Source organism: Phacochoerus africanus, chromosome 10 (genome assembly GCF_016906955.1).
Source record: "Phacochoerus africanus isolate WHEZ1 chromosome 10, ROS_Pafr_v1, whole genome shotgun sequence".
Classification (NCBI taxonomy): domain Eukaryota; kingdom Metazoa; phylum Chordata; class Mammalia; order Artiodactyla; family Suidae; genus Phacochoerus; species Phacochoerus africanus.
This window is the reverse complement of record NC_062553.1, coordinates 91,441,453-91,585,631: the sequence shown is the minus strand read 5'-3', so window position 1 is coordinate 91,585,631 and position 144,179 is coordinate 91,441,453.

Below are 144,179 nucleotides of genomic sequence, written 5' to 3'. Positions count from 1 at the left end.
TTTATTTTGGTTACCATGAGGATAGTTGTAACCTTCCTGGTAACTTTTTACTCTCCATTATTGTTTAGATATACTAAACTATTACACTTTTTTCTACTTTAGTTAAATTAGAAGTATATCATTAGTATTATAAATTTCAAAATTAGGTATCTATTTTCCTTGTTTAATTATATTGTCATGCTTATCATTTTCTAAAATATTAATGAATTTTATTAGTTATTTAATTATTTTAAATATTGTCATATCACAGGCAATAAGTCCATGTCAATTGCAATATGCTAAAACAATGAGGTTGGAATTTTTCAAGGAATAAAGGTGACATAGTGTTTTATACGTTTCACAGAAATTTTTAAAAATCAGAGATAAAAAGAGTAAAAGTGAGAGAAACAGAGAAACAGAAAATGTGAAATGAAGTTAAAATTTTTACATTTTAAATAAAATACTTAAACAAAATACATAAACAAACAAAAAATACCAATTTAACATGATGTAAAAAAAAAGAAAACAATCTCAGTTTAGTTCCTTTCTTACCATAAGTTTCAAAAATATTTTAAAAGTAACTTATTTTCCTATGTCTCTTACTGTGAAAACTGTACAGTTTTTTTTTTTAATTTTAATGTTATTTTCAAATGAGAAGATTCAATTTAGATACTAGGTATAGGTTTACTTATGCTTATAGTGATGAATCCATTTTAATAGTTATAACATGAAAATTAAATAGGTCTTTCAAGAGAGTCAATAAAAAAGAAGTGTGTTAAAGAAATTTTTAAAAATTAAAAACCTACTAAAGAAAACACCAGCAATATCTATTATTTATAGTATACAGTATTTTAAAGTCTCTAAGCCCACATGCCAGAATAGTACTAGAAAAATTCAGTCCTATGGTAATCTTAATCAATAGAGTAAGGATAGTGAAATATAACTGAACACACCTTTAAAATGCAAATATTTATCAATTAAAATGAATATATTCAACAATAATTAAACCTAAACTTCATAAAGTCCAACCCAAAACTTCAATTTTTGGTTTGCTTTGTTTTGTAAATAAATGATCAAGAAAACAATAGAGATTTTGCAGCAAATCAATGAGTAAAATGTTCACTATAATGTTCATCAATAAAAAATTAGATTTAAAGTGAGCAAGAGTACCCAAGGAAATCTACAGATTCAGTGAAATCCCTAAGAAGTTATCAATGACATTCATCACAGAACTAGAACAAAATATATTAAAATTTGTATGGAAACACAAAAGACTCTGAATAGGCAAAGCAATATTGCAAAAGAAAAACAGAACTTCAGGAATCAGGCTTCCTGACTTCAGACTATATGACAAAGCTACAGTCATCAAAACAGTATAGTACTGGCACAAAAACAGAAATATAGATAAGTAGAACAGGATAGAAAGCCCAGAAATAAACCCAAATACCTATGGTCAATTAACCTATGACAAGAATATATAATGGAGAAAAGACAGTCTCTTCAATAAGTGTTGATGTGAAAACTGGACAGCTACATGTAAAAGAAAGAAATTAGAACATTCTCTAACACCCTTCACAAAAATAAATTCAAAGTCTTAACATCTTTAATATAGTAAGACCAGGTACTATAAAACTCCTATGGGAAAACATAGGCAGAACACTCTGTCACATAAATCACAACAGTATTTTGTTTGATCCACACCCTAGAATAATGAAAAAAAAAAACAAAAATTAAACCAATGGCACCTAATAAAACTTAAAAGCTTTTGCATAGCAAAGGAAAGCATAAACAAAATGAAAAGACAACCCACAGAAGGGAAGACAATCTTTGCAAACAAAAAACAAACAAGGGATTTAATTTTCAAAATACACAAATATCTCATGAATCTTAACATCAAAACAAACAAACAAAACACTAAAAATAAATGGGCAGACAATCTAAATAGACATTTTTTTCAGAGAAAACAGCGATATGGCAAAAAAACTCATGTCAAGATGTTAACACCACTAATTATTAAAGACATGCAAATCAAAACTACAATGAGGTATCACCTCACACCAGTTAGAATGATGATTATCAAAAAGCCTGCAAACAATAAATGCTGTAGGAAATGTGTGGAGAAAAGGGAACACGGTTGGTGAGAATAAAAATTTGTGCAAACAATATAGAGGACAGTACAGAGGTTGCTTAAAAAACTAAACATAGAACAAACATATAACCCAGCAATCCCACTCCTGTGCATATATCCAGAGAAAAACTTTAATTCAAAAATATATATGTTCTCCAATGTTCATTGCAGCATTATATACAATACCTAAGATATGGAAACATCCCAAATATCCAATGACAGAGAAGTGGATTAAGAAGATGTGGTACACATATACAGTGGAATATTATTCAGCCATAAAAAGCATGAAATAGGAGTTCTGGTTGTGTCACAGTGGAAATATCCAACTAGTATCCATAAGGACCTGAACTCACTCAGTGGTTTGGGGATCCAGCATTACTGTGAACTGTGGTATTGGTTGCAGATGCAGCTCGGATCCTGCATTGCTGTGGGTGTGGCATAGGCCAGCAGCTGTAGCTCTGATCCGACCCCTAGCTTACGAACTTCCATATGCCATTGGTGTGGTCCTAGAAAGCAAAAAAAAAAAAAAAAGGAAATAATGTCATTTGCAGCAGTATGGGTGGACCTAAAAATTATCATATTGAGTGTAGTAAATCAGACAAAGACAAATATCAGATGATATCACTTATATGTGGATATGGAATCTAGGAAAAATGATGTATAAGAACTTATTTGTAAAACAGAAATAAACTCACAGATTTCCAAACCAATCTTATGGTTACCATAGGTGAAACCACTGAGGGGGAAGGAAGAATTGGGAGGGTAGGGAATAACATATACACTATTGTTATGATTAATGAGAACCTACTGTATAGCACAGGAAAATCTATGCAATACTTTATAATAACCTCTATGAGAAAAAATAATGGATATATTTATATGTGTGACTGATATACTTTGCCATACACCTGAAGCTAATACAACATTATAAGTCAATTACACTCCAATAAAATTTAAGTTTAAAAAAAATAAAATGAGCAATAGGTGAATAATTTTGAAATTAAAGAGATCACCATAATTCTTGGATTAATGAAGAAATAGCTCTAGTCATCTATTTTGTAATCAGAAATTTTATTCACAGGGTGAAAATGATAGAAGAGGTACTAGAAAATTTTATAATTATTAAAAATATTAATGGTAACTAAAAAAGCATTAGGTATGCTTGAAAACCAGTATTTATATTTTGCTAATATAAGGAAAAAGTTAAGTCAAGGGTAGAAAAAAGTCATCTGAGCCTGTCTTAGCCAGGGAAGAGAGGCTCTGCTTCAGCAACTTAAAATAGTGTATTCTCCAGAGCCTGTTAAAAAAAAAATCAATATGCTGACATTTACTAAGCATTTATTATATACTCTTGGATTGTTTTAAAGTGAGGTTACCTGATGGGAGGAGCAAGTTAGGCTTTACTCTGAACTGTCTTAAGGGTTCCATGGCCACATTCAGGCTCAGTGGTTTACTAGAAGTTCTCCCAGAACTCAGAAAAGCTGTTATACTCACAAATATGGTAAAAATAAATAGATAGATAGATAGATAGATAGATAGATAGATAGATAGATAGATAGATAGATAGATAGATAAAAATCAGCCAAGGCATGTGGCATCTGCATAAATGACCTTGGGCACCTAGACTCCAGATCCACAAGAGCAAAATCAGATGTTCACCCTAAATCACATTGTTAGCATGTGCTATATGATCCAATAGGTACTGGCTGGCTTACCACTTTAGGCAGGTAAAACCACTTACCAGATAGAATTTTCCAGAGGCTCAGAGTTTCTGTCTCTGGGGCTGGCCAATTCCTAAAGAGAGGCCTTTCTTGAGAACATGCCAGGTTTGAGCTACTCAGGCCTGCTGAATTAATTATTTCCTGTATAGTAATTAATTGTCTCCAAATTTAGTGACTTGGAACAACATTTATTATCTCAGAGCTGCAGGAACCAGGAATCTAGGTGCAGATTACTTGGGTAGTCCACTTCAGAGTCTCTCACAGGTAGCAAAATGTTGGCCAGAAATGCTATCATCTAAGGGTCCACTGGGAAAGGGTACACATCTAAGCTCACTCACATGGTTTCAAGGGAAGATTCATTTCTTCATAGTCTCTTGGACTAAAGCTTAAGTTCCTCACTGGCTATTGGCCAGGGACAAACCTCAGTTCCTTGCCACATGAGGCTCTCCATCATGCAACATGAAATCTTGCTTCCTTAAAGAGAACAAGCCAAGAAGGTGAAAGACAGAGCAAGAGAGCACCAGCAAGAGAAAGTGTGCTGGCAAGGTGTAAATCGTAGTCCTTATACTCCAATCTTGGAAGTGATAACCCGTCACATTTGCAGTAGTTATTATGTTCATCTGAAGCAAGTTAAAGGTACAGCTCACACTAAGGAAAGGGAACCATCCAAGGGCACGGATAAGTGACAACCATTTTAGAGGCCTGCCTACCACAATACTAAACTAAGGAATTTTTTATGGGCAAATCCAGAATAGTTGGCAGAGTCACCCTGTGGCTATAATGCATCAAGACAAAAGCGAAACTCCTCAGTAATCCAGTCTGAACACAAAGAGAAGGATACAATGCAATCAGAAAATTCATATCCCTCTCTCAACTAATATGTGACACTACTGCTTCTTTACATATGCATAGGGTTATCTATGCCAAACCTAGATATGCTTAGTTCCTCTTACCCCCTAGACAAAAATTGTTAAGACATTTAACCATGAAATTGACCTTACCCCTCAGAGCAAACCATCTAGAGCAACTCCTCATTTCTTTAAATGCCTTCTAAACCAAAACTCTCTAACAAGCCTCTTCTAAATCCTCTTTACTGAGATGCCTCATGACTCCCCATGCCTTCTCCCCTGCTGCAGTAAGCTAATACACCTAACTGTTTTTCAATATAGGTGATTCTTTGTGGTCTTTGGCTGGTAGAATAGGTATTAGCCTTTGTGTTAAAAAGTTTGCATATATTGTTTTATATAAATCTCTCAAACCCCATTAGATGTGTAATATTAATAACTGTAGTTATCAAATAAGTATTGGAGGCTTAGAGAATTATAATAACTTACCCTACTGGAAAATCCAAGAATTAAATGCAGACAGTTTGTCTCTGGTATGAGCTTTAAATCACTCAACACAGGATATGTTTCTTTTCCTAACTCTTTGCTAAGTACTATTATAATGGCATAATGATATATTTTTAATATCTGTCTCACCTTTAAACTTGAATATATCCCCAGAGGGAAGAGACTGCATTATGTCTTTCTGTTGAGTGAATAAAATATTGCAATTAACCACATACATGTATTTTACTTAAAATAAAATATATATAAAATTAAATTATATTTTCATCCCCAACCTCTATCCTAGACTTCATTTCTAAGTTTCTGCTATTGCTCTGAACTTTTCTTTTGGTTGAAGTGATCATGTATTTCTTGTTCTGCATTTAGTCCCTCACCAATGCTTTATCTCTGCTTCTTCTACATGTCTGTTTTCTTGTGCCTGACTTCTTGGGTGATTACCTTTCTCATAGATCAGGTCTTCTGGAATTAAGGTATGTTTTGCAAACTTAATCCTGATACACTGAAACTGCCTTCACGACTGAATCCTTATTTGTTGCCTTTAACATAGATGAGAACAACTTTCAGGGGTTCTTTGGCTTCTGTTCATATGTGATAATGAGCAATGCCCACATGCTTGGATCTTTGTTTAATACCTACTTAAGATCTTATTGCTTGAAGATAAACTTTGCCTAACTTTTCAGTCTGCCTAATCTTTTTTCCAGTATGATTAGTGCCTCCTAAAATTTGCCTGAGCTCTGGATGTAACATGCCTAGATTCTGGGCAACTTGGAAAAATTCATCCACTCTACAGTTTTAACATTAAATAATCCTTTACCCAGTTTCTCTTCTTACTCACAGTCATGCCAGTGCTATATGATGCTACTATATTTACATGCCTAGACTGCAGAATTATTTAAAATGTGTTATTTCTATATCATGGCATCTATCTATAGTACTGTGCTGCATATTGGTTTCGTTATTCCTAGTTCGGTTGTTTATAGCTTTTGCACAGTGTTTCCTTCACTTTTCAAACCTGTGAACTCCTTAGTATGTTCTTCCTACAGCAGTCAAAATTGTCTATTATCTCCCAAATGACTGTGTATGTATAGATTTATACTCAAATTCAAACTATGCTCAAGTCCCAATTTGTGACGTCTCACAATTTTTACCATCACCTGTTTCTAGTGATCTTACCTTTTGAGTATCTAAAGCACTGTTACCTAAATCCTATGTACAACTGTCATTTGGTGCTTTAAGTTCATGTGCTTTACCTGAGCTAGATTTTGGAGCCAGCATGTAGAACACATTGTGAATATACCTGAAAATTAATGTTTTAAGCTAGGGGTAAAAAAGAAAGTTTAAATTATTCACTGATAGAAATAACTTAATGGGGAGTTCTGCAGTGGGTTAAGAACCCAGTGTTATCACTGCAATAGCTTGGGTCACTGCTGTGGCTTGAATTCAATCCCTGGCCCAGGAATTTCCACATACCATGGCACAGCCAAAAAAGAAAAAGAAAGAGAGAAATAACTCAATGGGTTATCTCAATGGGTTATTTGTGAATATGTGGGTTTCCCATTTCTTATGTTAGTTCTTCCTGAAGAAGACCCAAGACTAATAATAGAGTGCACATGGATTATTTGGGAAGTGATTCATTAACATTAGTGAAAAAAAAAAGGATATGAAACAGAAAGTGAGGGAGCCAACAAAGGCTGCAAGTAAGAAACCACTGTGAGCAAATAGAGCTGGGTTTTGGTGAAGAATTCTGGGAAATGATTTAAAATACAGGCCCAAGACCATCAAAATGAGAGGTGGGATATTGATTTTCTCCCAACTCATATCAGTCATTAGTTGAAGGCCTTCTTCTAAAGGCCTTTAATTTCCAGCCCTTCCAGCACCTATCTTCCAGTGTGCATGGGCAGAGAGAGCTGCTGTGCACTTAAAAGACCCTGAGGTAAAGGGTTGTGAGGCTGGCCATTGGCATACGGGGCCTCCATTGAGGAAATTGTAAATGCCAAAGGGAAGAGGAAGAATATTAATGGCAACTGCTACTGAGGTGAAAAATTTGTGGGAAAGTGTGTCTAAAGTCTGACTAAAATGATAGAAAAAATGTTGCTAATAATTTCCAAGTATTCTACTTGATGAGAGACTCTACTACCCAATAAAGGATTTTAAGTGGGGAGGCTGGAAAATCAGGTATAAAAATTGAAAACGTTGATCATTGTGCCTTGGTTGTTTCTTGTGAGTTGGTCCTCTATTCCAGTGCCATATAGTGTGGTCTGCAAAGTATGTCGTTCAGTCACCATAATAAAAGGAGCTTGTGTTATAATTTAAATTAACTAGACCAATATTATACACATAGGTCATTTGAAATTTCAGTTTATATTCTAGCCCAAGTTTCTTATCTCCCATAGCTGGGAAAAAAAGAGTTTGTGGACCGGCTAAACTCAAGCTATTTTGATCTGCTACCTTTTAAAGCTTGCCAAATTCTGTTGCTCTGCTTACATGTTCAACAAGCAGACCTTGGATAATAATTCCATTTCCCATGTAAACTATTCAATAGAGAAAAATTGCATGGGTCAATGAAATTAAATGTTATGGTTAATTTATTGGTTATATATTTGCTCTAGATGAATAAATCATCCCTCTGATTCATAGATTAGTAGCATGTGAGTTTTATTAGTAGGTCAGCCTCCCAAGAGAATTGTAATCTGCTAGTATGTTGATTAAATTTGAGTTCTAGATATCCAATTCTTATTACCAGATGCTGAAATACAGTGGCCAGCTTGTGAAACAATGTCTGAGAGTCAGTGTGCCTCCTTGTGCCATAGTTCTTCCTCATTCCTCTGCAACAGTAATGGAGCTTAAATGACAGGGAGGAGTCATTCCTATTCTAGAATCTAACTTATTACAGAGGTTTGTAGAAGTTTACAGATCATGGATATACATGGTCAAAATGCCTTTAAAAAGTTGCTCAAGACAGTTAATTGTCAAATAAGGAAAATGATATGCACAGAGCTGACATTAGGGGCCAAGATAATTTGATTATAGAAAGTACTAGACCCAAGGTTTCTTAAACCACACTCTAATACTTTATCTCCTTTACTCCTTTATCAAACTAAGTCCTCCAAAAATTTATTTATATATATAAATATATATCTAGTCACTTGCAATGGAACATGATGGGGGATAATGTGAGGAAAAGAATATATATATATGTATGACTAGGTCATTTTGCTGTACAGTAGAAACAGAACACTGTAAACCAACTATAATAGAAAAATTAAAATCATTAAAAATGATATATATGTATACATATACATAAGCACACACATATGCTGCTAATATTCAGTTTCTAACTTTTGCATAATGAGTAATAATTTTGCTAAAAGGACAAATATGAAAATTTTATCATTAAGTGTTTAGAATATTTAGTTTTATGCTTTTTTTTCCCCTAGGGCCACACCCGCTGCATATGGAGAATCCCAGATTAGGGGTCCAGAGCCACAGCAACTCCTGATCCGAGCCACGTCTACAACCTATACCACAGCTCATGGCAATGCCGGATCCTTAACCCACTGAGCGAGGCCAGGGATTGAAAAGACAAACTGATGGCTCCTAGTTGGATTTGTTAACCACTGAGCCAAGACAGGAACTCCTAGATTTATGCTTTTTGAGATCTATCTATAAGTAATTTAGACATTGGGAGTGATATTATCATAATTGGCCCCATGACTGAAAGATTAAGTAAAAGTAAAACAAATAACTAACTTAAACATCCATAAGAATTTGGGATCTTATTTCTGTACCCAGAAATCTGCTCCAAGTGTTGCCCAATGTAGTATATCCACCCTACTAAATGAATACCCAGCAAACATTTGTGCCAAATTCTAAAATAGTAGGTACCTCTTTTGTCAAAAATTAGCTCTATTTAAAAAGATGTATTGGGAGTTCCCGTCGTGGCGCAGTGGTTAACGAATCCGACTAGGAACCATGAGGTTGCGGGTTCGGTCCCTGCCCTTGCTCAGTGGGTTAACGATCCGGCGTTGCCGTGAGCTGTGGCGTAGGTCGCAGACGCGGCTCGGATCCCGCGTTGCTGTGACTCTGGCATCGGCCAGTGGCTACAGCTCCGATTGGACCCCTAGCCTGGGAACCTCCATATGCCGCAGGAGCAACCCAAGAAATAGCAAAAAGACAAATAAATAAATAAATAAAAATAAATAAAAAGATGTATGGACTTACTGTATAGCACAGGGAACTATATTCATTATCTTATCATAACCTGTCACAGAAAAGATTCTGAAAAAGAATACATATGAATAATTTTGCTGTCCACAATGTTGTAACTCAGCTATACTTAAATAAAATATGTAGCATTTAACAAAATTATATTAGTACTGAAATTATTTTAATTATCCTTTAAATATGGAAGATGATATAAGTCTATGTGAATTATACCTTCTTCATTTGTAGCTTTTCTCATTATACTTGGAAATTCAGGTTTTGAGTTCATAGACCAGATCAAGCAGAAGATAGACTTTTTAGAGAGCATGAAAATATACAGTGTTCAGAGTATGAAAATTAATTTAGATTTCTGGATACATACCTGGATATCTGTTTCCCAATTTGTAAATTAAGGAGCTGAGACTATGCATCACTGGGCAAGTGACTGCACCTCCTGGAGTCTTAGTTTCCTTGGCTGTAAAGTGGAGACAATATGACATTTTCTTCAAAAAAAAAAAAAATAAGGAGCTGAGAAAAAAATGATATTTCAGGGAGTTCTCATCGTGACACAGTGGTTAATGAATTCGACTAGGAACCATGAGGTTGCGGGTTCAATCCCTGGCCTTGCTCAGTGGGTTAAGGATCCGGCATTGCCGTGAGCTGTGGTGTGGGTCGCAGACGTGGCGTGGATCCCGCGCTGCTGTGGCTCTGGTGTAGGCCGGTGGCTACAGCTTTGATTAGACCACTAGCCTTGGAACCTCCATATGCCATGGGAGCGGCTCAAGAAAAGGCAAAAAGACAAAAAAAAATTTCATAATCCTTTCTAGATCTAAAGTGCTGTAATTTAGATTGAGTCTCAAAAAGCTCCCCAGTTACTTTGCCAAAGAGACAGAGACATCTCTTTTTTCTTCTTTTTGCTGCCCTCGCCTTACAGATTGTCCAGTTAAAAACTTTTGAAAGAAGAATGGTTGGGTCTAGGGGAAATTTACGTGACATTTCTTTTATTTCTTTTAAGGAAATAAATAAGAGAGAAACATGAATAGCAAATATCAGAATTAAAAACAGGAAAAAATGATTCCTACAATATAAAATTACAGCTAAAAGATGCTGGTAAAATTCTAAGAGAAAGAATAATTCTTTCTATGCCCCATTTCATGCCCATCCTATGAGACCTCTATTATTGACAGAGCATATTACAGTCTTATATTGTATTATAATTTCAAAATTTGTGGTAATAGGATTTATTACTTTCATATATACTTTGGTACGTATTGTTCTGTGTATTTTAGAACAATTCATTATTTTGGTCTGTATTGTATAAAAGGAAAAATGTTACTAATAATCCCATTACCAAAATAAAATATCTATATCCACTTTTTCTTGGTCCTCTCTAATGTTTAGTCATAAACATGCAAATGTCACACGTAAGGAATTATATACAGCATAGAGAGTGTATTATTACATATTTTTAAAAATGAGGAGGTGCTGAAATTTTATATCCATGCATTTGCCTAAAAAGGGCATTTTGCTTACATTTTCATTTAAGCCATCAATTATTCAAACTTACATAAAATGTATTATATAGAGTAGATATCTAGAATTCCACACTCTGGTTTCCCCTGTAGTGACTGTTAAGGAAATATACGCTTGGGAAACACTAAAATGTGAATATCAAATGCCTCTTTCACTTAAAAAGTCTGCTATTTCTCTAAAGAAGAGCAATGACAATTGCTCTTGTAGAATTCCATAGACGGGTGATAATTAGCCCTTTGACAAAGTTACTGATACTTCCACTTTTTTTTTTTTTGGTCTTTTTAGGATTGCACCTGAAACATATGGAAGGTCCCAGGCAAGGGGTCAAATCAGAGCAGCAGCTGTGAGCCTATGCCACAGTCACAGTAATGTAGGATCTAGCTACATCTACTGAGAGAGGCCAGGGATCGAATTCACATCCTCATTAATGCTAGTTGGGTTCTTAACCCGCTGATCCACATCAGCAATTCTGATGCTTCCATAATTAACATTAGTGTTCAAGGGCAGATTAAGATAATTCTAACATTGCTTAATATATAAATCTTATGAATATGAATTGGTACATTTCATATCATTTGATAATAAAAAAGTGATGGTATTGTAACTTTCTTTTTTCATACTCCAAAAAGTATTATAAGCTATAGCTGTATTTTCACTAAGACTTTATTCATTATATGTAAACTAGGGCATGAACAATATCCGTTTTTAAACTACTCTAAGAAAAAAATAAAGAATATTTCACTTTTTAGTATTTGTCAGTCTGACAGGGATCCTCTGGACCATATTTTGTCCCTCTTATTTCAACAGATCAAAGCTTTATAGCTTTTGTTTTAACAACCATATTTGGAGTTCACCATATTGGCAGAAGCCCCTACTCAGGTGGTTGTGTTACCCAAGTGTAAAATCCTCAGTCTGTGGAAAATTAGAAAACACATTATGACATATCTTACTGCCCAGGATAGTCTGAAAGTGCCAATGTATTATTAGCAGGAATGATGCATGCCAAACCTACAAAAGTCCAATTGTCAAGGCAAGCATCTGCATCTGTTCACTTGAAGCAATGATTCCTACCTCTCCCATTAGTCACAGAAACTTGATCGAGTTCCATTTATACACTAAAAACTATCCCTGGCTCCTCTCAAGCCAACATTTTCTAGAATGGCATGGGTACCTTAGATTTAACCCAAATTACATTAATTACCTGTCACATGTGATTGAAGTAGGACGAAGTCTTTGATGAGGAGGAAGCAAAACCAAAAATTGTCATTATCTTTCTGCAGAATCCTCCAGGCTGCAATTGATACACATTTGGTTCTCAATTGTACATAGGACAAATCATAAAATGAAGCAATTGGGTATAGAAGCATGACTGCCCTGAATGGTTTGATCTTCCTATTCATCTGCCTATATCTGCAAGGACTATGAACTCCTTTAGGATTCAGTAGCCACCGTGGGCATGGTAAAATGTAGTATTTCATGCTCTTTTAGTACAGAGGAAGTACTTCCCTATAAGGCATTTGTGTCCATAGCGTCAGCCACCTGCATTTCACTGTATTTCATATCTAAGTGAGAAAGGTTGTTAACAACTCCCTGTTTAAATAGAAACGATATGAAGAAACTCTCCTGCCCTCAATTTATTTTCAAAAGCTATCTAACAAACGTTCAATTAATCTGTTCAACAAGAAACTTATATACACCTTAATTTAAAGATCAGGAAGCTGTTAACACAGAAATAAAAAAAAAAAATTGTTTGGCGTTGCCGTCGTGGCACAGTGGAAATTAATCTAAGAACAATGAGGTTGGGGGTTTGATCCCTGGCTTCGCTTAATGGGTTAAGGATCTGGTGTTGCCGATGAGCTGTGGTGTAGGTCGCAGACATGGCTCAGATCTGGCCTTGCTGTGGCTCTGGTGTAGGCCAGCAGCTGTAGCTCTGATTGGATTGGACCACTAGCCTGAGAACCTCCATATGCCACAAGTGAGGCCCTAAAAAAAAAAAAAAAAAATTTGTTCACATTGTACAGTTTTTTAGTAGCCAGCCAACTCATCCCTGAAACCCAAATTTCCTGACATCAGCCCTACACTCCTTTTAGTACAACACCTATCTTACAAGTGAGAAAAGTGTAAACAATCTTTAAATGTCTGTTACTTATATTTTTAATTAAAACTATTTGTTTTATCTAAGCTAATATACATACATCTTACTGAAGGTATTTCGGCAGATCTGTTTCATGCTTATAGTCACACTATTTTATGAACTATAGTTTGAAAACTTCACTGCCAAATGTAAACACATATGTGTATAATAAAAATGAAGGAAAAATTATTTCTAATACATTAAGGAACTATTTTTAAGTGAAAATAAAATAAGTAGTTTTAAATCGTCCAGGAAAAGCTAACTGATGTTTTCCAGCCAGTTTAAAAGAAATGTCATAAATCGTCCCCCCTAAAAACCTCCTTCTTTTAGCATTTAAAGTGATGTCTTAAAGGAAGATTCACCCAGCTTTCTCTAATACCTGTCAATTATCATGGAAATTAAAGAATAAAAAGGAGTACTGACTAGAGCTGATCATAATAGTCACCAATTGATTCTCTTTCAAATTGGGGGAAATATGTTTGCAGTAAAATCACTTTTACTCTGTTTAAAAACCGTATTAAGTTTTCTTTTTAAATTTTGATCAAATTGTTTGCTCTAGAAGAGATACAGGCCCTATGAGAAAATAGATTCTCAAATAGGCTCAGCATTTCAAATCTCAAAACTGTTCTCCTGAATAGACAACCCTCATTGATAATGAAACAATTAAATTCAAATTTCATTTCTCAATAGATTCAGCTAAGGGAGATCAAAAGGAAGGAGAGAAGCTTGGGTTAAGTTATGAAAGTTGCTGTGAATCTTTTTTCAGTCTTAGAAATAAAACAAAACAAAACAAAAAACACATGGGATTTCACACACTTGGCTACTCTATAATTATTCTCACCATTTTGTTATGATTGCAATTTGTTACAAAATATGTAATGTAGGAAAACAAAAGATTTAAAAGATATTACAAGAAAATTCCTTTTATGAGAGGGATTTTAAAAAATCTCTCTTGAAAAAAGCTGTTGTAATTAGAAAAACCCTATCTTGTCTATTGTGCATAAAAACACACACCCCACATTTAATAGTTTCTATCAATAAGAATGTATTATTTCTCACAAGTTTGTGTACTGACGAGACCATTCTTCTGGTATTGCGTGAGTTCAATGATATGAGCACAAGGTTGACTGGGAGCTGATTCACCTGGGGTAGCCTAGGTAGCTTTCCCCTCCTTTTTAAAATTTTTTTTATTTTACACTGGGCCCCAGAAATGATTCAGTTTGCCCTAGATCCAGGGGGAGAAGCAAAGATGCTAATCTAGGATGAGGTAATATTTGTCTAAATAGTATAGTAGCAGAAAGGTAGTGCAAAGTACTTTGAATTTTGAATGTTTTTGTATATAGTCAAGAAAATATTTTGACGAAGTGTTCGTAGTATATGAGAAAAATGAGAGAGGCTTCAGTGTCAAATTTTAACACTATCCAAATTTAATTCTGCCTTAATATAAATGTTCTACATGCAGGAATTCAAAAAAGCAATATATTCAGTGCCATAACCAAAGTTCATCTTTTGATAATTAATATAAATATACTAGTATTACTACAATACTAGTCTCCCCATACCTCAACTACCTCAACTAAGAACTGTAGTATTATATTTTGTTGTAAGATTTAAGGAAATGGTTTACTTGGCACAGCACCAAAAATAACAATAAAAAATATTTTTTGACCTTTTAAGATTATAACAATATATGTCTACCTTATACAAAACTGTGACCAATTTTTTTTTAGGACTTCACTAGCAACACATGGAGGTTCCCAGGCTGGGGGTTGAATCGGAGCTGCAGCTTCCTGCTCACACCACAGCCACAGAAATGCAGGATCCAACCCTCTTCTGAGACCTACACCACTGCTCATGGCAATGCCAGACCCTTAACCCACTGAACGAGTCCAAGGATTGAACCTGCATCCTTATGGATACCAGTCAGATTCGTTTCCACTGAGCCACGACGAGAACTCCCAACACTGTGAGCAATATTAAGGTTCTTTTCTACTTTTAATAATTACGTCTTTTGTGTATCATACTGTTGCTAAAACTTGGCCTCTGTGCACTGGTGCTGAATAGAAACATGGAGACAGTTTTGGGTAAAGGAGAAAAAAATAGACTTTATTGCTTTGCCAGGCAAAGGAGGCCACAGAATTGGTAATACCTTAAAGACAGTGCCGGAGTTCCCGTCGTGGCGCAGTGGTTAACGAATCCGACTAGGAACCATGAGGTTGCGGGTTCGGTCCCTGCCCTTGCTCAGTGGGTTAAGGATCCGGCGTTGCCGTGAGCTGTGGTGTAGGTTGCAGACGCGGCTCGGATCCCTCGTTGCTGTGGCTCTGGCGTAGGCCGGTGGCTACAGCTCCGATTCAACCCCTGGCCTGGGAACCTAAAAAGACAGTGCCTTTCTTTGGGGAATAATTGGAGGGAGATTTAGAGTCCAAAAGGAAAAAAAAAAAACAAAACAAAAAAACCAAAAAAACAAGATTTCAGATAAGAATCAGGGTTGGGGCAAACATGTATTCTTTCTTTTGGGGAATCTTAGTCATGAAAACTGGTGTCAGGATATCTCTGTGATCATGGTGGTGGTCTTCTGGGTTATGACATCTTGACTTTTTCTAGAATAGCAGTACTTCTGAAAAGGGCATATTGATGAGAGATTAGAACAAACTAGGCAAGTTCCTGAAAAACATCATGTGCTAATAATCTTTAACCCACAGGCAATTGTGCTCAGGATGCTTAATCTTTAGCTTAGAGGTGATTGTGTTTAGGGTGAAAGCAAATGAGGGAAAAGCACAAGGAAGGGCTCCAAGCTGTTCAATCTTAAAGTATTCATTTCTAAAAGAAGCATAAGTATAATTAATCAGGTCCCTGTGGGGTCCTTGGAACAAAAGCCTTTCTATGTCCCGCATTTCTTGTTTTTAGGAAATGGGCCTCATTTAGCCTCCATGTCCTTCCCTGAGTTTCAAAAGGCAGGAGCAGACAGTTGCTGATCAGGGAAGGGAGGGGATTCAAAGACAAGAGAAGTACAGTCAAGCAACAGTACATCCTTGACTGGGGAAGGATTCTGGTTCCCCCTGAAGGGATACGCATAATGATGTAGGGATCTTATACATCTAAGAGAAAAGTTGTATTCCTTATGCTGTGGCCCCCTTTGCTGTTATGGCTGCATTGTCTGTGAATGTTACCACTCCATTGTTTTCTCAGTCCCTGTCCATGAGCAGCAAAGAATTGAAGTGGTGTACACGGTGGACACATTAGAAAGTGTAAGCCAGCTCTTTAAAGTGAAAGTGTTGCAGCTTGAGAGCTTTACATCTCTTTTAGAAAGCACAAGCAAATTTGCCAAAGCAAAAGTGCTACAGCAAGTTTATTAATGCCAAAGTACACTCTCAGAAGAAAAGAAGGCTGCTCTCCAAGTAAGGACTCGCCCAGCTTTACAACTGAGTTTCCCATTATATTCCCATGCTGCCTACCAGAGTGAAGACCTGATTCTTTCTGCCCTGGCCCACTGTATGTGCAGGAGGGCTGAGTATTGATTGGTCCCTGCATGGGGCACATTTGATCTTCTGATTGGTCTTGGCCAGAATACTTCATTTGCATGGGGGACAGGTTACAGGGAAGTTCCCTGGAGAGTCTCTTGACATTGTGCCTTATTGTTTAATCACAGGAATTCTGTTTTAGGTGACGATTAATGGCCTGTTTTGACTCACCCAGGTCTGATTCTCTAGCCTCTCCTACCTAACATAGCAAAAAATAAAGTAATTCGTTCTCCTTCACACGAAACTCTGTCCCCACATTTCTATTCAGCACCAGTGGACAGAGGCCAAATTTCAACAACAATTTGACACACGCAAGAGGTAATTATTAAAAGTAGAAAAGAATCTTAATATTGCTCACACTTTTGTATAAGGTAAATATATTGTTATAACCTTATAAGTTCAAAAATAATAATTTTTATGTTTTTTTTCACTATGCCTAGTAAAAACAGTTTCAGCAACATAAGGAATACAAATTTTCCCTTAGGTGTATATGATGCCTACACCATTATGTGTACCCATTGAGGAGGAACCAGGATCCTGTCCCAACCAAGACTGTGCAATTGTTGCTTAACTGTTCCTCCCTTGTCTTTGCATCCCCTCCCTTCTCTGATGTCTGATCCTGTCCCTTGGAACTCAGGGAAGGTCATGGAGGCTGAAAAAAGCTCATTCCTAAAAACAAGAAATGGGAGACCTAGAAATGATTTTGTGCCCAGGAGCCCCACAGCACCCTGCTTGGTTTCGATATCTCAATAATAGGAACCCCCCCCTCCATGACTTCTGTGTGAACATGTATCTTTACCAATGCAGGTAGACTTTTTTTATTCTGGTGAGGAGGAAAATCAATCAATATTCTATATAGATTATTTATTCAATACTGGCCTCTTTGCTGTAGAGATATAGAATAAGCCTTTGAGTTTCTCAGTATAATAAGTACTAATTTCTTGCTTTCCAAATTCCATTCCCTGAAGAAAATGGGATGTTATGTCAAAATGAAGATATTTTCCCTCTGGTAACCTATGTTTCTTACATTAGATAACTTGGTCCACCTTCACTGGATTTTGAATCTCCAGTCTTTGTAGTGCCCTCTGACTGATGCACTAATTCTGATGGCCTATATAACAGGATTGAAACTTCCTTCTCTTAAAGCCTCAAACAAAAACAAGGATTTGAAAAATGTCATGACAATTCCTATACCTTTAGAGAATAACTGTGTTTTTCTGAAAAGAAGAAAAACAATTTATTTATTGTATGTTTTCTGCTGTTAAATGCCATGCTACCGTGTAAAAAATTGTCATCACACTCAATTTTTGGATCAAGAGGTAGAATTATTTGAGTAGTTAATACTTCCTTTATAATTATTATTATCTGTGAGGAAGATTATTACAAATGGAATTAAATATCACTTTTGAAACATTGATTTTTTTCTTTATTTAAAAGTTTTAATCCTTATTTGAACTTTAATTCTTAAAATCATGCAGAGAGCTGGTGGGATTGAGGACAAAATAGAATGTTTAACCATTCTGGAGTGATGTTTCTGCAATTATGATGTAATCCATTATGGGATCTGACCAAGACTGCCTTAGGTTTCCCCTCAGTTGACTACACTTTAGACAGGTTTCTTCCTTATTATAGATGCCTGATCTTCATTCTTCTGTAGCATTTACTTGAGAAAACTTACAACTTTAAATACTTTCTCTGCTTCTTTGAGACGAAAATTTTCTTTCAGCCTCTGGACAGTTTTACAACACAGGAAGGCCTTTCTCAAGTATCTAGAAGCCATTCCTTTGAAAAGTAATCATTAAAGAGATAAAGTCTTAAAAAATTGAAAGTAGAACTATCATACAATCCAGCAATTCCATTCTGTATTCATCTGAAATGAAGACACTAATGTGAAATAGACACATGCACCCTGATATTCATAGCAGCATTATTTACAATAGCAAAGGTGTAGAAACACATCTGCTCATTGACAGATGAATGGATAAAGAAGATACAGTGTATATGTACAATAGAATATTACTCAGCCATAAAAATGCATGAATTCTTGCCATTTGCAACAATGTGGATGGGCCTAGAAAGTATTCTGCTTAGTGAAATAAGTTGGACAGTGAAAAACAAATACTATATGTTCACTTATATGTAGAATCTAAAAATAAAACAAACAAATAGCACAAAACAGAAATAGGCTAACCACATACAGAGAGCAAGCTAGTAGTTACTAGATGTGAGGGAGTTGGGGGAGGAGAAAAATAGGGGAAGAAAATTAAGAGGTACAAAATACTAGTTATAAAATAAATGTCACAAGGATGTAATGTATAGTACAGGGAATACAGTCAGTATTTTATAATAATTTTGTATGTTGTGTAATCTGTAAAATATTGAGGAGTTCCCATTGTGGCTCAGCAGTAATGAACCCGACTAGAATCCGTGAAGATCTGACTTGACTTCTAGCCTGAAAACTTCCATATGCTGTGAGTATAGCCCTAAAAAGCAAAAACAAAACAAAATAAAAATAAAAATATTGAATCACTATGCTATTCACTTGGAACTAATTTAATACTGTACATCAGCTATATTTATTTATTTTTTTTCGAAAAAGAAAAGGAAAAAAAAAAGATAGTGTCTCTCTCTCCCAGTCTTTTGGAAAGCTAGGAGCCTAACTTGATTGAGCACCAATTAGCAAACATAAATGGCTGGATTTTATTGATGAACTTCCCAGATAACATCCTTGAATATTTTTCTAGTAGCAAACCCCAGCCTTGAAAATTCTCCTGTCTTCTGCTTCAGTGGAATTGACTTATTTTGACCCTTATTGCTATTGTCCTGATTAAATCTTCCTTACCTGTTTGACTTGCCCAGTGAAATTTTTCTTTGACATATCTCAAGGACCTTCTTAGTGAGTTTAGAAAAAGAATGAATAAAGCACACAGTGTCAGAAACCCGATGGGGGCATCTCTAGGGCACTGGGCCAACCAACCCAAATAAAAACTGCATGGTGGAAGTCATGTTAGCATTGGAATTAATATGAAAAATTTATAACATTGGGAAAAGGCTTAGGTAGTTTAGATATTTTAAAAAATAATAGAAAATGGTGCAGAGGAATTATATTTATGATTTCATAGTCAAATGTTTGTCATATAAAACTTCTGGAAAGATTTTTAAATTATCTGAAAACAATGTAGACATGACGATTCATTATTAGCCAGTTTCCCAAAAAGAAAGTTTTTGAGTCTATTATTAATAAAGAATTTTAAAAGTTACATTCATAAGATTTAGAAATGTCACAAGATAGGACAGGCCATATCAATGTCAAGCATCACTTTCTGCGCATATTTCCAGTACGTGTGTATAGAAGATATTCAAAAAATATTTTTGATGGGAACTAATGAAAATTAATTAAAAGGTGGGGTGTGTGCCAGGACCTAGGGTGGCTAGACAAGATAACATACATTTACTTTAGGATGTTAATATGAGGATGAGCTGAATAAATTTGAAGAAAAATACATTGTCAATATCCTTATGCCAGATTTTGAAATTATTCCTGTGAAATAAAACATACACAAAAGTGCACAAAATATGAATATGCAGTTTAATAAATTGTCAAAAGCAAATACCCGTCAGCCACCACTGAGGTGTACTTACATAATTTTTTTCAATGTTGCCCGTAATGTTTAATATAACCTAATTCACTTTCAGGAACATTGATGATTCTTAAGTACCTGTTTAACTGTAAGTTTTTATCAAATATACCCAAAAATAAAATGGATAAATGGATTGACATTACAAAAGATCTAAGTCAGTTAAAGGAATACATTTCTGTCAGTTAATTTCACATGTTATTCACCAAAACAACTCTCTGAAGTAGATTCATTTTAAGGAATAAACTTTTTTAAGTTGGCACCACTGTCAAAGATTACATATTTAATATATTGTAATTTAACATTTTGCACATACAAAAATTTCAAATCATTACAAATAAACATTTATTGGAAATCACTCTCTTAGTTTTGGATGGATCAAGAAAAGTCAAATACCAGTAAATACCAGGTAACTTGTAATTAGCAGAAAATTTGTTTTGGATGCACTGATCTTATGGGCGGTATAGGGCATTCAGATGATATTTTTTGGTATAATCCTTATTGATTTCATTACATAAAAAAAGGAGGAGAGAAACCTAAAAAGCAATGAGTTAAAATTCTTTGTTAGCCAAAATAAATTTTATCTTTGAATATTTGCACAAAAGGTTATGTGTGTAGTGCAGCTTCAAGATATCAAAAGATGCCACTAGTACACTATAATACAGGCAAACAAAGTGAAATTAAACAAGTGAAACAAAGAAAACAACAAAAAGAGTAGGTAATGTGTGCCTATCAAATAAAGGAACTTTTTCTGCTGCTATATCAGTAAGTGGAATCAGGTTTCTATGTTTTCCTGATAGTGCCCTAGTAAAGTCTTTATGGTATATTTAAAACCCTGAGATTTCCTTCTCCCCAGCCTCCATTGTTATAAGTGAGTAAAAATTTCTTTGGCATTTTTTAGAAGACTGTACTGATTAAAGGTCATTTTCCCCAGCTTATATCTTTTTTCTAGTCTAATTAAGGCCTTTAAATAAGGCACATATTTCAAATAGTTAAGGAAGAATCAGTCCAGTAGCTCCCACAGCAAAAACAGGAATGCTATTTACACACCTATTTCCCCTGAAGGAAATGGAAAATATAACACAAATAACGAGAGAGTGTAAATATAATGAGGATGCACTTTGTTTGGAGAAACTCCCTTTCTTAGGTGTGGGGACTCCCTTTCTTAGGGGAATGGTGTGGGGACTCCCTTTCTTAGGGGAATAGTGAGGTGATAAGTACCCTTAGCAACCTGACATTGGCACCTGTGCAAGGATTCCCCTTGACCCCAGAGGCTTCTGTGGAAAGCAGTGTCTGGGGAAGACCAGAAGGAATCAGCAACATATACTAAAGACAGAAAAACATTTGAAATTGTTTTCTAGCAGTATTTCTCACGGAAAAATGCTTAGTTGTTTCCTGTGGCTCCTTTGACCACATTTAAGGCCCCTGAATCATTGCTTAATAGCTCGTAATAATTCCCAAATTCAGCAATCACACTGACTGTTCCCTGACTTTAGTTTGATGTATTTGGTAAAGTCAGCTTGAGAGTTGCTACAAATATTAATGAGACCAGAGGGACCTTTGAAAGCATACAAAATTATTGTTTATATATTATATAAAGGATCACCTGCACACTGTGCATAGTTTAAGGAAACATTAAGAGGCACAATGTTATGTCCCATATATTTCATTTCTGCTAGTATGAAAAGTGTCTCTTGCTGCAAAATCTGTTTCTCTGTGATGCGTAACTGTGAAGGCGGAAGAGCACTGAGATACATTTATTCCTATACCATCCAAGTGGAACCTCATAAGAAAGCTTGAGGTCCTAACCTCACATGCAGTATAAGTGATAAATGTACCATAATGCTTCTTTCTTGGGTTTTCAGCGTCCCATGGCTTTGATATATATTGGGTTATAGGACCTGTATCTTAAGATCGCTGACAAGACGTCTGGTATGGTACTTTCATATTTTATGACTTATTGAACTATGATTTTAAATTTGTTCAGCACATTAACATGTTAAGTGAAAAGGCCAGAATTATTTTTCGTTACATTTCACTGAGCTGTGCATCATTTCAGAACAGCTTCATGTATACAGGCATGACTAGAGTTTTGGCTTTAATCTGCACTCATCAGACCTGAAAACAAAACAATTAAAATTAAATTATTCCCCTGGTGCCTTAAAACTAAGGGGATGATTAAAAATAGCTGTTTGTGAGGTAAGAAAATATAGGGAAATCTGTTTATTGTGCCAAGAGAACCTCAAAGGAATTCCTGCATGGGGTGTGCCTGAAGTGATGTGTTTGAGAGATTTCTTTTCATTCTCTATAGTTTAGATTAGCAAACAAAATTTGTTATAAAAATGAAGTTAAACAAATATAGGCACTCAGGCGTATTTAGGGTTAACACAGAGCTCAAAAAGCTTAGCTGATTTTTTCCCATTCATCCTTAATGTTTGTGTGGCTTACTTAATTTACCCTTAAAAGCAGTGACTGCTAATGATGATAGTAGAAGACCCAGACTTGTTCTACTCTTTGATCTATGCTTACACAGCTGCAGAACTTCATGTGTATGGGTGTAACCTGTAAAACTCCTCTTTACTTGGTTTTAAAAATATAGTATGTGTATCTTTTGGGGTACCATTCCTTGGAAGAAAATATGAAAACTTCTAGTGTTATATTATTACTCTTAATCCAGAAAATGTACAGATTAGCTGTGAAATCTTTACTCAGTTTGTGTGTATTAGAATGACTTATTTAGTGTTAATTGAATTAATTTATAATTCCTCCAAAGGTCTTAATAGGGCTCTGGAAAGTAAAATGCACATCAAATATAATTAAATACTACAAACAGAAACAAATGCACAATAAAGAAAATAGCAGAACTGGATCTTTTACTCCTGAGGTCCTGATCTAAAATCTCATCATTTAATTATATTAAGAAGTGGAAGTGATGAGCAGTGAATCATATCTGTAAGGCATGTGAGGCAGACTTATAACTACTTCTTATATTCCCTGAAACAATTTTTACTACTATAGGCCACCCAGTTTTCTTTTATTCACAGCTTTATTTATTTGCACATTTTATTATACAAAATGCTGTAGCTTTCTTTGAAAATATTTTATGTTAAGTGGGACTCACAAGGTAAGAATCTATTACAGAAAAACAATACCTACTAAATGTGTTAACAAGAAAGTTTTTAAAACCTAAATTTTATTTCTATTATTTGGAAATAGAGAGGTAGGATCAAAGAAGAGGTTTGTGGTATATTGCCAGAAAAGTTCCATTACTGAAGGAAAAAAAATATATATATTTATATATATTTATTTTTTATAAATGAATACATATAGATTTATAAATATAACTTTTATGTTTCATACTATTATTCTTTTTGTAAATCTTACAAAAAAAAAATACTGAATTTGTCTTTGTATGACTTAGTATCCACATCAGAGAATAGGCACTCTTTACTTTTCTAGTAAATGTTAGAAACTTTAAAATAGTTTTTTTTTCCCTCCTTACAGCATGGGGACCAAGTTACACATACAAGTATACATACTTTTTCCTCCCATTGTGTAAAAATAATTTTATGGACAATATTTATTTATAAGCTTCCTTACTTATCAGTTTTTCTTTCTTCTTGTAACGGCATGCTCCCCAGCCCTGCACTACATTAAAAAATGAAGCTATTATATGAATTCAAGACACATGAAATGGATATACTTTCTTGGAGTAGAAGGAAAGGAGGAAAGGACATTCCTTCTTGTGAATTCTTAGCTATAACAGTTTCTACTTCTGCAGTTTAATCGGTTGCATAGCAGCTAACAGTAAAATGGGAATATTAATGAGAAGAGAGACAGCAACAAGTCCCACAGCATCTTTACACTGTATTCCCTGGGTCTTTAATTTAGCTATTAGAAATTTATTTTATTGCCAATGAGCACCCCCTACTGACAAGCCTAAAATATTATGTAACTTCATTATTCACTGGTAATTAATGCCTTTACATTATTTAGAATTTTTAATATTGTATTCAAACCCTACCTGCTCTAGTATAGTCTAAAGATATCTGTTAAAATATTGGATTAATATCCATTAGTCAAGTAAAGATAAGACTGGCTGAGATGGAATTAGTTTAAAGCATTAGACACAGTCACAATTATTCTGTTCAATAATTCTTTCCATGCTTTTAGAAAAAGTTTAGTAAGGAGCTTGTGACCGTATTTGTGTACTTTTCATGATACATCATATAAATCTCACGTGATGTCTATTCTGATCACACTATTTAAAAATTATAATTTTCTTATCCTATCCTTCTTTTCTTTTTGGTAATAGGTACCACCATCAAAGATTCTCTATTAGATTTTACAATAAATTATTACATGTCTGCATTTCCCAACTTGAGTGCGAGCTTTGAGAGGACACGCATCTTTGTTCTGCCACTGTTATATGGCAAGGGCCTAAAAGAGGGTGTAGCACTCATTAGGAGGTACTCAGTGAATACTTGTAGAATTGATCCAAGATTGCTTGAGGTAGTTTTCCTAGATAAGAGCACCGATATATAGTTCTCTGTATATCTGTCACTACTCTATATGTTTCAAAATATCAATTTATGCTGTACAATGTATCCTTTAACTTTTGGCATTTTAGTTATATGTCTTGATATGGATCTATTAGGTAGGGTTCATCTTGTTTGGGACCCTCTGTGCTTCCTGTAACTGGATATCTGTTTCCTTCATCAAGTTTGGAAACTTTTTATCCATAATTTCATCAAATAGATTTTGAACTACCTCTCTTACTTCTTCTGGGAATCTATAATGTGAATGTTGGTAGGCTTTCTCTTGCCTCAAAGGTCCCTTATTCTCATTTTTTCATTTGTTTTTCTTGTTGCCATTCTTATCGATTTCCAGCATAGCTAATAATTTATAACTTTAAATGGAGTATAATCCATAAAAATATTAAATCACTATGGTGTACAACTGAAAACAATGTAATATTGTAAATAAAATATACCTTAATAAAATATTTTTATTTAATTAAATTTTTAAAACATTGAAGGTAGATCTAGTTATTATTCACATTTTAGAAATACAGAAACCAAGGCATAAGAAAAGGTTGTATGCTGCTAAATGTTTTAACAAGTACCTTGGGAAAAAAAGGCCATATATTCATGGTGTGCCAATTTCTATGGAGCAAATGTTGTTACCACAGCTGATTTCCAGGTACAGCTAGCTCACAAAATTCCAAATATTTTACAATCAACTCACACACTTTGATATCAGCCAGTGTCAGCACTTCACCAGAAAAAATGTTACATTTAAATGATCTAAGATTGCTTAGCTGAAAGTGGTAGGTCAAGGCTATGAAGTGAGGCAAACTGTCCATCTTGAAGGGTTCAGATTCTGGTGATGATTTTGAGTAGCATGCTCAAATTTTAGAAATTAACAAAATACATATTTAATTGTTTTTGTGGATATTTCCCTCTAACATATTTGTTTCTCCTTTGCAGCCAGTTGACATCCCTGATTACTATAGTTACTAAAGTAGTATTCTCATTTTTATTTTTAATCTCTTATTGGCTTGCATTTGTCTATAGCTAATAGCACTGTCTGATTAGCAAAGTCATTCAGTTACACACTTTCTTTTGCTTTGAAACATACTGCTCTAGTTAGCACTAGTATTTTAGGATTGGGAAAACTATCTATCTTGAAGGGTGTATTAGATTCATCCGTTTCAAATCCCTTAGTACATATTGTAGCAGAAAAAAGTAGGCATGTGAAAATTTGAATCAAAATATAAATAGTAGATAGTCAAATTGAATCTCAGGGGTGAGAAGATAGAGGACATTTGAATGATGTTACCAGATGTTCAGCCTCTACTGTGAATGCAAAACAAAACAAAATTAATTGGAAAAATTGAGGTCATCATATATTTTAAAAATACTATTCAGAATTTCATCTTATAAGTAAATGCAGCTCTGCAATTTTAAAATGTATTACACCTGAGACATTGTAAGAGAAAAAATACTAGGAATAGCTTTATTTTCTCACCTTATAGGAGAGTTTCACCTGTATGAAATAGGCTTTTTATTCTCTTTGATTTTACATGGTGGATTTCCATTATTTAGTATTTCAACTATAGCCCCAATAACCAACCCAGGTATCAAAAGTCCAGTCATGCCATTTTTGGTTTTAGTATGCTGTGGTCCCTACAATCTAATGCATTAATGGTTAGATGGAGAGAGGGCTCAATATTAAATCCTTCTTTTGAATCAGTTTCAGGTAGTTCTTTTTCCAAAATTGTTGAAGCAAGGGCATTAATTATACATTTCCTTTATGACAGAGCTGATATCAGCAGTCACAAAGTCATGATTTCTTTAGGAAGCAATGCAACCTGTTCTCTGATCAGATTTTGTTTCCCACAGGGAGGCATCGGTCTTAAATTACCTAGCAAGCAGGCAAAAGAAAGGAAGCAAACAATCTTCCCATGGGGAAGGAGAATGAGGATCTAACACAAGGCATCCTATTAAATAAATACAATTCTATATTTCTGTCAGTTATTTCCATTCAAACACACTTACATGTACCCATATACAGAGAAAATATATTCAAGATATTTATGTATTTGATTTTATTTCCATTTGTAGTTTTACTTTAGACAACACATTTTTACTTGTCATTTCAGGCTCATAAAGGTTTTTTTTTTATTTCTTCTGAAAAACAAAAGGTGGAGGAAGGTGATTATTACATGACAGAGATTTTTTTTTTCTCATTAAATAGTCATTCAATGAAAATAAGCAAAACTGAATACTGTCTTACCCCAAAATATTCTGTATTTTACTTCATCAATTAAAAAAATAATTAGTCTGTTAATTCATCAGACTAATGAAGAGAGAAGTATGTGATAAACTCATAGAAATAACAGGAGAAAATCTAGATGACCTTAGGCATAATAATGACTTCTTAGATACAACACCAAAGGCATGATTTGTGAAAGAAATAATTAGTTGGACTTAATTAAAATTTAAAACTTTTGCTCTACAAAAATGACTGCAAAGAGAATCAAAAAACAGGCCACAGACTGGGAGAAAATGTTTACAAAAGACATAAACAACTCTTTTCCAAAATGTGCCAAGACGCAGTGGTTAACGAATCTGACTAGGAACCATAAGGTTGCGGGTTCAGTCCCTGCCCTTGTTCAGTGGGTTAACGACCAGGCTTTGCCGTGAGCTGTGGTGTAGGTTGTAGACATGGCTCGGATCCCACGTTGCTGTGGCTCTGGCATAGGCCGGTGGCTACAGCTCGGATTAGACCCCTAGCCTGGGAACCTCCATATGCCGCGGGAGCGGCCCAAGCAATGGCAAAAAGACAAAAAACAAACAAAATGTGCCAAGAAAACTTAGTACAAATATATGAAACAAAATATACACACAAAAACTCTCAACAAGGAGTTCCCATTGTGGTTCAGTGGGTTAGGAACCTGATGTAGTATCCAAGAGGATACAAATTTGATCCCTGGCCTTGCTCAGCGGGTTAAGGATCCAGTGTTGCTGCAAGATGCAGCATATGTTACAGATGAGGCTTGAATCCGACATTGCCGTGGCTGTGACATAGTACTGCAGCTGTAGCTCCAATTCAACCCCTAGTCTGGCCTGAAAACTTCCATATGATGCAAGTAAGGCTGTAAAAGGAAAACAAAAGCAAAAACAAAACAAAACAACAAACTAACAAACACAGAAAAACTCCTTTAAACAAAACAATGAACAACTTAGTTAAAAATGGAAATCAAACTTGAACAGACACTTTGCCATAGCTATATAGACAACAAAGAAGCATATAAAAAGATGCCCCACATCATATGCCATGAGGGAAATGTAAATTAAAATAACTGCGAGGTACCACTACACACCTATCAGAGTGGCCAAAATGACAATACCAAATGTTGGTCAGGATACAAACAACAGAAACTGTCATTGCCATATTATTCAGCAATCATGCTCATTGGTATTTACCCAAATACGTGGAAAACTTAGGTCTATCAAAACAATATGTGCACAGGTATTTATAGCAGTTTTATTCATAATTGTCAAAACTTGTAAGCAGCAAAGGATTCTTTAGCAGAGAAATAGATAAATAACTTGGAACATCCTGACAATGAAATCTTATTCAGCACTAAAAATAAATGAGTTATTAAGCCATGAAAAGATATGGAGGACATTAATGTATATTACTAAGTGAAAGAAGCTGATCAGAAATGGCTATATACTGTATAATGCCAACTCTGTGACATTCTGGAAAAAAGCAAAATTGGATACAATAGAAAGATCAGTGGTTTCTAGGTGTTAGGGGAGAAAGAAGGATGAATACGCAGGATGCAGAGAGTTTTTAGGATAGTGATTCTACTTGGTATGATGCTACAAAGGTATAATCTATGAACTTTTGGTGTTAATGATGTATTAATGTAGGCACATTGGTTATAATAAATGGGCACTACTCTTGTAGGGAATGTTTATAGTGGCACAGAGAGATTGTATGTGTGTGTGTGAGTGTTCATGTGTGCATGCATGCATGTACAGGGGATATATGTGATCTCTGTGTATTTTATTGTCACTTTTGTTGCAAACCTAAAACTACTATAAAAAAATAAAGTCTATTTAATAGAAGAAAAAAGTGTAGGGTAGAATTTACTCTAATAAGCTACCACAATGCTGCCATAACTACTGAGAACACAGCTAACTGGAAAAACTATCTGAAGCACCAGCAAAATGAAAGCAGGAAAGGCAACTTAATATAAATTTTTCATAGATATAATTTAATTGATATGGATACTTTTACCTGTATAGAAAACATTAAGCCTTCAGCTCTAGTATATTTATTCTAATATTCAGGAAACCAGTTAAAGGTATGGACTTTGAGTCACTATGCCCAAAGTAGATACTGAAGTACTACAAATTTTCTTAAAACAAGAAAAGAAAATCTTAAGTTGATCCGCTATGGAATTCTGGATGTTTCCCTTCTGTGGGATAGCTCCTTGTGTCTCCTTTGCAAACATGGCACTTTCAGTAGTAAAGCCTTCCTTGGTAGTAACTGTAGGTCATAGAAGTTGAATAAATAATTCACTGGGAGACTGAAACTTTTATTCCACTCATCAACAAATGATTTTAGAAGATATAAAACTATGAAATATGAACATAAGGATTCAAGTGGCAGGACATTTAAGAGAGAATTTGAAGGTTGATTTGTGTGCTAGACCAGGAGTCTCACTATAAACTTACTTCCACTTGTCATTGTCCAGAAGGAAAAATAGCACATCTTTACTGCCAGGATAAAAATATTTCAAAAATGAGGAGAAGGCACACTCCCCATCTAGGAGAACATTATACCACTATCCTATCTGGATTTGGTCCAAAATATCAGTAACTTTAGAAGAGATTATTTTTACCCATATTTCTTGTCCATGTGCAGGAAAGACTTTGGAAATCTTAGTCAAGTACTCAGATTAGAAGATCTAGAGTGATACATGGTTCCTACATCTGTTTAGCAGGGAAAGGGAAAAATGTGTAAGGTTTGCTCTCTTTTGCCTTTTCTGCCTAATGGTGAGCATAGCACTTATATTTACATTCCATTGCCTAAAGCAATTCACATGACCATGCATAACACCTAAGGGGTGGAAGCCACCAAGTCTTCCAGGGACCTGGAAGACAAGGGACTGAGAGTATTTAATAAAGAGTGTTTGTGACTGCCACAGAGACCCTCAGTATGAAGAGGTTTTGGAAACTGAAGCTAGCTAACTCAGAGTGTATCTTTCCTTTGATCAATACTCACATTCAGGTCACTTCAAAAACTTTCTGTGCTTTCTCTTCCTGGGCTTATATTCTCTCTTAACTTATCTCATCTCTAAAAATTTCCCCCAGATTCCTCTCTGACACACTGATTTTATGACTAACCTACTCTTACGCAACCTCAGAATATCTATCAGCATTGTCATGAAAGGTTTCCTTCTCTTCTTTCTTTCTCACCTTCCTTCTTGTGCTTACCTGAAACCTTGCTCCACTCTATGGACACAACTTCCTCTGAAGGCCACAACACAGGACTAAAGTTAGAAGGATTACATTAGTAGTTTTCACAGTGGATTGCAAATGGCCATAAATGATTTGCCACTTCCCACATAAAGAGGTATAGTCAAAATTCCCTTCCTTTGAATACGGGCTGCCCTTCATACTTACTTTGATCAATACAATGTGACGGAAATAATGTTTTGGAATGTTCAAGCCCACATGTTAAGACAAACCGAAGGTTTTTGTTTCTTTCTTCTTTAGGGAAGGTAACCATCATAATATAAAGAAGCTTTAATAGGGCTCAAAAATGATCTGGCATCAAGTGGAAATGGAGAGGCCATTAGAAATTCCCAAAATCCTGACAGTGTGGGTGAAACCTTCTTGGCCAGTCTAAATTCAATTGACTGGGGGACTTCAGGCAATGACATGTGGAGCAGAATGACCCAGAAGAACTTACTGGACTTGACAAAGAATTGGTGAGAAATCATAAATCATTGCTATTTTAAGTTAATAAATTGATTTTGTTTTCCTCTAAGAAGTAGCAAACTAATTCTCTACTCTGCCTGAACATTTGAATCAATTAGATTGTTTTAAAAGTTTTAGATGATCTGGGGCCATACCAGGCAAATGAACATTTCTAGGAGTGGATCCCAGTCTCACCGGTGATTCTAAAACTCTGTCAGTATTGAGAACAATGGAGTAAGTTTTGCTTGTTCTATAGTTCTCTTTCTAACTCACTTCCCCTGTAATAGTGAAAAAAATCCTCATAGTTTAGCCTTGTCTATACTGCTACTGCTTTCTGTTCTTCAGTCTGAAAGTCTTATTCTTCAGAACACTTAGTCCTCAAGTGTTCTGAAAATAATGCCCCTGTTTGAGTAGAATGTAGTTAATGGGTCATTGATTCAAATGAATTTTTGTTTGTTTGTTTGCCTGCTTGCCTTTTATCAATAATCCCTTTTGTGTATCTGTATATATCTCAATGAGAAGGGCCTCAAGATATAAATATTTAACTTTCTGATGTGTGAGTCACTGACCATATAAATGAATGCTCAGGGATCATCTTTCCCAACCCTTTCTTTAGGATCTTACATTGTTATGCGAGATGTTGTCCTTAAATCATTTAGTACTCCTACAAGTAGCTACTTTGTTTGTATGCCTGGGAGAGACAGATATCTTTCAGAGATTTTAAATAAAGATACAAGTATGAACTTAGATTTAATTAGTCTACGTATAAAATAGCTATCCATTTAGTAGACCTATAGTAAATGTCTGCTATATGTTAAATTTGTTGAGATTTTCACTTTTTAAGAAAAATGTATCCTCTTTGAAATTTTAACATATTTAGAGATTTTTTTTTATTGAAGTATAGTTGATTTACAATGTTGTGTTAGTTTCATATGTACAACAAAGTGGTTTAGCATTATATATGTGTGTATGTGTGTGTGTGTGTATATATATATATATATATATATAATTTTCATTTTCATTTCCATTATAGGTTATTACAAGATTTTGAGAAATCTATTTTTATTGAGGGCTAATGTTATTGGGTTCCTAAAAATATTGAGAATGAAAACCAATATTTCCAGGTCCAGATTAGAATTGATTAAGGAAGTGCTTATGGTCAACTATATTGGGAATAAGCAAAGGATCATTTAAATTCATGTTCTACTGATCATTGCTTACATGAACTTAATGAATCTACCTGGATGCTCTAAGCTCAGTTCCTCCTTTATAGATATAATAGTATTTATATCTCAGACCTGTTTTAAAGTTTAAAATAAGAATGTTTCAATGACAGTTCTCAGAAGAAAGTAGGAACTGAGTGAAAATTATCAATTTTAATTATGTCTCAGTATCATAATAATGAGCTTGCTCAAATCAGCTAAGGAACACCTCCTACATGCCATGCTCTTTCATCTTCTGCTATACAGGGAACTAAAAGAGAAAAGAGATATTTAAGATAAGATTTCAAGAATAACAGCCTGCCCCTTCAAATGAACAACAAAATATGTAAAGATAAAAACAGTGAGTGAACATTTATTGAACGTCTACTGTATATCATGTACTTTGTTGAGTCAACCGAAAAGCTAATGATAACCTTCAGAAAGAAGACTATTGTCAGATCTTACCAATTATAGAGAGGATTAGCTTAGGACAGTCTTGGGGTAACCGAAAACTCCTGCAGCATGCTTTTGGGTAGCAGTGTCATTTTAATTGTGATCACCTCGTTTATACTTGCTTAGTATTTGAGAACCGAATTTAGTTTCAAGCTCTTTAGGCATAGAACCATTTACAGAATCCAAGACTCCCAAGTCCCAGTGAGATGCACTTTACATTACATCTTGCAGCTGTAAGAATAAAAGAGAACAGTAAATGCTACTTGAATTTCATAATTTCAAATATCCAGTAAAGATGAATTCACTTGCCGCACCTGCTTGTTGTTTCATCATTCCATTTCCTACCTCCCTTGTGAATTGGCCCGCAGACACAACACCTATTTTAAATGATTGGATCTTGAAAAAATGTAAATTGATATTTCATACCCCATAGGTTCTTCTGCAATGGTAATATCTGTGGTATATGCACACAGAAAATTAAATCATTTTTTAAGATAGCATAGGGTCTGTCTAATAAAAAACCCTTATGAAATCCCACTGTGTCTGCTCAGTAGCATCTTTTCACTGTAAAGCATTTAAGCTTTTAAAAAGCAACCGAACAAATGTGATTGATTATCAGTTCACTTGCCAGATTCTACATTGAAATTAAAGAAAGTAAAAGCTCTTTTATGAGAGGTATATAACCACCTGCAATATTAAACCAATAAAATCTGTGTTCAGCTGTTTGTGAACTGTCTTGACCCAGATGTATAAAGGAGCCTTCTAGAATGTAGAAGGCTTATACAGTAACTGATCAATCTTTCCTAACTGTGGCAAAGCAGTAAAAAGCATTTCAAATTGACTAAAAGGTCAAAACACTCTGAAAGAATTCCATCATTGAAGCAAATATGAAGTTAGCCACACTTGCGATAAGCAGAACAAATGAAAAAATGAACCCTATTAGTATGTACTTGGGAGACAGTCTAAGAATTATTAACTCATTAAAAACAAGTTCCCATTGCCTGACAATAACAAAACTGTATTTGATTGAGCATTCATTTATTTTTCTGCTTATCTAAATATTAGCCAATGCCCTGATGAGTTTGAATGAGCTGATACACTTGGCTGCAAATAGCTGTGTTATCTGTAATATCCCACTTTTACTTAAAGTCTCCATAGAATCCATTTTAAATTGCTACAGATAATACTTGTGTATACTCCTTTGTATAAGAAACAGACACAACCAAATAAATGCAGTGTCTCTAATAATATTTACCTTGAGATTCAGTTTACAAAGAAGCAAGTCTGACCTTGGATGGACTTGTTCAATAGATATGTTCTCTTCAGCAGCAAAGATTTCAGCAGCGGAAAATATAACATAGTCTGGAATAGCAAGGTAAAGGTACAACATCAGTCTTCTATCTATAGGTTGCTAAATTTTTTTCTGGGATATTGAATAGTATTAAAAACAGCATGTACCTGTGGGTTATTTGAGCCTATACGAATGGATGAGTTAAAGGGCATGACTTCATTTTGTAGGAGGACCATGTTTTAAAAAGACAGCAACTTTGATCTAGACAGAGTGATTAGATAGATGGGGGGCAAGATGGACAAACTGAAATGTGGAGAGAAGTAAAAAACAGGCTATTAAAACATGGGTGTAACTCCGGTAGTTGGTTAAAAGGAAGAAAGATATTTCTTACTGTGTGGGAATCACAAAACAACTTTAAATCAGTGGCTAGAACAGAGATAAATTAATTGATTCACTTAGTCCTTGGGGCTAACTTAGTTTTGGACCTTTGATGTAGTTTATATAGCCTCATTCATGAAGTGAATAGAGATTGTGGCAGGCATCAAGGTAAGCATCTAGCATGCAAGAGTTGCGTTTATTCCATTTATGGTAGAACTCTTCACCTTTCTATGGGTGTGCACATTTTCTCTTGGGAATTGCCTTAAATAATGGGTGTCTATTGAATGTTTGAACATCCTAGATTAGGACAAAACTGTATTTTATCTAATAAAATTCAATTTTTTAACAAAGTCCATTAATAATATGCAAAATAAAGCCAAGTAACTTTCGTTTTGAGAAAATGTAAAATAAATATACTAGAAAAAAGATAGAAAATATGCCAGAGAAATATAAATGAAAAAGCTAGGCTTAATATTATTAGAATATGCATGAATAGTTTCTTAGAGAAATTTTACAACAAGAATTCAAAATGTTTAAGCAATGGCTACATGATCATAAAATATGGAAGTCACCAAAATGGCAAATTTGCTTGACAACAAATTCAGTAACTATGATAAAATACTTCTATGCTATATAATTCCATCATAAATATCTAGAATTACATCCAAACTCTGTATCAAACAAGCTACAATCTTGTCTTCTACCTCCAGACTTGATATGATCATAATGTGGGCATTCATTAAATACTATACAAATATGGCAAAAATGAATTTAATAAAGTTAAAGTTGTCTTTCTTTATGAATGGTTAATTTATATATAGAATAAACATCCAAGAATAAATGCAGAATTATGGCTCTTACAGTTGGCATATTTTCAGTTATAGGTTCTGAACTTTTCTTCAAATGTGTGTATTTTCGTAATATTGGTACTTCCGGTATGTGGGCCCTTTCCTCTGTCAGATGGTGTTTGTAGCAGTAGCAGTGGTACCCTATACATGAGCACCCCCTATTGGAACATTTCCGGTGGTCCATTCCTAGTGCTATAAGAAGGATTGATTTGACATTTCCCCTACTATGTTGTAGATATGTATGATTACATATGTGATATGTACTCACACAGTACACATATTTACAAACTGCAATATCATCTTAAGAACTTAGCTCAAGGCACTCTGTTGATATCCATCTCATCTTTTAAAATAGCAAACAAAATGACACAACTAAGTATTTCCCTGTGTTTTACATTTTAAAAAGTCAAGTATATTTATTAATATCTGTGTTAGTTTTCTATTGCTACTGCATAACAAGTTTCCCCAAATTTAGGGGCTTCAGATACTTCAAATGTATTATCTTATAGTTTTGTACGTCAGAAATCTGACCAGTGCTACAGCAGGGAATGTGTGTGTAATGCTCCAAAGGCAATAGTTTGCATTTATTAACCCTAAACTCCCAATCCACCCCACCCTTCCCCCCTTCCTTGGCAACCACAAGTCTATTCTCCAAGTCCATGATTTTCTTTTCTGTGGAAAGGTTCATTTGTGCCATATATTAGATTCCAGATATCAGTGATATCATATGGTATTTGTCTTTCTCTGACTTACTTCATTCAGTATGAGAGTCTCTGGTTCCATGCGTGTTGCTGCAAATGGCATTATTTTATTCTATTTTTATGGCTGAATAGTATTCAATTGTGTATATATAACACTTCTTAATCCAGTCATTAGTTGATGGACATTTGGGTTGTTTCCATGTCTTGGCTGTTGTGAATAGTGCTGCAATGAACATGCAGGTACATGTGTCTTTTTTAAGGTAAGTTTTGTCTGGATATATGCCCAAGAGTGGGATTGCTGGATCATATTGTAGTTCTATGTATAGATTTCTTTTATATATATATATTTTTTCTATGTATAGATTTCTAAGGTGCCTCCATAGTGGTTGTGCCAGCTTACATTCCCACCAACAGTTCAGGAGGGTTCCCTTTTCTCCACAACCCCTCCAGCACTTGTTATTTGTGAACTTATTAGTGATGGCCATTCTGACTGGTGTGAGGTGGTATCTCATGGTAGTTTTGACTTCCATTTCTCTAATAATCAGTGATGCTGAGCATTGTTTCAAGTGCTTGTTGGCCATGTGCACGTCTTCCTTGGAGAAATGTCTATTCAGGTCTTTTGTGATTTTTCCATTGGATTGTTGGCTTTTCTGCTGTTGAGTTGTATAAGTTGCTTATATATTTTAGAGATTAGGCCCTTGTCAGTTGCATCATTGATACTATTTTCTCCCATTCTGGAAGTCGTCTTTTTGTTTTCTTTTGGGTTTCCTTTGCTGTGCAAAATCTTGTGAGTTTGATTAGGTCCCATTGGTTTATTTTTGCTTTTATTTCTGTTGCTTTGGGAGACTGACCTGAGAAAATATTCATATGGTTGATGTCAGAGAATGTTTTGCCTATGTTCTCTTCCTGGAGTTTGAAGGTGTCTTGTCTTACATTTAAGTCTTTCAGCCAATTTGAGATTATTTTGGTGCATGGTTTGTGAGGGTGTGTTCTAGTTTCATTGGTTTGCATGCAGCTGTCCAGGTTTCCCAGCAATACTTGCTGAAACGACTTTCTTTTTCCCATTTTATGTTCTTGCGCCCTTTGTCAAAGATTAGTTGACCATAGGTGTCTGGGTTTATTTCTGGGTTCTCTATTCTGTTCCATTGGTCTGTATGCCTGTTTTGGTACCAGGACCACTCTGTCTTGATGCCTGTGGCTTTGTAATATTGCCTGAGGTCTGGGAGAGAGATGCCTCCTGTTTGGTTTTTGTTCCTCAGAATTGCTTTGGCAATTCTGGGTCTTTTGTGGTTCCATATAAATTTTTGGATTGTTTGTTCTAGTTCTGTGAAAAATGTAATGGGTAATTTCATAGGGATTCCATTGAATCTATAGATTGCTTTGGGTAGTATGGCCATTTTTACAATATTAATTTTTTGAAACCAGAAACATGGAATAGCTTTCCATTTCTTTACATCTTCTTTAATTTCATTGATTGTTTTATAGTTCTCTGCATGTAAGTCCTTACCTCCATGGTCAGGTTTCTTCCCAGGTATTTGATTTTTGGGGTGCAATTTTCAAAGGTATCATATTGTTGTATTCCTTTTCTAATATTTTATTGTTAGTATACAGAAATGAGACTGATTTCTGAATGTTAATCTTATATCCTGCTATTTTGTTGAATCTGTTGATCAGTTCAAGAAGTCTTTGGGTTGAGTCCTTGGGATTTTCTATGTATAGTATCATGTCATCTGCATACAGTGACAGCTTTACCTCTTCTCTTCCTATTTGGATGCTTTTATTTCTTTTGTTTGTCTTATCGCTGTGGCTAGGACTTCCAGTACTATGTTGAATAAGTGGTGAGAGTGGGCATCCTTGTCTTGTTCATGAGTTTAGTGGGAAGGCTTTCAAATTCTCTCCATTGTGCATTATATTTGCTGTGGGTTTGGCATAAATGGCTTGGTTTATGTTATGGCATGTTCCCTCTATACCCACTTTGGTAAGAATTTTGATCATGAATGGATGTTGGACTTTGTCAAATGCTTTCTCTGCATCTATTGAGACAATCATGTTTTCTTTTTTGGTGGTATCTTTGTCTGGTTTTGGAATTAGGGTGATGGTGGCATCATAGAATGTCTTTGGGAGTGTTCCCTCTTCTTCAACCTTTTGAAAAAGTTTAAGGAGGGTGGGTATGAGTTCCTCTTTGTATGTTTGGTAGAATTCACCTGTGAAGCCATCTGGTCTTGGACTTTTATTTGTAGGAAGTGTTTTTTATGACATATTCAATCGCATTTCTAGTGATAATTTTGTTCAGTTGATCTATTTCTTCTTGATTCAGTTTTGCCAGGCTGTAAGTCTCTAAAACCTTGTCCATTTGTTTTAGGTTGTCAAATATGTTGGCATACAATTGTTGATAGTATTCTCTCATAGTTTTTTGTCTTTCTGTGGTATCTGTTTTGACTTCTCCTTTTTCATTTCTTATTTTATTTTGGTTTTTCCTCTCCTCTTCTTGGTGAGTCTCACCAGAGGTTTCAATTTTTTTTTACCTTTTCAAAGAACCAGCTCTTGATTTTATTTATTTTCTCTATTGTTTTTTAGTCTCTATTTTATTTATTTCTTCTTTGATCTTTATTGTTTCCTTCCTTCTGCTGACTTTAGATTTTGTTTGTTCTTTTACTAATTCATTTAGGTGGTAGGTTACATTGTTGATTTGAGGTTTTTCTTCTTTTTTGAGGAAGACCTATATTGCTATGAATTTCCCTCTGAGTACTGCTTTTGCATCATCACGTAGATTTTGATTGGTTGTGTCTTCATTATCATTTGTCTTGAGGTATTTTTTAATTTCCTTCTTGACTTCCTCATTGACACATGGGTTTTTTTAGTAGCATGTTGTTTAGTCTCCATGTAGTAGTTTTTTTTTTTTTCTCATTTCTTTTCCAGCAGTTGATTTCTAGCTTCATGCCATTGTGGTCAGAGAAGATACTTGCAATAATTTCTATACTCTTAAATTTGTTGAGGTTTGCTTTGTGCCCCAGTATGTGATCAATTCTTGAGAATGTTCCATGTGCACTTGAGAAGAAGGTATATTCTGATTTTTTTGGAAGTAATGTCCTGAAAATGTCTCTTAAGTCTAACATTTCTATTGTGTCCTTTAGGATCTCTTTTGTTTTATTGATTTTATGTCTAGAGGCTCTGTCCATTGATGTGAGTGGGGTGTTAAAGTCTCCTACTATGATTGTATTTCCATAAATTTCTCCTTTTATGTATGTTAGTATTTGTTGGGGATATCTGAGTGCTCCTATATTAGGGGCATATATATTCATGATTGTAATATCCTCTTCTTGAATGGATCCTTTAACCATTAAGTAGTGCCCTTCTTTGTCTTTCTTTATGGCCTTTGTTTTAAAGTCTCTTTTGTCTGATATAAGTATTGCAACTCCTTCTTTCCTGTCTTGTCCATTGGCATGAAATATCTTTTCCTATCCCCTCACTTTCAATCTATATGTGTCCTTTCCTCTAAGTTGAGTTTCTTGTAAAGAGCAGATTGAAGGTTTTTGCTTTTTTATCCAATCTGCCACTCTGTGTCTTTTGATTGGCGCATTCAGTCCATTGACATTTAAGGTGATTATTGATAGATATGTATTTATTGCCATTTTAAACCTTGTTTTCCAGTTGACTCTATGTTTCTCTTTTCTTCTTTTCTTTTTTGGGTTGGATGGTTTCCATTTATTTTATGTTTTAGTACTTTTATTTTCTGTTTTTGTGAATGTAATGTTTGGTTTTGATTTGTGGTTGCCCTGTTTTTTAAGCACATTAAGCCCTTCCTATATCTGCTTGCTTTTGCCTGATAGTCATATAGGCTCAGACACATCATTAAAATAAAAAGAGAATCTATATTTTCTTACTTTCCTTTCCCACATTGTATGATTTTGATGTCTTTGTTTTTTAACATCTTCAAATTTAGATCTGTATGCTAGCTTATTTAAGTGCCTGCTTTCCAATAGTGGTTTCCTCCATCCTAATTCTTTTTTTTTTCTCTTCAAAATTTTTTTTTTAATTTAGAGAAGCCCTTTCAGTATTTCTTTTAGAATGTCTTTTGTATTGCTATACTCTTTTAGCTTTTGTTTGTTGGAGAAATTCTTTATTTCCCCTTCTATTTTAAATGATATTCTTGCTGTTTAGTGTACTCTAGGTTGCAAATTTTTTCCTTTCAGTTCTTTAAATATATCTTGTCACTCCCGTCTGGCCTGTAGTGTTTCTGTAGAGAAATTAGCTGATAGTCTTATGGGGGTTTCCTTGTAATTAATGCTTTGCTTTTCTCTTGATGCCTTTAGAATCCTCTCTTTAACTTTAACTTTTGCCATTTTTATTATAATATGTCTTGGTGTGGGCCTGTTTGGGTTCAACTTGTTTGGGGCCTCTGTGCTTCCTGTATCTTGATATCAGTATCCTTTAGATTTGGAAAGTTTTCAGCCATAATTTCTTCAAATATATTTTCAATCTCCTTTTCTTTATATTCTCCTTCTGGAATTCCTGTTATGCATAGATTGGCCTGCTTTATATTATGCCATAGGTCTCTTATATTGCTTTCATGTCTTTTCATTTGGTTTTCTGTCTCCTGTCCTGATTGTGTGATTTCCATTATTCTTTATTCCATGTCACTAATTTATTCCTCTGCATTATTCATTCTGGTCTTTATTGCCTTTAGCTCAGTTTGTACCTCTGCAAATTAATTTTCTAGTTTTTCTTTCCTCCTCCTTATATTTTTAGTTGCTTTCTAAAGAAATCTGCATTACTGTTCATATCCTCTCTTAATTCCTTCAGTATTTTCACTATTTCCCTTTTGAACTCAAAGTCTGTCATACTGCAGAGGACTGTGTCATTGTTGACTGCTTTAAGTGAATTCTCATGTTCCTTTAACCAGGAATGGTTTCTGGGCTTCTTTATCTTGCTTGTGTTTTTATTTTTCTGTGAGGTTGGGGAAGCCAAACTGTAGTCCTGTAAGGCTACTTCTATGCAAGAATACCCCTTTGTATTTTTTGGGGGGTTATGGTTTATTTTTGGTGTTGGAGTTTGAATATTTGCTTTCTCTTTCTTCAGCATGAGCAGGCTGTTATTCCCAGAATGCTCAGTGTATTTTCAGGAAGAAGGAGGCAATGGGTAGAACCAGCAGTCAGTGCCTGGTTATTGGTCTCTCAACAGCAGCAAAGACCTGTAGGAAGGTGGCACAGGCTACTATTTTCTGGGCCCTGGGAAGTGGTAATAAGCTCTAGGCAGTACTTCATTGTGACCAGAGCATTTGGCAGTAGCAACAGTAGAGTTCAGGAGTTTCCAGGAGAGTGAGAGCAACAACAGCTTGTGTTTGATTGCAGTGCCCTCCTCTGAGGTGATTGGAACCACAGGTGTTGCCTATTCAGGGACCCCTATTGGGAGTGGGGAGGACTGTCTCTAAAGTCAGTGATAAGCTTTTCGAAAGTTTGTAATTGAGACAAGTTGAAAACCTGGTAAAGAATATAAACACTTATTAATCAGATTGTTTCTCTTTAATCTCTGCTTTATAATACACCTGGGGTATTATCTTGGCAAGTTCTTAACCTCTCTTGGTGTTTAGATATAACATCTGCAAAATGAAAACGATGATAGTAATGCCTGTTTCACTTGATATAATAATTAAATAAAATGATCCATCAAATGTAATTACTTTTGAGAGGGGCATCTAGTAAGAAATTAGTGATCACATAGATTATTGTCTTTAACGCTATACAATCTCTAGATAAAAGCAGTACTCATCTTTAATAATGTAGCAGCCTAAGGTTTACAATAAAATGACCATGGATTCTTTCAAATCTTTTCCAAAGAAAGAACATGTACTCTAAAGTTTTTAACACATAAGTTGTGTTGGTAGACATCTACCAATCAATTTCATGAAGATTTCATGGCTTCTAAACTTTCTTCTCTCTTAAAATATTAAAGTGAAAAAATAAAAATACTTCATGGATCAAAACCAATTAATTGTATCCTGCAATGCACACAGTTAAGGAAAGGGTAGTTTTAAATGAATAGTCACACTCAGAAAATTTAATGTGAATTCTTTTTTCCCCAAAGACATATCTTAAATGCAAAACTTTTTTAGAAAACAACAGAAACTCCTACAAGATAGTGATTAATTCATTTTATTAAATGCTTTTACTCTCCTTTTTATTTATTTGCAGAAAGTACACAAAATGTAACCTAATTTTGCTATCTTTAAGAAGACTTAACTGAGTATCTCTAACAGGCATAGTAAAATATATATATGTATATATATATATGTATATGTATATGTATATGTGTATATACAACTAACAAGAAATCCACTGAATCATCCTTAAAACGTTCTAGTGGGAATACATTTAAATATGAAATTAGGTAAATTTTAGATAAATAAAAACATCTATGGTAAGTTATTGGGAAACATGGATGGAAGAGTCTTGCAAAGAATGAGAGTCAAGGGTCTTTTCCAAGGGAAGGAGCATAGCACTATGTTTTTAAGAATGAATGAATCCTGTGAGGCAGATAAAAGTCCAGCAGGGAAGGCATCAAGTGCTAAGACAGAGGAGGGTGGAAAATAATGTTGAAGTTCAAGAATGGAAGAGTTAGGACTGTGATATAGTTTAGATGTAGTGAGTGGCATTGAGTAGAAACGAAGCTAGATTTGTAGCAAATCGATGTCAAGGACTTTGGTTTCTAGTTCAGAAGGGAAGGAGGTGAGATATCATAACTCCATCCAACAATAAGTAAAAAGCTAAACCAACTGAAAAATCAACAGCTCTTCTTATATCTTCCAGAGAAACAAGGTGCCAGGACAAACCACTACAGAGTTTGGAGAGATGAACAGGTAAATACAGAGAATCCAACTTAACAGAGAAGAAACCCATCTTGACTGGAACCAATACCCTGGTAAGAAAACTTGAATTGTGCTTGATAAATAGTTGGAAGCTCAGTGTGAACAAGGATGATACATACAAACTCCAAGAAGGTCCAGTCCTAGAGAGACCCTCACTCTTTTATAAATGTTTTCTCCAGGAGCTCTACCTAGTTGAACATCAGAGAAAAATCTCTTTGGTTTTCCAGCAGAGGGAGGAAAAATATAAGCATTTTGAAATTCACCAGAATGTTGTTTTGTTAAGAATGTCCTTCTTAACAAAATCTGCTTTCAGGAGAAACTATTTTAACAGAATTTAACCTATTGGGGTGTGACCAAATCCTACCTGACTCAAAGGAAAGAAAGTACCCAATTTCAGTCCACTCTAACCTTCCCTGTTAAAGAAAGGAAATAATTCTAGCCTCCTCTAGCCATCCTATCCCATGCATGAAGGTGTGAAAAAATGAAATCCTAAGAAGCACTTCTGAAGTTCATAGCCCATGGGTAGACTCTCTAAAAGACTGAGACCTAAACAGAACTGTAGAACTCTTCCTCTTCTCCTACCTGGCACCTCACCACTGCATTACTAAAGGACTATTTACAGCAGTTCCTTGTAACCAGAATGTTATGGCCACTTTTCATCAACAACAACAATATTACAAGGTGTAGCAAAAGGCAAAGAACATAGTTTAAAGAGATAGAGCAGAGCATCAGAACCAGATCCAAATATGGCAGGGATGTTGAAATGATCGAACCATGAGACTGAAACACTATGATCAACATACTAACAGTTTGTATTAATCAGTGTACTCTAGAGAAATAAAACTAATATGATATATATTTCTTTTACAAAAATGATCGAATAAGTTTTTTAGCCTATGGAAAGATATAAAATGATTGCTAACAATAACAACCATACTCTATCAGCTAAGTGCCACATGGTACTATGATACTATTCCCCAGGGGTCATATATCCTAATACGCTGCCTAAAGAAATGAATCCTCTAAAATAATGTCCCAAATACAAATTCTAGAGATAACTGGGGAGGACGGTGGATTAAAAAGCCCTCTATGATAAATGTGTGTGTGTGTGTGTGTGTGTGTGGTGTGGGGAAGGGAATTCTGCAGGACAATTTGAGTTTCCAAACTAAATAAGAGGGAAACAAATGTGCAAGGCAGAGTCTCCTGGGCCTCGAGCAGGGTGTGGGGAGTAGGAGAGTCAAAATGTCAGTGGACGGGACCTGAGCAGCTGGTTTCCCTCTGTAGCTTCTTCCTCCCGCCTCTCTCCTTGAGGGCTGAGTGGATGATGACACCATTGGCCACATTGTTATAAGTCGGTGAGTTGAAATCTTTGATAAAGATGCCCTCATATTGCAGCTTTTGTTTCCCTGAGGCAGGTTTTTTGTTTCCTATAGCCTGTCTGTCTGTCTGTCTGTCTATCTATCATCTATTTAGGAGACAGACAGACAGACAAACAGAGAGACTGAATCAGGAATCAGCTCACACAACTTTGGAGGCCAGGAAGTCCCAATATCTGCCTTTGGCAAGATTGAGAACTGGGAGACCTTGTGGTATAATTTCAGTTCTTCTCTGAAGGCCTAAGAATCAGGATGTCTGAGGGTAGAGGAAGGTATAAGTTCTTTAATCACAAAGCTTTCACCCTCTTTGTTGAGTTCAAGCTTTCAACTATATGGATGGTATCTACTCACATTGTAAGGATGATCTTCGTTAGTAACTCTACCAATTAAATGATAATCTCTTCTATAAACATCTTCATAGGCCATACCTACAATGTTTTACCAGATACCTGGACATTCCCTTCCTAGTCAACTTGAAAATTAAATGTCACAGTGTTCTAATGAGAGTAGATAATATAAAAGAATGTATGGAATGATGTAAGCACTGAGATGGATTAGTTAATATTAAGAAAGAATGAAAAAGAAATGCTAGAGGTAAAAAAAAAATTAATGGTCTATCAGAAATGAAGAATGTCTTGAATTCATTTATAGACTGGATATGGCTGAGGAAAGATTCTCCAAGCTTGACAATATGTTGAAGGAAAGTTTCAAACTTAGAAGCAAACAGAAAAAGTTTGAAAAAATGTAATAGAATATGTAATTACTGTTGGAAAACTACAAAATATGTAACTTATGCATAATAGGAATAACAGAGAGAGAAGAAAGAAGAAATATTTGAAACAATAATTTCTGAGAATTTTCCAAAATTAATGTTAGAAATCAATCCACAGACTCTATAAACCTCAGAGAATACCAATTAGGATAAAAGCCCAAAAGGAAACACCCCCCCAAAAAAAAAAGAAAAAGAAAAGAGAAAGCCAAATAACACATAAATATCATAATCAAACTGAAAAAAATTTTTTTTTAATTTTTGACAGACACCAAGGGAAAAAAATCCCTTCTCTGTGAGGCCAGTAGTCTCCTAGTACTAAAACCAGGCAGTCATTGCAAAGTCATTACAAGAACACTATAGATTAATATTTCCATGAGCATAAATGGAAAAATTCTCAGAAATATATTAGCAAATCAAATCCAAAAAGATATAAAAAATATACATCACAATCAAGTGGGATTTATCCCAAGTATTCAAGGCTGATTCCATATTTGAAAATTATTTAATATAATCACATCAGCAGGCCAAAGAAGAAAATCACATCATCATATCAGTGGAACCACAGACTGGGAGAAAATATTAATAAGAGATATATCCAATAAACAACAAATATACCAAAATATACAAAGAACGCTTAAAACTCAGTAATGAGAAAACCAATTTATTACTTAAAAAATGAACAAAAGACTAAACACCTCACCAAAGAAGATAGGCAGATAGCAGGTAAGAAAATAAGCATATGAAAACACATTCATCATCATCATATCATTAGGGGATTTCAAACCAAAACAGCAATGTGATACCACTACACACCTATTAGAATGACAAAAATGATGTCACTTTGGAAGATAGTTTGGGAATATCCTTAAAAACTAAATTTCCTCCTGCCATAAAATCCAGTAATTGTGCTCCTTGGTAGTAACTTAAAGGAGATGAAAAGGTATGCCATGGATGTGCACCAAAATTTGCTCATGGATGTTTATAGAAACTTTATTCAAAAATCCCAAATTTTGGAGTTCCCATTATGGCTCTGTGGAAACAAATCCAACTATTATCCATGAAGACATGAGTTCGATTCCTGGCCCCACTTGATGAGTTAAAGCATCTGGCATTGACATGAGCTGTGCTGTGGGTTGCAGACAGCTCAGATCTGGGATTGCTGTGGCTGTGGCATAGTAGCTGAACCTTATTAGAAGTTGAACCCATAGTAGGAAGAACCCTAGCCCAGGGAACTTCCATATGCTATGTTTGTGGCCCTAAAAAGCAAATAAAATAAAATAGTCCCCAAATTTAGAACCAAACAACATGTTTTTCAGTGGATGAAGGGATAAAAAAACTTTCTTACATCCAGACAATGAAATACCATTCAGCACTAAAAATAAATGAGCTATCAAGGTGTGAAAAAACATGGAGGAAACTTAAATGTGTATTACTAACTGAAAGAAGCCAATCCAAACAGGCTACATATTGTAAGACTGCAACTATATGACATTCTGTAAAAGTTAAAACAATGGTGGGAGTTCTCGTCGTGGTGCAGCAGAAACAAATCTGACTAGGAATCATGAGGTTGCAGGTTGGATCCCTGGCCTCACTCAGTGGGTTAAGGATCTGGCGTTGTGAACTGTGGTGTAGGTTCCAGATGCGCTTAGGATCTGGCATTGCTGTGGTTGTGGAGTAGACCTGCAGCTATAGCTCCGTTTAGACCCCTGGCCTGGGAACCATCAGATGCCACGGGTGCAGCCCTAAAAAGCCAAAAAGCCAAAAAGCCAAAAAAAAAAAAAAAAAGCAATTGTGACAGTAAAAACTCAGTGATTACCAAGGGGTACGGGAGAAGGATAGGTAAGAAGAAGAACAGGGATTTTTTTTAAATTTTTTTTTGTGTGTTTTTGTCTTTTTAGGGCCACACTTGGTGGCATATGGAGTTTCCCAGGCTGGGGGTCAAATGGGAGCTGCAGCTGTTGGCCTACGCCACAGCCACACAATTCAGGATCTGAGCCGAGTCTGCAACCTACACCACAGCTCACAGCAATGCCAGATCCTTCACGGGCTGAGCAAGCCAGGGATCAAACCCGCGTCCTCATGGATGCTAGTCAGGTTCGTTAACCACCGAGCCACGATAGGAACTCCGGGAATTTTTTTTCTTCTTCTTCCTAGGGCCATACCTGAGGCACATGGAAGTTTCTGGGCTAGGGGTCAAATGGGAGCTGCAGCTGCCAGCCTACGCCACAGCCACAGTAACATGGAATCTGAACTGCATCTTTAACCTAGGCTGCACCTTGCTGCAACTTGGGATCTTTAATCTAGCAAGTGAGGCCAAGGATGGAAACCCTAATCCCCACGGACACTATGTCAGGTTCTTATCCCACTGAGCCACATGGGAACTCTGAGTCCAAGGAATTTCAGGCATTGAAACTCATCTGTATGATACTATAATAGTGGATGCATTCTATTATTCATTTGTCAAAGCATAGAGAATATGTATTATAAAGAGTGAACCCTAATGTAGCCTAGGGATTTTGGGTGATAATATGTCAATGTAGGTCCACTTTTTGTAACAGATACAGTACTCTGGTGCAGAATGTCAAGACTTGTGGAGGTGGTGCATGCCTAGAAAAAGAGGTATATTATAACTCTCTGAATTCAGCTAATTTGGCTCTAAACCTAAAATTGCTCTAAAAATACAGTGTACTTTGGAAAAAGAAAAAAAAAAAACTGTATGACAAGGGGCATGTTTAATATCGGGCAATTAGAAATCATTATTATCTATTTGTATATGAATTCCTCCAAATATAGTACAAGGAAAGAACATGTATTTTAAAATTTTTAACACACCAGATGGTCAGCAGCCACCTACCAACCAATCCTATAAACTTTCTTGGTTTTTTTGCCTTTGTACATTCTAATATTGTGGTATTATGATGCAAATATTTTTTCAATAGGGAGAAAAGATCAGTGTTTTGATGGATACACAATTTATCTAATTTTTAGACCCATTAGTCTTGTTCTATTTCTTGTCCACAAATTACAATATAACCTAAGGCCATTTTTTAAATTAGTAGATTAGTTGACAAGAGAGCTTGTCAAAATAAGTGAGGCCATTGGGTATTATCTCCAGAAACAGAGAAAATATCTTTTTCTCCTTTGCTTAGTTTTGTCACTTTTAATGCTCAAAGAGGTTTTTTTTCCTTGTCACTTTTAATTCTCCAGCTATACTGAGTCTTATCTTTCAATGGAAGGAATAGTCCAACATCGAATATGTGAACTCTCCTCTTTGCCATATCTCTAAATGGAAATTCTGTTCATTCACTTATTTCTTAAACATTTCTCAGCATTGAGTGTAGGCACAGCACATTTCAAGTCCAATTAAATTCTAAGATAGATATGGTCTATACCAGAAGTTCGTAGTATGTTATGGACCCTGAGGAATTATACAATTAACCAATCAAAGCAAATTTTGACTGGCATGCTGTACAGTTCTTCTGATAAAGAGTTTATAGTTCAAGAAAGGAAGAGAGAGATACATAAACAGCTATACTATAAGACAAAATCTTTAAATGTCCAAATAATGGCATATGTGAAAATAGGCAGGCAGCAGGGAAAACAATTTTTTTTAGAGAAAAAGCAGCACTTAAGCTAAAAGTTTTAAAAAAAAGAAGAAAAATAAGAAAACATAACACAAACATTAAACATTTGTGGTTTCCATATAATAAGGACAGGAATAAAACTTCCGTACATAGCCTGGAAATTGCTAGTTTTTGGGTGTATTAAAAAAATGAAGAAATATACCAGTCTGTTAAAAAATATGCATCAAGAACAAAGCTAATTCCATCATACCAATTCAGGCTCAGTATTTCTAAACTGCTTTAAATCTATAATTTCAAGGAAAGAAACTTTACATATCCCCATAGTAAAAATATTGATAAGGATTCATTAGCTTATGTTACCATGTTTAACACAAAGAAATTTTCTATTTCACTCACTCAAAATCTGCCCTGATCCTGATGGATCATCAGGATCCTGGATCCTGGATCATGGATCAGGATCATCAAAACAGTTCAGTGATCCAGATGGCTTCTACTGTGTGTTCCCAGCATTTCAACAAGTGGCTTACTGAAAGTGGTTACAAGGAAGATGGGTGGAAACCATGCAGAGCTTATAATCACCCTGTCCTGGGGAAACACATTCCACTTCTACTCACAATCCATTGGCCAGGACAATTTGCAACAAATAACATGACCATGACTGGAAGAAGAGGAGAACCAGATGTTGGTAATGGCTAATAGTGTCTACCACAGAAACACAATCATCACATCTACTCTGACAAGTAGACACAGAGAGCGAGTCTATCTTTAATGTGTGGAAGTTTAGAACATTCAAAACTGAACAAATCATTGACAGAAATATACAGACTCACCTAAAAGTATCTCCATCAAATTATAAAAGTGTCCGTTATATGTCAGGGGGATCCTTCAGTATATAGAAAATTATGAATCCTCGAAGCTCACTTGAAGCTTGGGGCTCTTTGACATAAAAATGGAATCATATAGTCATATGTATTATGAGTGAGGAGCTTTGTGTTCATATTTCTGGCTCTGCCTTTAGGTATTTTTGTGATTCTGGAAAAAAATTAAGTAATTTACCTGGATCACAGATTTTTAACCTAAAGAATTCCCAATAAAAAGATCAATAAATTAAAATAAAAGGAGTTTTCTATCTCAAACATACTAATTTTGCATGGCATGGAATATTTTGTATTATCTTACTTAAGACACCTTACCAAATGCAAGTGGTGATTACAAGTTAATTGTGACAAGTAATAAAAATTATTCTTCAAGTCTTCCTTCTGATCTTTTTTTAATGTGACTTTTTTTTAATAGGTAAAGTACTTTATAAAGAGATTCTTCTTATACTGTGAAAATTCAGTCCAGCTTGAGATGGATCCTAGGTGAAACAACTTCGTTCAAAATAAAGTTATTTGGTATAAACTATATTAAAATGTAGGTGTTTCAGTAGTTATTCTTGAGTATTTAAATACATGGAGAAATCATTGGTAATTTTTAGAAAGCATTTCTTTTAAATAACAGACATGCTACTTGATTGTAGAGTTTATTATAAGTTCTTAAAACATTTTAAAATCTTCATAAGAAATCTTTTCTACATGTGCTAAATAATATGTTTTTATTAATGCATCATCTACCAGTACATTTCTTTTCAACACAGAATTTCAAGATCAGATAGCTCATTTAATAAACCACATTTACTTTTTCAGACCAAGGGTAGAAAAGAAAAGACATACAAAAAGATACAATCTTTTTTATGTTGGGGGAAAAACAAGCCTTTGAACCTAAAATGATACCCAAGAAAGGATATTATTTATAGAAACTAGAATATGAGAGGAAATGGCAGGAGATGTCAAGACTGATTGAAACACTCAACCTTGACAGCTCTGAAATTTTCAGGTTGAATACCTGCCACAATTTGTGAATGATCCTCTGTATTCTTAAACTGCTTGGTTTAGCTGGCATTGTGATAGAAATGGATGAGAAAAGAAACTAAAAGCTACATGCTTGGTTCATTTCATTCCTAATACGTACCTTAATATATGTTATTCTGCAATTTTAAAAGGGTTAGAAAATTATATATTGATGTTGATCAGATTTTTCACCTTTAGTGACTGTTAAGTTACACATTAAGCATTTCAAAAGGTAAATGCTTTCAAAGAATATTTTTTCTACTGAGGTGCTCACTTCCAACTTAAGTGATCTGTACTTATTTACCTGTATTGCACATTTGCTTGGATATTTTGTGTGTGTCTCTCTGTGTGCATAATGGTTAAATATTCACGTAATGTATGGTAGTGAGGAATTTGTGGCAACATTATTAAAGTTGGCTGAATTACAGAACGCTCTAAATAACCAAACTTTCAACGGTCTTTTGAATAAATGGAAAAAGTAATATATTAATATGATTCCTCCATATTTTATGTATTTTTTGGAAACAATTTATGACTAAAACAAACTCTCTATATACAAAATATATTAAATATTTCTGTGTAGTCTAAAATATAGCCAAATTGCTGGTATAATCTATGAGAGAAATAAAAAATAATCATATGAGAGGTAGCTTGCTAAAAGTAAATATGTAGAATATATCTAGAAACACCTTAATGATAACTTAAATATTATATAAGATTCAGTTTCTTTATTTTAATCAATCTAAATATGGAAGGATATTGGTATAGCAGGGAAAGCACATTATTTGTAGTCAGTTGATCTTATTTTCAGTTTCAGGTTTGCTAGTTTGTTGCTGTGTGTAACTATGCAGAAGTCAAATATACCTTTAGGCTCAATTACTTGGTGGGCAAACCTCCTGTCTAATTAGTAATGTTTTAAGTGAGAAAGTGCCCTAACACAGTGTTCACATTTGGAATCACTTGGCAAGATCTGGTCTCCCTATTAAGTTCTCAAATCCTGCTTTGTTTCAGAAGATAATTTATTTAACTTTTAAAGTCCAATGTGAGATGAAATCATGATCCAATAGAATGATAAGCTAATACGTAAGATTTAGGAGCACATCTTTCACTTGATCAGTGTGCAGGACTCAGAAAATATCTCAAAACTCTAGCCTAGAATTCATTTAAATTAAAGATAAAAATAGGCAACTGAGTTCCCATTGTGGTTCAGAAGGTTAAAGACCCAATGTAGTATTTATGAGGATGTGGGATTGCCACAAACTGTGGCACAGATCACAGATGCAGCTCAGATCTGGTGTGGCTGTGGCTGTGGCCAGCAGCTGAAGCTCCAGTTTGATCCCTAGCCTAGAAACTTCCATATGCCAGAGGTGCAGCTGTTAAAAAGAAAAAAAAGGCAACCTACCTTCCTCACAAAGATGTCATGAGGACCAAGTTAGAAAAGAGATGTAAGTGACTTATAAATTATACTAGTATTCAATACAAATTAGACTAAAACGGAAGGTATGACAATATAAAACTAAATAAAGGTGAAATAAAAGTGGAAAATAAACCTTTATTGAGTGATATTTCTGTTAAAATTTGTCACATTATTGATTTTATCAATTTGATACTAATTTGAAATAACAAGCACCTTTTTAAACCTACAAAAATCAAATAGTGTATTCAAGAAGGCAGTAAATTGAACTGCCTGTAACTATAAGAGTGGAGATATAACTAGAAGAGTGGAGATATAAATGTTGAAGGAATTTGAGGCACAACAGTCATGAAGATTTCTGCATTAGGCAAGAAGAAAGCTTTGAACACCTCAGTATCAAGACAAAGATTTAAAGTAACAGGTAGAGGAATAAGCTGGCATGAGGTACGGAAAACTGAAACCTCCAAAAAGCTGCCAGTCCCAGACCCACAGAGAGTAGCTGACTTGTAAGTTCTTGGCAGAAGGATCAAGGTTTGTATTCAACACAGGAAGTGTTTTAAAACTCAGTGACACTCAAGGATTGTGTTTGGGGGCCAGAATGCAATCGGTGGAATATAGCATTGGTGATGGCAGATAACTTTTATGATAGGAATGAGTCAGTGAGCAATGCCTCTCTGTGAAGGCCCTTCATTAATAGTTAGGAATAGGAGAAGTAGAATGTACATTTGAGGAGGAAGAAATGGTTGAAAGCATCGCATTATGGGTGAACTGCATGGAAATCAAGGTGCTATATGTATATATGGCTGTAATTTCATGAGATGGGGTGTTGGATTTCACAGGCATTGGAATGTTGATGCAAAAAGAAAAAGTATCACTTAGAGGGAAGTATGCCACCTTTTGTTAAAAACTATTAAATACAGAATGATGGAGATATTCTTACTATCATCATTTTCATCACAGATATGGGTATTATTTTTTTCTTTTCTTTTTAAGGCTGCACCTGTGGCAAATGAAGATTCCCAGGATAGAGGGAGAATCAGATCTGTAGCTGCCAGCCTTTGCCACAGCCACAGAAACATGGGATCTGAGCCATGTCTGTAACCTATACTGAAGCTCATGGCAATGCCAAGATCCTTAACCCATTGTGTGGGGCCAGAGATTGAACCTACATCCTCAGGGGTACTAGTCGGGTTCGTTTCTGCTGAGCCACAATGGGAACTCCCAGATTATGGTATTTCTAACAAGCCTCTGTAGAGATTGCTGTCTTTTCATCATCGCGTTTGTTGCAGTTGTTCTTTTGCTGTGAAATTATATTACAGCAAATTATTCAGAAGTTAGCAACTTTATTACATCTGTATTAAGGAAATTAACCATATACCCAAGATGAAGTTTGCCCTGGCAAAAGAAGCCCTCCAAATCTCCAAACACATACAATCTCTTATTTATTCAACTCTTTCACCAATTACTAAGTTATTCATTATTGATTAATTTTATTAAAGAAACTGAAACTTTAAAATTTCTCAAGAATTTAAATCCATTAAAATCCCCAATTTACTAGCAATGGTAAAAAAATGAGGAAAGATTTGTCACTTTCTCCAAAAATACTCATTTTGCTACATCATTTATTTATTTCCCCTGAATAAACTTGCAGTTTCTTGAGGAATTCCTAATTATAAAATTTTTGTGCAACTTTTAAATGCAGGATATTTAAATGCCTACAATGTAACAAAAGGAATATATGCATTATTTATATTCACACATATACAATTTGAATCACTAGAGTTACTTTTATGAAGGTGATTTTAAAATATGAATGACTTTAAAAAAAAGTAAAGATTGGAGTTCCAGTCGTGGCTCAGTGGTTAACGAATCCAACTAGGAATGATGAGGTTGAGGGTTCGATCCCTGGCCTTGTTCAGTGGGTTAAGGATCCGGCATTGCCGTGAGCTGTGGTGTAGGTTGCAGAGGCAGCTCGGATCCCACGTTGCTGTGGCTCTGGTGTAGGCCAGTGGCTACGGCTCCGATTAGACCCCTAGACTGGAAACCTCCACATGCCACGGGTGAGGCCCTAGAAAAGACAAAAAGACAAAAAATAAATAAATAAAAAATAAGAAAACTGGGAATCCCATATGCCTTGGGAGCGGCCCTAGAAAAGGCAAAAGACAAAAGACCAAAAAAAAAAAAAGTGAATATGCTTCCATAAATAGGTACTTGTCTGAGAAACTCATTAGCCCATTTAACCAAAGTGAAAACAAAAATTTATAGTTTTTTTTTTGGTTTAGGGAATAGATTTTTATCACTGTTATTTTAGTAGGAATAATCAATAATATACAACAAAAATAACTCATCTGTACATAAAATAATAATTGTTTCTAAGTTATTTTCATTTTTCTTTGTAAATGCCAAATTTCTCTATAGGCTAGGAAAGCTGTATTTCAAATGGCCGGCATACTCAATTTAAGGCTTAAGTTATATGTCTTGTAAAGATACACTTTATTAAGTTATTTTAAATCATATTAACCCACAGGACAAAAAGTAATAATCTTCTAATTATTTACTAGTCTTATAAGTCAAACTCAAAAAAGAAAAACAATTACTATGGAAATATCAAGGGAAAGGAGCTTTCATCTTGACAACTTCCTCATCTGATAGCAAGTAGAAAATTCAATTATCCAGTCTGTATTCCTAAGATTTTATAAATATTCATCAAAGAGTCTGACTTCATATTTTTATGACTGCTGACAGCTTTAAGCATCACCCCTCATTCTTGTGTTCCACATCTGATCAAGTTGGTAAAAAGGCCCTTGTGCTCCTTCTCTAGCACAAGTCATATATTCAAATCACACAAGCTCCTTTCTATGTGAACCCTTATTCTGGCCCTCTCTGCTAAAATTCAACAAAAATCCAGGCTTTTGTCCTTTGCTCTTTCAAACCATTTTGGACCTGCTTGAGAGACTTGTCCTGTTTTGCAAGAGACCTCAGTTACATTTATCACATTCATTTGTTTTTAGGACAGTAATTATGGTAGAAACTGGAGATTAAAAAGAAAGCTAGAAGTGGCCTTGATTCTCAAAAAGAGTCAATGGTCTGTTGAAATCTGTTGAGGTCAATGATAGATGATCATATAATTAAAATAGAGATCAAAATACTACAGCAGGGAGAAGCACAGAGTAAGCCCCTAAGTATAAGAAAGAAGTTGAAATAGTTAAATGAGACTTTGAGCTTAGACAAAACTTCTTGGATGAATGACTGAAATTTTCAAAGATGAATAAGAGTCAGCCATAGAAATAATTACTGTAGTATTATTGCAGGAAAAATGGGATATTAAAGAAAAAATTATGAAAATTTTGTCTGAAGAAGCAAATTCTGGATTCTACTAATTGAGAGTAATTTATTATGGCTAGAAAGTCTATGTAAGTAAAGAATGGTACTAGATGAGGTCATTTAACAGGGGAAAGATTGAGTAATTGTGTAAGGCCATCTTTAGAGTTCAGATATTATGACTATTCTTGTCTTTTTTCTTTTTGGCTGTACCTAGGGCATGTGGAGATCAAATCTATTCCACAGCAGTGACCCGAGCTGCTGCAATGACAATGCTGGATCCTTAATCTGCTGTACCCCAAAGAAATTTCATGACTAGTTTTCATTATTATTCCATAAATTATATAACAGTGACTCTATTACACTTGGTATGTTGTCTATAGTACCCAAAACATTATAATAGTTATGTCACCTGTATTTATGAAAACATACATATATAACTAGCTAATTTTTTATCCCATGTGTTACAGCTAAAAAAAATTATCATATGGCCAATTACACCTAGTCATATATGATTTATATTTGTGCACATTAAAATGTTTTGTTGCTATTTATTACTGCTATCTTAATCTGTAAAATGGATCCAGCATTATTTTTCCGATTCCTTAGTCAAAATAAACAAATGCTATATAAACTTCATTTTTTTACCCATATCTTTTCTTCTTCTCCTTCTAGTTATATACCCCTTTGTAGTTAATCACAGCCATATCACTTGCTATGTTCAATGATATGGAGGTAGGAGTGACATGTGCATTTTCCTGATAAGCAGGCCTAGGTGGTTATAATTTCCCAATAGTGTTGCTAATGAATGATGTAGCCTCTTTCAGTCTAATTGCTGCAATATGGATGATTGACCAGAACATCCACAGAAAGCTTACAGTAAGTTAGAAAACTCACTAATTCACTGAGATTTCAGAATTTGTTATATTAGCATAACTTGCAAAAACTAATCAATATAATTTGTGAAAATATATAAACACCATATGTACTAAATTTAATAACTAGTAGTAAGGAAACAAATGAGGATAAAGATGTCATAATAATCCTGGTGATGTTATCTTCTGAAGTTTATGCAGATGACCATCCCTTAAATGATGTAATCAAAATTTCAAGAAATCTTTAGTTAATTTCTACTCTATGCGGGCATTGTATTCAGACTGTATCATTTGTTGAGGTCTCCGTAGTATGTAATAAGAAAAGTGTTTCCCTCTAGGTTATTATTTAATGAAGGACTTAGAGATTTTAGAAATAGCTGCATGTTTTAAAAAGGAGGAAGCGCTTATATTCATACTATTAGGTAAAGTTCATGAATGGTATGATATTTGGGTTATGTCAGGTTTTCAATATTATCTACACATACCAAACTTCTGAACCTACCCCTTTAGAAATGATCAATTATAGAAAACAGGTCTAACTATTGGATGCCTCTCTCTCTAGTATTTCTCTTATTTATATGTAAAATTTTGATTAAAATTTTATTAAGATTAGATGATAATATATAAAATGTTGTTACTAGTTTTTCCTGAATATCTGCATGAATAGATCCCTCACTTCATGTGTCAGTTTAAATGGCACTTCTTCATAAAGATCTACTCAAGCACATTTGGTTTTCTTCAAACTAATAACTGACATGCTACATTGGATTTTTAAATTTACATTTATGGAGTTTCTGTCATGGCTCAATGGTTAGCAAACCCGACTAGTATCCATAAGAATGCATGTTCATTCCCTGGCCTCGTTCAGTGGGTTAAGGATCTGGCGTTGTCATGAGCTGTGATGTAGATCGCAGATGCAGCTTGGATCCTGCTTTGCTGTGGCTGTGGTGTAGGCCAGCAGCTACCGCTATGATTGGACCCCTAGCCTGGGACTCTCCATATGCTGCAGTTGTGGCCCTAAAAAACAAAGACAAAAGACAAAAAAAAAATTTTTTTTAAATAAGTATACATTAACTGTCATCTCTTCAACTTGAATGTTAAGTCTTGAGGTAAGTTGTTTATGTTGTATCACATCTCCAGCTCTAGTTTAGTCCTTAGCATGTAGTATTTATGATTGAATTAATAAATAAAAGAATGACAAGCATCTATAATAAATATTTTGGAGCCTTTCTCTGGGATGTTAAAATTATATCATTCTCAAAAAATTATATTATTCTCTACCTACAGTAATTAACACCATTAAGTCTACAGGCTACATTTTTCTTTTCTAATATAAGAGTAAATTAGATATGAAATATATAAAGATTTTGATGGCTAACATATCTCAATAAGTTATAGAGATATGTTAGCAACATATCTCACAAAATGTTTCTTTTCAATATTATTCTGTAGTTCATATGAGTGGCAAGGTATAAATGTGTAAATTGAGCTTCTTTTAACCATCAAGAACTTTTCAACCCTAAATCAAATAAAAGCAGTGTATTTCAGTTCAACTGAAACTGTTTACTCTCTAGACAAGTTTTGATTACAGACAGAAGACTGCTTTTCTTTTCCAATCTCCTAAGTAAAGCAGAGGGGTGACATCTATGAAATGAGTCAGGGAATTAAATAGGATCAGAGAAGAAATTATAGCACTGGTGTTACATTATTTCACTTGCTGCAAGTCTAAATAGAATGTAAATTAATCGGATGAACTTAAATGAGACACAAATTGAATATTTAATCACTTCTGCTTTAATTTTATACTGGTTGCATTATGAATATGACTTTAGGGGGAAAATGAATTCTCTATCATTAAAGCTTTGGTTTGAATGCAATATCAACATACTTAGGTTACATAATATCTAATATGTCCACTTTACCAATACTGAAGAAACTAGAAAGAAAATAGAATTCTTTCAGCACGTTTCATGGGGAATTGGGAAATCTAGACACAAAGTAACTCTAGTAGATCAACAGTAGCTCTAGCATAACATTTGGAAGAGTCATTCCCTCATCAGGTACCCATTTTGCCTAGAACTTCCTAACAAATCATTGTCTCTATTTATTTTGATAACTTATTTTCCTCCTACTCCACTAATCATTAATTATAATTTATTTCGTCTATCCAAAACTTGTACTAACTCATGGCCTCTCATTGTATGAATCCTTGACTTCCTGCATTATCCATGTTTCTCTACATTTCATATCTTAGTTTACCAGCATTAAAGTTATAAGTAAGTTATCTAGCCAACTTCATGTTATGACTTCTCTCTCACTCATGGTTTCGACCAACATGCATGTGACTTTTTCTTTAACAATGTGCTGAGCCCTTATTCTATCAAATCAGAGTGACTCACACATTAAATAATCCTACTGAGAGAACTTTCAGATTTAAAATAACAGCTGTTCATTTTCATGCTCAGAATGTCAGTGACATCAACAACTTTAAAGCTAATCAAATCGGAAAGTCAATCCCAGATTTCAGCCTTAAAGTATCTTCCCTCACCCCCATCCCTGAAACCACTCTGATGATATTGTTCGTGTCTGAATTTAATTAGGAAAGTATAGAATCACAAGTAATTTTGGAATCGTAGTAAAACAGAAAGTAGAGCTTAAATAAATATGGAATGGGCTAGGGAAGTAATTTTGGAATCGTAGTAAAACAGAAAGTAGAGCTTAAATAAATATGGAATGGGCTAGGGAAGTTTAACCACATGTTTGGAAAAATTCACTACAAACTCCATCTAGATGCACAGGAGAGAAGAAGCAGGATAACATGAAGCCATTTAAGAGCTATCACATCTGGCTGCCAGGACCATGGGTCCAGAGATCATAGGGAAGTCTCAGATCTGATCTGATTGCTGCCACAGTCTTCTTAGAATAATGAACTTTGCTTCATTTCTGCTTTGGATATGTCATACCACTGTCATATGATCTCACTGGCACACTCAAACCTAGAGACTTACAGCAAAAATCATTCTGGAAATCTTTTTTTTTTTTGTCTTTTGTCTTTTTAGGGTTGTACCCATGGCATTTGGAGGTTCCCAGGCTAGGGGTCTAATAGGAGCTGTTTGCTGCCAGTCTATGCCAGAGCCACAGCAACACCAGATCCGAGCCATGTCTGCAACCTATACCACAGCTCACAGCAACGCTGGATCCTTAACCCATTGAGTGAGGCCAGGCATCGAACCTGCAACCTCATGGTTCCTAGTCAGATCCATTTCCCCTGTGCCAAGACAGGAACTCCATCTGGAAATCTTCAGAAGGAACGAGTGGTAGTAATGAGTTAACTACAGACTGTCTAACACAAACAGCTATGTAGTTCTATAGATCTACAGTCTTTCTGTTGGAGTTAGGGGAAAATGAGCCAATTTAATATCTTAAAAAAAGGCATTATTCTAAGAATTCTATGGCGGTGATCAGGTCAGGTCCCTGATTTCCTAATATTTATAAACTAGGAATGGAGAGAAAGACATTATGATAATATTCATCTCAGATACATAAAGAACTCTTAGAATGTGCCTCTTAAAATTTCTTTTTTGTAATCCATCATATTGATAGACTTATAAGAAAAAGCACATGTTCACATCAATAGGTACAGAAACAGTATTTGAGAAAATCCAGCAGCCATTCATGATTGCTAAAAAAAATTGGTAAACTAGGAATAGAAGAAAATTTCCTTAACATGATTAAAATATCTACAATAAAACTATAAATAAGAAACATAAAAAATTGAAGTTTAATTGACATCAAGTGCTATATTAGTTTTGTGGAAAACATATTAAATTGACAGTTATATACATCATGAGATGATCATCATGATAAGTCTAGTTACCATCTGTCACCATTTAAAGTTATTATAATGTCATTGACTATATTACCAATTCTGTGTATTACATCTTCATGACTTATTTTATGCCTGGAACTTTATGCCTCTTAATCCTTCTCATATATTTTACCCATCTCCTCACCTTTTTCCTCTCTGGTACCCAACAATTTGTTCTGTGATACACACACACACACACACACACACACACACACACACACACACTATTGAATAGACTACTTAGCCATAAAAAAATAAAAACTTGACATTAGCAACACTATAGATGAACCTTGAGAACATGATGCAAAGTGAAATAAGTCAGACACAGAATGAAAAAAAAAATCTTGTCATTATATGTGGTCTCTAAAAAACACAGCAAGTGAACAAACATAACAGAACACCTGATATTATACTTAATTGTGAGAAACTTGAGTTATTCCTACTAAGATCAGATACAAGGCAATAATGTTCCCTGTTTATTTCTTCCAACATTGTCCTGAAAAGTCCTTTCTCATGCAATAAGGCAAGAAAAGGAAACAAAACACAGATTGGGAAGAAAGAAATAAAACTGTCTTTGTTCACAAACACTATCATTTATGTAGAAACTCCAGAAGAATTGACAGAGAATTTATGGAACTACTAAGCAATTAAAGCAAGTTTTCAAGACACAAGGTTAATATACAAAATGCTACCCCTTTCCCATACACAATGAACAAGTGGAATTTACAATTAAAAACATAATACCATTTACTTTACAGTGAAAAATGTGAAATATTTATTTATAAATTTAAAAAAATATGTATAAAATATCTACATAACAAAAATGTTATGTAGAAAATTACAAAACACCAATCAACAAAATCATGGAACTAAAGAAATGGTGAAATATTACATGTTCATTGATAGGAAGATTCAATATAGTCAAGATGTCAGTTCTTCCTAAATTGATCTAAAAATTCATTTCAATCCTAGCCTAAATCCCAGCCAGTTATCTTGTTGATAATGACAAACTGACTGTAAAGTTACTCTGGAAAGGCAAAAGATCCAGAATAGTATAAAGAATATTAATGAAGAATAAAGTCACAAAATTGACACTACTCAACTTTTAAGGCTTACTATGAAGCTCCAGTAATCAAGATGTGGTGTTAGCGATGAATAGATGAATAGATCAAAGGAACAGAATAGAGGGCCCAGAAATAGACCTATAAAAGGATCAGTCAACTGATTTTTGACAAAAGATCAAAGGCAACACGATGGAATAATTTCTTCACAAATGGTGCTTTACATGGAAATCCACATGCACAATAAAAACAAATCCAGTCACAGACCATATATCCTTTAAAAATATTAATTCAAAATGGACCATAATTTAAAATGTAAAATTGCTGGGCAATGTGGTAGTTCTTTGTATAGATTTCTAAGGTACCTCCATACTGTTCCCCATAGTGATTGTACCAACTTACATTCCCACCAACAGTTCAGGAGTGTTCCCTTTTCTCCACACCCCCTCCAGCATTTGTTATTTGTGGAGTTATTAATGATGGCCATTCTGACAGGTGTGAGGTGGTACCTCATGGTAGTTTTGATTTGCATTTCTCTAATTATCATGGATGTTGAGCATTTTTTCATGTGCTTGTTGTTGTTGGACATCTGTATATCTTGGAGAAATGTCTGTTCAGGTCTTTTGCCCATTTTTCCATTGGGTTGTTGGCTTTTTTGCTGTTGAGTTGTATAAGTTGCTTGTATATTTTAGAGATTAAGCCCTTGTCAGTTGCATCATTTGAAACTTGATTAAAAATGAGCCAGGGGAGTTCCCGTTGTGGCACAGTGGTTAACGAATCCGACAAGGAACCTTGAGGTTGCGGGTTTGATCCCTGGCCTTGCTCAGTGGGTTAAGGATCTGATGTTGCAGTGAGCTGTGGTGTGGGTCACAGATGCGGCTCTGATCCCACATTGCTGTGGCTGTGGTGTAGGCTGGCAACAACAGCTCCAATTGGACCCCTAGCCTGGGAACCTCCATGTGCCTCGGGAGCGGCCCTAGAAAGACAAAAAGACATAATAAAATAAAATAAAATAAAATAATAAAAATGAGCCAAATGCTCTAACAAACATGCCACCAAAGAAGAGATACAGATGACAAGTATGTGTATATGAAAAGATGCTTCCCATCAGATGTCATTAGGGAAATACAACTTGAAACAACAATGAATTACCATTACATACCAATTGGAATACCCAAAATCTGGAACCAAATACTGGAGAGGATGAGGAGCAACAGGAACTCTAAACTATTGCTGTGGAAATGTAAACTGGCAAAGGCACTTTTGAAAGCAATTGGCAGTATTTTACAAAACTAAAACACACACTCACTATATGATCTAGCAATCACATTCCTTGATGTTTGCCCAAAGGAGGTGAAAACTGATGTCTACACACAAATCTGCACATGGACGTTTATAGCAGCTTTCTTCATATTTGCCAAAACTTGGAAGCAACCAGAATGTTCTTCCATAGACAAATGGTAAATATATTGTGGCATATCCAGGTAACAGAATATTTTTAAGCACTAAAAATAATGAGCTATTAAGCCATGAAAAAACATGAAGGAAATTTCCACGCATATTATTAAGTGAAAGAAGTCAATCTGAATAGGCTTCCTACTGTATATTTCCAACTATTTGACATTCTGGAAAAGGTAAAGCTATGATTTTATAAGTGATGAAAAAAAAAGGTCAGTGGTTGTCAGGAATTGCAAGGGGATCAGGGATGAATGAATAGGTGGAGCTCAGAGGCTATCTGGAGCAGTGAAAATACTCTATATAATAGGATCAGGATAAATGTCTGTTATTTTATATTTGTCCAAATTCAGATGTACTACATCCAAAGTGAATTCAAATGTAAATTGTGGACTTTGGGTGTTTATGTTGTGTCAGTATAGGTTTATTATTAGTAAAAAAATAAAACTAAACAAACAAAAAAAAACCCTTATCTTCTGATGAGGAATGTTGATAATGAGGGAAACTGTGCAGGTATATATGGATAATCTCTGTAATTTCCACTCAATTTTGCTGTGAACATAAAACTCTGAAAATTAAAATTAAAAATAAAATAAATAATCTAAAACAACACAAATAAATAGATTTTTTTTAATGAGTATCTAAGTAGTCAGAGATAAAACACATGTTGATGCGATCTTTATTTTACAAAATGACAATCAAGTCTATTACCTTTCCTCTTATGGGTAGCATTTCCTTAGCTAGAGTGATTCATGGGTAGGCTTTAACTTTGAACCAACTGCAATATTGGAGGCTATACATTATTGTATTGGAAATAAATACGTGTACTATAAGTTTAGTGAAGGAGATTTTATTCATAATGGAAAATGGTGCATTGAAAACAATTTGAACTTCAAATATCTTGAGTGTTCTTTAAGAAAGTATATGCAATTTTTATGCAAATGGATGCCATTATTAGAATGAAAATCTATGTAAATGTATTCTTTATTTTACATTATATATCACTTGTCCTGATTACTTTCTTTTCTCTTTTTTCTACACATCACTCACTTTTACTTCACTCTCTTTCTCCCTGTTGGTGTGATCATAGGCAAGTTGTAAAACCTATTTTGTCTTTGGATTCCTTATCTACAAAATAAGGATTGCAAAGCCCTTAGAAGAGTACCTGACAAATATTAGTATCTTAATATTATTATTAATGGTGTTATTATTACAATTATGGTCTTTGTTTCTGGCATTATTATTGTTATTAATGGTATTATTATCATTGTTATAGTAAGACTAGAACTTGTTTAAAAATGCCTAATTAAACACATAAAATACTAAAAATTCAAATAAATAATGAAAAAAGTAATAGAACTTCAAAAAGACTGTTAGAATCTCTGCATGAAACATAGGGTGCTTAGACTGGATTATTTCAGAAGTGGTAATGAAGAGAATGTTTGCAAAGGAGCAAGAAGTATATTGTGCATCCCTAGTAACAAGTTTCTATATTTAGGCCTAAAGAACCAAAGGAAAAAGCAGTTACTGGAGCTCAGGAAGAGACAGAGCTGAGTGGAGGGGCTGCTTGGCAGGAACTGTAATTTTACTCACCCAAAAGAATACATGAAGCCTACAGTGAACCCAACGAGAGGAAAATAGGGAATAAACAGCTAAACTCATTCATATCCCTCACTCTGATTTCCTGCTAGATTCCTTATGGATTGAATCCAAATTATACCCAAAATACAGTAGAACTCTCAGTTTTCTGGAACCAGCAACAGGAGGAGGAAAATGTTGAGCTGATCTCAAGAGATTAATAGATCTTTTCCAGTATCTGTATTTTAAAGTGTTATCTAACGCAGTTCTGAAATACCATCTTTTATTTTATGAAATACTAGCTAAATACTAATGGCTAAAATTGAGTACCTTTAATACATTAGACAGAACTAGGTAGATGTAATATATGTTGCTATTATATCAGGAAAAATAATATATTTTTTAGATTGGGGGAAATGCTGTTTTAATGACATCTATGCATAAATGGTGGCAGATATATTTGTTTGTATTACAGAAAATAGTTTTATGAATTTGAATATCTATAGAAGATTTCTATTTTTAATTTTTTAATTTTTATAATGATTTTTTCCATTATAGCTGGTTTACAGTATTCTGTCAATTTTCTACTGTACAGCAGAGTGACATATATATATGCATTCTTTTTCTCTCATTATCCTCCATCATGTTCCATCGTAAATGACTAGGCATGGTTCCCTTTGCTACACAGCAGGATCTCATTGCTTATCCATTCCAAAGACAATAGTATGCATCTATTAACCACAAATTCCCAGTCCATCCCACAACCTCCCCCTCCCCACTGACAATGGCAAGTCTGTTTCCAAGTCCATGAGTTTCTTTTTTGTGGAAAGGTTCAATCTGTGCCGTATTATATTCCAGATATAAGTGATATCATATGGTATTTGTCTTTCTCTTTCTGACTTACTTCAATCAGTATGAGAGTCTCTAGTTCCATCTATATTGCTGCAAATGACATTATTTTGTTCTTTTTATGGCTGAGTAGTATTCAATTGTGTGTATTTACCACTTCTTCTTAATCCATTCATCTGTCAGTGGACATTAGGTTGTTTCCATGTCTTGGCTATTGTGAATAGTGTTGCAGTGAAGATATGGGTGCATGTATCTTTTTCAAGGAAAGTTTTGTCTGGATATATGCCCAAGAGTGGGGTTGCTGGGTCATATGGAAGTTCTATGTATAGATTTCTAAGGTACCGCCATACTGTTTTCCATAGTGATTGTACCAATTTACATTCCCACCAACAGTGCAGGAGGTTTCCCTTTTCTCCACACCCCCTCCAGTATTTGTTATTTGTGGACTTATTAATGATGGCCATTCTGACAGGTGTGAGGTGGTACCTCATAGTAGTTTTGATTTGCATTTCTCTAATTATCACGGATGTTGAGCATTTTTTCATGTGCTTGTTGGACATCTGTATATCTTGGAGAAATATCTATTCAGGTCTTTTGCCCATTTTTCAGTTGGGTTGTGGGTTTTTTTTGCTGTTTGGTTGTATAAATTGCTTGTATATTTTAGAGATTAAGCCCTTGTCAGTTGCCTCATTTGAAATTATTTTCTCCCATTCCATGGATTGTCTTTTTGTTTTTGTTATGGTTTCCTCAGCTGAGCAAAAGCTTGTCAGTTTGATGAGATCTCACTGGTTTACTTTTGCTTTTATTTCCTTTGCCTTGAGAGAATGACCTAAGAAAATCTTTGTATGGTTAATGTCAGAGAATGTTTTGCCTATATCCTCTTATAGGAGTTTGATTTTGTCTTATCTCACGTTTAAGTCTTTAAGCCATTTCGAGTTTATTTTTATGCATGATGTGAGGGTGTGTTCCAGTTTCATTGATTTACATGTAGCTGTCCAGTTTCCCAGCACCACTTGCTGAAAAGACTGTTTTTTTTCCCATTTTATATTCTTACCCCCTTTGTTGAAGATTAATGGACCACAGCTGTCTGGGTTTATTTCGGAGTTCCTATTCTGTTTCTCAAACTCACTTTTACAGTGTGTTTTCAACTTAAAATGTTAGAAAGGTTTGAGTTCTAATGAGCAAACTGTGGACAGGAGATATAGCCTTTAGCCAAATTAAGTTGGTCATTAAAATTGAGATCCACATGTAAAATCAGGATATCAAATGGCTACACAATAGGAATACTGAAAGATATATTTTCATCTACAAAGGGAAAGGAAAACAATTGTTTGGACTTTAGGAATAAAAATGTTCCCTTTTAATTTTGATAGTTCAAAATTCATATTCTGTCCTCTGGTAGGTTATAGTTTCAAATAGATACTACTATCTACTCCAGATAACTCAAAGTTGAGAAATAAGTTTAATTTATCCAAGGTTGATAGAGAATCAGTACATCTGAAAAAAGGAGAGTGATCAATTTAGAGGAGCATATTCTCAAACCTGGTCTCCTAGGATGAGCATCACATAGACTCAGATGAAAATGAATGTGTACTCTCCAAAACATCATCACCCAAGGGACCCTAGGAATAAGAGTCAGTGGAAATAATACCCAGCTGTATTCAAACTTCTAAGAACCTTATGTATTGCAATTGTCATACTGAATATAAAAGTGTGATTAAAACTTCTAAAAATTAAAAAAAGAATTTAAAACCTGAGCAAAGAACAAGCTATTACAAAAAATTACACAGTGGATTTTAAAATAAACAAATAAAACTAGAAATAAAATATTTTAGTTAAAAATTAAACCCAGATTGATGTGTTAACAATAGACTAAATGTTATTTGATTGAACTAAAATAGATGAAGATGTTGGAAAAAATAAAACTCAAAATGCAAAATGATGGAAAATATTTATATATTTTTGAGTTACTGATGGAGAAGAGTAGGATGATCTATCTTAAGTATTATCAAAATTCTAAAAGAAGAAACCCCAATAGGAAAAGGATAATTCATGATGATATAATGAAGACTTTTTTTTGGAATTTGTCAGTGATAATAATCTCAGATTCAGCAAAGTACAAGTGAAATGGACTTTAAAAAATCATGAAGTGCTATCACAGTGAAACAACTGAGCATAAGTACCAGTGGGAAGATTTTATAAACATCTGGAGCAAACAGTTTTCCAGTTGACAAATCTCAATTGGAATGACTGGAAGCTTATCAAGAGCAAAGCCATCCATAACTGAAAAAAATAATCAATAGAGCCTAGGGTTGGTCTCTAAGTAGACAGATATAAACTTACCTAAACTGACTAGAAAAAGAGAAAGTCTGAATATATTTATAACAATTAAATAAGATAAACCAGGAAGGCACATGTTTGTCAAAGCTATTTGAAAAATTCTGAAGAGATAGTGTCTATAACTTTCAACATTCATCTAGTTTTGAGGAGATAGTGTCTGTAACTTTCAACATTCATCTGATGTGTAGAAGTTGTACTGTATTCACCTTGAATTGTGAGGTGAAGCCCTTCAACAAATATCTTTCTTTTCCTCAATGCTAAGAAAAGAATACATAGAAAACAACAGTTAAGATGTGAACTCTATAATTTAAAACTATTAGGTGATCTTTGGTCACGGGTTACTTGCTGCAATTCTGTGTGTGTGCGCATGTGTATGTATGTGTGTGTGAACCTGCAGGCACCTGCACTCCTGTATGCACATGCACAAGTGTGCACAGAGGTATGTAAGGGGGCATCTTAAATATTGATAGCCTAACCAAGCAAAGGAAGATTTTTATGTCATTTTGAGTACCTTGGTGAAATTAAAATATTTATTTACTGAGCACTTTTATTTATAAGGATTTATTTATAAAAAGGAAAACAATGCCAGAAGTATTGATTACTTTAAATTTTGAAATATTAACCTTTAAAAGCATTTTCAATACCCTGTATGGCACAACTGAGATGACTGCTGATTAAATCTCCTAAATAGTATGTTACTTTGTAAGTACTATGCAATTTATGTGATTATCATAAATTAGTTTGTCATGTCAGTCTGCTTATTAATGTGCACTACTGATTGACTGGTCAGAGGACAGGAAGTTGAATCTTTAAATACACATATACATGAAAATATTTTAGAACTTTTTTTTTTTTTGCTTTTTAGGGCTGCATCAGCAGCATTTGGAGGTTCCCAGGCTAGGGGTCCAATCAGAGCTAGAGCTGCTGGCCTATGCCACAGCAACATCAGATCTGAGCTCCATCTGTGACCTGCACCACAGCTCACGGCAACACCAGATCCTTAACCCACTGAGCGAGTCCAGGGATCAAACCCGCAACATCATGGTTCTTAGTTGGATTCATTTCTGCTGCACCACAGTGGGAACTCCTAGAGCTTTTTATGACTTTGAGAAGTGATACACGTTTTTACTCATTTACAAATGACAACTTAGATATTATCATACATTTATTTTAAATGATTACAACATGCATAACATAATATTGACCTAAACCAGATTTAGGGACTCTTAACTGAAGAGATTCCCGTGAGGTTAATTCAATGATTGCAGACATCTCCTATACAAAATAAAGAAAACATAGTAATAAGTGTTAAATATGAATAATATTGAAGAATGTTAGTTTATAGCACATTTTTAGCTATTAAAATCAATGAACCAATGATTAGTCATCATTGAGCATGAAATAATTGGATTTCATTTTATAAACTCATTAAATTTTAAATAACACTTGTATGTTAAATAATAATTGACAGTAAAAACAATACTTGTGAAGGTAGGTTAGAATAGTAGAGAGAGCACTGAAGAAAGAATCAAAACATATTTATACCACTTATTAGCTATGGATAATAATACTAAATAATTTTCTTAATCATATTGAGTATGTATAAAATTTGTGTCATAAATTGTTCTGCTTCTCAGAATTGTGTGTTTAAGGTGATGGTCTACTGGGGAACTATTTTTAAATGGCAAAATAGATATATGTAAATTATATTCCTTTTATGTATTTGATATTGACTAATAAGTAAAATGTAAATGATATTTTAATACTTGAAAACAGCACAGATGATTTATCATGGTGGTTTTCTAATCATATGAATTTGAAAGTATGCTTTTAGACATACAGAAGTAACACTGAAAACTAAATTCTGTTTTAGAAATGGGAATTTCATTACTTTCCTATTTATTATAAAGGGGTAAATATTGGTTAAAAAATGGATTACAGAAGCAGCAATTATGTGGTCATTCATATGTATTAATTCAAATTAATTAATTATTAATGTATTATTTATTTTTTCTTTTAAACAATTTTATTAAAGTATAGTTGACTTACAATGTTGTGCCAAGTTACACTGTACAGCAAAGTGACCCAGGCATATATATATACTCACACACATTATTTTTTTTTAAAAACTGTTACTAAGGTCCTATTGCATACTTGGCACTATTATATTTTTACACACATAAAAGTCACAAAACGAAATCCTGTCTCCATTAAGCTTATATTCTATTGGAGCAAGATGGGCAATAAATAAATGAACAAGGAAATGTTATGTCAGATAGTGATAGGGCTATGGAGAAAGTTTAACAACAAAAAAATGAGAATTGGATTTATCTCAGTCTGTTAGGGCTATTATAACACAACATCCCAGATTGGGCAGTTTATAAACAACAGAAATTTATTTCTCACAGTTCTGGTGGCTGGCAGTCCAGGATCAGATTCCCGGCACAGTCAGGGGCATGCCCTCTTCTGGTTTAGAGTTCCTTTCGTATCCTCATGTAGTAGAAGGAACCAGGGATCTTTCTGGAGCCTCTAATAGGGCTTAATCTCATTGATGAGATCTCTACCCTCATGACTAAGCATTTCCCAAGGGTTCTGCCTCTTAATACCAATATATTTTGGGCTCAGATATTAATGTATGAATTTGGTGATTGGATCAGACCATAGCAAGTTTTGCTGGGATGAATGAGATCCAAGTAGCAAAATTCACTGCTAAAATGGCATCCAATTAGTCTTGAAGGAAGTGAAGCAGTAGTCATTTGATAATGTATGGAATGAGTGTTCAAGGCACAGGAAACAGCTCTGAGGAGACATCGTGTTTAAGGAGAATCAAGGTGTACAATGTGTCTAAGGCTCAATGAGAGAGAGGGAGATATGTTCAGAAAGGCTTAGGGGGGATCCTATCATGGAGGGTCATAATCCCATTTTATCAGTAGAAATGTTTTCAGTGCCCATTATTTGCAAGCAACCTTGGTAATCACAGATAATTACAAAGGTGGGTGAAATTCCTCTTCACTCTAATGGTTCACAATCTAGTAATAGGCACTACTGGCCAAAAGAATACCAAAACGAAATGTGATGAAAGTATAATTAGACTTTTTTATGCACTAGAAACAAGTTAACATTTGTCACAGATTTTGTATATTGTGGATTGAGCATAGACTGTATCAGTCAGTGAAACAGAAATATCTATTTTTAACATAGGAAATAATGTACACCTGCAAATGGACAAGAAAAGTATGGCAGTGGGTAAGGAACAGTGAACTTCTTACCATAGTTGGAATGCAGAATGTACTTCAGGATGATAGATAGGTGGGTGATAGATAAGAAAAGTAAATCGATCAGAGACTATGAAGCACTTTGTGTTCCACAATGAAAAGTTTGATATTTTTCCAGTGGCTTTAATAAGCCAGTTCATATTTTCATACAGAGAAGCAAGATCAATATGTGGTTATAGTAATATAGAGATATAGTAGCATCCCATATGAAAAAGTTATGTTGTGGAAGAGAGACTGTAGGCTATTGTAGTAATCAAGCTAGCAATGAGGAAAAGTGAACTAAAGAAATAATAGTGAGGATGAGAAGGCCACAGCAGTTTTGAGAAACGCATTGGAGATGATGAAAGTACTTTTGGATGGGATACCAAAGTTAATGAGGAGACTGAAAATTCTGCCATTTTATACAAAGCAGGTTCTGATGTCAGTTATTCTGAGTTGGTAATGAAAATAACAGCTCTACAAAACTTTAGAAAATGAGTAAATAGATATATCACAGGTCTGGGCAGAAGATCATCCCAACATCCTTTCATTTCTTCTTTGACTATAGATGATGAAGAGTTGAGGATATGCTAATATATTTTAATTTCAGTGGAGTATTCTATGAGCGTCTTACAAAATAACTCTTGAATAGTAATTAAAACCGGTTTGCTTATGAACACTATTACATAAAATAAAATTGTGGTAAAGATACAAATCAAACATAACTGATAAATTGTTAGATATTTAATTCTGGGAGATAATGTTAGTTTTATTTAAATGTCAGTTGAACAGAAAGAAATAATTAATCTTAATTAATTCTTAGAAATTCCCAAATTAAGTAGCAATATTTTTTCCAAAAGGTGATGAAAGAAAAGAGTAATGCATACCTTGGAATGAGGATAAAATATATTCAACTAGTTTTAAGCATCAAAACTTGCAAATGTTCAAAATTAAATGTGTAAAATACAGCATTTCTCTTGTACGTATTTGTTATAGTATTTCCAGAATGCCATTTCTTAAAAATCTTCCTCTTTTTATAGATTGTTCAAATAAAATCCACATACAAATTTATGAAAATCATCTAATAGCTAAATATATTTATAGATTTGAAAACTAGGAGGTTTTAAATATAAAAAGAATTTTCTTAGAAATGATTGGGACAAAATGACAAATGATTGGGATATCAGATTTCCAAGTGCTAGGAAATCCCTGGTGATTGACAGAGAACAAAATGCACAAAAAGTGCAAAGCACAGTTACAAGATGCAGGTAACACCTTTATTGATTTTTTTTTCTTTATGTGGAAGCTCAGAAAGCATAAAGCCAGATGAATGATTCTAGATATTTTGATATTTCAGTGACCAATCCCAGAGGGTGCTAAGGCGAGAACAGAAAAGAAGAAAAAAGGAAAAATACTTTTTGAGTTGATGGTTTCCTATCCCTATACCAAATCATACGATATAATTTTGAATCCAATTTAAAACTTCTGGCTCTTATCTTCAAGGTCTGGAAAGGTTACGCCCTCACCACCTTAGCAACCACATGACTGTATTCACCCTCTGCCTTCAGATCCACTGACTCACAATGTTGTCTATTCCAAGGTTATTCTTAAAGGTACCAAGTAAAGGGACTTTCTTTATTGTAGTTAAAGGACAAAATCTGTAAGATAGACTTTTCTTCTCCATTTCCAGATAGTCCTTTGGAATTCACTTAAGTCTAGATCTAGTTCTTTTGTGGGATTTTTGCTTTTTGTTTTTTGAGAATAAGATTTACTGTTCTTAAGCATTCAGTTAAGATGTGCAGTCATTCAAGATTTCCTTTCACATTAGTATTCTTCTCGACCTCATCTAATGAATATTTCTTTAAATCATTTGTCTATCAATTCAACAAGCCTTTAAAAAAAACTCTTCTATAAGTAACGAAGGCATAGAGTAGAGATTGGAGATGAAGAGATTGAAAAAATCAAGTTCTACCTCCAGTTGAAGCAATATATTAGCACTAATAAAATGCATAGTATTGGGATCTGTTTGCCAATATGTTATCTTGTGCATGGACACCATCTTTTGATAAGTTTTATTCTGAAATCATAGTTTGAATAAGTTTTGTTCTGAAATGATTAGAAAATTGAAAGTCTGACACCAAAACAGCATTTTCTCTGATTATTTTTAGCCACATTATTTGTTAATTCAGCTTCTCTGAGAAGGAGATACCACATGTGGTTAACTGCACAAAGTATTTGTATAAGTTTTAAGTGGTATTAATAATTTACTTTTATTAAATATGTCTAGTAAGACACATAAAATAGAAAATGTGACAACATCAGGGGGATATAAAGAAAAACTGTAAACAATACATATTAACACAAATCCATAGGGTGATTTACCAAAACAGCCCAAAAAATCTGAATTTGAGATTATCTTGCTTGTATATTATAAACAGCTCCTCAGACTGATGAAGAGCAGATCTCATTACATATGACAGTTCATGGGATGAAAGAGTGAAGGAAAATAAAAACCATAAAAATTAGTAAATTACTCACAAATCACACTTATCATTGCTTATTTATAGTACTTTCTATAAGTATCACCAAATTGTCCCATTAGCCAACATTCCAAGAATTGGAGGAATTTCATAGAATGATTGGATATGATTAAAAGATCATCTCTGTGACAGAATTATTTTATAAATATTGAGAGATATATGATCCATGATAGATATTAAAATCTACCTCTGCAATCTCTGATTGCAGCAAATACAATTATTCAAAGGCTCTAGCCATACATATATGAACTCCATCAGATTTCCAATGAAATCCACCTTTCACACTAGCTGTTCCAACTGATGGACTGAGCATGACAGGGATATTAAAGCACATACATTCCTAGAATCCTTGGACACTTGGGTAACTTTGGCTCAAACTCTCCTCAAAGACTATGCTGAAGTCTTAGGACTGCACTGCAATACAGTATTGTTAACTAGAGTTGCCATGCTATATATTCGTATACTTGAAATTTACTAAGAGTGTAGATATTAAGTGTTCTCACCATGCACACACACACAAACACACACACACACACAGTCACACACACAATTAAAATGTGAAGTTATGGATATGTTAATTAATCATATTGATTGTTTCACAACATATATATAAAATCATCATATTACTGGAGTTCCCTTTGTGGCTCTGCAGTAACATACCTGACTACTATTCGTGAGGATGTGGGTTTGATCCCTGGCCTCTCTCAGTGGGTTAAGGATCCAGCATTGCTGTGAGCTGTGGTGTAAGTCGCAGATGAGGCTCAGATCCCGAGTTGCTGTGGCTGTGGTGTAGGGTGGCAGCTATAGCTCCAACTTGACCTCAATCCTGGGAACTATATGCCATGGGTATGCCCCCGCCCCCCCCCCAAAAAAAATGAAAAAATGATCATATTATGCACCTAAAATTTATACAGTATTATACATCAAGTATATCTCAGTAAAGCTGGGGGAATAAAAGAACTGGATTGCTGTCAAACTTCCTTTTCTCCCTTTCCACTCAGCTTTAACCTGAGTCAAAGCTGCGTCAAGTTTAATGGCTCTTTTGCCTTTCCCTGATTCTTTCATTTTCCTATACAGTCTATGTCCCTAATAAATCTCCCTAATAAATCATGCTTTGGAGTCTGATTTTCAGAAAACCCAGGTAAACTCATGATGTGGCTAAAACTTATCAAAATGCTGTTTGTTTTTTCATTTCCTGTGTTCAAAATCATTGCTTTGAATTACCATGTCATGTGGAGAAGGAGTCACCACTTAAGATGTGTGTCAGCTTTGTGACAATGTTACAAAGAAATTTGTTAGTGTTGTCCCACTACTGCTATTTTTTTGAGCTTCTTTGTAGTTCTTCATGTCTTTCTCTTTGGCGCAGTTACAGAAAATGAAAGCTAAGAAAACAGGTTATTACTTAGTCTATAATAAGTGTCAAGAGGGAAGAAAAACAAAACAAACAATACAGTAAAATAAAATAGTTTGGAAGGAGAGAAAAGTAGGATAAACCTTGCAGAAAGGAGGGTACTGTGACTACAGCAGCACCTGAGAAGGAGCCCTAGGCTGAGAAGTCAACAAAAGATTTTGACAGCACTACTTGTAAAACAGAATGGCATACATACATTTTGTCTAAACACTGTGTACTTATTATCAAATACATATTTATATGCATGTTTACCCAAATGTCCTAGTAGTACTAAAACATTAATTTCAGTGAAAGTCAGTAAGATTGTTTTATACAAGATAAAAATCTTAACTAGTAACATTTTCACAGTTTCATCTTTCAAATTATTATTTAGTAACATAAACTAAAATTTTTGCTTTGTTGTTATAGGTAGAAGTTGTTATAAATATCTCCATAGTTCCTTTGGAATGATTTTTAACACAATAATTATTATAATTTACATATAATTGTTGATAAGCAAAGTATTAACCGTATTTATTGTATATAGAAAATAATTCATTATTGAAGATAAACTAAAGATATAGTTACTTATCAACTCATTAACATGTCACAGGTGAAAAGGTGAGCAGAAAAGTTAATCCTGTACAATCAAAAACTGAAACAGGCAAAATAAAAAATACAATAACTTTGCATATCATCATTTCTAAAGTTAAATACTTTGAATTGTTGACATTCAAAATAATGTACAAAGGAAAACTAAGATTTTTAGAGCAGATATCCACAATTTTGTTTCACTGAATAATTTTCTCAGGAATTTTTCTTCAAAAAGTGCTGTCCTTATTCAAGTTTATTTAAAACTGATTTGTTTGTCCCTCGTTAGAAATGTATATAACACACTGACATAGAAAAAGCTATCTGCAAAAGTACACATGCAATATACACAAGGGTACGTTTGAACTTGGTAAACTTGTTTTTTAATTCCTTGCTCCTAATTTTTTTTGCCCAATGAATTTTTTTAAACAGGGCACTTAATAACATACTATTAAATAGGGCTCCAGTTTTCTACACTCATGTTCATATATATCTTTTTATCAATTATAATGATAAAGTATTCTGTATTTAATAAAAAATGTTTAACATTATTAAAATTTAAACCCACTATTTAGTCATATCTTAGAATAGTTAATGTTAGGTCGATAAGTTTAAAAATCCTAGAGTAAACAAGATGGAGATTTAAGTGCCCTATACCTGATAAATATATATAAGTGAATCAAGGGCAGGGAAAATTTCGCACCACTGCCTGAATACACATGAAGAAAGGAATTTATATTTTTAAAAGGAAGAAAAGTAAATAATGCCAAAGTTAGAAGATGGAATATTGACGAGAATGTGATTGCTTCTAAGTATATGGTAGGCAGTGCCTCTTGGGAGCTGTTGCTCTTCTTCAAGCCTAAGGATGAGAAGGCCCCTGAGTGAACACTTACATTTAGATGGGCTTCTGCAGCTGCATTTACTCATATTGTCCTCATCCTTTGACTTGTCTATTGGCTTGATAGAAAAATCTAGTGAAAACAGACTTGCACCTGGTCATCATTCTCATCAGTTTTTTACTTGGTTGCCGCTGTGTGTGGTGTGGCCTGGCTCCCACGGCAGAATTAGAACTGCTAAGTAGGGCTCCTGGGTGAGGAGGGTCAAATATCTTACCTCCTATTTTCTGGGGTTGACTGATGGGACCCTTTGTGGTGTATTTGGGCTCTGTTTCCCAGGGGAAGGGGGAGGAATAGTCAACTATGGAGGGAAGGCAGCTCTGCAACCAGATTTGGCTTCAGTCAGTGAGGTCTGAAGAGGATTTGTATTGAGAATGGCTAAACTTCTCAACCCACTAGTCTCGAAAAAGCCCAAGTCTTGAGAAGTGGTACTGGTTTTATATCTCTTTTGGAGGTTTGTCAACAGACAATGGTCTGAGCCTGAAGGCCAGTGCTGATTGAAACTTAGTGAGACACTTGTAAGGTGGCCACACTGGCCTCAAAGATTCAGGGAAAGTGATAGAGCATTAGCTACAAGTCCTGGTAAGAGGTTGCTACACGTCATGCAGGAACAGAAGAAAGAACCTGTGATATTAGATTTCATGTGTGATAGGCAGAATAATGCCCACCCCCCAAAGTCCACATTCTAATCCATGGAACCTGTGAATAGGTTACATAGCAAAGGGGATTAAGTTGGCAGATGGAATTAATCAGCTTTAAGAGAGAGGGAACGGCACCTAGGTTATCCAGGTGGGCCCAATTTAATTACAGTTTTAAATGTGGAAGAAAGAGGCAGAAGGGTAAGAGGTAGAGTGAGGTTAGAGAGATGCCATGAGGGTCCAAGAGCCCGAGAACGTGGCCAGCCTTAGAAGATGAATATAGGAAGAAAATACGTTTTCCTCTACAGTTATAAGAAAGAAATGCAGTCCTGCCGCACGTTTGTCATTACCCAGTGAGACTCATTGGAATTTCTTTACTACAGAATTGTGAGTAAATAATTTTGTATTTTTTTAAGCTTCTAGTATTTTGTCACAGCAGCTGTGGAAAACTAGTATATTCTGGTAGAGCAGGCTTGGGCAACGTTAAGCAAATTATTCATTTCTTATATACATAAAAGGAGTCTTTTGTAATTAGCAGCATTACCAATTTCATCACAGTGATTCTAGATATCAAACTATATATCAATTCTAAATGATTATTTATTAGTATTTTTAATTCTAAAGGCCAATAGTAGAGGGTGTGCTGGTTGGTCTTTGCTTTCCTGTCCATACGTATAACTAGGAACATACTGTTAACACTGCTTAAATCCAAATAACATTATGCTTTTTGGAATGGTTTAAATAAATATTCTCATTTGTCAGCCATCCCAGGAGAAAAAAAGCAGCTATATGGAAAATGATGTGATTGGAATATGGGACAAGGACATGCAGGACCTCTTATGATTTTTTTTCTAAGAAATAGGTGATAACTGTGTTTTTAGGCAAGTTTATCAAGGGAAAACCATCTAGTTGATTCAGAGTAAATCATAGGATAAAAGGCCTCGTGACTGAACAGCACTCACCACAGTCTGAAATATAGCACATACTGAAATCCACCAGCGACTATATTTTCTAAATACACAGGTTGGGTGAGCATTTAGTGCCCACTACTTCCACTGTGCTGCCTGGATCATAAGGTCTCCAAGGCTATTGACTATGCCACCTATTTCTTTAAGTGAGAGTATACCTAAGTCCTGCCACAGTGAAAATGTTCTTTGATGATTTCATAATTTGCTAAGTGCTTAGCACTTAGGAGACTCGCTTAAAGGATATGTTCTAATGACGAACTCTTTATTTAACTTGATTGCATGGAAGAGCATAAGCTTTCTTCTTGTAGCATTTTTCATATCCTCATGCTGAATTTGTGAATGAGAATTGTTCTTCATACAACGAATGTCTTCTTGCAGTATACATGGCAACATGACAGACAGGACTGACATCTTCTGGGATTCTAAGTCTTGCAGAGACTAATAATAGATGGCAGATTAAGAATAATTGACAGTGTCATTGTGAAGTGTTTATAATAACAGCAAAAGGGACTTGATAGCTGAGAGAGAAGGCAAAAGACTATAGGAGGGAAATAAATGATTTCACAGGTATTAGGCTTCAAATCCAGCTTAATAAGCCAATCCGTGTGGTAAGTGAAAGTATTCTGTGGTGTTCATACTAGACTTTTCCTATTTTTTATCACATCACAAGCCATGTGATACTCTTTCGTAAAATTCGAGAGAGAGAGAGAGTTATTTATTTATCTATTTTTTTTTTTACTTTTTAGGGCTGCACTTGTGGCATATGGAAGTTCCCAGGCTAGGTGTTGAATTGGAGCTGTAGCCACAGCAACACCAGATCTGAGCTGCATCTACCACAGCTTTCACGGCAATGCTGGGTCCTCAACCCACTGAGCAAGGCCAAGGAATGAATCTGCATCCTAATGGTTGCTAGTCAAATTCATTTCCACTGAGCCGTGACAGGAACTCCAATTCAAGAGAGTTTCTACATAGAATATGAATAAAATAAATTAGTAATCTATTCATAAGTCATTTATTTATCACTAGTTTATAAGTTACGCAATTATTACTGACTTGTATATGTTACATTTGGTCATAGACTGCGCTAGGATCAAATACTTTTAAAACCATCTGCCTGCATTCTCCTTGTTTTAGCCACTGGTAAGAAACACATTTTCTTTTTTTATCAAATGGCATTATTGTAATTAGCACCCCTTATAATGATTTGGGGGAGGTGTTAATTAGTTGAATTCGATTAGCTTTTAAACAGAAAGCGTTAATGAAAAAAATGCATATTAATATATACTTGGAATTTGAGATTTGACCATAAAAAAATTATAGCTTATGTCAAGGATAGGCATGCTAGGAAGAAAAATAATAATCAACATATTTCACAAGAATTTTATAGAATTAAGTTAAATATCTGTTACAGAAAGGAAACTATATATATTGTGGTTTAAATTACTAAAATGTAGTGCTAGCCCTACTCTTTACTAAATTTCTAACTCTCCCAAATATGCTTCGGTCTTATTTTAAGGATTGAATAAAATAATATATGTGACACTATCTTAAACACAATAAAACACTATATATTTTACCAGAGATGGTCAACCATCCACAAAGATTCTTATTTTTTCTTCATAGAATAGAATGCCAGGCATTGTATTTCTTTGTTTCTTGTACATGTAGAAGGTCGAATTCTCAACACTGGTGAGGTAAGTGTAACATTTATGTCTTGAAACTTAACAAAACAAGAATGTCTTTGCTGTGACTTCTGCTCATCTGCTTACCCATTACAGAGGACTTGAAATATTAAGAGTCTAGGTCTCTGGGTCATCACATGAAAGGCATATTCTTGGCATGAATATGTTCATTGGATTATAATGTGAGCAAGAGTAATTGTGTGAAAATAGTTGAAATTTGGGATTTTGTTTGTTGCAGAACCTAGTGTTGTTACAGAATCAATATATACATGCAAGCATTTTAAATTAGCCTTCATGTAGCAATGTAATAATATAATCATCTGTATGAAACATGCATATTCTTCAAAATGCTTTTATGATAAATACAAAAATTTCTGTATAGCACACAAAGCATCATTTTGGAAGATTTTTTACATATTTCAATTTTATAATCTGTGAAGTAAAGAACTTTGAAAATATAAAGCGACATATTTCAACTGAATGAGGAGGGTTTAGGCAACTGTGAGAATAAATAAGGTCACATTAATATGACTCCCTAATTTCAGCTCTGGTCTCCTACCTGCTAACTCCTGATGTTAGGCATGTATCAAGTTTCCATTCCCATGTAGTACTGGGGCTACCCAAGGAATAATTTACTTCTAACCACCCTACTTTGGTGGATTTCCATTTCACACTTATGTTGCCCTTTATTTTCTACTACCATGCATAAGGCATGAATCTGCAGCTTAGCTCTGACTCTCCAAAGGTAGGCTCTAGAGTGCAGAGATCTGCCACTGCACATTGAGCCAAACATCAGGCTATAGATGAGCTGAACTTCAGTATCTTGATGCCTTGCTTAACAAAACTTTCATAAAGTGAGAGCAGGTTACTTTCCTTCTGTGTTATATTCAATGAAATGAGAAAAAGAATGTTGTATTCTAGTATATAATGGGCCCATAGAAGGTTTTCTTAAAACTTTCAACAGTATAGAAATTTCAAAATTGCTGCATGTTGCATATCAACAATGTTCTATGTATATTTTTAAAGATCCACATGTATTTCCAGCCTGGTTGGGTCTCTCAAGATCCAAGGAAGGGCCACCTGGTAAACCCATGCAGTGTCCCTCTTCAGACTACCTAGCAGTGTTGCTAATGCTGCTTTTCATTCCAGATTTCTTTTACTTGGATATTTCATTGTCTTTCCATGAAAAGTCTTCAGTTTCTTCTTCCAGATCATAACAGACATAGGAAGATATGCCTGAATCTTCTATGTGAAATAGAATTAATGTGTCTCTCCTCTTCCCACCCACCAAGGAGGCTTTATGTAAAAATACTTTCATAGATAGAGTAAGGATGCTGCATATCTTCACTTGACAGATGAATCCAATATTTGCCTCTGGCCCGAACTGTATATGTGTTACAAATACTGTCATCATTTATTTGCCTGTTTTTTTCTGAAAATATTTTAAGATGTTATTGCCCTGTTTTGGAAGAAAGCTTAGTTTTAAGCTAATTTTCTTGAAAGTAGTTCACCCATCCCTAATGTTAGCTCTAATTTCAGGCAGGGTGAGGATGAAATATGCACATCTCATGTGGAAATAATCTTTTTCAGGAGTGAAACCAAATTAAAGGAAAAAAATCTTTAAGTAACTACCCATAAGGGATAATATTTCAATGCATTAACTAGCTGACAATCATTCATGAAACACTAAATTCTGCAAGTTTTTAAAAGAGTTTTTCTTATATCTATATTCTCCTTTCTGCTTCAACCTAAATTTCAATCTATTAGAAATTTATTTTACAAGGTGAAAATACATAAGTCCTAAAGTCTCACTTTAGAAAGGTTATTTTCTAATTATTAATGAACTGTTGTTCTTCTAAATACATGTATATAGAATAAAAATGGCAAAGAAACTGGAAAGGAAAATGCATTGAATTCTTAGGAGTATAATCATTTCAAACATAGTGATATGTAAAAATTATCAGAACATTTCAGGAAAAAAACCTGAAAGTCCAGTTTTAGTTTCTCTATTTCATGTTTCTAAAAATGCTTGATGTTTATATATTACCATAGTGGCAGCACAGTGAATATCTCTAAAGGGCGAGAGTAGGTCTAGTGATGCACTAAGTGTTATTAAAGAGAGTCATTTTGAAATTTCAGATTAAGTCAATAAGTGTATTACCATGTAAGTGGTTTTTATGACAGAAACTCAATGGTCACTTGTTTAACACATTGCACATCATGGAATTGTCTAGTAGAATGAGGAAGTTAGGATATATATCTGGTAACCTTGTTTTTTTATGGGAAATAATTCAATTAGGAAATAATCCATATTTTATAAATGTGTATGTGAGAATACCTAGTCACCTTTTTTGAGAAATAATATAGAAAAAAATGTATTCTTATTACCTACACACAAGTAGATATTAAGGAAATCAGTAATTTTGTCAATAGCTAGCTGTAGAGAAATGCTCAAAAAGGAAGAAAAATTTTGTCCTGTTATCTATAAATTAAATCTACAGGAAACAAGCTTTGTACATGATACATTTATTTTTTATAAAACTTTTTAAATTTATTTTTAAAATCCTTTTAAAAACTTCAGTGAAGTACAGCTGACTTACAATTTTGTATTAGTTTCAGATGTACAACAAAGTGAATCAATTATAATAGACATACATCCATTCTTTTTTCCATATAGGTTATTATGAACCCTTAAGTAGATTTCCCTGTATTATACAGTAGATTCTTGTTAATTATCTATTTTGTACAGTAGTGTGTGTTATTCCCATCCTCCTAATTTATCCATCCCAGCCCCAGTTTCCCCTATGTAACCATAAGTTTGATTTTGAAATCTGTTTCTGTTTTATAAATAAGTTCTTTTTATCATTTTTATTAGATTCCACTTATAAGTAATATCATATGATATTTCTCTTTCTCTGTCTGACTTACTTAACTTAGTATGATACCCTCTAGGTCCATCCATTGCTGCAAATGGCATTAGTTCATTATTTTTAATGGCTGAATAATACTCTGTATATATGTACCACATCTTCTTCACCCATTCCTCCCTCTATGGACATTTAGGTTGCTTCAATGTCTTATCTTTGGTAAGTAGTGCCGCAATGAAAATTGGGGTGCATGTATCTTTTTGACTTACAGTTTTTTCTGGATATATACCATGGAGCGTGGTTGCTGGATCATATGGTAGTTTTATTTTTAGTTGTTGAAGGACCCTCCATACTGTCCCTGATAGTGGTTGTACCAGTTTATATTTCCATCAACAGCGTATGAGTGTTCCCTTTTCTCTACACTCTCCAGAATTTATTTTTTGTAGACTTTTTGGTGATGTCCATTCTTACTGGTGTGTGGTGGAACTTCACTGTAGTTTTGATTTGCATTTTTCCAATAATTAGTAATGTTGAGTATCTTTTCATGTGCTTTTTGGCCATTTGTCTATCTTTGGAGAAATACCTATTTAGATCTTCTGCTCATTTTTTGATTGGGCTATTTATTTTTGATATAAAGCTGCCTGAGATGTTTGTATATTTTGAACATTGATCCCTTGTCAGTTACTTTGTATTTATATTCTCGTATTTATATTGTGTTTTAAGTACACATCTGATCTATTATCTCATTTGGTTCTCACAGAAAGCCTGTGAGCTATTTTTGTAACAACTTTATGTGGGAGACTGCCAGGCCAAATGGCTGGAAAGTGGAATCTGTCCCCCAGGACTCTTATTTTCCTCTGAAAGCAGAGGTTTCTGCTGATAGGATGTTGCGCAGAAGTGAAAACACACCCTAAATGTGGTCTGACAGGTGCAGTAAAGTTTCTATCTTGTGCGAGATTAAATTAAAATGGTCCGTGATTGCCAAATATATATTGCAAAGGGGGTTTTCAATAATAATAAAGCATTTCAATTTAGGACAAATATCCTCTAAACACACAGTTGTTATTACTGGAAATTTACTATTTTTAAAAAATGTATTTTCTAAAAATAAAAATTATGTGTTGGAAAATATTAAACGTAGTTAATATCTAATATTTTTTGAAAGAGGTATGAGGCTATTTTGATAAAAACAAATATCTTAAAAAGAATGTTGTAAAATTATTTTGAAACTTGGTATTAGAATCTATATCTAGTTTATTTCTACATTTTACTTTGGTTGTTTCAAACCAAGAAAACACTATTTCAAGCACATGATAATAGAAAATAATAGTTATTTTTAACAACTCAAAATATCTGTAAGATTAATTAAATACTAATCAAAATATCTAAAAGAATGCCAAAACATTCTTGCTTTTAGATGAATTATTGATCATATTTAATAACTACCTCCACTCCTTACGTAATTATTTAAGTAAGACAACAAACCACCCAAATAATGAACAACTATGAAACTATATGTAGGAGTTCCTGTCATGGCTCAGCGGAAACAAATCTGAGTAGCATCCATGAGGATGCAAGTTCAATCCCTGGCCTCGCTCAGTGAGTTAAGGATCCAGCATTGTGGTGAGCTGTGGTGTAGGCTGTGGCTCAGATCTGGCATTGATGTGGCTATTGCATAGGCTGGAAGCTATAGCTCTGATTGGACCCCTAGACTGGGAACCTCCATATTCCATGTGTGTGGCCCTAAAAAGACAAAAAAGAAAAAAGAAAGAAACTATATGTAATGTGATGTTGCCATTATAGGGCATACTCTTTACTGGACAATTGACACTGTGATGATATTATGGAAAAAGAGTCATATAAACTGTATTTATTTGATTGAAGTACATATATTTTTACTATTTTATTCACTTGTCAAAGCTTGGATTTAAAAAAAAAAAAAACCATAACCACTCAATTTTAGATCAATTATATTTATATAAGAATTTTAATTTTATACAGAGAAAGAAGTCATATTGTAACAAATGCAGAAATATGTTATTCTGATAGTAGAAATTAATAGATTTATGGTATCAAAAGCAATATATATCCAGTGGAATGTATCATGTTTTTGTGTGTATGTTATTAGTGATGATGGTAAAATCTTTTAAGTAGTTAAATACATTTAGATGTTGAAATTTGAATCAAATAACCTACAGCAAAAATATTAGCAAGAAAACACACTTTTTAGTGTGGGGTGAGAAAAATTTGATAACATGGTGGAAATAAAGGAAAAGGCTTACAGCAAAAATGCATTCATTCATCAAGGTCACTAACTAAGATACAGCCTGAAAGAATTAAACACATTCCTAATCGCATAATTTTTGGCTAAAGAATGACTTAAGCATCAGATGGAATAATGTCCACCATTAATTTTTTATTTCCTTCAGGCAAAGTGTGGATATTTAAATAGCATAAGTGCTGGTGATATAATTTTGGTGTCTCGTCCTGTAATAAAAATACAAAAATCAATACCTTTAAGTTTGGAAGACCCCCATTTTAAAATTTTATTGCCCATTAACCACTAATGTTTGCTTGTCAGTATACCTTAACATCTTGCCCTTGTTCTCCCCTTTGATTCCTGCCTATTTCCCTTCCTCTACACCCTGCTGCACACGAATCCACCTCTCTTGTGACCTCACTGCATTTCCCTGCTATTGCTTGCATTACTGTCCTCCATGACTTTGCTCCCTGGAGAACATTTATTCAAACACCAGAATAACTCTCTTGTGTTAATATGATTTACTACTGATAAATAGATATGAGTGAATGACTTTCAACTATTTAATATACAGGGAAAATATGGTACCTAAAAGCAAAATTTATAAACATTGTTATACTTTCTTATTTCACCACAAAAATTAATATTTATAGCTATATACCACCACTTTGTGATATCTAATTTTATCCTCATGGCAATAACTAGAGTTATTGACTGATTTTTAAGTAATTTTTGACAAAATGTATTAACAAACACATAATCCAAAACATTAAAAAAATTCTGAAAATCATCTACATGTTAAAAAGATAATTCTATTCTGTGATAATAGAATTTGGCATGAACCCAAAGTTTATTTTAAAAGTGTTGATAACTTTTCCTAAACCTTTAGATTTTAAATGTCTTTTAACATCAATGTAAATTAGAGTTCTTGGCTCTATCATCTTCCTTTCACAATTATGTACTTTACTTTTCACAATTATATATTCCTAGTGAGACTAATCAATCAATATTAAGGAACCACTATTATAAGGTTAAATACTAATCACTATACTGCTTAAAACATACACAGAGTAAAAACTTCATGGTGTTTTTGAAGGGTTTTCTTTCCTTCTTCAGTATTCTTTGTACTAGAAATTGGTTTCTATTTCAGTTTCCATTCTCACTGACATATATCCTTAAGGAATGCATTCTGCAATATCTCTTCTTCTCCACTATATATAAGTTAGCTGTAATTACTTATAAAGTGAAAGGACATTTTTTTTAGTTATATATTTTTTAAAAATAATGGAATTTCTAAAGATTATAAACAGTTATTTTTGCATTTACTGTGAACCCTATGTGTAACTAGAAAATATTACAGTAAGCAAATCAACTTCAATTATGCTGTTAAAATTAATGGTGGTAGAAACAAAAATCAAAGTTTTTTTCTATAATTAACATGTATTTATTAAATTTGAAAATTATTAGGTACATATGCTATATTTTTATTAATGCTACCTGTTTATAGTCTACAAAATATCTCTTCTACTTGCAGGATTATGCTTTAAAGTCATGGGATTGGAATTCTTATGTTTTAAATTATAGTTATATGCAGAGGTCAAGAAATCTTATAAATTCCTCATGTTGTCACCAAACCTTTCTTACATTCTCTAAGACTTTTATAAAGAAAACCTATACTGACAAGATAAAGAGCTTCATCATGTTTTCTAGTTAGAGATGCTATACAGAGCTGTGATCTATTATCCACCTGAGAGCCATGAAAGTGCTGAAACAACTTTACCCTGCCATGTCCAATAATTACATAATAAAAAAGCCAGGTTATTTCAGCACATAAAATGGTTTAAAGTGATTAATTTTCTGAAAGCTTAAATTGAAAGTGCATGAGAATCTTTAAGGCCATGCCTCACCTGGGTTTGTAAAAATCCATTATTATCCTTCTCTGATAGGTCTCTTAAAATGTAGCACTTTTTGTACATATTCTTTTTAACTACTAAAAACCATAGGTATATCTGTATATCTATACATATATCTAATTCATCATATGAAAAATACTTTTTTGCAGAAAATTTTTTGGTAAGCTCTCTTCTCTTTCTCAAAGCTACCATACCATTCTAAGTATTGCCTCATTAGAAAATAGGCAGAAAAAAATTCCTTCAATGGTATAATATTAAGTAATTACAAGTTATTAAACATTGCTGACACCTGAGATATTGTTATAATATAGCATCTTTTTTTTCTTTATGCTTTTAGCACAGTTGGCTGAAAGCCATTAACGAGACTGAGAAAGTGAATCCTACCTCTTCCTCATAGTTAATATTCTCAGTCACTACCCTGAGCACTGATGTTAGGCCTCTGCTCATACAGTTGCTGATTTTTGTTTTTCTTTTTAGGGCTGGACCCACAGCATATGGGAGTTCCCAGGCTAGGGGTTGAATTGGAGACACAGCTGCAAGCCTATGCTACACAGCCACAGCAATGTGGGATCTAAGCTGCATCTGCAACCTACACCACAGCTCATGGCAATGCTGGATCCCCAACCCTCTAAGTGAGGCCAGGGTTTGAACCCGGATCCTTATGGATACTAGTCATAGTCACTTCTGCTGTGCCACAACAGGAACTCCCAGTTGCTGAATATTAATAGAAACTCCTGGTCCACATTTTCACATCCCTCATTGTCCAAAGCATCAGTGAAAAGCATTGTTGTGTGTGATAGGTCATTACCAAACTTTGACTGTTAAAGTAATTGCAACATGGGCAGAGAATATAATTCAAACTGAAAATTATGTATTAATTTCTAGTCTCAGTGGTCATGCAACTGTTCACCAAAGAGGCTGCTTTCACCTCGCCTGGACCACACACCTGCCTGCCCTGCCTTCCCTCCGCCTTCTTCCCTTCCTTTATCCAAGGATATCTCTTCTGTTTTTAAAATATTGTTTTTCACAGAACTAGAAGAAACAATCCAAAAATTTATGTGGAACCACAAAAGACCCAGAATTGCCAAAACAATCCTGAGGAACAAAAACCAAGCAGGAGGCATAACTCTCCCAGACTTGAGGCAAAATTACAAAGACAGTAATCAAGATAGTGTGGTACTGGTACCAAAACAGACAGACAGGCCAATGGAACAGAATAGAGATTCCAGAAATAAACCCAGACACTATGGTCATTTAATATTTGACAAAGGAGGCAAGAATATAAAATAAGAAGTCTTTTCAACAAGTATTGCTGGGAAAATTGGACAGCCGCATGTAAATCAGTGAAACTGGAACATACCCTCACATCACGCACAAAAGTAAACTCAAAATGGCTTAAAGACTTAAATATAAGACAAAACACCATCAGGCTACTGGAAGAGAACATAGGCAAAACATTCTCTGACATCAACCTTACAAATATTCTCTCAGGTCAGTCTCCCAAGGCAACAGAAATAAAAGCAAAAATAAGCCAATGTGATCTAATCAAACTGAGAAGATTTGCTCACCTAATGAAACCATAAAAAAAAAAAATTTACAGAATGGGAGAAAAGAGTTTCAACTGATGCAACTGACAAGGGCTAAATCTCTAAAACATACAAACAACATGTACAATTTAACAGCAAAAAAGCCAACAACCCAATGGAAAAAATGGGCAAAAAACCTAAATAGACATTTCTCCAATGAAGGTACACTGATGGCCAACAAGCACATGAAAAGATGCTCACCATCACTGATTATTAGAGAAATGAAAATCAAAACTACTATGAGATACCACCTCACAGCAGTCTGAATGGCCATCATTAATAAGTCCACAAATAACAAATGCTGGAGAGGGTGTGGAGAAAAGGGTACCCACCTACACTGTTGGTGGTAATGTAAACTGGTACAACCACTATGGAAAACAGAATGGAGGTATCTCATAAAACTAAATATAGTACTACCATATGACCCAGCAATCCCACTCTTGGGCATATATCTGGAAAAAAAACTTTCCTTGAAAAAGACACATGCATCCATATATTCACTGCAACACTATTCACAGTATTCAAGACATGGAAACAATCTAAATGTCCATCAACAGAGGAATGGATTAATAAGAAATGGTACATATACACAATGGAATACTGCTCAGCCATAAAAAAGAACAAAATAATGCCATTTGCAGCAATGTGGATGGAACTAGAGACTCTCATACTAAGTGAAGTAAGTCAGAAAGAGAAATAGAAATATGATATGCTATCACTTATCACTGGAGTCTAATACATGGCCCAAATGAACCTTTCTTCAGAAAAGAAACTCATGGACATGGAGAACAGACTTGTGGTCGCAAAGGGGGAGGGGAAGGGTGTGGGGTGGACTTGGAATTTGGGGGTTAATAGATGCATACTATTGCCTTTCTAATGGATAAGCAATGAGATCCTGCGAACTAAATCTAGTCACTTATGGTGGAGCATGATAATGTGAGAAAAAGGAATGTGTGTGTGAGACTGGGTCACCCTGCTGTACAATAGAAATTGACAGAACACTGTAAACCAGCTATAATGGAAAAAATTTAAAAATATCACCTGCCAAGCACAAAATCCCTCTTACATCATTTTACAGAGAAATTTAATTCTTATTTATCTAAACACTTCCCATGTAGATAATAGCAAAGGTGACTGTGTCTCTTGTCTTTCACTGCCAAAGAGGTCAATCAAGATTTTTTCTCCAACAAAGATGACTTTTTTTCCCATAAATGATTCTGCCACCCTCTCAGAGCAAGTCATTTAAAATGCAAGTAATTTTAAAAGTAACATTTTTTCCCCTTTTTCACTAACCTGTTTGGCACAGAGCATTCAGTCAAAACCTGATATACTCATTTATTAACATTACACTGTCATGACACTGTGTACCCTTTTCAAACAGTGAAAAGAGTGATCTCATGTTAAAGTGTATGACTAGGTTTTTCTCAAAGGTACATTTAAATGCTGTTTTTTTTTATGTTTTGGTAGAGGAATGCCTTCAACCTAAATGAAGTATTTTCAACATTTAACTATTTTGATATATCCAGTGATATATCCAATGATAACCGACTTTGTGTGTGTCTGGTTAATAACATGAACTTACATTAAAACAAAATAACATATTTAACAACACTTTAATAATATATGTAAAATTAATTTTTCCAAGAAACAGGTGCTATATCTGCCTTTTAATATGTATCATTAAGTTCATATGAGGATTTTTATTTGTTGATTTTATCATAAGTAACAAGCACATTCTCTTTGTTTTATTTTTCTCCAGCTGATGTATTAAAATGTTAGCCAAAATAGGAGAGTACTGTTAATGAAGATTCTGACAGCTGCATCATAACATTAATCCATCTCTAGTTGTGGATTTTTGTCAATTTTTGTAGTTATTTTTTAGTCTAATACATAAACTTTACTGATTGGCATCATCACCTGCCAGACTTATCAGATTAAGTTTAAAAGATAATTATTCATAGCAAATATCACAGATACCATTATTAATCCTATTTTAATAAACAAGGCAGACAGACAAGCAAGTTCATGGAAGACTGTATTTAGTGGAGAGGTGCTAATTGAAAGATTGCTTGAGTGACAGCAATGTTTTAAACATCAAAATTGAAAGAAGCAAAAAGTGAAAAAATTCCTGAAGAGAGTCATTATAGAAAATGACTACCGGGAAAAAGTATCTCTTATATCAGAATTAAGTCAAATAAATAGAAAGGATAAATAAGTAGAAATGAGTCATGAGAAAACACATTTTCACTCAGTTGCTACATAAAAATTTCATGGTAAAAATGTTTGGAAGTGTTACAGTAATTCTAGCTTTTCACTCATTGTTCAAATTTATATAGTCATAATTCTATACCTACTAGCATAGTTTAGGCATAATATAACTAATATTAAAAATGAATAAAATATATCACTTTTTCTTGATTTCCCAGATAATTACAATTTACTAAATAGAGTAATGCTAATTCATTGTGTATTTTCCATTGATCTAAGAGAACCATAATTGTCCAAGAACAGCATCTAAAAACTTTTACCTTTATAAAATACAACAAAAGACAATTTGTGGGAGTTCCCATCGTGGCGCAGTGGTTAACGAATCCGACTAGGAACCATGAGGTTGCGGGTTCGATCCCTGCCCTTGTTCAGTGGGTTAACAATCCGGCTTTGCTGTGAGCTGTGGTGTAGGTCGCAGACGCGGCTCGGATCCCGCGTTGCTGTGGCTCTGGCATAGGCTGGTGGCTACAGTTCTGATTCGACCCCTAGCCTGGGAACCTCCATATGCTGCGGGAGCGGCCCTAGAAAAAAAGACAATTTGTGGTGCCAATAAAGTCTCCATCCTTCATCTACTGATATAAGGATATTAGGCCTTCTCATCCTTAGGAAAAATTGAAAGGGAGAATTGCACATATATATTGTGCTAAATCCCATGACCATTTTATATTCTTTTGGTTTTCTTTTATAAGAAAAAAACAATTCTAAATCTTGGGAAATCACACAAGGAACAATAATTACATCTGGGGCAATGATCTAGCATATATTTTAAATTTCAAATGGCAACAAAATATCCATTCAAATCATATGGAGCCCTAGCAAATATAAATTATTGACATAGAATTATTTTACATGTGAAAGTTTCACTTTTTCCAAAAAAAAAAAAAAATGAGGGCAGTTAATTAACATTCTACAAAGCTGGTTTCAGTGTTCTTCATTAGCTAACTTTCAATTGTCCATGTCAACCAGGTCTTTCTCCTAAAGGTCTCTGTCAGCTGAGTAATCCACTTAAAATAATTAGCATTCTGTTGGTATCGGAACAAAATGTGTAAAACAGAGATAAAACTAGAGACAGATCAGCATGATTGGGACTCTTTAAAAGTGAGTATACCCAGCGTGCTCTCTTCAATATATTTTGCAGTTCAAACATTTCAGGTTAAATATAATCACAGACTGCCCAATATTATTTCTACATTCTCTATAATCGACTATATTTTTGTCTTGGTCAGCCCACATATTTTCAAAAGTGCATTTAAATCTCTCTCTCGCTTCATAATCCTTACAGGGAATTTTCCTACTGTTATACTTAAAGGACAATTATTCTCATTTCATTTATTCAGGAAAGATAAGTTTATTGAGTACCAATTATGGATGAGATACTGCTTTATACCTTCACACATGATCTCCTATAACCATGACAACAAATTCATGAGGTAGATACTGTTTATCTCTTATCTCAAATTTCAAACTGTATGCATTGCATCTCTCTTAGTAAGTGAAGCATTTGTGATTTAGATGATATTGTCTGTTTCATAGTTCAGTGATCTAGCAACAATGATATAATTATCTTTCTTTTTGTTATCTGATGATTTTTAATGAACACTACAAAGTCCCACTGAAGAAAGTGATGATGTGGTTTTCAGGGTCCTTTCTACTTGCTCAATATCACCTTATGAGATCCCAGAGGGCTGAATCACAAAGAAGTAATTCATGATTTATCCAACAAATATTTATTCAATTTTTATGTTTTAGTCACTGCTATTAACTGAGTCTTGGGAAAATTAGTAACCAAAAGAGGAAAAATCCTGGCTCTCATGTGTTGTATAATTTAACGGAGGAGCCATCCTCCCTGTCTTTACTCAGTCTCTATGTGCATTCAGTTGTGTCATAGCTGACATTATTGGGAATATTAATGATCAAGAGACAAACGGACAAATGATTTCTTCTCTCAAATTATAACCTAGTGGGATGAGAGAATATAAACAAAAGTAATCAAATTATTGGAGTAGGGAGTTTGTTCATCTTGTTCGTCACTGTATATCCAGTGCCTAGATTGTGCTGCTGTTGTTATTAGAGAACAAAAAGGTAACCAAGTGCAAAAGACAAATTTAAAAATTAACAGAAATTATTATTAGATACTTCATTTTCCTCAGTTTCTCTTCTCTCATATGTCAAGTCTATCACCAAATTGATCCCTTACTTTTACTCTCCAGTCACTTTTATTTCATATGACTAAAACCGGCATAATCATTTCTTAAAAAGTAGACTGTTAGATACTACTTACCATTACCCAGGTATGACCCAAGTAATAGCAGAGGCCACATGGGGATTTCAGCTTCCAGGACAAATACGTTACAACTGTACTTGCAGTGAAACACTTTTGCGGATGAGCGTTGAATGAGAACAGGTGGTGTTGTAGTTGAGAAATATTTTGGCTGTGACTAAGAAAGGAAAGAGAATGAAATAGAATAGTTTTATCTGGCACCTGAATCTCTTTTGACTCATAAACAAATATACTGCAATCTTACATTAGTGTTCTCAAAATTTGTGGCCTTAGGACCCCTTTGTGGACTACTGTTAACCCAAAGCTTCTGTTTATTTGGTTATACTTATTGACACTTATCAAGTTAGAAATTAAGAGACTTTAATACACAGGAATGTGATGGCACATTTCATGAGCTTTCTGAGTAATGACATTTCTTGTCATGCAGAATCTGTACTCACTGCTGTATACTTGTAAGATAATGGGTTTAATTACTAAAGTCAATCTTGAAATTTGATATTTCTTCCAGAATTAAATAAAAAGTCATTCTACTTTGTACTTCTTTGAGATTTCCATGACTATTATTGGCCTGTTTTATTTCCAGGTATATTATTTAAACACCTTGTTAATTTACATAGGAAAAAATCCTACTGGACTTAAAATTTGGTATGTTTAATCTATAAATAAATTGATCCCTTAGCAACACTGAGTCTTCAAAGCTCTGAAGATGCTTTAGTGATTTATTTAGGTTTTCTTCAGTTTTTCCTACTTAGGCATTTTCATTGGGAATCCTTGTACATATTCCATTACATTTATTACTAGTTTATTTTTACTGATATGGTAAATGGCAAATTATTAGTATAATTTCTATTTTGTTATCTATAATTGTTAAATAATTGATTTGTTATAAACATATCCAGGGACTTTGCTAAATTCACTTGTTAATTGTAATAGTATAATGCTTTTATACTTTATAGGTATACAGTCATGTTGTTTTCAAGTGATAACATTTTTCTTCTCATTTAATCCTTTTCAATTTTTTTTTTACATTTTAAATTGCCCTTGCTATTTTCATCATGTTTATTTGCTCTTATTTTTCTAGCATCAATTTTCATCTTAGAAAATATATGTTCACTAATGCCCTAGATTTCTCTGTAAGCACATCTTAAGTACATGCCAAATGTTTAATATATTCTATTTTCCCTACCATCAGGTACTCTTGCAATCTTCTTCCTTTGAACATAGTCTGCTCATATATTTAGCAACATCAAAGTTAAGCAGGGTAGTCCTTTGATTTAATTTTCTTCCAACTTTTAAAAATCTAATTTTAAGTATAAGAAAGAGTATTTTTACTTGTTTCAGTGAATATATTTGCCTTACTTCTATCATCTACTGAATTACTATTTGCTTTGGTCATATTGTGTTACTTTTCAGGCTTTATTCTTTATTTGGAATCTGTCGAATTTTTACTTTCATTTTCCCGGACTAGCTGTTCTTCCTAACACAAATCTAATACAAATCAATATATCTATTCTTTTCCCCTAGAAATAACATTCCTAAAATTTTAATTTATCACACTCTCCCATCTTACATTTTTGCTGTCCACTATTTTACTTCCTTGTTATTTTAAGCCCCATAACATATTATTATTATTATAATTATTGTTTTGTATGGTTATTTAGGCAAGCCTATTTACATTTTCTTTGATTATCCTTTCTTCTTTCCTTCACATCTTCCTGAAACATATTCCTCAAAAGTCCCTTCAAAGAGTCTGTCAGTAGTAAAATCTCACCATTTTTACATTTGAAATATGTATTCATTTCTCCCTCATCCTTAAATCTTAGTTTGACTTAAAATTGTAAACTCTATCACTTAAGAACCATTATTTTACTGCCTTTGACTTAAATTGTTACTGTTAATAAATCAGAATGATTAATTTCTTTGAAGATAAACTGTATTCTCAGTGTGTTTGGTGACTGAAAAGTTCACCATGGTATCCCTAGATATTTTATTTTTCTGTAGCCCATACGGGTTTAGTTGTACTGCCTGAAACTGAAGTTATATGCTTTCATTTTGTCATCATTTTTTGTGGGGGGGGGGGGGATGCTATGCTCATGGCACGTGAGAATTCCTGGGCCAGGGATCGAGTTCACACCAGAGCAGAGATACTGCAGGGATAATGCCGCATCTTTGACCTGCTGTGCCCTAAGAGAATGCCCCATGGTGTCTTTAAATTATCCAGTATTCTCAGCAAGTATCTTTGAAATATTGATTCTCCAATTCACTTTATTCTTTCATTTTAGAAACTTATTGAATAACACAATGTCTTTTTCTAGTTGCCTTGAATCTTAACATCTCTCTCATATACTTTTCTATACTCCATTATAAGTAATCTTTTATTTCCTGCTACTAGACCATTAATTTTTCAGCAATGAACAATCAGATGTTTAAAACTTCTCTTCAATCTTTAAATTTATGATATTTGTATTCCCAGAAGTCATATTTTATATATTAATCTTGTTATCTATATATGAATGTTATCTTAATGTTAAATTCCATATGATTCCATATTTTGATATTTATGTTAAATGGAAAGGCTTAAATTCTACTATTTTCGTTTGGTTTTCTTTCTGCTGAACCTAGCTTATAATAGCTTGATGTCTAATGTGTTTTGTTCATTTATATTTTGAACTTATTATGGAATAGATCTGAGTTAACAGCGTTTCAAACCTAAAGAGATTTGCTTATTCCCTGCCAAGCTTAGACTCCAGAGCTTTTATCATTGTGGCATTATTTTAAATGCTATTTTCTCAGTATGATTTTGCCAACACCATGAAGGCAACACATGTTAAAAACCTAAGCCTCTGTTATGACTGGATTGTGGTTATAAATCTTCACATATAAGTTTTCCCACGTAGAGCCTAGATGGGGATCAATTGAATATTGTGCAGATATTTTCACTAATTGAGTCTGTGGTCCTTTGTGGTCCTGCTTCTATTTAGATTTAACTCAAAATATTCCCTTGTGAGAATGCCGCCCTTATTTTTTGAGCTTGGATGACCAATATAACAAATTTCCCAGTTACAGACATCTGAAGCATCAATGTGACTTTACAGTTTCAGATTTCAGACTCCCCCAACCCCAACATAACCTCCTTCAGGTTTTCTCTATTCTATTGTGAACTCATTTCTTCACTGAAAGGATTTTTGTTTGTTTGTTTACATTTTACCAAGGTTTTCTAAAGCCAGTTTGTAGCAAATGAGTTTTCAGAGTAGATCACCATCTTGCTGGGTCCAGTAGACTGGCATTGTAAATTTTGCTTTAGTCTGTGTTTGTGCATTTGTATGGCATACCTGAGTGTGAAAAAAATGGGCAATGTTTACCACAGAACATTATGCAGCAAAGATGTTAATAAAATGCCAATTAAATGATTTGTAACTCTTCTTTTAGGACCTAGGTTCTAGCTCCTGGTCCTTATCTTATTCTGTTGTAGTTTATTTCAGAAAAAAAAAAAGAAAACAAGAAAATAAAAATATTTTTTCTTGGCAGCATCAATAATAATTATTCCTTGAGAATATCCCAGTGATTTCACTTCCTGTTATAAGATGTTCTTTACAGTATCTCTCAACAAAAAGGCATATGTGTGCATGTACATATATGTATGTATAGGTACAGAATTGACTTCTTTGAACAACACAGGTTTGAATTCCCTGCAACCATTTATATGAATATTTTTTTCGGTATATATATATTTTTTTTCCCAGTATATATACTTTTTTCAGTATGTATATATTTTCAGTACATATACTTATATATATATATATATATATATGTATATATATGTATATATACTTTTTTCCAGTATATATACTATATATTTTTTTCAATATATATTTGGCCCTCTGGGTCCATAAGTTTTGAATCCATAGATTTAACCAGCCATAGATTGAATGTCAATCCAGAGTTGGTTAAATCCCAGGATTCAGAATCAATGAATATAGAGGACTGAATACACAATACCATTTTATATAAGAGGCTTGAGCATCCTTAGATTTTTGTCTGCTGGGGTTCCTGGAACCAATCCCTGTGTGTACTGAGGGACCACTGTACACACACACACAATGTTAGAAAACTATATGCAGCATTGTGGAAGAATTTTCTTTTACTTTCTATTTAACTTTACTGGAAATTAATAATTTTGATAGTTATGAGGCCCTGAAAAATATGGTTGTATTACAATTGTCAAAAAAATTACAAATGTTATTTCCATGTATTTTTTTAATTTAGTAAATTTTATTATATTCATAGTTGTACAACCACCATCACAACCTAATTGTTGAAGATTTCCATCCCAAAACCCCAGTATATACCTTCCCCTCAACTTGTCTCCATTGGTAACCATAAGATTTTTAAAGTCTGTGAGTCTGTTTCTGTTTTGCAAATAAGTTCGTTCATATCCTTTCTTTAGATTCCAGGTATAAATGAGAGCATATGATGTGTATGTCTCACCGTCTAACTTCACTTAGTATGGTAATTTCTAGGTCCATCCTTGCTGCAAATGGCATTATTTCCTTTTTAATGGCTAATATTCATATATATATACACATACATATACACACACCATATCTTCTCTATATACTCCTCTGTCAGTGGACATTTAGTTTGCTTCCATGTCTTAGCTGTTGTATATAGTGCTTCCATGAACATCAGGGTACATGTGTCTGTTCAAGTCATGGTTTTCTCTGGATAGATGCCTAGGAACGGGATTTCTGGATCATGTGGTGATTCCATTTTTAGTTTTTTCTTGAGGAATCTCCCTACTATTATCCAATTGCATTCCCACCAATAGTATAAGAGTGTTCCCTTTTCTCCACACCCTCTCCAGCATTTATCGTTTGTAGATTTTTTTGATAAGGGCCATTCTGGCTGGTGTAAGGTGGTATCTCATAGTAGTTTTGATTTGCATTTTTCTAATAATTAGTGATGTTGAACATCTTTTTATGTGTTTTTTAGCCATCTGTATGCCTTCTTTGGAGAAATGTATGTTTAGATATTCTGCTCACTTTTTAATGAGGTTGTTTGTTTTTTGGTATTAAGCTGCAGGAGGTTTTTATATATTTTGGAGATTAATCCCTTTTCAGTTGCTTCATTTGCTTGTATTTTCTCCTATTTTGTGTGTTGTCTTTTCATTTTGTTTAGGGTTTCCTTTGCTATGCAAAAAGCATTTAAGTTTAACTAGGTCTCATTTGTTTATTTTTGTTTTATTGTCATTACTCTAGGAGGTTTATTGGTGTTCAGCCTATGTTTCCCTCTAAGAGTTTTATATGTCCAGTCTTATATTTAGGTCTTTAGTCCATTTTCAGTTTATTTTTATTTATGGTGTTAGGGAGTGTTCTAATTTCATTCTTTTATGTGTGGCTGTCCAGTTTTCCCAGCACCACTTATTGAAGGGAATGTCTTTTCTCCATTGTATATTCTTGCCTTCTTTGTCATAGAGTAGTTGACCATAGGTGTATGGGTTAAATTCCAGGCTTTATATCCTGTTCCACTGATCTATATTTCTGTCTTTATGCCATATCCATACTGTTTGGATGATTGTAGCTTTGTAGTATAGTCTGAAGTCAGGGAGGCTGATTCCTCCAACTCCTGTTTGCTGATGGGTGGGGCTATGTTCTCATTCTGTTGGCTCTTTGGCCTGGGGATTCTCAGCCCTGATTGGTGGGGTCAAATTTTTCCAAAATGGCCACCTCCAGTGGAGTTCACACAAATGATTATTCCTAAGACCCCTGTCTCCAATGTCCTTCCCCAACAATAAACCACAGCCACCCCTGGTTTCCTAGGAGATCCTCCAAGATCCACAGGTAGGTTTGACTCAAATTCTTATGGAGTCTCTGCCTTGCCCTGGGACCAAGTGCACATGAAAGCCTGCATGTGCCCTCCTAGAGCAGAGTATCTTTTCCCCTTAGTCCTGTGGAGCTCCTGCACATAAGCCCCACTGGTCCTCAAAACCAAATGCTCTGTGGGCTTCTCCTCCCATTGCCAGACCCCACACATGGAAACCTGACACAGAGCCTGGCACTCTCAGTCCTGTGGGCGAGCATCTGTGATGTAGTTATTTTCTAATCTGTGGGTTGCCCACCTGGTGGGTATGGGATTGTTTATATCATGTAAGTGCCCTTCCTACTGTCTTGATGTGTCTTCTTCTTTGTCTTTTGTTGTAGGATTTTTTTTGTAGTTTCCAGTCTATTTTATTGATGTTTTTTCAGCAGTTGGTTGTAATTCTGTTGTTTTCACAAGAGAAGGTGAGCTCCAGTCCTTCTACTCCACCATTTTAATCCCATCTCTCCATGTCGTGTTTTTAATTAAAAATTTTTTGAGGAGTTCCCGACGTGGCGCAGTGGTGAACGAATCCGACTGGGAACCATGAGGTTGCGGGTTTGATCCCTGCCCTTGCTCAGTGGGTTAAGGATCTGGTGTTGCCGTGAGCTGTGGTGTAGGTCACAGATGCGCCTCGGATTCCGTGTTGCTGTGGCTCTGGCGTAGGCCGGCAGCTGCAGCTCCGATTAGACTCCTAGCCTGGGAACCTCCATATGCCGTGAGAGTGGCCCTAGAAATGGCAAAAAAAAAAAAAATTATTTTGAGATAATTATAAGTTCATACGTGGTTGAAAGAAATTAATAAGATCCTGTATACTCTTTACCCACTTTCCTCCATAGAAACACCATGCAAAAATATAGTAAAATACCTCTACATGTACTGACATGACAGAGTGAAGACATACACAGTTCCATCATCACAAAGATCCCTTATCTTAATCTCTCCTTTTTTGAACTTATTTCCAAATATTGAGAGGAAATACTGAAATATTCAGTCTCTCACCATTTAATATGTCAGCTATAGAAGTCTGTTTATTTTCTTTGTAGATATCCTTTATCAAAATGAAGACCTTTATCTCTTACTTTGCATAAAATGTTTATTTTTAAGTGTTGGATTTTTTCAAATACCTTTTATACATCCATTGATATAACCACATGAATTTTTTTATTATTCTATTTATATAATAGATTACATTGGCCAATTGAATATTGAGGCAGCCTTACATATCTAGTTATACACATATACATGTGTATAACTGACAGTGGTGTATAATTATATATGGTGCTTAATTCATATATGTATGAATATTATATATATAATACATATATATTATATATATTATATATATATTCTGGTTAACATTTTGTTGTAGTCCTTTGCATGCAAATTCCTAAGAAATACTGGCACTGACTTTACTTCTTTGCAGAAAGGTGAGATAAAAATTCAGCTCCTTCTTTTATCCTCACTGAGCCTTCCTGGTGAAAATGGGGAATTTCTAAGCATCTCTCATTACCTCCAACTAGAGCATCTAGATCAGCTCCCCTATGGGACTCTGCCCTCAGAGAGGAGGGGAGCAGAGAGCTAACACTGCTTTGTTGGTTCAGGGTGCTAGGAGAAGGTAAGATCCTATGGGGCCCCTTGGACACCAGAGGAAGGAGATAGGAAGCCCAGTGTCAACTTGTCTTGCCCACACCATTTCTTTCTGCCTCATTGTTTCCTTGCTGCTGTTGAGGCCAGAACTGAGCCTAATGTCATGGTGGGCAGAGAAAGAAGAGTGTAGACTATCTCTGTCTCTACTACATAATTTGGTCATATTGTTAGTGTGGGTGTATGTTCAGTTGCCCAGTGGGCATTATGGACACAAGAGGTAGAAGGAAATGAAATGCTTTCTGGGTCTATACACACTTCTTTTTCATGCCTCTTTAAAATTTTGTTAATATGGGATAAGGTGGAGGTTCAGCTCACCACTACATACCCAGTGATATACTCTGAAGTGGAACATTTTCCTTGACTGTGCCTGGTAGCAGTTCATGTTGGAAGTTTCTATAGCACCTTGCCCCAGGTATATGAGAGGCAGTAAGGAAACTAGCCTGTGTCTAAATAACCTCGTGTCTGAAGGATCCTCTGGAATCCTCCTCCTGTTCACTTTCCAGAGACCTTGTTGAATCAGGCCGTTCATGTCCAGGAATCTACAATTAAATGCATCTTAAACTCAATTGTAATATTCTTCAAGCTAATCTATTTATAGGTTTGTGTTACTCATCTCAGTAATTTTAAAATTATACTACACATTTCATTCTTTTAAATTGTATTTTATTTTTGTAAGAACACTTAATATGAGATCTACTCTGCATTTGCGCTTGAATCTCAATTGCCATCTTGATTCTTTTTTAACTGTGATGACTTTCTAATTTGGGGATACCACTTTGTAAAAATAAATAGAAATTTCCAATATAAGAAAATGGAAAATATTTTGATTTTTATCTGTAATATACTTATTTCCAATATCTTCAAGAGATGAACCGTGGGATTCAGAATGGATGCCATGTTAAAGCCATGGAAACATTAATCTCATTGTATCTCTCAAAGCTCTTGGGTGACCTGGTGCACTGTAAAAGAGGAGTTGTATTTTGAAAGGATCTTTGTTTCTGAGCAGTAGTTCTCAACAATGAGCTTAAAATATTCAGTAAACTATATTGTAAACAGATGTGCTGTTATCCCAGCTTTGTTGTTCCATTGATAGAACACAGACAGACTAGATTTAACATTAATTCATAAGGGACCTAGGATTTTCAGAATGGTAAATTGGCATTGCCTTCCCCTTGAACTCACTAGCTTCATTAACCCTTAACATGAGGGTATCTTATCCTTTGAGGCTTTGAAACCAGACATTGACTTCTCTTTAGCTATGAAAGTCCTAGATAGTATATTCTTCCAATAGAAGCTGTTGCCTCTACAACACCTAGCCACTTCTGTAACTTATCTAAGCCAGATCTTCTGGATAATTTCCTGCAGCTTCTACATCAGCACTTACTGCTTCACCTCACACTCATTATATGGTAATGACTTCTTAAACCTCATGAACAAATTTCTGATAGCTTAAACTTTTCTTCTGCAACTTCTTCACCTCTCCCAGCCTTCATAGAATTAAAGAAAGTTAGGATCTTGCGCTGGATTAGGGTTTAGCTTAAGAGAAAGATGTAGCTGTTTTGATCTTCAATCCAGACCGTTAAAACCTTCCCTTTATCAGTAATAAGGCTGTTTCCCTTTCTTATCATTCATGTGTTCACTAGAATAACACTTTTAACTTTCTTCAAGAACTTTTCCATTACATTCACAACTTGATTAACTATTAGATACAAGAGGCCTACCTTTTAGCCTATTTAAGCTTTTAAACATGGCTTTGTCACTAAGCTTAATCATTTCTGCTTTCTGATTCATAGTGAGAGATGTGTGTTTTTTCCTTTCACTTTGTCACTTAAAGGCCTTAGCAAGGTTCTCAGTTGGCCTAATTTCAATGTTGGTGTGTCTCAGGGAATAGGGAAGCCCAAGGAGATGGAGAGAGTCAGGGAAATGTTTCGTTAATGGAGCAGTCAGAACTCACACATTTATTAATTAAGTTCACCTTCTTATATGGAGACAGTTCCAGGCCCTCCAAAACAATTATTGTATTATATTTACCGTATTTGTTACAGACCTCTGTAACAAATATAATAAAAAAAAGTTTGAAATACAGTGAAAATTAACAAAATGTGGCAAAGAGACACAAAATGAGCAAATGCTCTTGGAAAAATGAGCTGATAGACTTATTTGACTCAGGGTTGCCACGAACCTTTAATTCATCAAAATTACAGTATCTGTGAAGTGTGATAAAACAAAACACAGTAAAATTGGGTTTGTCTGTATATACTGTGGAATAAAAGCATAAGGCATATTGAATAAAAACACTCAGTGAATTCAAGGGGTTTTTGATATTAGTTTATCTTAGTCATATTTTTACTTTTGTCAATTAATATGGATCATACCTGCTATATATAATCTGCTATGCATGCTATGCTTTTTTAAAGATACTAAGCAATTTTTAAGCTCTTACATGTAGAATCTGTGTTGTTCAACCTCACAGAATGTTCTTTTAGAACATAGGAAGTTGCCTTATTCAGAATGTGCTTACTGGTTTACATACTGAATAGACTATGGTGAAACTCTATGAATAATATATGAGAAAATATATTTGTATCTATAATTCTAACATAAATTGATATTCTTTTTTTATTACCCATGTTTTAAATTTTAGACCTAACCCTAAATTTTAGATTGATGTGTAGTACAAGATAAAGATATTATGAATTTTAAAAAAAGTGTCTTCAGATGTCATACAAAAAATTCTAAATAGATAGCAGAATTTAATTATTCCAAACTTTCTTAAATATCAGGCATATGTAGTTATTCTATATTATATGAAAAAAAGACTAAGTTTGGTAAATTTTTTACAAATATTAAAATATTGTTATAATACATTTCATAAATAACATAATTGACTAAAACAGTGTTGTAACAAAAAAGAAAATAGATAGTACTTTAATAACTGTAAGTAAACTTTGAAACTCAATTGTAAAAATTTTTGATACATTTAAAATTATAATTTTGAAGAGCTAAAGCAATTAATATAGCAGATTTCTATGCCTTAAACAGTAAACTTTTAAAAAACTCTACCTGGCATGATAGCTAGTGTTAAGATTCTTCTCTTCAATCAATACTTATTTCAACAACTAATTATTTAATCCCTCTTACATTCCAGGTACTGTTCTAGGGTCTGGGGATAAAGCAGTGTGAATAAAATAATCTCCTTAAGCTATGAAATCTATGTTCTGGTGGATTCAGATGTATCAGTGATTCTTAACACATTTATTTACTTATCTATGTATGAAAAGCAATATGGGTAATTTTCAGATAGTGATATTATTTTGACATTATTGTGAATGAAGCAAATGTTGTTATTGATTTACTCTTTTATTTATATTCCTGTAATACTTTGCTTTTTAATTATATACGTATTCAACTCTTATATTGGAGACATCATCTCAGACCCAGAATTGAGTAGTTTTCATCATGACAGTATTAGAGCATTTATCTCATGTGTTGAGATTGTCCCTGAAGTATCACAGTGGTGGGACTCAGAGCCTTTATAATGCATATTTCTAAGGGTCAACACTACCGTCACCTTTCACTCTCACTGTAGCTCACAGTTGATCTCACTGCTCTAGCCATGTCTTTATCCTATTCTCAACACAAAATCCAGGATTCCTTTAAAAATACAACTCTCATGCTCAAACCTGTGCACAGGTACCCCGTTTTATTCAGTTAAAATCCAAATCCTTAGAAGAGCCTACAATGACCTACAGGTGTCAGGTTACATAGTAACCTGTTACATCTCCCAGCTTTATCTTGATATCCTCTTCTATCCTCCCTCTTTACCATGACCTCTTTTTTTTTTTTTTTTTCCTGATTACAGATGGTGGTTTTATTCTACCCCTTTCTGCCACTTGGAATGTTTTCCCAGATACAACTGGCTGTATCTTTACATTTGGCTTTGGTAAAACTATCTACCTCCTCATAAAGCCTGTACTGGCCACCTTATTGAGTACTTCAGCCTCCCTTTCCAGCTCAAATGCCTAAATTCTCCACCCTTTTTTACATTTTCACTTTTCCATAGAAGTTTGGAAAATAATTTCTATTTTTTAATTTTTATTTATTTATTTATTTATTTATTTATTTATTTATTTTTGCTTTTTAGGGCCACACCTGCAGCATATGGAAGTTCCCAGGCTTGGAGTTGAATCTGAGCTGTAGCTGCTGGCTTACGACACAGCCACAGCAACACCAGGTCTGAGCCATGTCTGCTACCTACACCAGAGCTCATGGGAATGCCGGAACCTTAATCCAGTGAGTGAGGCCAGGGATGAAACCCGCAACCTCATGGTTCCTGGTTGGATTTGTATCTGCAGTACCATGATGGGAACTCCTAAAAATAATTTCTTATATATTACATTTATTGTTTGTCCTCTGTCTATTCCCCCAAATATAATCTCTATAGTATCTATTTTATTTATCAAGTGCCTGAGACAGTGTCCAGTTCATATTAACTGTTCGGTAAATATTTGCTGAATTAAAATTATGCTTTTCAGACTTGTTGATTTTTCGCATTTTGAAATATATTTGGTTAGTCACTGAGATCCCCATTCTTCAACTGTCAATGCCTCTGTTAACCTGTCTAGAGTCTGATTTCAGTGTTTTGTTACTTGACCTTCTATTACTATATGTCTATTGTCTTTGCAGTTTTTAAAAGTCACAATGTATGATTTAGTCATTCAAATTTTCTTTTTGTTGTAATATGTGATTAAGTAAAACTAGATAAAAACGTGAAATATTTAAAGTAATTCCTAGAAAAGCATATTAATGCTTTAAATATGTATACTTATTTTACTGAGAAGAAATTGGATAATTTTATTATTACATACTATTAAAAGTTAGACTCATTTTTTATAAAGTACTAAAGAAAATGCTGTTTAAAAGTTACTGAACTCAAAACTACAATATGTTTTTTATAGAGGCTTGCAAGTTCATCAACTGGCTATTCACATCAAAATCCTCTCTAGCTCAAATTTATGAAAAACATGTGAAAAAGCAAAATAGAAATAGATAGATAATAGGTAGGCAAGCAGATGATAGATACATAGACAGATGTATATATATATAAGCATATTGAAATATCATACCTCTGATGTTTGGTAGCTTTTCTGAATATACATCAGCAAATGTGTATTTTATGTCCAGTCTATCTTGACCTTACTACACATAATTCAAATGAGTCATGGATATAGCCTTTGGTATAAATCAACCCAATAATTTTCTCAGTCAAACTTTAATCTTATTGACTTTAAAATGAATCATATTTCTCTTGTTTCTCCAGTATCTAATCTGTTAATTCTATCCAATATACTTTTCATCAAAGTCAAACAATACAGTAGCTATATTTACTAACAGGCTTCTCCAAATTATCATCCCTAAATCCCTTAGGACATTCCTAATTGTCTTCAATCAACAATCATTCTTGTGAAAAAAGTGGTTTATTCTTGATCACCTAGAATATTAGCATAGTTTCCCTCTACCTTGTCAATCTTTTCACTTCCCTTCCCCACTCCACCATGTGAAGATGTTCTGAATCTTTAGCTTTACCATATCTTGCTTTTTAAAAATCAGATTGTGTAGTATTTTACAATACATGAATTTCTAAGTATTTTTTTTAATTTATGGAAAGGATATGTGTTTCCTATATTTTGTTCCCCCAACATTGTAATGATAATATTTTGCATTTAGTTGTAGTTCATTTGTAATAATAATTTATTGTGTGACTTTTCCATAGTTTATCTCCATTTTCAGAAATAAACTTGGCATTTCTATGGCATTTGAGTTAGCATTAGGTTTTTAATATTATGAGTAGTGCTGCTATGAACTTTCTCAAACATATCTCCTAGTGAATATGTCTAAGAGTTTCTTTTAGGTTTATATATGAGTATGATGAGTCATATGGAATATGAATGATCCACTCTACAGAGGATTGCCAAATGTATAATCAAGTTTTTATGAATGTAAATTACAGGGGATCATAAAGCATGAATATATTGCTAATAGAAGAGAATGCTATGGAAAAGAGGATAGTTTCAGAAGAGTGCCCAGGTATGAAGTGAACATACAATAATCTATTTCAGACGAATACCTCCTATAACTAACAGACAATATTTTAGCCCTTAAATCTTTCTCCATCTTTCCCAATGCTGAAAATTAAATCTTGCTCTACCATCCTACCATTGTGACAGAAATTTAGAAAGATGTCATTAACTTTGCTATATATTAGAAAATGTATATGTGTGTATGTGTGAATACATAATGTGCAAATGTATATTTAAATTATTTAATCCATCATGAACAATACCAATCTCATACTAGTAAGATGAATGGTTTAAATTATGGTTTAAAAATAGTTTAAACCCTGAAGGTTATCATTTTTACTCCTCAAAAACTAAAAATAGAAAAATATAATTTAAAGATGATGAAAAACTATAATACATTCCGTATAAAAAGTTTGAATATTATAAAATATTTTAAAATATGAATTAAAAATTATGACTAAGTTTGCTTCTATTAGAAAAATACTACCATGTTAATTTGAAATATAATCAGATTACGTGTCAAACAAATGTATTTTGAGGCACTGATACATTACTAGGAAGCTTAAATAAGGTAATATATGGAATTATAGTTGATAATATGCTATATAAATAGATGATTAATAATTTTTAAACTCATTTACAGTGTTATAACAGTAACAAGTTTTAATAAATAATTGCAATTACTTATTATTACAAAATGTATAGAACATTCATATTATACCATTTCCATTGGTCAAATTCTGGCTACAATAACTTCTGTATTGATGTTACAGAAAAACTTTCGAAATGAAGCACACAGCAAGTTTTACTTTAAGAACAATTTTCCCAGAACCATTTTCCACTCTGAAAATCAAATAAACAATAAAGAACATAAAACAAGCACAAAAATCTGTATATAAAGCACTAATTCCAATTAAAAAATTCAAGAATAAATTTTAACCTACAAATCAAAAAAATGCAAGGATTGACGCTAGCATCCCTTGTATAGGAAAGAAATAGATCAGGTTTCTGGTCCAAAGAAGCTCCAAAAGTAAGCTTTGACAGTGAATATTTCCATATTGTAAATGGGTGTGATTTAAGATTTTGAATTAAGTTATAGTCACTGTATCAGTCAAAAAACAGAATATATGTTAAACAGAAGGTATCTCATTTAAAAATAGGTTATATACCTATATAATACTGAGACCAGAACAAAAATACACAGGGACACCAGAGGCCATTGCAGGTAATACCTACCAGCCCTAGGTCTGAGGGATATCAGGGGAAAATGTTGAGTTCATCAGATTTTGGAAGGTTGGGGAAATAGCTTTGAGAGCTGGAGTTCAGGCTGCTCCTGGCCATTTTGAGAGTGCACTAAGCCTACTTCCACAAATGGCAGACAAGCCAGTGGCTGGTACTATAAAACTGCTGAGAAGATTTGTTGTGGGATCCACAGCAAGCAAATAAGAAAGAGAATGTGTCTTCTGTTCTTCATTTTTCAGTTACTCTCTAAATCTTCTGTGTTAGCACAATCCAGCCAGAAATCAGCTCTCAATGTAGATGTGTACTTTGCAGAATCTCAGACTCTGCATTTACAGAGCAGAACATAGAGAGATGAAATTGATTTAGGAGGAATAGTTTTATAACCCATAATTTCACATAAGTTTCTATTGAATTATATTCTCACTGTTAATTTTTACTCACATAAGGAAACCTTTATTGTTTCTTAAGTTTTGGCCCCCACAGATATTTGAATATTTGACTCCTCCTGTTAAGTTTATCTCTTCATTCTCATGTCTTGCCAATATCTTGGCTCTTCTTTCTTCTGTTCAACCTTCATACCTTCACTATTTTCCAGGTAGATTAAGTTCCAGAACTTTGTCATTCTGTTTCTCACATTGGAGCATTTGCACATCCTACTTTGTCTGCCCTGTATTCTCCTCTGACTTCTGCAGCTGATAAACTCCTCTGTGTCCTTCAGGACTCTGCTAAGATATCAGTGTCCTTGGTTTTGAGGAACAAGTGCCCCTGTTTTTGATTACCATAACACTATCTACTTACCTCTACCAAAGAATGTGAAACACAGAGCAATAATGGACTCATTTTTTAGCCTTCTCTTTGGTAGACCATAAGCTACTTGAGTGACGTTCCCATGTTTAATCCTGATTCTGGGAAAATACAATATATTAAATATGTAGTTATTTTATTTTGAATAAGGAAAAATATGCATACTATACAAGATAATATGGTTGCTGTGTTTGAGCAGTAAATTTGTTCATAAATTTTACAGAAGGGAAGGGGGAAAAAAGGCAGCAAGTTAAATTGAAGCTAGACTTTTATGCTGATTGTGAAAGGTGAGAAGGGTACCAATAAATAAAAAGGCTTTAAAATGTGTTAAATATCAATGAGTAAGCTTATCTAAGTGCACAAGAATGCAGGAGCTAAAGTGGAATCATAACTAAAATACTTTATCAATGTATATTTTTTCCTGTTTCATAGAACATAGCTATCAATTGACAGCAATGAGGAGAACAAAACATAAAGGGGAATCAACCAAATGATCTCATGAGAGGAAATTATCAGCCAATATTTCAGCATACTTATTTTGACATCTGGAAAAAAAAATGGCAGCTAGTTTTGAATTTAGTTAAGGAAGAAATAGTGGAAGAATAAAACAATGAGAGAATAAAAGAGTGTGAGAAAGAAAAGCATTAATTCAAAAGAATAATAAATATAAGAAAAATAGAATAAAATATCAAAAGAAAGAAGAAGATGATCTGGCATGTTTCAAATAGGCCATAACTTATAAAAGTGCCAACTAGTGTGCTAAGTCCTTTCAGATGAGACCCTAAGAATCTTAGGGAACTTCTTAAGAACAAAAATGTTGTATCTGATTTTATATAAATTCAACTTTAGCCAGATGACCTTTTTAGGCAGTATTAACTGTTAAGAGTAAAATTATTTGTTAAATCATTTCACTTCTCTTTTGAAAATATCAAATAAAATTTAAACTGCTAATAGTCTTTTATCTTTATTACAATCTTCATTGCTCATGCAAAATGATAAGCTTTATATTTGAGCGAATATGTTATGCCATTTTATTGAAATAAATCAGGACATAAATTAAGCTCATTTTTGCTATTCTAACAAAGAAAAAGAGAAAATTTTGCATTTGGGAAGACTTTTAAGAACTAGGATGATAGGCAGGTCCTATTCCTTGGAGGCTAAATCAGGATTGTTAGAGATAAGAGTATCCTCAGGAACCTTGACCCTCTTTTTCTCTCTCTCTTACCTCTAATCCCAAACTGGCTATTTCACTTTCAGATATCCTGAGGCTAATTATTTCCTGATTGATCTACTTAAATGAGCTTTTCACTGCCTCATCTAGTACATGTGTGCCCCTCCCTGAATCTTATGTCAAACTTACTTATATAAAGATATATCCCCCAGAGGTGACTTTAGTTTTCCATTAAATAGGTCAGTCTAAACCAGAATCGAAACTTTTATGGAATTAAAATTTCATGTTATATCTTTGTTACTATGGTGTGTGTTTCAGATGTTACTATGGTGTGTGTTTCAGAGAATGTGAATGAATATGAATATAGATTCCTGTAACAGTAATGCCAAATTGCCTTGGGAGTTAGTCTTGACAAGAAGTAGGTGTCGCAGGAATATCAATTTTGAAAGTGAGCACATTTACAATGGAATTTCTATACTAGTCACTAAATTAATGCAATGACCTTCAATGGTATAAGGTGTATTTGCCTTTCCTGAACTTCAACTATTGAATTCTATCATTCATAGTTGAAGTCTAAGTTCGAGAAAAAGTTTATGAAATTTCACTTTCTGCTAAATTCTATTAGACTTTTGCATAGGGTTTTAATTCTACTCTCAGTTAAATATGGAAACTTTATTTCTAAATGTTGTTTGACCACTTATAGAACATTGGATAAAAGTACATGGTTTTTCCAGACAAATGCTACTTTAATTACATTGTGGAGATTAAAAGCTAAAGAGAAATATTCACTCTCAATCCCATATACGTAGAAATCAGGCTGTATTTATAGGTATGATTGGTGTAGTTGCACAGGACCCCATACTCAAAAAGCCTTCCATACTCAGTATTAAATGTTCTCTGTTCACTATCTTGAAACTCTTAATACTGTTACCTTTGAATTTGTTCTTTGAGTGAATTCTAAAGGAATAATAAAGTAAGCCCAAGTCCTTGGCCACTTGGCTCAACATAGTCCTGACCAGCTTCTAACTCCTCATGTTGTCTTCCTAGGATGTATCCTTGACAGCTTTCTTTCCACCTCTTAATGACCCAGGACGTGCCTGGCTCCCTACTCTCTGTCTCTGTCCCATGACCTCTGCTACCCTTTACTCCTGAGTTGTTCCAGAGGGGAAGCCAGTGAGTGGGGGAAGGCAGAGGAACGTTGCATTCTGCTATTGCCTTCCACCCCTCAAAGGGATTTGCATACAGCTATGGTAAGGGGAGAGATTGGATATACATACTTCATGGAATCTCAGGGAGGAGGTGGTGCCATCTCCCCCCTGGGCTGGCAGTGTTATAGTATGTTTGATGAGCAACTTTGAACCTCTAGCCTACTTTTGGTCCAGGTGTTAACACGGTGGGTAGGTCCTGGCATGAAAGTTAAGGTGGTGGTTTGTAGGAAGGGGAAATTGAGTTCATAGACCTCAAGACGGACAGTATGCTTCAGTCCAGCAGCTGGTAGGAGGAGAAACCTGGCAGCTAATAGATCACCTGCAAACCTAGGTGAGTATTCCTGTGACTGAAGAAGCATAATATTAAATATTAAATGAAGAACACTGAAAAATGCTACAAATAGACACTGAACGCTATATTAATGATCAAATATAATATAAATCTGAATTCTGTGTAAAAGACATATGTTACAAGATACAAACATGGTATTACTATACTGTTAATGTCAGATCCATACTACTTTGTGGAAATTTCAATGGAAGTGTCCATAGCTATTAAAATTTTGAACAGGAAAATGGAACCGGTATGATCAATATGTAATTTTCAAACATAAAAATATATAAATTATGAATTTATATATTGCATGAATTATTGTAAAGATTGGACTTTATACAGTTATGGGACCTGATAATGAAGTTTATGAAGGACTAATACTTCTGCATGTGTTGATGAGCCTGAAGGCACTGTATGTCAGTAGAGTCGGCAGTTACTGAGAAAAGCTGGGTGTGAAGCAGTGGAGAGTGAGGACAAATGAGAACCCACCAGGGCAATCTAAAACCTTATAATCTGAAACACTCATTTGTTTTTTACCATACCTAATATCAATGACATAGTTAACCTACAGATGAAGTTGGAATCCTTTGCCACAGAGCTATACCAGTACCCGATTTAGAAGCTGAGTCACCTGAAGGAAAAGAGGAATTGGCTATGCACTCACTTGTTGTCTCATATCAGCAAAGTGAGCCAGTACATGTGTGAAAACGTGTTTGAGTTACAAGGATACCTGTTATATGGCACCACCAAGGGAAAAAATCTTGTAATTATAAGTGCAGATTAGGTAAGTGAACATGGTACAATATGGTATCTATATACATAGTAACTGTATGTGTGTGTGTATGTGTGTGTGTATTGCTTTTTAGGGCCATACCTACAGCATGTGGAAGTTCCCAGTCTAGGGGTTGAATTGGAGCTATAGCCGCCAGCCCACACCATAGCCACAGCAACACAGGATCTGAGCTGCATCTGGGACCTATACAACAGCTCACAGCAACACCAGATCTTTAGCCCACTGAGCGAGGTCAGGGATCGAATCCATATCCTCATGGATCTCAGTGGGGTTCCTTAACTGCTGAGCCACGAAAGGAAATCCCCAAAGTTACTATTGATTCCAATTATATTCTATATCAAGTATATTAATGTTTAGGATTTAGTAATTAAGTAGATTTGATTAGAAGGATTTCTTTTTAAAAATTGTACTGTGGAGCTCATTTTGCTACCTTTCAAGAGGAAGATAATGAGTGGCACTACTTCCTAAACCCAAGATTAGTGAGAGAAGCTTCAATAGACCACCCACTGAACTTGATATAAACTTTTTTGTTGCTACATGGATCCAGAGGATGGGTTAATATGACTCACATATTGGAGAGTGAACATGACTTACATTAACAGAGTAAAAGCTGGTGTCAGAGAAATAACTATATTGCCTTCTCACAGCAGGTCAAATACACATGAATCCTGGAGACCAGATGAACACACATAGTAAGAATAAAGCTCCTACCTGAGTTTGCAAATCAACTTCTCCTGAAGCTGTTTAGTGTTTTTTGCTGTGTAATAAATCACTACAAATTTAGCTGATTAAAACAGCATTCTTCTATTATCTCAGATTCTGTAAGTCAGAAGTCTGGGCATGGCTTAGTTGGGTTCTCTGCTCCAGTTCTCAGAAGGCTGACATCACATCCTGAAAGATAGTGTCTCATCTTTACTGAGTCTCATCTCTAAATTGGTGGATCAGCTTCACTTTCAAGTAGCCAATCCCTTATACCAAATGTCTAGCAGTTATTAAAATGTGTGATATGTCGTAGGACCAGTTGATTCCATGCTTTGTAAGCATTGCTGTCTTTCCTTAGCTATAAATTTGTCCCTTTAGACCTAAAAGGTACTGTGCAAAATTTCATGTTGTAAGACCCTCTTTGAGCATACACATAGGGGTGCTGGCTGATATACTAAGGGAAGGAAAGGCAAAAGCCATACTCATCCCAGTCAGAAGGAAAATTTGCCAGTTCCAAGGCTAAAAGTGACTGATATTGGGAGTTTCTATCATATAGTTAGCTGGTGTCCAAAAAGTTGGTTTTATGGACCAACATTGGTTTCTACTGCTTGTAAGTCAGCAACTCAGGCATGGCAGTCACCAAATCGATGTTGAGAGAACTGATGCTACTGAGCTTATGCATAGCTTCCAGTACTGCCACCATGATAAATCCACCTTAGAGAACAAAGGAAAAGTTTAGGATAATCCAGAAGTTAGAGGCAGAAATTTAGGTAGAATTGGAATTAGCTAGCCAAAACAGCACCATTGTTTTTTGTCTAGAAAGTTATTGTGGAGATGCCCAATAAGAAAGTCTCTGTCTTATCTAAAGTGCAATCTTTAAATCAGTTTCTTGCTGAGAAGGGGGTGAAGGTGTTCAGTAGAGCTAGTTAAACTATTGCCTTCTTTCCCTATGTTTCAATTTAAGAGATTATCATGAAATATTATTAGTAAATGAAAAAAGGAAGATACAAATTTAGATTCAGCCTAGGAATTTGGATTATCAGTTCTGAAAAATTTACTTGCTAAATCAAGCCTATGTTTGTAATTTTAAATTGACTATAGGTCTCTGAATTTCTTATAAGTGACCAGAAAAGACATAAGCATGTGGGAGATTTTTATTTGTTATAAAGGAAGAACTATCAACTACAGCCTTGTAAGCCAGTCTTACTTAGTTCAAAATATTGACTACATGAGTATGTCCCACATATTAGAAATAAACAACGTTCTTGAAAATTAAAAGAGAAAACATAAGATGTAAGTGTTTTTTTTAGGCAGAGGCTAGACTAGCACTGACTAAACACAGGAGAAAATGAAGCCGAGAGATGTGGTTAACCAAGAAACCATAGAATTGACAATGACCTCACATTGTACCTAGACCTGAGTTCAAACAGGATTACTAAGAAAAAGTAAGCAAGTTAGCATAGAGAACATTAAAATTAAATTTTTGTCAAATTTTTATTCTTGGCCCTATTTGTTAGAAAGGATGATGCCACAGCCTTGTTTTTTCTTATAAATCCTCTTTTTTTCCTATTGTCTAATAGTTGTGCATAAGGAAGAAACATGTCACATAACAGAGGATTTTTAGGCAGCCCCTTGTAGCTTTTACCACTTGCTATACACATTATTTTCAATCAATGACTTTTCCCTTCTTTTTCTTAATAATTTTTACTTTTTCCATTTCTGGTTGATTTTTATTACTCTGTCAATGTCTACTGCACAGCAAAGTGACCCAGTCACATATATATATATATGTGTGTGTGTGTATGTATATATATATATATGTATGTATATATATGTGTGTGTGTATATATATATATATATATATATATATATATATATATATATTCTTTTTCTCTCATTTTCCTCCATCATGTTCCAACATAAGTGACTAGATATGGTTACTCTTGCTATGCAGCAGAATCTCATTGCTTATCCGCTCCAAATGCAATAGTTTGCATTTATTAACCCTAGACTCCCAGTCCATCCCACTCCCTCAACCTCCCCCTTGACAACCACAAGTTTGTTCTCCAAGTCCATGAGTTTCTTTTCTGTGGGCAGGTTCATTTGTGATGTATATTAGATTCCGTATGTAAGTGATAACATATGGTATTTGTCTTCCTCTTTCTGACTTACTTCACTTAGTATGAGTGTCTCTAGTTCCATCCATGTTGTTGCAAATGGCATTACTTTATTCTTTTTTATGGCTGAATAGAATTCCATTGTGTATATGTACCACTTCTTCTTATTCCATTTATCTGTCAATGGACGTTTAAGTTGTTTCCATGCATTCGTTATTGTGAGTAGTGCTGCAAAGAGCATATGGGTGCTGTTTTTTTTTTTTTTTTTCAAAGAAAGTTTTGTCTGGACATATGCTCAAGAGTGGGACTGCTGTGTCATATGGCAGTTCTATATTTAATTTTCTGAGGTACCTACATGCATTTTTCCATAGTGGTTGTACCAATTTACATCCCCACCAACAGTGTAGGAAGGTACCCTTTCCTACACACCCTCTCCAGCATTTATTTTTTGACTTGTTAATGATGGCCACACTGACAGGTGTGAGGTGGTACCTCATAGTAGTTTTGATTTGCATTTTTCTAATAATCAGTGATGTTGTGCTTTTTTTATGTGATTATTGGCCATCTGTTTGGAGAAATGTCTATTCAGGTCTTTTGCCCATTTTTCAATTGGGTTTTTGGTTTTATTGCTGTTCAGTTGTATAAGTTGTTTGTATATTTTAAAGATTAAGCCCTCATCAGCTGCATCATTTGAAACTATTTTCCCCCATTCCATAGGATGTCTTTTTGTGTGAGTGCATTTTTTGTTTTGTTGTTGTTGTTTCTGTTGTTGTTGTTGTTTTTAATGGTTTCCTTTGCTGTGCAAAAGCTTGACAGCTTGGTTAGATCCCAGTGGTTTATTTTTGCTTTCATTTGTGTTGCTTTTGGAGACTGACCCTAAGAAAACACTTGTATTGTTGATGTCAGAATATGTTTTGCCTATGTTCTCTTCTAGGAGCTTGATGGTGTCTTGCATTACATTTTGGTCTTTAAGCCACTTTGAGTTTATTTTTGTGAAGGGTGTGAGGGCTATGTTCCATTTTCATTGATTTACATGCGGGTGTCCAGGTTTCCCAGCAATACTTGCTGAGAAGACCGTCTTTTTCCCACTATATATTCTTGCCCCTTTGTCAAAGATTAATTGACCATAAGTGTCTGGGTTTATTTCTGGGTTCTCTGTTCTGTTCCATTAGTCTGTATGTCTGTTTTGGTACCAGTGCTACACTCACTTGATTACTGTGGCTTTGTGATATTGCCTGAAGTCTGGGAGAGTTATGCCTCCTGCTTGGTCTTCGTTCCTCAGGATTGTTTTGGCAATTCTGGGTATTTTATGGTTCCATATAAATTTTTAGATTGTTTGTTCTAGCTCTGTGAAAAATATCATTGGTATTTTGATAGGGATTGCTTTGAAACTGTAGATTGCTTTGGGTAGTATGGCCATTTTTCTAATATTACTTCTTCCAATCCAGGAACATGGAATATCTTTCCATTTCTTTGACTCCTCTTTAGTTTCCTTGATTAATGTCCTGTAGTTCGCAGCATATAAGTCTTTCACTTCCTTGGTCAAGTTTATTCCCAGGTATTTAATTTTGGGGGGTTCAATTTAAAGAAGTATTTTGCTTTTGCATTCATTTTCTAATATTTCTTTGCTAGTATAGAGAAATGCAACTGATTTCTGAATGTTTGTCTTGTATCCTCCTATTTTGCTGTAATTGTTGGTCAGTGTTTGTGTTGAATCCTTAGGGTTTTCTATATATAGTATCATGTCGTCTGCATGTAGTGACAATTTTACCTCCTCTTCCAGTTTTTGTACCTTTTATTTATTTCATTTGTCGGATTGCTGTAGCTAGGACTTGCAACACTATGTTGAATAAAAGTGGTGACAGTGGGCAAACTTGTTCCAGATTTTGGCGGAAAGGCTTTCACCTTTTCTTCATTGAGTATTATATTTGCATAGGTTCTTTATAAATGGATTTTATTGTTAAGGCATGTTCCCTCTATACCCACTTTGGTAAGAATTTTTATGATGAATAGATATTGGACTTTGTCAAATACTTTTTCTGCATCTATTGAGATGATAATGTGGTTTTTGACTTTTCTTTTTTTAATGTGGTATATGACGTTGATTGATTTTCATATGTTGAATCATCCCTGTGAACCTGGGATGAATCACATTTGATCATGGCGTATGATCTTTTTTATATGTTGTTGGATTCAGTTGGCTAAAATTTTGTTGAAAATTTTTGTGGCTATATTAATCAAAGATATTGGTATATAATTTTGTTTTTTGATAGTATCTTTGGTTTTGGTATTAGGCTGAAGGTGGCTTCATAGAATATCTTTGGGAGTGTACTTCCTTCTTAAACCTTTTGGAAAAGTTTAAAAAGAATTGGTATAAGTTCTTGTTTGTATGTTTATTCACCTGTGAAGCCATCTGATCCTGGACTTTTGTTTGTAGAGAGTGTTTTTTATTACATATTCAATTGCATTTCTAGTGATCTGACTGTTTAGTTGATCTATTTCTTCTTGATTCAGTTTTGGCGGACTCCAGGTCTCTAGAAAGTTGTTCATTTCTTGTAGATTGTCAAATTTTTTGGCATATACTAGTTCATAGTATTATCTTATTTTTTTGTATTTCTTCAATATTCAGAGATTTATCTTTTTTCATTTCTTATTTTGTTCATTTGGGTTTTTTCTCTCATCTTCTTGGTGAGTCTGGCCAGATGTATATTTAAAAGAACCAGCTCTTGGTTTGATTGATTTTTTTTCTATTGTTTTTCAAATCTCTATTTTATTGATTTCCTCTCTGATCTTTGTGATTTCCTTCCTTCTGCTGACTTTAGGTTTTGATTGTTCTTCCTTTTCTAATTCATTTAAGTGGTGGGTTAAGTTGTTGATTTTAGATTTTTCTTCTTTTTTAAGGAATGCCTGTATCACTATGAACTTCCTTCTAAACACTTCTCTTGCAGGATCCCATATGTTTTGAATGGTTGTATCTTCATTATCATTTGCATTGAGGTATTTTTTAATTTCCTTTTTTAATTTCCTCATTGACCCATTGGTTTTTTAGTAGCATGTTGTTTAGTATTCATGTAATCAGTTTTTTCTCATTTCTTTTCCTGTGGTTCATTTCTAGTTTCATGCCGTTGTGGTCATAGAAGATACTTGAAATAATTTCTCTACTCTTAAATTTGTTGAGGTTAGTTATGTGCCCCTGTATGTGGTCAATCCTTGAGAATGTTCCATGTACACTTGAAAGTAATATATATTCTGATTTATTTTTTTGGATGAAATGTGCAGAAAATGTCAATTATGTCTAACCTTTCTATTATGTCATTTAGGATCTCTGTTGCCTCTTTCTAGATGATCTGTCCATTGATGTGAATGGAGTGTTAAAGTTTCCTGCTATTATTGTATTCCAATCAATTTCACCTTTTGTGTCTGTTGATATTGTTGTATGTATTTGGGTACTTCTATATTAGGGTCATATATATTGACAATTGTAAAATCATTTTCTTGAATGGATCTTTTTATCATTAAATAGTGTGCTTATTTTTCTTTATGGCCTTCATTTTAAAGTCTCTTTTGTCTGATATGAGTATTGAAACTCCTGCTTTCATGTCTTTTCCATCAGCATGAAGTATCTTTTCCAACCCCTAACTTTCAATCTATATGTGTTCTTTGAGCTAAGGTGAGTCTCTTGTAGAGAGCATGTTATAGGCTCTTGCTTTTTTATACAATCTGCCACTCTGTGTCTTTTGATTGGAGCATTCAGTCCATTTGACATTTAATATTGATAAATTTGTATTCATTGCCATTTTAATCCATGACATTTTTACTCTTTATGTTTTTTAAAGATACAGCATTTTAATTTGTTTTTATTTATGCAAATATTCTGAATCCAAAACACTGTTTAAAAGGTGCTACTTAGTAAAGTAACTTCAACATTAAGAAATGATAAAGGCAAAACTCTGCTTCAGTGTTTGTGTATGAATCTTCTTAGATATTTTTCTCTTCAGTTTTAAAATGTTTCTATCACTGCTTATATTTTTTTCAGAATGGATTTTATTATATATAAGTAAAACTTTGTTGCAATATTTTTCTGTTAGCCTCAAAAGATTTTTAAAATCTTACTTCACAAAGTATTTGTATGAGTAACAAAGGCATGGCTAATCACTTGAGAGGAATACAGCTTAATCATAAGCAAAAGCCAGACTGATCTAAAACTTCTGGGGGCCAACTTTGTAAACTGGACATAAACTAAGAACAATGTCACAAGTTGTTACCCACGAAAACAAATTGTTTGATTAGACACTTATTTCTTCAAGATCTACAGCTCATATTTTTGCATTAACTAACTTTAATACAGGAAATTATTCATGAAGATAAAGTTGACTTTTTTCAAGTTTAAAAGGTGAATATGATTAATATCCCTGACTGTACATTGGTCATGTAGTTAAATTAGAACATGTTTCCAGAAATTAATTTATAGTGTCATAAATAAAACTTTTGCATCATCAATTTATGCCCTAAAGAGCAAGAAAATACATGCAAACTCTCCTGAAGACTATTAATAATAAAAGGCAAAAAATGAGAGTAAATATTTAATTACATCTCTTGTCACATAATAATTTTCATGTATCTATTCCATATTCCATATTACCACCCACTTCATATTCTAAACATCTTGGACTTCCCATGTGGCTCACAACATATTATAAACATACACACAAATGTAGATTAGTGTTTGCTTTTGCTATGATAGAGAAACAACACAAAATTATCCCAGTATTATAAATATTCAATAAAAGTGATTTTAAATAAAACTGTATAGAGTTCCCATCGTGGCTCAGTGATTAACACATCCGACTAGGAACCATGGGGTTTCAGGTTTGATCCCTGGCCTCACTCAGTGGGTTAAGGATCCAGTGTTGCTGTGAGCTGTTGTGTAGGTTGCAGACGTGGATGGGATCCTGCATTGCTGTGGCTGTGGCATAGGCCAGCAGCTACATCTCCAGTTAGACCACTAGCCTGGGAACCTGCATATGCCATGGGAGTGGCCCTAGAAAAGGAAAAAAAAAAAAAGACTATGGTAATATTTTATTGGGCTACACATAAAGGAGAAAAAATTAGACCTTTTACACAGATATGTTTTATATTTGACATTGAGCTTATTTTTATTTATTTTTTATGAATGTTATTACATTTATACTTGTACAATGATCGTTACAACCCAATTTTATAGCATTTCCATTATTTAAATTTTATTTTCCAGAACTGGTTGTCAAACATTTTTAAAGATTTTCCCTCTCTATGCAATTATCTGTCTACTTTTTTTATACTCAAAACAAAATGTTTAATTTCTAATGCTAATTAGTGTATTTGTAAATTCGGTTAACAAATATTTTCCTTATTTACCCTTAACCAGAAATCCAAAATATAAGGGTAAATAATGCATAGCTATACAACTTCTTGATTTTGAATTCACATATAGGAGATTAAAAAATTATATGAAAGTATGCAAATCAACGTAAGAATTATGTCGTAGTCTATAGAATTTCAGAAGGTAATGATTTCTTGAAAGTGGAATTATATGTGAGTATTTAAATTTAAACATGCCCTTTGAGTGAGGCAAAATGATCAGATTTCACTAAATGGACAGTGGACAGTTCTGGGTCGAACACTTAGTTTGTATAAAGCTACAGAAGTATTAACAAGTTAAGATTTGTTGCAGAATATCAAGAAGATCAAAAAGCCCAACTTGTTTAACATTTATAAGTTTCAGTCAGTAGGGATGTAAGAGGCAAAAGATAATGGACCAAGTTTGTGGTAGTTTGAATTCAGCAGGAAGGAGAATTATACAAATTCATATTGAATACATATATTATAATTACATATAGTAACACTATATGTTCATATATATATTACCAGAATACATATATACTATATATGCACACATACACACACATCTGAGTATACAAAATGGATTTGGAAACAAAAAAGAGACATAGGGAAGTTCCCAACGTGGTACAGCAAAAGTGAATCTGACTAGTATCCATGAGGATCTGGGTTTGGTCCCTGGCCTCACTCAGTGGGTTAAGGATTGGCTTTGCCGTAAGCTGTGTGTGTTGCGGGTTGAAGATGCGGCTAGGGTCTGGTGTTGCAGTGGTTGTGGTGTAGGCCAGCGGCTACAGTTCTGATTCAACCTTTCCATATGGGAACCTCCATATTCCATAGATGCAGCCCTAAAAAGACAAAAAAAGAAAAAGAAAAGAGAGAGACATAGGGAGTATGGAGACCAATTTGCAGACCTCAGCAATATTTTTATATTAAGCACCTGTTGGATAGGAGAGAGTCCAACTAGAAGAGGAACTGTCTTCTTGTGGAAGCAAAGGATGATGATAAAATGTCATTTATGATGAGAGGGCAGAGTATTACTAGATTATTTAAAATCCAATGAAGATGGCCAAAAGATTTTTTTGTGGAATAATAAATGATATGATCTTTATAGGCATGTATGTATATCCATATATAATTGTATGGGTCTTACATTTGTTTTTTGTGGTTACCTCTGGTATTTACTGAAGATAAGTTGTAGAGAGTTTGCAATTCAACTCTCCTGGCAATAGATAATTGGTCAAAGTGACAGGATTTAATACAAGTTTTGTTGAGAATAATGAGTTCTTAAATGAAGATATATTAAACTTTAGTTCCTAAATATTGCTTTTGGTTGGCCACTTTTTAGGAGTTGATGGTTTTGTAAATAGGTTGTTTCCTTTAAGTTCATAATATGAAAAGGTAATATTAGGATGCTACTTTCACTCTACTTTTTTTGTATAAGCCTCCATAAAGTGCACCAAGCTGCCTCTGCCAACTGGGATGTGACAGGAAATAGATGGAAAGGAAGAAATTCTATATTCTCCTGCCAACCCTCTTGTCAACTCCAGGAGGTCTGATTTTATATATTTCTTTCTTCCTTTTTTTTTTGTCTTTTTAGGACTGCACCTGAGGTATATAGAAGTTCGCATGCTAGGGGTTGAATTGGAGCTGTAGCCACTGGCCTACACAACAGGCACAGCAACGCCAGATCTGACCAACTTCTGCAACTTACACCATAGCTCACAGCAATGCCGAATCCTAACCTACTGAGTGGGGGTCAGGGATTGAACCTGAGTCCTCATGGACACTAGTTGTGTTCATTACCACTGAGCCACAAGGGGAACTCCCTCATAAATTTCTGTAAGTCTCTCTAAGTTTTCTTTGAACATGAGGACATGTGACAAAAATAAATAAGCAAATCAAACTTTGAAAACTACTGTTAATAGTGTTTCTTTATAGTAAAAATTTGAAACCTTCAAATAAGTAATAATTACCCTCACAATATTAGGAACATGTCATCCACATGAAAGGAAGTTTTTCAGAAAAATGCAACAGTTTGAACCAAAAGAGCAGCAGAATAACTGAAAATTATGGTTCCTATTGAAAATGCCTGGCAGAATTATGTCAGATCATTCTTTCATCCTAACCCATAAATACAGAGGTGACCTTCTGCACAAGGTTAATGCAAGGCTAAGGCTCCCTGCCCACCAACAATGATTATAGAATGTCTAACACAGGTTGCTGCCTTTGTGTGACTTAGATGGCCTGCTCCCAAAGGAGCTATTATCCTGCCCCCAGAGCAGGTTACATGACCTAGCAGTTTTGTGTACACATCACTTCAAAAAGGCAGTTGCTCATAATTACTCTAGGGCACATGGGTTTATGTCACATTACGGAGTTGAACCAAAGTAGTTTTACAAGTGATTTCTGAACTTTCTTATACTGAGGCCTAATTAAACATCAGTGAATGTACAAAGGATATACCATAATAACAATATATAGTTAGACTAGTGCTATGCATGAAAGTACTAAAAAACCACTCTGGGTATATATGTAAACCAAGAGGCTAAGGCTTTCTTATTAATCACCATTAGGCATCCACACTTTTCAAAATATATAATGAATTGTCCCTCCTTTATAAAATCTCAAATTGTTGTTTGCTGTTAAAATTTGCCTCACAAATCTACTCAACTGTGATTCTTTTTTATTTTTTTTACAACTTATAGGGGATGATTTGTGAATATTATATCATGTCTATATTGTCAATTTGGAATATAAATTTAAAACAAGAATGTTTTAAATTTATATCTCCCTGTCACTATCAGGGAAAACTATAAATATCAACAATACTAAGGAGAGAAATATTTACCTTGGAAAGTCTCACGAAACAAGGTTTATAAATGTTGTTTTATTAATGATAGATAAAAATTGGAGATGGGTGATTTAAGATTGTGTTGACTATGAGACATCAAGTCAAATGGATATTTTGACCTAAGCAGTGTTCGGATTTACAGTGATAAACACATGTAAACATTAGAGATTGGCTTTTTGGGTATTGGTCCTTTGATCTTTTTAAGTTACTTTTACTTAAAAGCACTGCCTACACACATGCACACACCATTTTTAAATATCAACTTTTCAAACCTAAATACATCTGTTTTTATAATTCTCCCATTCCTTGTAATTCATATAATATTTAACACTAAATTTGTTTATTATACATTTGTGAAATTGAAAATACCTCTCTCCTTTCAAAATCTGTACTACTGAATGTTCTCTTATGAACATCTGTACTACCATCTACTGGAAAGGTAAGTATATATCAGCAATCATGTTCTTATCAACCATTCAAAACAATACAACCAGTTTGAAAAAACTCACAATATTATTTTTGATAATCAACTTCTACCAGTTAGTAATAAAAATAATTGATTGCATGTACGTATCATATTAAAAATATATGTGCACACATATGTATTTGTACTGTATGTCGGTTGCATATATTTGCTGATCACATTTTTAGTTAAATTGCCCAATTATTTAGTATTTATTGTTCACTAAATCTTTTTTTTAAATCTCATTATTTCACTGTTAGTTTTCAATTACTTTCTGAATGTAGAGGTCAAATAAAGTTTGGATATAGTGAATTAACTTTTCACCTGTCAACATTTAATAGACTTTCGTTTCTTTAATAGCATGTTTTTTAAAGAAATAATAGACAAACTGTCCATGAGTATCAGATAAAACATCTAGATGAAATTCAGAAATGTAAAATAGAGCACTATTTTCGCAGTTAAGGATGGGCAGATAAAAGGCTCATTTCCATGGATGCATCAGTTGCATGAATTCATGTTTGTGCACAATGGCAGCTAAGTGTCCATATGTGAAGAATGAGAAACAACGTCGAAGTGTGGCACATGCCCAAATGTTGCATTGTAGGAAGTCTGGGCTCATATCCTGACTCCTCTATCTATAAACTGTTACTACTTGAGCAATTAAGTAGTACTTCTGATACTCAGAATCATACATAGCAGGACTTTTAATATAGAGTCTCCATCAGTTCTTCTCGTAATAGAGGGCAATTGCAACAATTCTCGATGGTAATGGTTTACAAGTATTTTACAAATATCTTTGGATTTATTTTTAATTCATACACACTCTTCAGCTACCAAACATAAGTTATGATATGTTCACTATTATAATAATAATTGTGAAAAAATTCACAGCAGTACCTAAGTCAGCAATGGATTGGTTCATTTGTTTGAAATAAGAACAAATAAAATTGGAGTTAATTTTTGTTCTCAATATAAGCATTCAATGAGACAATGTATGTACATTATGCATACTTCCTTTGATTTTAGTAATGGATTGTTTGAATAATGTATTAAAATATATAAGCCACAGACAAGAAAATAGAATGGATTTTACCTACTTGGGGTTAGGTTCAATTCTTAGGAACATATCCAATTAAATGGCAGGGCAGCCAAGTCATAAATTATATTATTGTTATTGCTAGTGTTGGTTTTTACTGTTTTTTGTTAAATAAGTTTTAGCAAATAAGATCAACGTACATTCACATTTAGAATCAATTTCCAAGACATTGTTTCTTCTGGGCAAGTAGAAATGGGCATTTATTAGAACTGTAGAAATGGCAAAAGTAGCTATTCAAACTCAGGCATACTTAAGGAGCTCATTATTTCTACTCAAGTACTTACTAAGTAGAGTTGGCAATCAACATTTAATGATTTTGGTTAAACATCAGAGTAAAAAAAGTGTATTCTCAAATTATAGAATCTATATTTTCCTTTGTTAGGAGTAAAAATAAGGGTGATAGAAAAGAAAAATCATTTTGCTATAATGTTTAGCTGCTGAGGTTGGCAAGTAATAAAATAAATATGTTGATTTACAGTGATTTACTGGAACAAAGACATCCGCATATCTACAGTCACTATAATTTAATGAGCTTTTCTGACTGGTAGTGAATGCTTTAAATGTGTTCTAATAAATTTAACAATCACATTTATGTGTTATTCACAGTTATTTTATTATACTTTGTAATAAATAAATCTGGAGAATACAAATTTTAAAGGCAATTTATATGATATTCCAAGAATCAATCAAGTTTTTAATTCATGTAAGATATTAGAGCAGTGTGAAATACATTATAAAAGAAAACATTAAAAAGTAAAATAAATATAAAATTATTAAATTTATGATAGTGTTTTAATCCTTGAAATCGTCCTCCAAAAAACCATTAGTCATGTAAGTGAAAATAAGAAATTATGTTTTCAAGCAGGTTTATACATTACCTCCTGGAGTGTATAATTAGTAACAAAATGTGTTACATACACTTTTGTGAGCTTTACTCAATTTTTATAATACCACTAGTTAAGAAGTACTGTTTTAGGAACTCATATTCCTTTTAAGTACACTTTTATAATTTTTTTTACAGTCATACATTTTGTGGTTCTTTTGGCAAAAACCTACTTGTTTTTCTAATTCCCAATCATCTTTAATTTCTATAGTATGTTTGAAGAAAAACAGAATATACATGACAAAATGTGAACTGCCTAGTCTTTACAAAATATACGAATTACATTTCAGTGAATGTAAACTTCATTGATGCATTTTTCTAATACTGAAATCAACAATAAAATGCATCAGAAAAGCACTAACTTGGAAGCTTGATCACGTGTTTAGTGTGAGCATTGTCTTAATGTGTGTATGTAAGTTTGATTTCTTTTTTTATATTTGAATATTATCTTTGGTTTCTCCCAGCATAGAAATAGTTGTTTTGTGGTCAGGTGCCTTAATGCAAAAAGGTGAAGACAAAAAGGCCACAATCCCATATGACCCCGCAATCCCACTCTTGGGCATCTATCCAGACAAAACTCTACTTAAAAGAGACACGTGCACCCGCATGTTCATTGCAGCACTATTCACAATAGCCAAGACATGGAAACAACCCAAATGTCCATCGACAGATGATTGGATTCGGAAGATGTGGTATATATACACAATGGAATACTACTCAGCCATCAAAAAGAATAACATAATGCCATTTGCAGCAACATGGATGGAACTAGAGAATCTCATCCTGAGTGAAATGAGCCAGAAAGACAAAGACAAATACCATATGACATCACTTATAACTGGAATCTAATATCCAGCACAAATGAACATCTCCTTAGAAAAGAAAATCATGGACTTGGAGAAGAGACTTGTGGCTGCCTGATGGGAGGGGAGGGAGTGGGAGGGATCGGGAGCTTGGGGTTATCAGACACAACTTAGAATAGATTTACAAGGAGATCCTGCTGAGTAGCATTGAGAACTTTGTCTAGATACTCATGTTGCAACAGAAGAAAGGCAGGGGGAAAAATGTAATTGTAATGTATACATGTAAGGATAACCTGACCCCCTTGCTGTACAGTGGAAAAAAAAAACATAAAAATACTAAATATAGCATGGTAAAAAGAAAAAAAAAATGGCCACAATCATCCAGACCTCCTATGAGCAACTTAGCTTCCAATGATCACTTCTGAGAGGCACTAGGGTTCTGATTCTGTTATCTCTTCTGATAGACTGAGTGACACTTAGGTAGTCTGATAGAGTTCATTTGCCTCTTAGGTAAACCATATTCACTGAAGCATCACACAGTAATATTAGATTGTAAACCCACTGAACCAGTGGACACCATCCTCAATTCTTTGCTATGCATAGCACCTAATTCACTGTAGAAAACTGTGCTTTCAGTCTGAATATTGTCCAAAAAATTAATTTTATAAGAACAAAGGTAGAAAATTATGATTAATAACACTAGGAATTAGGCGTACATTTTAAAAAATCAATTGTATATCTGGTATTCCTGGTCTGTTCACTTTTCTGGAAGCTAATTTTATAGAACTAGTTTATTGTTTTTCTCTAAACATTTGTTGCCACTTTTTATAAATGTGCTGTTTTCACACTCCCTATAGCTGATTTTGTTTCTAACCATTCATTACTATTCTTCTTAGCCACAAAACAGGAGAGCAGAAGAAAGCTGAAATGTAACTGACTTTTTAATATTTTATAAAAATTAGTTTTTAATCCCATAACCAAGGATTCATATATACCTTTTCAACTGGAAAAAAAAATCATACTACTGGGATTTATTTATGCTCTCTAAGATCTACTTCCAGAAAATTTGTCACATTTTAACCTGTCCCTATATCTGTACAAAATAAGTTCATATAAGGGAAGAAACACAAAAGAACAACAAAAAAAATCAGTACATCAGTATGTCTAAAAATGTTTATTTTTTGAAAAACAATACATCTATAAAATAGTTTCAGTAAACTAAAACAATATTCACAACATAATTGTGTGCTTCTAAGACAGTAAGTAAAGTGATACCAGGAGAGAAAAACATTTAAAAATGATTCTAGGATTGCTTATGCTCTTGGGAAGCTTACTGCTGAGAGAATACTATATTTCTTTTGTTCTAACAAAATTCAGAATTCTAGAATCTTTTTCACATGCCTCAAAAATGACTGTCCAATATGGATACCCCATTCCATTTTTAACATAAGATTCAGTAGAATGTGGAGGAGTTCAGTGGTATATGTACAGCATCGCAGCAAAACAATTTAGAGGGGAATCTGAAAGTAAAAAGCAGAAATATAAAAATTATTACCTGGAAAAATGGAGAGGGCTAAAAGATTAAGAATCAGTATGAAAATGAAAAGGAAGGAAATGGGTATTTATACACAAAGGGAAGAGAATATGGTGAGGAATAAAGGGAAAGAGGAGGATGAGGAAAAGATTTGATACAGAGTTGTCGCTAACTTCCCTTTGGGGTGCATTAATCAGGTTGGCTTAACGCAGGTTGCTTCCATATTCTCATCAATAATAGTCCATTTTATCTTAGAAGATTTTCCTTAAATTTATTGAAGTTTGCAAACTCTTCTCTTGAAAACTTGTTTTTCTCTATCTTTCTATGTAATGAGTAGCGTGCAGATCAAAAGTGATAGGATCACCTGGGAGTTTGTTAGAAATACAGACATTTGTGACAAGACCCCAAGGAATGTGCAATACACATACATACTTGGAAAGTACAACATATTACATATTTTTTTAAAAATATAAATAAAATCACTTTAAACTAGAAGAAATTTCACATTAGAATGACTGAATGTGGAAGAGAGATTTGAGTTTTCAGATGAAGTTTATACTGGGAATTTGGGATTATACCAGAGCACACTGTGGAGAGAAGCTGGAGGACCTAGTGAGCATGAAGGATCTAGGAAAGATTGTTGGAGGCTGACTTCAACTTTTTGGTAAAGATGGGAATAGCAGGGTAACTCACAGTTCCAACTGAGAAGCATTTTATTGGAGAGGTAGGAAATGACTCATCATGCTTCATCCTTCATGTATCATGTAGGAGTACGTTGTGCAATAGAAACATTCTAGATGAGAGCAATGTGCCCTTTTAAGCCCTAATTGGAGTTTCTGGGAAATAGATGAAACAATTTATCCTTTAGACAGCAGTCTGTAAGATTTATACCTATATCTTTTGTTTGGAGGTTATTTTTTTGTTTGTTTGTTTTGCCTTGTGTAGGGTAATAGAGGAAGGATGTGGACAAAGAAGAAATATGGAACTTTCTATACCTTCACTGCCACCAAGGTACTCTTCTGAGCTCAAAGGGCAAAATGGATAAGAAGGTTTTTTTTTTTTTTTTGTCTCACAAAACCATTGTGAAATTCAGCACCATTGAATATTGGCTCTTAATATGTCACCAAAACAACCTATTAGTAACACATGACAAAGTTTATTGCTTCAATGGTAAAAGAGTAAATATATACTAATATTTTATTTATTTTATCCTGACAGTAAATACAAGGAATCCAGAGCAAAGTAAGATTGAATATTTACTTATAAAATATCTGTGCTGGTTGTCAATTGTACATTTTACTCCGTGGTGCAATATGGTGAGAGCCAGATGGACCTTGGATGTGTGGATCCTGTAGGGATCCACAATACAGGAGATGAACTCAAAGTTATAAAACTAGAAAGTTAATATATGTCTTAGCATTTTAACCATCATTCCCCTCTAGAGATAGAGTGGTATATTTACTCTGGAATGCAAATAAATCCTCATTTTGGGATAGAAGGCAAAAATGACCTGGGTTCTCATAACCATTTGGAATGTGAGGAATGATTCTGGGTTTTATTACCATTTGAAATATAAACACAGAGCTACAAAACTATCTCCTTAGAATATGAGGGTAAACAGTTTTAGGCAAAAGGAGATGTTTGCTATCATTAGAGCATGTCAATTGTCTTTATCAGAAAGTCCTGATTGTGTAGAAAAATAAAAATATTCTCAACAGGAGAGTGCAACCTTGACAGTATTTCTGAAGGGGAATGCCAGAGACAGGGTATTTATGAAGTCTTGTTAGGGTGGGTTTTTCAGTGAAGGGGCTCAATTAGGAGAGGGTGAGAATCATAACAGTTTAGAGTTTATTAAGGACAGCAAAGCAAGGATTTGAAGCATGGGATTTAAAGAGTTCTAAGATATAAACTATTGTTTGATGCTTCCTATTGAAGAGTTGATGTATCTTTCAGAAAGTTCCTGAAATGAAATTATTGGGAACTTTTCTAGAGCAAGAGTTTTCTAGCATTATAAAGTTATATTGATGAAGACAATGGGATAAAGTTATGTTAATGTAAATTGTAAGCTGTGTAGTGGGTTTTGATTCTTAGAGCATTGTGTATTTTAGTGTAGCGTTAACCAGTTATACCTCAGGTCCTACACCCTCTTCAGATCCCTGAAGAGACTGTGTCTCTTAACTGGCTCTCTGCTTTTGGTAAAGCAGCAGATACACGGGATGGACAAGACATGTGGATAAGGAGGTTGAAATAGGAAAAAACAGGAGCCTGACTGTTTATGAGACTCAACCACACTTGGGGAAGTTTCAAAATATTTAGGGTAAAGGTGTGGGGGATGTCAGGGGAACTCTGAAGTCCTACACAAGGTGGCTGAAACTAAAATATATCATAATTTAGGCATTAATATAAAATGATCTATGTTCACCTGGTAAGTCCTGGCTTGTTGAGGTTTTATCACTGGTTTCTGAAGAGGTAATTAATTGTATTGTGGTCCATCAGAATGCTTCTCCACATAAAATAGATCTAATGTTTAAGAAAATCAATATATATCTCTTTCCTGTTAATTAAATCTCAGTTAATTTTGTGGAAAGACTATTTTCTTTTATGTCATATATTTCCCAAATGTTAGTAAACTGATATACATCAACAAATAATATGCTAAGGAATTATGCAAAGAAAATCATAAGAAAATATGCACATGGAAATACTATAGAAGAGAAAAGAAGTACTTACCTGTCAAGTATTCTTTTAAGTATTAAACAAAGGAATCATGTGAGTATGTGCAATATAATTACTTCACAATACAGAGCATGATTAATTTGTTTTTTGTAAAACCTATTTGGATTTGTAAATAAATTAGAATTATCAAGTCGTGAATCAGATTAGGAAAATGAAAACAAATCAGTTAAATAGATGTTTCAGTAAAATTTTAAGCTTTTAAGAAAGTAGCAAAGATTATTTGAAGATAGCTCAACCTCTGTATTAGTACAAGATATTGGGTTTTGCAAATCCCTAATCCTATAATATGCTCCATGAAAATGGGACTCGGGAAGAAATAACTTTAGAAATGCATTAGCAGTGAAAAATCCTGCAATAAAGAAAGCGTTCTAACCTTGTTTAACTCACTGTTTGCCAAACTTAATTAACCATCAAATGCTTTATTTCATACATCTTTTAATACAGAAGAACTAACACAATTGCTTTACATGGTATGTCAGATTAACTGTACTGTAATATAGCTCTATCATGAATTTGAATAGCAGTGCCTTCCTGTGCAAAATGTGTACCAGCAGCATTAAAATCACCTGGGACATTGTTAGAAACACAAAGTTTATCACCTTGAAAACCTGAATAAGAATTTGAGTTTTATAAGTTCCCTAAGTGATTCATAAGGATATTAAAGTGAGAAGCAGCAGTACTGAGTGCTGATTTTCAAATGTGGCTGAACATTAGTATAATGCGGAAATCTTTATCTAATACCAATACCATGGTGCTACACTAAAAAAATTCAACTCTCAGTTTGGGGGGAGGAATCTAAGAATTTTGTATAAAGCTCCCTAGATGATTCTAATTTGCGGCCAGATTTGAGAACTGTAGCAAAGAATAACACTACTTCTTAAGCATCATTAAGGAGTTTTTACTGTTTAAATTAATAGCAACATCATATTTATAGTAGTTCAAGCTCAAACCTTGGAGGTTATCTTAACTTTTCACATTTTTTTCACACACAACTTTCCATCCATTAGAAATCATAAGCAGTGGACTTCTGCTTTTAGGCAAGGTAGAATGTCAGGAACCAGATTTAACCTCACACTTATAAAAACCAAACGGCAACCAAAAAAACACCCACCAAGATATGAAACAGCAGTTCTCACAACACTAGACATTAAGAAAGTAAGGATACTAACATTAGGGGAACAAATGAGGTGAAACCTGCAATTGCCCTGACTTACTGACTTGGTGGTGTTTGCAGGTCCCAGCTCAGGAAATCAGATTCTTTTGTGGTTGTGACTGAGGTATAAATGACATAAGACAGTGCAGTTGACCTTAGAACAACATGGGTTTGAATTGTTCAGGTCTACTAGTATGAGAATTTTTTTTTTTTTTTTTTGGTAGTGAATATTACAGTACTGCCTGATCCAAGATTGACTGAGTCAGCTAATGTGGGACTGTGGATATGGAGGGCTGACTACAAGTTATACTCATGCTCAGATTTGCGACTTCACAGAAGATAGTTAGTTGCTATGGACTGTCTATTAGTTTCAGAGGTACAATGTAAAGATTTGATATTTGTACATACTGAGAAATGAGCACTAAAGTAATTCTGGTTAACATCCATTACCACACATAATTAAAATTCTTTTTTCTTGTGAAGAGAACTTTTAAGATCTTTTCTCTTAACAACTTTCAAATATAAACACTGTTTTATTAACTACAGCCATCATTTTGTGTTACATTCCTAGGACTTGTTTTATAACTGGAAGTTGGTACCTTTTTTCCATACTCACCCATTTCACCTACACCCTCTCTCCCCTGGCCTCTGGCAGCCACCAATCTCTTTTCTGTATTTAGGTGTTCTCTTTTGTTTGTTTTTTAGATTCTATGTATAGGTCAAATCATGTGGTATCTGACTTATTCACAATCTAGCAGTGAATTTTCTAAAATTTTGAGCTCCATATACCTGATTATTTTTCATATATCAACCTTTTACAAAACAGGCCTGGTTCCATTACTTCAGTAAATCACAACTCACTTCTATGTAACAATCTATTAGGAATTTTACTTCTTGTACTTGACTCCAGAAACTTTCTATACTTTTGAACATTTTTCTTTCTTTAAACTGTTTTCCCTTGATTTTTCTTGATATCAAACACTTCTAGTTTTTTCTTTTCCTCATGAATTTCTTCTCTTTGAAGGCTCATTTTCCTCTTTAGTATAATTAAACCTTTATCCAACCATCCAAACTAGTGGTCCTATCTTTTATAAATGTCTTCAATTTTGCTTATACAGATATGATTGTCTAATGTATATCTCCAGCCTAGTTCTTTTTTTCTTGTTTCATATTTGCTTTTAGATATTTCATACTCAACATATCCATAACTGAAAATAAAACTGTTTTTTCCAAACATAATTCTACATTTCCATCTTTTGCATGAATGTGAACCAACATGCATCCACTTAAGGTTAAATAACTTAGACATTATGCTTGATGATCTCTTCTTCTTAAAACACTATACCAAATATTTCAGCTGATGTTACCTCCTAATTTTTTCACAAGTTGATCCACATCTCCCTGTCTCTAGTAGCACATTACTCCAGTCATTAAAATGTTTTGCTTTGATCACCCCAGTAGACTCTCAACTGGCTTCCAGAAACCTGCTTCTCCCTCGCTCAAATCCACTTTTTTTTTTTTCTGGGGCTAACCAATTTAGTTTCTTTTAATTTATTTTTTTATTAGGGTATAGTTGATTTACAGTGTTGAGGAAATTTCTACTGTGCAGCATAGTAGTCCAGTCATACACACACACACATTCTTTTTCTCATATTTTCTTCCATTATGGTCTATCAGAAGAGATGAGATATAGCTCCATTTTTTAACATACAGTATACAGAATTGTTTTGCTTTAAGCAATAATCTAATCATGCCACTCTGATGAAAATTTTACAGCACACTCACTGCTCTAAGGATATCAAAATTTTTTTTGTTGTAATTAAGAAGTCCCTCGTGGTCTTGCTTCTATTAATCCTTCCAAAGTCGTTTCCATTAAATGTCCCCTCACTATCTTCCTTGGAGTCATAATCCTACAATGCTGGTCCCTCTACTCTTTGCCCAGGAAACTCATACTCATCCTCTTTATTTAACGCAAACATCTCTTGCTCCATGAAACTTTCTTTCATCTCCCTGTGCAGGTGGCATCTGTTCATTACATGTCCCTAGAACTCAGTATATCTCTTTCTCATGATAAATCACAGTTATTGTTTTACCTGTAACTTTATTTGTTTACATATAAATGTATTTGTTTGAATGCTATTGCAGCTTCTATTTTCTCTTTCCTTTTAGAAAATAAAATGTTCATTTCTGCCACTAGAGTTTCATAAGGACAAGGTTAGCATGTGTTTCGGCTCACCGTTGCAACTTAATGTCTACTATTATGCTTGACATAGAGCAGGCACTTAATAGTTGTTGAACAAACAAACACAGAGACATATTGTTTGAGATAAGAGATGGTAACTTGAATTACACTCTTTTTTTTTTTTTTTTTTTACAGCTGTACATTTAGTATATGGAAGTATGGCTGTTAAAAAAAAAATCCCCTCTATTCTACCTTCGATCTGTCTTCTCAGTTTCAAATATATACAAGGAGCTCTGAGTGTGTGAGCACGGCTGAAGAGATAATCCTTTGTGGAAATTCTGGCAAAGAAAACTTTATAAGCTTTTTTACTTTGAGCTGGGCACACTCTTACTAGATAAACATTATAGAATCCTAGAACAAAGCAGTAGATTCTAGACTCATGGAGAGAAGTTATTCATCAGCCCATGTTCCTAGTTTCCCTTTTTCCCGTGAAGTGGGGGTGAGAGGAAACAGTTAAAGGTGTGGGATGAGATATCCCTAAGTGTTGAAGGTGAAGATATTGGAGTAGTCAAAGTGACAGAGGTTTCCTCCAAATGTTATCTGGTTTCTTTTATCCACCATCTTGTGATGGACATATGACTTCACATTCTTCTACCAGACTGTTGACTTTTATGGTACTCCAACAAACAGGGAACCCAAAAATGGAAAAACAGTAATAGAGGATCAGAATCAACAGAATAAGAGGATAAGAGGAATGGAGCTCTTATAAGAAAAAGATAGATAGATGGAGTTCCTGTCGTGGCTTGGTGGAAATGAATCTGACTAGTATCCATGAGAATGGGGGTTTGATCCCTGGCCTTGTTCAGTAGGTTAAGGATCCAGCATTGCCATGGGCTGTGGTGTAGGTCACAGATGTTGCTCAGATCCCATGTTGCTATGGCTGTCCTGTGGGCCAGAACCTGTATTTCCAATTCGACCCCTAGCCTGGGAACTTCCATATGTGGCAGGTGCGGCCCTGAAAAACAAACGAACAAACCAACAACAACAAAAAGAAAAAGACAGGGAACATAAAAAAAAATAATAAAAGCAGTAAGGAAATCAAGTGAATTATAACATTAAAAAAGACTGCAGTTTGCAGAGAAACAAACAAATTAAAAAAAAAAAAAACTTTTCTGCTTAAACAATTCAACAGATAAATTGAAGGCAGGCATGGACACTCAGGAGACCGAAATTAATGCCCTTGGAAGATCAATAGAATAAAAACTTCAAACCACAAAACAAGGAATGGATTACTAGATCATGAAACATCATAATGAAATAAAGTATGAGTGACACAGTGGGTAGAATCAAAAGATGTAAAGATCTAAAATCTGGATAATTGTACACGGAGAAGAGAATAAATGCACGGAGAAAGAGCAAAGAGTAAGAAAGGTAAAATAGCACCTACTCCAGCAAACTTGAATGTGTCAATGGAAAGTTTTCGGGTAGTTCCAGGGAAGTCCTTGTTAATGAAAGATGCACAATTAAACAAGTTGCTATTCAAAATGAGAAACAATTGAGAGTTCCCATTGTGGTTTGGTGGTAATGAACCTGACTAGTATCTATGAGGACATGGGTTCAATCCCTGGCCTCACTTAGTGGGTTAAGTATCTGGCTTTGCTGCGAGCTGTGGCATAGGTCACAGATGCTGCTCAGATCCTGAATTGCTGTGCCTGTGGTGTAGGATGGCAGCTGCAGCTCCAATTTGACCTCTAGCCTGTAACCTCCATATGCAGGTGCACCTCTTAAAAAATGTAATTGATTGGGAGTTCCTGGTAGTTGAGTGGTTTGGAGATCTGGCACTATCACCGCTGTGGCTCTGGTTTCTTCTGTGGTGTAGTTTCAACCCCTGGCTCAGGAAATTCTGTATGCTGCAGGCGTAGCAAAACAAACAAAAAAACAAAAAACAAAACAAAACAAAAAAAAGTCAAAATGAGTAACAGTTGGTTGTATCCAGGCTTCAACTAGTAGGAAAATATGCCAATTAAAAAAAATAACAAAATGGCATTTGTGCTACACATAAGTCATATTCAGCCTGGAATTAAAAGCATTTTATTCAAAATCCTATCCCTAATTTATAAGAGAAAGATTATTTACTTTACATGAGGAAGAGAGAATTCTAGACACCTGAGAGTAAAGGGCTGCAAATACCAAAATGTTAACCAAGTCAAGGTATTATTCATCTGTCAGAGCAAACTTGTTTTTAACCAAGTCAGAAAGCTTTTCTTATTGCCAAACTTTCCAGATCCTTTAACATTCTAATTTGAATAATAATAATGCAAGAAACAAAAATGTATGGCATATTATAAGATTATTTGGCTATAGAAGACCTATTTTGAATAATATATTTTAATTTAGTACTTTCAAAAACTCTATTTTGGGAAATGCTAAATTAAATTTTATAATTTTGTTTAAAGGAAAACTAGAATGTTGTCATTAGAATTTCAGTACATATAGGAAGAGTTTCTAAAGAAAATATCCCTGTTTTTTACTCAGTTTATTCTGGGTAGGCATTGTGAGGGTGTGGGGAAGTAATCTTCATAATAAACAAGTGGTAATTTGGTGAATTTATTAGCATGCTTGACGGTCCAGCAACTCATATCTGGATATTCATTCTAGAAAAACTGGGGATAGGACCCTAAGGGGACATGTTACCAGAGTTTTTATTATAGCATTGGTGGAATAATGAAGTATGGACAAAATCTAATATCTATTAGATAAACTATTAGCACGATGTTAATTGATAGTGTGAATACCACTCTGGAATAAAATCCAGTAGTCAAAAGAGTAACCTTGAAGTATGTTAGCAATATAGATAAAACTTTAAAAAATAAAATAGTGCTGAGTAAAAGTAAAGAGAATATAATGTCTAGCACAATGTTACTTGCTTAATATAATATACATACTTCATGTAGTGTTTAAATATGCACATATATTCAAGGACATTTATTAATACATATTTAGAGTATATGGGAGAAAGGAAAAGAGTAGAATTGGTGATCAAGGAAGAAGAGGGAAATACATTAGAATAAGACAGAAGGAAGGAAAGGACAGGAAGAAAGAGAAGAGAAAATAAAGAAGGAAAGAGAAAAAAGTTCTTACATATATTTCAAAAATAAATTCAAATCAGTAGCTGAAGGTTAAAAGATAAGTTAATTGTTGTGTTTAATCACTCTGATATGCTGGGTGCCTGGAATAAAAATGTATATTTTTATCTTTAAAACTCTGTTTTCAGATGGTTAGATATGACATGTTATATAATAGACAAGGAAAATGGCTACACAATCTAGGGAAGTTAAGACAAATTTCACAACCAATAAAACATTTGAGCAACATATAAAGAATGAAAAGAGATATAAGAAAAGTGAGACATTATTTTATGGCATCTGGATGACACTATGGGATTTCAAAGTGTTATCACTTACTGTAAATTTTCCACTTTGGAAATTACCCATGCTTTCTCTCTGCACACAGTCTACTAGATTCCCTGCTTTTTATTTTACCTGATTATAGATCCTCTTCCTTAGCCGTTGGTATCCACCTGGTAATGTTGCATCCGAAGTTAAATTGCATGCCTCTCAAGCATGTACTTTAGTTTGATGATTATTTCACCCTGAAAAGCTGACTTTAAAGAGTTTGAATGACAATGTGACCTCTCCAGCCTATGGATATATCCCATGGTGATAACAAGGAGAAAATCGTTGTTTTCTTTTTTCCTTTTCTTTACTTTTTTTTTTTTTAACAACAGTCTCCTTTTCAAAGGAAAACTTGAGCTTTGATCTTTTTAGATCCTGTTGCTATCCATAATCAGGAAGGCAATGCCATAGATCTGCAATGTCCTAACTCAGAAGTTTGTTTGTAGCAAGATTCAGAAAGCCATAAGAGAACAATCACTGTGTTTTTTTAGACATGGAAGACATAAAACCATCTCTATAAAGTGTATTCTAAATTTATATCATACACAGTATATTCTTGCATAGACAAGAACATAGACAACTTATACTGAATTAGATCTAAAGAAAACAATTGTACTACATACTCATTAAGTCATCCCACAGGTCTTTGAAGAAGTTCTAAATTGTGAGTGCCATAACCAGTCTACCAATTTTAATTTTAGCCAAGCATGACATGAAATAAACATGCAAATGGCAAACAGAAAGCTGTTAATTTGTGTGAGAAGTTAAAATTAAGAAAACAAGAGGATAAAAGCCGTTTGTGCTTCTACAGCACAGACTCCACAATTCACATCCTGGGGGAGTGACAAACCAGTCATTTAATGCTATGTCAACACATGTATCTTGTCTTTCATTAGTAAACTCTCCTGCTGGTTTGCACACTGTCAGAAGTAGACCTCCTACAGACATTCATAGAGGTGTGGAAACTGGGATGGTTTAATAATTCTGTTTTGTTTAACTTTCTTCCTTATCCTATTAGAAGTCGATTTTCCCTTTCCCTTTTAGAACAAGTACATATTACCTTCATTTAGAAGTAAATGTTAAAAATGTTTATGATTCAATTGACCTACTTTCCTCTTAATTCCTTAGAGCACTTTGAATATCCTAGTCAATTGAGGGTTACATCTGCTTGTAAATTACCCATGCTTTCTCTCTGCACACAGTCTGCCCACATCATCTGTGAATAAATAACCATAAAAAATAAATGGAGAGGAAAGACGACAGCATCCATCTCCCTTTCCTTCTGAAAAGTGTTCTGTAGAGATGTTGGTTAATGACCTAAGCAATATTATAGATCCATAGTCTTTTCTACTCCTCCAGCCTACTTCTGACCCTACAAACTTGTTCAATTTACCTCTTATCTGTTTTTAAATAATATTGCTCATAGGCAGTGGATAAGAAAATAAATATTTAAGTAACTATATATATAGTATTCATGCCAATAATCATATAAAAGTCTAGGAAATGCAAAGATATCTAGATTAAGAAATTTTACATATAATTTTTTCAAGTATTTCTTAAGTATAGTCAAGAATGAGCAAAATGTCTCATTTTTCCATTATAATTAACAAAACCATATTTATTTTCAGAAATGTTATTTGTATAATTAATTTCTGGGATTATTTTGCAATAATAGAAATCATCATGACTTTTATTTTGGACTAAGCTGCAGAATGCTTAAATGTTGTAAAGCTATTTCATATTCTAAATAGCAGTGTTCATGAATTAAACGTTTAAATGACTACTTGACTCAAATATATCATTCTCATTTAAATTGATAATCTGTCTTCTAATGAAATTCTCTTTGTTTAAAATACTTTGTTGCATTCCTGAAATTACTTCAAAAGTGTATAATTATTTTCAAACGAGAATTTAGATTTGGTTGGTTGGTTGGTTTTAAAAGCAATCAAGTAAAAGTGACATAGCTTAGTAAAAGACTTTGAGGTGAAATGAAGAACTGTCACAGTAATTTTAAATGTTTAGGTGCTTTAGAGTCAGACTGTGAGCAAGTTCTAAAAAAGGAATATCAAAACTTTTAGAGAACTGACTGCACTGTTGAAATGCATATTAACCATCCACAGTGACTGTGGAGGTGTACAGTAGATATTAAGACATAACATTTTATATGTTTGTTTAAAATAATCTTATATATGTTTGGCATATTTTATATCACAGCATTTTAATTAAGGAATTTTTAGTATTTCCTATTCAATAGAAGGGTTTTTTTTTTTTTTTTTTTTTACATTTGGGGACCTATAAGCAACCACCCAATCCTTAATTAAAAACACAAATAGATTTAATTGTATAGTAAGTCCCTAGAAGTAAAATGTTAATTAGTACTTGCCTTTCATATACTGAGAATTATTTTTAAAACCTATGATTCTAAAATAGTAAATATTTTTACTTATTTTGAACTTATTTTTTACTTATTTGAAATGATAAGACTTCTAGTTTTCTCTTGGTTCCCTCTCATCCCTTCACAGCAAAGCATTAACACAGTGGGCACGTTATAGACAAATTTATTAAAGTAAAAGTGCATTTTCAGAGAGAGAGAGTGAGCAGGATGCCCTGCAAGTAAAAGAATGTCCCCTCCACCCCCCGCTTTACAATTGGATTTTTATATCCCCATGCTGCAGACTTGAGTGGGGACCTGATTCTTCCCAGCCTGGCCCACTGTGCCTGCCTGAGGGCTGAGTGTTGATGGGCCTTTGTGTGGGGCATATTTGATTTCCTGATTGGTCTCCTGCAGGATGCCTTTTTGGTAAGGGGAACAGGTTAAGTAGAGTTGGGGTGAGGAGTGGGCCACATACCATTCCTATTAGGGAGTTGGGAGGAGCAGGCCTGGTTGCTAAAGATAGGAGAAGGGGGCATTACAATGAGAAAAGTGGGGTGATGACAAGGGTCTTGGCCAGAGACTTTGGGTTTAATCTCCTTAAAGGGCAATTGAAGACTATAACAGAAATATTTATCATAGAATACTAAAGTTTTTGTAAAAATTGCTTTAATTTTTAAAATGTATAAAGATATTAAAGAAGAAAGCAAATTATTTAAAATGTTAAAATTTAAAGGAAACTCTAATGTCAGTTAACTGGAGGAAAGATACTTTTTGATGCACATTGAATACAAACTTTTAAAGAAGAAATATTTTACTTTAATTAAACATTTACTTTATAATATTTGCACCATTAACTTGTTCAAAAAGACTTAAGTTTAGTCAGTTCCAAACTATGGCTAGTTCTGATTCACTGAAATTCGACTATAATATTTGCATAATGAAACGAAGTCTAGATAGCTAAATAGACATTTTTTAAAAAAAGAAAAATGGAGAAGATATTTTTTGTGTAATTCAGGAGAACTTCCAATTATAAAAGACTGAGAAACACTAACTTCAAAACAAGTTCCAAAGCTTCTAAGATATGGTCCAGTGTCTCATTTTGCTGTTACAGTATTGTTTAAAAATAACCACCTTAAGCTGTAAAAAATTTATAAATATTATTTCTGAAATGTATTTCATATCATTTCTATCCTTGAGATAATATATTTTATCTGTAATATTTCATATATGTGAGAATGTTCACTTTTAAAGCACCACTAGTTTTGTCACTAATTCCTTAACACTGAATCTGTAAAAAAATGTATTTTAATAAATTTAAAATCACAGCCTTTTTCATATTCTTATAGATGTTAAAATACACTCTTTGGGAGTTTTTTGTTCATCTGTTTAGTTTGTTTTTCTGCCTGTTTTTGTCAGGGGGATTTTGTGGTAGTATTTTTTCTTTCTACCTGAAATTATTTAAAGTGATTTTTAATTTCTCATGAGAAACATTGTATAAGATCTTGATGACAAAGTTTTAAGGTGATTCTTTCTTCAGCAAGAAGTAATACAACTGTGTGATTATATGTGTGTGTGTGTTTATTGATTTCATCACCTAAAAATTAGGAAGTATCAGATGCCTTAAAAAAAATTGTTGTCAGAAGACCTGTCAAAATGCACCCAGGAACACTTCTTAGAGGACCATAACTCGATTTTTTCACTTAATATATCTGGTTTTGGTTGACTAGAAGATGTCTATGACAGAGCATTAACAAACATTGTAATTTGCTGGGGTCAGCCAGGTCTGTAGCTTTGAGATTGAAAGTCGTCTTAAATTATGCTATCAGCTTTCCAAACCTCATTAGACTTAACCCATTTAGGCGCCACTGACTTCTTGGAATCACCAATAGAACCCTAATCAGAAAACCGCAGAGCAGCCAGGCTCTTGCTCTCAGAAACCTCGGTACAATTTTGTGTATTAATATTTCAGAAAGTTTGTAGGAACACATACTCCCTGCTGAGCACTACAACCAGTCAGACACAGCTACATTGAGTCAAACTGGCCAGAGTGCCTGGCAGCTCCTTGTTTGGCTCTGGCCCTGGCAACCAGAGAAAGAAAAGGCAGAACAAAATTAAATGAAAAGATTACTTTTATTTGATTTATGATTAATAAATTCCTATAATTGGAGAGTCGGGTAACCAGTAAGTAGAATAACATAGGTTACAGGAAAATATCACATCTTATAATGAAGTCACATAATTTTGAATATAATATTATTAATTTTTCCAGAAGGAGCAATTTTTGAGGTTTTTTTTTGAGAACATTAGTTCTCTAATGTTCTTCAAACATTTAATCTAATTTTCACTGTTGATTGGTCAAAATAAAGTCTGAGAAATATCCAGCAAAGTAGTGCAATATAACTTAAAGAAAAATCAGTTTAGCAATGAAAACCCATGTGTGTTTTTAGAGACTTTCGGAGATGTGTGCAATAGAAAGAAATATAATTTCTTTAGTGATAAACAATGACCAAAGTTCATTGAAATACAGTAAAGCTAATTTTAAAAAAATAAATATAATAGTAAATGCAACTTTAAAGACAGCTTGGATGATTTATAGATAATAACAAGTATGTACATAATTGATTTGTTTGTGGATAAATGGGGAAAGTCTGATTATATTTAAATTTATTTATTATGCAATGACACATATTTACAGGTGCCCTAGAGGGAAAATATGTACAGAAACTCCATACAATGTTGGGTTTATTAAGATTAAATTAAACACTTTTTTTTTTTTTTGGTCTTTTTGTCTCTTTTAGGGCCGCACCCAGGGCATACGGAGTTTCCCAGACGAGGGGTCTAATAGGAACTGTAGTTGCCGGCCTACGCCAGAGCCACAGCAATGCGGGATCCAAGCCGCCTCTGCGACCTACACCACAGCTCACAGCAATTCCAGATCCTTAACCCACTGAGCAAGGCCAGGGATCAAACCCGCATCCTCATGGTTCCTAGTAGATTTGTTAACACTGGACCACGAGGGGAACTCCTTTGTTATTTTCATTTTTTCCTTAAATTATTATGACAGACATAATTTCATACTGTATGAATTTGATGTGTGCAGGCACATACACATTAGTATAAATATTTTCTACTGTCATCTGAATCTGTCTGTATATGATTCATATAAAGCTTTGTAGATGTTTTACTGAAAATGCTGTGGTTTATATAGGAGTAGGAATACACAATGGCCTTTACCAGTTCTGATTTTGTTTAATTTCACTGTGGTAAGAACACTAATAGGGATCTATAATCTTAGCAAATTTTAAAAGTACTATACATTATTATTATTTTTTTAACCATAGGTACAATGTTGCACAGCCAATCTCTACAGCCTATTTATCTTACTTAACTGAAATATGCCTCCTGGTTAGTAACTCCCCATTTTCTGTTACTTCCTGTACCACGGTAACTGATATCTATTCATTAATACTATGATCTTGACTATTTTAGATACCTCATTTAAGTGGAATCACACCATATTTTCTGGGTCTGGTTTATTTTACTGAGCATAATATCCTCCAGGTTCATCCATGCTGTCGTATGTTGTCCACATTCTTTTTTAAATCTGAATAGTATTCTATTGTATGTGTATACATTTTCTCCATCCATTCACATGTTTAGATTGTTTCTATATCTTGTTTTTTTATTCTTTCTTTTTTTTACTTTTTTATTTCTTATTTTTTGGGGGCTGCACCTGAGACATATGCAAGTTCCTGGGCTAGGGCTTGAATTGGGGCCGCAGCTGCCAACCTATGTCACAGCCCCAGCAATGCCAGATGCAAGCAGCATCTGTGATCTATGCCACAGTTTGGGCAACACCAAATCCTTAAGCCACTGAGCAAGGCCGAGGATTGAACTGGCATCCTATGGACACTCTGTCTGGTTCTTATCCTGCTGAATCACGTGAACTCCTGTTTCCATACCTCAGCTATTGTGAATAGTGCCTGAATGAACTTGGGGGTGCTAATATCTCTTAGTTATCTCTTTGAGATTCTGATTTCAATAATTTTCAATATATATGCAGAAGTGAAATCATTGGATCAAATATTCTATTTTTAATTTTTTGAGGAAACTCCACATGCTGTCTTTCACAGTGGCTATACCATTTTGCGTTCCCACCAAGACTGTGCAAGTGTTTTGATTTCTCCAGATCCTCACCAAAAATTGCTGTCTTTTGTTTTTTTATTGGAGCCATCCTGACAGGTGTGAGGTGGTTTTGATTAGCATTTTCCTGATGATTAGTGATGATGAGTATTTTTACACATAACTGTTGATAATTTATATGTCCTCTTTGGAAAATATCTATTCAAATTCTTAGGCTATTTTTAAATTAGATTGTTAGTTTGTTGTTGTTGCTGTTATTGTGTGGTATGAGTTCTTTATGTATTTTGGACATTAATCCTTTATCGAATATATGGTTTTCAAAGTTTACCCCCATTTTGTAGTTTGGTTTTCCACAGTGCTAAATATTTCCTTTCATGTGCAAAAGCTTTTAGATTTGGTACAGGCCCATATGTTTATTTTTATTTTTGCTGCTGGTGGTGTTGGTGTCATATCTATGAAATCATTGTCAAGGCCAAAGTCAGGAAACTATCCCCTTTGTTGGCTTCTGAGAGTTTCACAGTTTAAGGTCCTACATTTAAGTTGTAGTACCTGAGAAAATACAACTCTATTGTAAAACAATTTAAAGAGTACACACCATATATTTAAATATCAGATATTACAATGAGATACCACCAAATTATTGTTAATCTGGCTGCTTAGAGGTATAATATTTTCATGGCAATAACCTCTATTTTTAATATATACATCTTATTATTTTTCTATATCTCTCAAACCAAGTTAATTGTTACTGTTTAAGACAGTTTATTTCCTTTAGAAAGTGCATCTGTAAAGTGCTTACATTTGCCTTACTTTCTACAACAGATGTTCTATAAAGTTGTGAAAAAGTGTAATCCTGTTTTGCCATAAAATTGCATTATAATTAGAAAAGTATGTGACCTTCATTTCTGATATATCTTCAGTTAACAACACTTCCTAACATTTTATATGAATTTTCATTTGCTACAGTGAGATAATCAAGTATTTATGATCTAAACGAGCCATTCTCAAACCTGTCTGAACTGTTACCTGAAGATGCTATTAAAAATTACTGATAACAAGTCTCCAGCTCTTGCTATTTTGCTTTACCTCTTTGGAATGAAAGTCAAGCATCTGTCTATATGAAATGCTTTTCAGTTATTTCCTATCTTCGGATGAGATCTAAAAGTTTTAAAGAAGCATAAATATCACTAAAATTATGATTTTTTGAT